Here is a 117,012-nt window from a genome sequence, read left to right on the forward strand (position 1 = left end):
GTCAATCATATATGCCATATGGTAATTATAAAATGTTAAGGGGTGTCCTACCAAAAAAACCAAGGTTAAGGGGTGCCCCTTTGGATACATTCAAGAATCACCCTTTCTCCCCCCCCCCCCACCCCGGATCTTTATCCTCTCAATTACATTGCCCGTACTTGACATCAAGTACATCTAACAGAGGAGGTAGAAATGACTATCCTACCCCCTGCCCGAACACACTGCCCAAGATGGGCTCCACATGGGGTCCACCTCTCTCTATTAGATGTACTTGAGGTCAAGTACGGGCAGTTTAATTGAGAGGATAATAATTCCCAACGCCCCCCCCCCCCACCACCCTCCCCAAAAAAAAAAAAAGAAGGTTATTAGCTGTGCCCACTACCCATCACTACATTGAGTGTTATTTTGACCAACCCAAAAAAACGAGGCAAAATGAAGTGGTACGCACACTTTAGATTGATTGATCGCCTGGTTAAGGTAGTGCTGCAGCCCAGGAGACCACTTCATAAAGTTGGCTCCAAGGTTATATTCCCTACTTGGACAATTTGATGTCCCCCATTGTTTGGACCATTTACACTTAAAATGGGTCTCCAGGGGTCTGTTTGGACATATCTGGATGACAGCTCAATCATCACACCACTTACTTTAGGGCCCACTTTACTATGATTTCTATTTCAAATTCTGGGAGTTATTTCAATTTGAGATGAATTTTATCTTGATTATAAATTCCTAAATGGGAGTATTTTCATCATTATACAACTCATGGTAAATACTAGGAAGAATGTTTTAATCAAATTCATACCAATTGATAGTGTCTTATAGTTTTCATGCCTCAAGGGTGGCTAGTGAATCTCATGAAAAAGAATGGAATTGGGAACTGCAGACTCAAGTGGTAAAAAAGAAAAGAAAAAAAAAGCACACACACACACACACACAGAGGCTATGTTTGGATGTCAAGAAAAGAAAAGAAAAAAATCCAAAAAATTTTGATTTTGAGGAAAGAGATACACATAAAACAATCATTGCGTCATCATAATTTTTGTCTTCTTCTGTTTTTTCTTTTCTTGGCATCGAAACGTAGCCTAAGAGATATAAGTATGATGTACTCTTCTACATTATATGAGCCTCTATAGTGTAAATCAATGGGAGTTGTTCTAATCCAAGCTGGATGTTCAAACTGGGCCAAGAACCTCTTGTCCTGCTAATTGGGGCTACAACTAGTCCAGAGATGGACCACTTTGCCATCCAAACCTGAATCAAAGAACCCTGGCGTCCTTTTGGTGTCCCTTCATCGAAGTCTTACTCGAGAGGCCCATTTGAAAACCCACCACTTTTTTGGATGCAAAGCTATGTTTGGATGCTAAGACAACAAAAAAAATAAATTAATGAGATGATAATAATGATGATGTAATGATTGATTTATGTATCTATCTGTCTCTTCAAATTCAATTTTTTTCTTCTCGACATCAAAATATTGGCTAAACTGAGAATGGTGGATATCGGTCATGAATCATGATCACTTACATCACATTAGGAAGGGTTCGTAGCTTGGAACTTATTGACCTGCCTGAATTTGGACTGGGTTGGGGCTGTTGGGTTAATGCATATTCTTTTTACTGTTGCATGTAAAAAGATCTCTACTTGGTGGTGTTTTGTACACTCTCTCACAGGGCACTAGGAAATGACGTCTCTACCCCCTAGGTAGACACCCAGGTGTGCTTCCCCATTGGCCCAAATACTTGTGTTGAGACCATTGGATCAAGTAGAGATCTCTTGCCCAAACAAAAATCACTATACCAAATTTAAATAAAAGGAGTTTGAACCACGTACCAGTAAGAGTTAGTATATAGGAAGGAGAAAAATAAATAAAATACAACATATGAAAGACCTAAACATGCAATATAAAAATAGACCCAGGCATGCAAACCCTAACCCTAAATGCATGGTTGCATGCAAAATTAAAGGAGAACCCTTAATAATGCAAAAGAAACGAAGAACATGAGGAACTCTAATTAATATGACGGAAAAAAAATGATATATAAGCATAGAAATTCATGCATAATAAAATAAAAAAAGTTGTAAAAAAATGTCCTTAGGACTAAAACAAGCTTAGAAATATCTATAAAAAGGGCCTTAATCGAAAAAACCATGAAATAGATGAGTTGGAGGCCGCTCTTTATTTATGGGAGGAGCCCAATCTTAGATTATAACTACTCAAATTTTAGGGTTTTTAGCTCTCTCTCTCTCTCTCTCTCCCCCTACCCAAAACCAAAGTTTGTCAAAGAAGGATCCCTCAACAACGTGAATGTTGGATATATAGATTTAGGAAGGAGTACAAACTCCTTAACACATCATGGGGACTAAAAGCCCCATTCAAATCGTTAAAATAGGATTCCCATAGTTGGTTTTACTTCAATAGTGATAAATAGGTTAATGACTCCTGGTCGATCAAAATTGAGCCAATAACAAGGTTTATCACGTCAAGGAGGTGACTTACTGTACCAAGGAATGAACTTAGGCTAGTTCTTGGCATTGAAGAGTGATCCCAGTCGGACCTTTATCGTCTCCAGTACTACTGGGGGTGCTGTCCGTATTGTGCGGCGCAGAACTGCCCATGTGTGTACGGTAGGGCCCACTATGCACACATGGGCGGTGCTGCACCGCACGATGCGCACAGCACCCCCTAGTAGTACTGGGGAGATAATTTTCCGATCCGAGTCACGTAATAGTAAAATAAGTCCCAAAAATAAAGATTAAAGAGTCCACATTTTCTGGTAAACCTAGAATTCGAGATCGAACGAGCTTAGTTCCACAATCAAAAATGAAATTCAACATCGAAGGCATGTGAAGAAACTGCATTCGATGTCGAGTTTTGCTTTTACATTTCGAATAGAGCTTGGTGTACTTGTCGATAGGTGGACCTAACAAGGTTGACATTTGATGGTTCAACATTTTGAGAGGAGATTCGATGTCGAGAGCGCATCGAGCGACATGCTTTTAAAGTCAAATTGAGTCTTTTTAAATGATTATTTCACCATGGGGTATCGAATGATAAAAATTGTCACTATTGTTGGTTAAATTTTGAACCGGGTTAGTTTCAATTTGAACTGAGCTAATCCAGACCCATCCGAGGTTGGTCTTAGAACTTCAAATGCCTATATTTTTGGCTCCCTACCCTACGTTGGAATCGAATATTCAAATATATATATTTTTTTCCCCACATATTTCGCATACTTAATTTGTTTGATATGAAAATTTGAGATTAAGCTGATCAACATGAACCATCTCTAGTGTGGGTCCTATTCTATTTATAATTTTTTTCCCTAATTAAAGGGTATTTTGATCATTTAATATGAATAATTTATAGACGTGTCAAAGATGTAAGGGTATTTATGTAATATCCCTTCATATGTTTTAATATAATTTTACTTGTGTCAATACCCAGACTGTGAGGGGCAATCTAGTAATTAGTCCATCTGACCTAAACCTTAGTTTTCCTATATATACTAGCTGGAGGCAGCAGTCTGGGTATTCCAAACTAGATACTCAGGGTGTAATGCTTTAAGCAACCTTGTGCTTAAAACCCTAATCCTAACAATCTTAAAGTATTAAGATTTTTGTTTCTCTACGATCAAGATCGGCTTTGGATTTCGGATTCACGTTAGGCTTCGTCACAATTCTGATTTTCTGATCGGCTTTGAAGTTTTACTCGATCGATTTTTTGTTATTAGATTCACGAAACTGATTCATAGTTACTATTTTCTTTTTCGTCAACGGCACCGATCCCGCTTCTGTTCAATTCTTATTTGATCGATATTTGGATTTTACTATTCTGTGAAAGAGACAAATCTTGGTGTTACTTTTTTTTATTTGACTGTTGATTGAAAAAAAAATAATAAAAAATCAAAAGGACAAGTGTTTTAGATTTGGCAGAATCATTATTCAAAGCATTTATTTGATTAGAGAAAGTCAAAAGCCACTTTTGTGAAGGTTTTTGATTCGTTGGATTGAAAAAAAAGAGAAAAAAAGATCCTCTACGAACTCTCCTTTCACTGTTTTGACTTCAAGTGGCCTGTCTGTGAGCAGTACAGTTTGTCTTTTCAATTCCCTTTTCATTCTCTTGGTTTCGGTTAGCTATCTGTGACCAGCAGCCATCATCAGTTGCCAACGATCGCATTGGCAGCCATCATCAAATAACAGCCAGTGATCCGTGCCTGCCAGCACTAGGGTGCACATTACGATTGTCGACGCCACTGCATCGTCGTTATCTTTTTCTCCGTCGAATAAATTCAGTGTTCTCCATCTCAGGTGTGACTGTTCCTTGAACATTTATTTTTTATTTGAATTTTTTGCTTGAGCATATAAACAAATCACTTAACAATGGAGAAATACGCTGTTCCAATTGAGATGATCAAATTGGAAAGCTTTAGTGGCTCTGAGTTCAGTTCTTGAAAAATGAGGACTCAGTTTGGATTGAAGTACCTCAATATTTTCTACACTGTAGTAAATATTTTTTCTGATTATACGGACCTAACTGAAGCCCAATGGATAAGTGATGAGGATTTTTGCAAAGACTATCTATTGAACTGCCTGTCAGATAGGCTGGCAGAGACCTATAGTAAATATAAGTCTGCAAAAGATATTTGGAAAAACCTAGAAACCCAATTCAAAAAGGAGGAGGACCTATAAAAAACTCACTTGGTTGACAAGTTTATGGACTTCAAGTTTAAAGAAGATAAGGAGATACTTCCACAAGTAACAGACTTTGAGACCTTGAGAACAAAATTGAACCAAGAAAACATCCCTGTTGTTGATGCATTCTTAGTGGGTGCAATTATCTTTAAGTTACCCTACCTGGCATTCCTTTAAAACTGAGATGCACAGAAAGAAAACACAAGTGGGGCTGGATGATCTCAAACGGTTCATTAGAATCGAAGATGAGAACAGAGTCAGGAATAACTTGAAGATGGTGAAACAACAACAAGCATCTGCCAATTTGGTTTCACAATCCAAGAAATATCCTAGGTAGTCAAAGCCACCTAAGAAAAAACCCCAACAGTTGGAGGCCAAAAAGACTAATTTTAAAAAGAGGGGCAAGTGCCGCAATTGTGGAAAGTGGGGTCACTATGCATCTGAGTGTAGGGGTCCTAAGAAAGGGAACACTGACACACCGCAGAAGGAAGTTCACATGCTGGTGGACAAGACTGAGCCTACTAACTGTATTGCCATGGTTGGCAAGGGTAAGGGGTTGGCCAGTACATCTTCAGATTGGTGGTTAGACTCTAGAGCGACTTGTCATGTTTGCAATAGCAAGAACCTGGTCACTGATGTTGTTCAAGTAGCAGAGACTGTCACTATTGCAAATGGAGACGTCGTGGAAGTGTTTCAACAAGGGACAGCGAACCTATTCTATCATCAGGTAAAATATTAACTTTGAAAAATGTTAAAATCTTTTCTGATTTTGAAAAGAATTTAATTTTCATTGGAATTTTGCTTGATGCTGGCATGTCTATTACTTTTAGTAGTGGTAGAGTAACATTGTTTGTTAACTCCTTTTATTTTGGATGTGCTTATAATTTGAATGGTATGTTTAGGTTGAGTTTAGCTAATGAGACAATAAACCAGGTTAACCATAATTTACTTGATCCCAAAATACTACATTGTAGGTTAGGACATGTGAACTATAGAAAAATGCTCAAACTAACTAAAACTCATACTTTACCATTAGACACTTCAATTAGATTTAACAGATGTGAAGTATGTGCTCAAACCAAAATAACTAGAAAACCGTTCAGACCGATTTTTAGGAGCACTCAACTTCTTGAATTTATACATTCTGACATTTGTGACTTTAAAAGCTACACAACTAAAGGAGGTCGAAAGTATTTGATAACATTTATAGACGATTTTTCTAGATATTGTCATTTATACCTGTTAAAATCTAAAGATGAAGCATTTGAAAATTTTAAAATTTTCAAGAATAGGATAGAAAATCAGTTGAACTTGAAAATTAAAAGATTTAGAAGTGATAGGGGAGGAGAATACAAATTGACAGAGTTCAAAGAATTCTGTGCCTCTACAGGCATAATCTTTGAAACTACTGCTTCTTACTCACCTCAATCAAATGACATAGCTGAAAGAAAAAATAGGACGTTAACAGAGATGTTAAACTCTATGTTATTGACAGCTGGCATGCCCTCTTGCTATTGGGGAGAAGCAGTGTTGACTACAAATCACATTCTAAATAGACTACCACATTCAAAACTGACTTCTACACCTTATGAACTATGGCATAATCATCACTGTAGATATGACACTCTTAAGGTTTGGGGCTGTATAATTTATGTTAGGATACAAGACTCTAGGAGACCTAAGGTGGGAGCTAGAACAAACACTTGTGTATATCTAGGTTGTGCAGAAAACAATGCTGTAGACCGATTTTTGGATCTATCAACCAATGTGGTGATAGAATCTAGGGATGCTATATTCTTTGAGGCTAAATTCCTTAGAGATAAAGGTCTGACCTTGCCTGGTTTGACTGAAGTGGTTACAGAATCATCTTTGAAATCTGAACCAATTGTTTCTGACACTACTCCCACAATGCTCCTTGAATCAGAATCTAGAAGAGTATCTACTAGAGATCGAGTACCCAAGAATTTTGGTGAGGATTTTGTGACCTACCATTTAGAGGCTGATCCATCCACCTATAAGGAAGCGATGAGATCTAGGGACTCATTGTTATGAAAAGAAGCCATTGGTGAGGAAATGAGCTCTTTAATGCAGAATTAGACCTGGCACCTTGTTGATCTGTCTAGAGGGGCCAAGACAATAGGGTGTAAGTGGGTACTGAAGAAGAAACTTAATCCGGATGGGTCTATAGCCAGGTATAAAGCACGATTAGTAGCTAAGGGCTATAAACAGGTGAGAGGGATAGATTATTTTGACATCTACTCCCCGGTCTGCCATTTGGCAACAATAAGGATTCTTCTTGCCATAGCATCTATTGAGTACTATGTTGTGCATCAAATGGATGTAAAAATAACTTTCCTTAATGGAGACCTAACAGAAGAAATCTACATGAACCAATCTGAAGGGTTTGTCATGGAAGGTTCTGAAAAAATAGTTTGTAAATTAAACAAATCTCTCTATGGTCTTAAACAAGCACCTAAATTATGGCATGAGAAGTTTGACAAGACAATAAAGAGCTTTAGTCTTCAAACCAGCAACTCGGATAAGTGCCTTTATTTTTTGTCTGAGTCAAACAAGGTCGCGATTATTTACTTGTATGTAGAAGACATGTTGATTCTAGGTTCTGATCTCTCTACAGTGAGTGACATTAAAGAAACCTTGTCCAAAGAATTCGACATGAAAGATCTTGGTGTGGTAGACACCATTCTTAGGATGAGAGTAAGCTTCAGTGAGCAAGGGATCACCCTTAGTCAGACTCATTACATTGAGAAGCTACTTTATAGTTGGGGATACAGTGATTGTAAATCGATTGAGACACCCTATGACTATAACAAACGGTTGAAACCTAACACAGGTGACACCGTGAATCAGTTAGATTATTCTAAACTGATTGTTAGTCTCATGTTTGCAATGAGTTGCACTAGGCCAGACATAGCCTTTACGGTAGGCATGCTGAGTCGTTTTACTAGTAATCCTGGAAAAGAGCATTGGGATGCCCTATCGAGGCTGATGAGATACCTTAAGGGTACTCAAGGTTATGCTTTATGTTATACTGGACATCCTCCAACTTTGGAAGGATATTCTGATGCATCTTGGTGCTCAAATTTGGGAGATAACAGATCCACCCGTGGTTATGTATTTACACTAGGAGGAGCAGTTGTAGCATGAAAATCCAAGAGACAGACTAGTATTGCTCTATCATCTATGGAATCGAAACTTTATGTTCTAACTTCTGCGGGAGATGAAGCAGAGTGGATAAAGGATCTGATCATGGATATTCCATTGAGGAATTTTAAGTTAAACTCTATATCTATATTCTGTGATAATCAAGCAACAAAAACGATTGTGAATAACTCACTCTTTAATGGTAAGAGGAGACACATCAGACTGAAACAGGCCATGCTGAATTATAGAACAGAACAAGGGATTATCACTTTGATTGATGTGAGATCGAAGGATAATACGGTAAATGCCCTTACAAAGAGATTGAACAAAGATCGAACATTCAAAACTACAGAGGAGATGGGGTTAAAGACCATTTAGTCAGGTCTTAACCTAACCCAGTATTATTTTGAATTATTCGAATCTCATCTAGTCTTGGTAAGCATTCGGGACAGTTTACATGTTTCAGATAACTTAGTTATGTTACTAAGTATGGGGGTTTGTGAAACCATTCCAAACTTGATGGTGTAACAAATTTTCATGTGAAGTCTCCTTACTTTGTTATTCCACAAAGGAATATGAAAAATGTCTGATATGTTTCAATGATATTGTGCTAGTCTTTATGTCATTCCAAATTTGATGACATGTTTTTCATAGTATGATGTACCATTCCCAATTTGATGACACAACATAAATCTATGACTGATATGACGAACACAGTATTCTAAATGAAAACATGGTATGGTCCTTATGATAGAGACTATATAGGATCGAGTTCTTGTAAAAAAACTTGATGATGATGCTTATTATTTTTTGATTTACCTTCAGCCATATATGAAATGTACTAAGTTCTTATTGTTGAACTAGATACTATTGTGCAAATGATTGAATTCATAATATCTTATGAAATTCATATTTGACAAATTACAGAGCATGACGAAGATGGAGGAGAACGGTTGAATCTGGATCTCGATGAGCATGACTTATTTGATGAGTAAAGTCACATGGATTGCAAGGACTTTTTCTTTTGATTATTTATTTTGGTTTAGCCACTTGCATGTGGAACTTCGGATTTATTGTTGGGTTTAGTTTTGATCTAAAACTCTAGTTTTATTTCTTCAAGTTTACTTATTTCTTATTTGATTTATTGGATTATTGATATTCAATTTATATTGATTCAATTACTGATTGAACAATGGTTCCTATACATGTGTAATGGATATATGTAAAACATAGGAGGAGATTGTAAGGGTATTTATGTAATATCCCTTTATATGTTCTAATATAATCCTACTTGTGTTAATGCCCAGGCTGTGAGGGGCAATCTAGTAATTAGTCCATCTGACCTAAACCCTAGTTTTTCTATATATACTAGCTGGAGGCAGCAATCTGGATATTCCAAACTAGATATTCAGGGTGTAATGCTTTAAGCAACCTTGTGCTTAAAACCCTAACCCTAACAAAAGAACATAGGAAAACTCCAGAATAATATCCCTCAATCCTCGAAAAACATTCATCATCGTTAGAACAACCTCGGGGATGACAAAACGAGGTTTCTACGATTTGATAGACTACGATAACCTAGGGATAACCAGAAAAAAAAAGAATATACATCAATATACAAAGGGTAGTTCGGACACTTCATCCAATAAAGAAAGTTTTATTCCATTTCTTGTGATATGGAGCACCATACCCGTTGTCCCAGTCTGCCAACTAGAAAACTTTTCTCCATAAAAATACAAAAAACAATTTGGACGGAAACGCATGAAGTCACCACATTCCATGGTGCCCTTTTCAATCATATATGCCATACCACATGCCATGGTGCCCTTTTCAAGGGGTGTCCTACCAAAAAAAAAGGTTAAGGGGTGCCCCTTTGGATACATCCAAGAATCACCCTTTCCCTCCCCCACCCTCCTTCCCTCCCTCCAAAAAAAAAAAAAAAAACAAACAGTTATTAGCTCTGCCCACTACCCATCACTACCTTGAGAGTTATTTTGACCAACCCAAAAAAATGAGGCAAAATGAAGTGTTACGCACACTTTAGATTGATCGCCTAGTTATGGTAGTGCTGCATCCCAGGAGACCACTTCATAAAGCTGGCTCAGAGGTTATATTCCCTACTTGGATAATTTGATGTCCCCCATTGTTTGGACCATTTACACTTAAAATGGGTCTCCAAGGGTCTGTTTGGACATACCTGGATGACAGCTCAATCATCACACCACTTACTTTAGGGCCCACTTTACTATGATTTCTATGTCAAAATTTGGGAGTTATTTCAATTTGAGATGAATTTTATCTTGATTGTAAATTCCTAAATGGGAGTATTTTCATCATTATACAACTCATGGTAAATACTATGAAGAATGTTTTAATCAAATTCATATTTTCATGGCTCAAGGGTGGCTAGTGAATCTCATGAAAAAGAATGGAATTGGTAACTGCAGACTCAAGTGGTAAAAAGAAAAGAAAAAATTCAAAAAATTTTGAATTTGAGGAAAGAGATATACATAAAACAATCATTACGTCATCATGATTTTTTTCTTCTTTTGTTTTTTCTTTTCTTGGCATCTAAACGTAGCCTAAGAGATCTAAGTATGATGTACTCTTCTTCATTATATGAGCCTCTATAGTGTAAATCAATGGGAGTTATTCTAATCCAAGCTGGATGTTTAAACTGGGCCAAGAACCTCTTGTCCTGCTAATTTGGGGTTACAGTTAGTCCAGAGATGGACCACCTTGCCATCCAAACCTGAATCAAAGAGCCATGGCTTCTTTTTGGCTCCGTTTGGTTGCAAGGGGAATGAAAGGGAAGAGAAATGAAAATTTTCAAACCTAAAAAAAAAACTTTTGTAATCATTATCCCCATGTGATTGTATAAACTACGTATATTTCTTATCATATTTAGTAATGATACATTTTACATGTAATATTTATTTTACATTTTAAACCAAAGGTAAATGGCTGCAAAGTAAAGTGGAATTTAATAACAAAATATGGAATGATTTGAAGTTAGTGATATTATCACATGGGGTAATGATACAAAAATTTCTTTTTCAAGTATGAAAATTTTACTTCCCTTCCCTTTAATTCTCCTTGCAACCAAACGGAGCCTTTGGTGTCCCTTCATCGAAGTCTCACTCGAGAGGCCCATTTGAAAGCCCACCACTTTTTTGGATACAATGCTATGTTTGGGTGCCAAGACAACAAAAAAATAATAATTTAATGAGACGATAATAATGATGATGTAATTATTGATTTATGTGTCTATCTCTCTCTTCAAATTCAATTTTTTCCTTTTCTCGACATCAAAACATTGGCTAAACTGAGAATGGATATTATGTAAGGACTTCAGTCATGAATCATGATCACTTACATCACATTAGGAAGGGTTCGTAGTTTGGAACTTATTGACCTGCCTGAATTTGGACCGGGTTGGGGCCGTTGGGTTAATGGTATTAATGATTTAAATACTGTGAATTGGACGACTTTTTTTTTTTCTTTTTTTCCAACTTGTCCCCCTTCTACAGTCTTATAGTAAAATTATAAATTACAAAAAAGAAAGATAACAAATTAAGCCTAATTATATATTTTTTTGGAGTAAGTTTCCCTCCACCCATAGAGGACAGTTCACCCACCATCCTAAGGTTCACAAACCCATCCTAGGGTTTTAGTATGTTCCAAATACCCTCCCGATACCCTTTCCTGCCCTATGGTGAATGGGATCCCATTCACCATGGGTGGAGAGAAACTTGGACCTATTTCAGTTTATTTTATTTTATTTTTGGAGGGGGGAGGGTATGTTTTAGAAGTAGTGTCAACTTTTAATTAAATAAAATGTGAACTATATCAAATTTGAAATTCTGCCAGAGCAGTATTATTTCTATAAAATCATGTTCCTTGGGCTTGTCAGGGTTTAGCCCAACCAGGATGGAATGGACTGGGCTGGGCTGGGTTTTTAAGCTTGGTGGAACATGTATCCTCAGGCTCGGGTAGGCTGACACTAATCCGGCCTTCCCTTATCAGTCTGGCTTGGGTTTGGCCCAGTCCAAGCTGAAGACCGGTTCAGCTCAACGAACCGAAACATGACCAAATCGACTGTTTGACATCCCTAATTTTATCCTTCATCTTTGTGCTCCAATTCCCTAACAATTAAGAACAAGAGACCTCTACCTAAAGGAGTGGATTCAACTCTAGGATGCAGTTTTTCTCCATCCATGGTAAAGATAGAATCTCTTCATCCACCCCATCTAACCCTCTGATTGGACTAAAGAAGGATATTTTGGACCATGAACAATAAGGGATGGGAGTTATGATGCATCAAGAGTCCAATCATATTGTGACATTGAGATTGATGAAGAGATTCTCTCTTCATCCTCGAGAAGGAAAACTTAATTCTTGATTCTATTTCTATTGAGATATGAGAATTGTGATAATGGACAGTATTAGAGCTTTTTAATTTTTTTATATGTTTTATACTTACAATCATTGACATTAAATATGCTATACATCGGGGTTGTATCAATCACTACCAATACCGATGCCAATATCAATACAGATCGACCGTATTAGGCCGTATCTGTCAATTCAAGATCAAAATGATACTTTTTATAAATAAAACAAAACAAACCCATTTTTTAGCCAATCGGCTCAGTATTAGTATCGGGTCCATCCGATACGCCGATAAAATTCCAAATTTTAAAACCGTGCCTACAAAAAAAAAATAAATAAATTAAAATCCAATTCATGACTAGGAGAGCCCCTCACGATCCAAAATGAGCCTAAAAATGAACTAGACTAAGCCTAGTTATAAGAGCATGAAACCAAGATTTGATTCGAGTTTTTTTGATACCAACTATCAAAAAAGATATAAAAAGTACCAGACAAAGATGAACTAATAACTTCACTGCCACAGGCCCACAGGTAGCTAGACAGACATAAACCTAAGTTAAATTTCAGTATGATTCCTAATAAAGTTTAACAGCTAAAGTTAGCTACTAATTAATAGATATAAAGATTTAGGAGCTAGCTAGTATAGTTATAACACTGTAGAATCTACAATGCATTGGACCACAAGGAGAGAGTGTTAAGATTACTTTTAACCATTTATAACCTCTACAGTCCAATCCAATATTAATGTCATAAAACTCACAACCAAAGAGTGGTCAAAAAGTGTTTGATTAGAACCCACCATTGCCTTGAATTAGATTCCACCTAATAAATTTCCAAAAACCAAAGATTAGCATGATCAAATGATTCTTAGTTGTCCAACAAATGCATTTTGTTTTTGAGTGCCTAGAACTTCAAAGGAATATTATTGGGACCATCCAAACAAAGACAGAAAAATTAGATCAAACTTAAACATATGTGAAGCTTCACTTTGGCTACCCTAATTATAATTTATAATCTTTCAAATTGATTCAATTACTTATGGATTCTGATTATTAATCTCTGAAGAACATGATAATACAGTTAAAACTCATTAGAATTCCCAAATTCCCAAGCCATGGCATGTTGAGATGTGAAAACCCATATCTTCCTTTTAAATCATGTAAAAGTGAGAGAAAAGAAAATCCAAATCCGTTAGTGCATTATAAAGTAAAATCATTTTCTCTGTATATTGATTTGCTTTTTTCATTTGCTAAGATCTGGATTCTAGACCTAGCTGGTGGTATCCTTAAAGACCAACCTTCTATTTGTTTCACCTTTTAATGCCAAACCCATGTGAAGCCCACAATCCTTTATATATATCTATGGTTAAAAAGAGAAGAACAAAGCCAGAGATCAAAAGGTTTGGGACAGAATGGAACCAGGGAGATCCACCATTAAGATCTTAGACCCTGATCCCAAATCTTCAATTTGGAATCTTTAATGGTGAGAAATGAGAGGATATTAGGATATCATGTCCTTTGTTCTCGATGAAGACTCTAGATTTTCAAAGTTCCAACCGAAAAAAAATAGAAAAAGGAATAAGTACAATCATAGTTTGATTCTTGGTCATTGTAACCATTTAACCATGGGTGAGCTAAATAACTTAACCCATCAATATTCCTAAAATTTCAAAGCATCATTTTATTATCTAGGTTATTGAATTAGGGTTGAAATTTGACACCAACTAAGAGATCTTGGGGTTTACCTATCTATAAAATTTGGGTTTCATCTAATCTATTATTGTGCGATAGATATTTGGGTTGTATAGTAAACAGCTGACGTATCAACTGACTGTTTTGTGCACGATTTCAGGATATTAGTTTCTTGTTTTATTTAAGTTTCATTTTCCTTTTTAATTTGACATTCTTATATAAAGGTCATTTTGGACGAAATAAAGTATCTTGAAGTTTATAACTTAATTGATTTGTTTGTTCTTCTTCCTCGTTGGAATTAGGTTTTCATTACTTTGAGTATTCGAGGGTTGTGAGCTCTAGAACGAATCTAGCCCCCACACTTCCTACTGCGTCAACTATGGGGTAATATTTCTTGTCTGGGGTGTAGCCTTCACTAGTGCCCCCGCCTTCACTAGTGCCCCTGTGAAGTGATATCTCTACCCCCTATTGATTGAACCGATAGGGGGTGTTGATTGGCTCTCATGTGCCGCGTAGCCTCTGCTACTGGACAGGAATCTTCTACCCACTATTATTTACATGGCCACATTAAGGATATCTTACAAAATTCAAATTTTACTTTTCAAAACAGCTATGGGACAAGGGTTGATTTATGGGGATGGTTTTCCTTCAGCCACTCTAACTGAGGCATTTGAATGGTGGACAGATGGTATCAGGGAACAGTGAACAAGTATTATCAACCATCTATCATTGTGGGTAGACATTTATGACCCTAGATGAGTGTACTCTTCTTGCAATGGGTAGACATAATATGTATGCTTATTTTAATTAGGGCAAGAGATCTCTACTTGGTTGCATGGTCTCTACGCAAGCGTCTGAGCTAATGGGTTAGCACGCCTGGGTATCTACCCAGGGGGCAGAGGCGTCATCTCATGATATCCTATGAGAGGGCGTAAAAAACACCACCAAGTAGAGATCTTTTTCCCTGTTTTTTTTCTTCTATCCTATGGTTTCATATACATAGTAGAGACTCCAAAGAATTTCCCTCAATTCTTTTTGTTGTCATGATTACGTATTATTCTCGTTAAAGTTGATTTTTTATTATATTAATATTCTATTCACCACATAATTTATCTGATGGCTGAAATCATCTTCACTAATTCTTTAGTTAAAATTTTTTTAGGGAAGGGATTCTCTAGGTTGAGACACAAGAGGAATAGGTAGTTTGGATACTCATCCTATAGGGGGGAAAATTTATTGAGGGCACCATATCCCATCTCTAATCTGTTGACCAAAACATTTTTTTATACGTAAAACTCTTGGTAACAGTTTAATTTTTTAAGTGATGTAAGGCATTTTGGACATTCATCCTAAAAGTTATCTTTTTTAAAAAAAAAAATTCCTTTCGACAAAGAATCTAGGATCGAGTTTCCCTATATTTATGGGGAAAGAACTTTCATTTACTGTGGGGGTCTTGTGCGCCTGATGGAACCCCAGAAGTATTTTCGACCCCCTATTATAGGAGGAACAGTTAAAACCCTAGGATGGTGAGTGAACCCTCTTCCACGGGTGGAGGAAAACTTTCCTTGATAATTTAAATGGAGTGACGATAAAATTCGAATGCATCAATCTTAAACCTTCATATAATGCTAACCTAACCTTGATAATATTGTTAATCTTATCAGTCCGTGGTACTATATATGCTTGTAAGATCGCAAGGTTAAACCCCAATGGAAATGCTTGGTTGTATGGATGCTAGGCCCATTCCAACATAACCCAATACAAAATAGATATTCAATTTGTTGTTTCATCTGGCCGATTCAACTCAACTCAACCCAACCCAACTCAACTCAACTCATCAAATCTTTCTCAATTTTCAAAGTAAACATGATTGGCTATATGAATATTTTTTTTACCATTTAACTTTCACATCTTTTCTCATTATTTCCTTCAAATCATTTTCCGAGTCACTCTCTCTTTGTATTGTATGAAAAATCTTGGAGACGACTACAAGGTCAGCCAGACTCTCATATTTGATTGGGCCTCATTGAATATAAAGTTTTTAAGTAAAAGCAATAAATTAAGAGATGCCAGGGCGTGTTGCCCATGCCCAAGGCCATGGGCTGGAGGTGAGGAAAACTCCAAGAATTTTTGTTTGATGCCTTCAAGAGGATTTAAGATTTGTAGAATGAAAACAGAGTATATGATGTGTAATTTTAATCACACTATGATGGATATTGATATGGTACGAGTTGAGAAAAGAAAGATACCACAAAGTGACTGCTTTAGATATTTGGGGTCAATCATTAATAAAGAAAGTGACATAGATGATGATGTTTCATAGAGAATTAAAGTGGGATGGATGAAGTGGAGAAGTGTGTTCGAAGTGCTATATGATTGACGTATTTCTTTAAAGCTTAAAAGAAAGTTTTATAGGATTGGCGTTCGACTGAACATGATGTATGGGGCAAAATGTTGGGTAGTTAAGAAGTGTCATATCGATAAGCTTTGTGTAGTAGAGATGAAGATGTCAAGATAGATGTATGGAAAAACAAGGAAGGATAAAGTATGAAATGAGCATATAAGAACGGACTTAAGAGTTGCCCCCATCAATGACAAGCTTCGAGAGAGTCATTTAAGGTGATATGATCATATTCAACGGAAGCCTAGAGAGGTCCCAGTAAAGAGGAATGATATGAACCCGATTAAGGAGTTAAAAGAGCTAAAGGTAAACCTAAAATGACCATAGGAGAAATGGTAAGGAAGGACATTGCATAGTCTAAATCTTGTACCAAGTATTACCTCGGATAGAACCTATTAGAGGGCAAGAATCCATGTCACAAACCCCAATTAGCTAAAATTCTCCTGACATGCTAGGTTGTGCCTCTTTCCTCTTACTATCATTCATTTATTTATTTATTTTCCATTTTTATTTTCCATTTTCCATTTTTCATTTGTCATTTTTCTTTTGTCATCACTCATCTCTTTCCCCATATTTTCTTTCCCTTTTTTGGTTAACGTTCTATTTTTCCTATTTTGTTTTGTTTACATTCATGTAACCGACCCCATTGGGATAAGACTGACTTTGTTGTTGTTGCTCAGTCTTCAACAGTAGCTCATTTTATTCTTCTTACCTATAAAGCAACCGTAGGTCCAATCCCTCGTCACTTGAAGAAAGAAAAGTATATAAGAGAAAGAAAAAAAAAATTCAGCTGACTCGTAAAATTTTGAAAAGGACAAGTAAAATAATAAAAACTTTCCAACTATGGTTAGTATTGTTCCTTCGTAACACACTATCAAATCCCACCTGCATTGCTAAACCCAAATGAATTCAAACTTGATGAATTGTTATTTAGGATCTCTCCACTCCTTGGTTTTAGATACCGTATATTCATATATTGAGTTTATTATACTCTCTATCTATTTTATGTATCTTGTTTCTCTTTGCTTGACGTTGAACGCACATGAATGAATAACCTTCTTTCTACCAAAAGAAAAAAATCTCTATGGCATCACAGTAGATCCATTAGGAGAACCACTGCCGAGGCCATTGGGTAGGTGTGCTGTGTAAAAAAAAACAACCCCACCTGGAGACCCCAGGTTCAAGCCTCCATGTTCTAATCTTCCCTTCAACCTCCCCCCCTAAAACAGGTTAGAATGGAAGGACCCAGATCCTCTCTTACACGCATCTAAACAGGCTGAGTGCATAAGCATGCATCCCAATGCGGTGCGCTGCGCTGCGCAGCTGTCCGATGATACGATACTTGATCCCATGATCGTGCTTGGCAAGCCAAAAATCCCGGGTCTCTACCCAATAACTAATAAGTAGCTTCCAGGAAATTTGTTTTAGGACCCATTGCCATTACTAAAATCCAGTGATTCTGCTCTCTCTTGGGTAGAACAAGAAGTAACTGGACCACATCTCCAAGAAAATTATAAGTTAAAGGAAGCCTTTTTATCCCTGTTGCATTTTTCAATAAGAGCCATGAAAAGTAACAAAGCCAAGATTGGGGGAAGCGCATGCAGCAGTCAGAACCACCTCCATAAACATAAAAGAAAGAAATAAATAACTACAGAACCTATCTATCTCCCTACACCATTGGTCTGGTCCCTAGCTATAAGCACAGCTCCAATATTAAGCCCTAGAGCATGAAAGCCCCAGAGGAAGAAGCCCAAATTCCGATGCTCTCTCTCTCTCTCACTCTCTTTTTCTTTTTTACAAAACTTCATCCAAGTCAGCATCTTTTGTCAAGAACCCTTTCTTCTCTTCATCAGTAGTAATTGAGAAATCAGTGACCCCATTGACAGCCAGTTCCAAGTTAGTGAGCTTCTTGGCCCGCAAGGCCTCAGCTTCCCAATCTGTTCTCATCAAAATCACAAACAGAATTGAAACAGCACAAGCTGCTTGTGCAGACAAAAGGCCATACCAAAGCCCACCAAACCCAAGCTTGAGCCAAAACGCAAGGCCAATGGCCACAGGTGTGCCTATACAATAGAAAGAACCAAGGTTGATCCTCGCACCCACCGCCGGCCTAGCCGTGCCCCGTAGTATGCCACAGCCTGTCGTTTGGGGGCAGTTTCCGAGCTCGCAGAGACCCATGATGGGCATGACTGCAACCACAAGGACACGAACCAGCTCGTCTGTTGTGAAGAAGCTTGCCCATCCTTCTCTCAAGATGGCTGTCCATGTTACGTTGATAAGTCCTATTATTAAGGCACAGCCCAGTGCCACTAGTGCTGCCAGCTTCGCCTTGTATGGCTTCCCTGCTCCCAGCTCGTTCCCTATCTGCTTGTGGGTCACCCCCCAAAACATCACAAAGAGACCAAAACAAAGATTGTTAAGAGCTCGATGAAACCCATTAAGCCACCTAACATCACCAACATAATTAAGTAGATTAATCAAAGCAATACATCACAAAGAGATTTATTTACATGATCCAATCCAGAAACCAAATCTAACTTTGGTTTTCCTACAGAAGCACTAACACATCCCACAATCCATTAATTAAAACCTACCAACACTATAGAAGTCACCCCTGGAATGCACATTCGATAGTGAGGGAAAAGAAATCAAAAGGTCTTTATTTTAATCACAGTGATCCAAAACGTGAAATTAACAAAAGTACTATTGCGATTCTTTTTCCTTCCTTTGCGAATGAGGCATGCAGGTTATTCTAAAATCTGAAATTCTGGATTAGACCCATCCCACTTTGTCATTTATCAACAAATGAAATTAAAGAAAAAAAAAAAAACTATAGGAGATCTGGTTCTCCATGTTAAGAAAGACCAGCATCAGATTTTCATATAAAACCCATGATCATAAAATGGTAAAAAAGTCCATAATTAAGGTAGAAATCAAGATTAAACATGCACCATTGGATTCTGATCAAGCAGACAAGGACCCACTTCTCATAAGCCCCCACAACAGAAGTAGAAGAAAGTTCAGAAAGAGAATTTACCCTGGTAGAGACACAAGCAGCCAAGGACATTGGAACTGTGTACATAAGGCTAGTGGTCTGAATCAAAATAGCAGTGGCGGCAACAGCAACTCTTGGATTAGGCAAATATCCAGCAAGAACAGTCATGATCTCATACCACCACCACTCCAAACAGATTCCCAAGCAACTTGGCACAGCCAGTCCCAGCAATGGGCCTAACCCACCAAATACCTCTGCAATCCCAGCCGTCCATCTCACTCGGCATACCCCAGACACATAGATGTAGCCCGCCATGAACAAAAGCATATTCAGGTTGGTCAGTACAGAAGCCATGGCCACCCCTGGCACACCAAGCTTCAGAACCACCACAAATACTACATTCAGAGGCACATGGAACAGAACCGCCACTAAAGAACAGTACATCAACGGTTTCGTCACTCCCTGAGACCTCATATACACTCTTAATGGCTGCAACAATGTGTTCGTCAATAGGTCCGGGAGAGAGTAGAGACAGTAAGTAGCAGCCATTGCTGTGATTTCTCTGTCCTGACCCATGGAAACCATGATTGCTTCCAAGTTCAGCCATAAAAAGCTAATGGGTATGCTAGCAAACAACAGAATCAGCACTGTTCTTTGCAGGGATAGAGAGATTAAGTCCCAGTTCTTGCTTCCATACGCTTGGCTGCAAACGGGTTCCAGCCCTGAAGTGAGACCAACCAAAACAGAGTAGCCAGTGATGTTGGTGAAGCCTATTGAGAGAGCTCCACCTGCAAGCTCTAAGCTTCCGAGTCTGCCCAAGAAAAGGACTGAAACCATGGCTCGAATGTAGACGAGACAGTTCATGCCTGTTATAGGCAAAGCCATCCCCCATAGCTCTTTTAGCTCCTCTAAGACCTGTTTGATTTTTAAAAGAAGAGTACAAAAACATGTAAAGAGCCATACCAAACAGAGCATGGGGAAAAGAAAAGGAAAGGGGAAAAAAAAGGCGATTTACCTGAGTTGCAGAAGGGGGCTTTTGCAGCGAATAATCTGTTTCCTTTTCAGCCATGACAGATGTTCGACAGACTTCTCTAAAACCCTCGAAAATCCTTCAGAAGTCCACGAAGTATCAAGATTTTCGGGGCAGAAAAGAAGCTCCTACTCTGTTTCTGGCTGAAGATAACTAACAGCACAGCGGGTTGTCCTTGGTTCACAAAGAAGAAAGCCGAACTAACAAACATATAAGGAGGACTGGAAAGAGAAGGAAAGATACCCAGTTAACCATTTCTCCTCAGTCCTCTCTTCTTGTTAGTTATAGGGTAATGGGAGACACAAATAGAGAAAAAGCAAGGTCTGGTAATGGCGGCTATTGGTAGCGACGTTTTTGGGCTCTGCGCGAGCGAGCTTAAAATATGATGGAAAAGATGCTGCAGAGAAAGTGACTGTGAAGAGGAAGAGGAAAGGATTTAGCTTTTAAATAGGAGCAGGCGTTGAGACTTGAGAGAGAAAGAGAGAGAGAGTTTTATTTTCCCACCCTCATCCCCCTTCTAAAAAAACCCAAGGATTTAACCCAACTCTCCCTGGTTTAATCCTTTAACTTCCATGGGGTTAATGTGTGTGTTTTGAGAGTGAGAGAGAGAAAGAGTTTGTTTGGCTTTTCAACAGTGAGAAAAACAAGTCTATAAACAAATTGGTTTTTTGGGGGGTGAAGACATTCTCTCCTTTTATTTGTTTGTCTTAGTTATTTAAAGGGTTGTTGTAATGGTTTGTTTGGATTCTTTAAAAGTATCTCATGTTGTATCAAATTATATCAAAATTAGGTTTGGTTCAGATTTAGAATTGACAACCCAAAATCCAGCCCAATTCTATCAATCAATTTGCAATGTAGGAACCAAAACTATGGAAAAAAATCCTATCTGGTGAGTGATCAGTGGAGTATATGATTGCCTTCTTTGAAGGAAAACATTTTCTCACTTTTATCACTCAAAACAAATCTTCTTTTAATAATAGGGGACCAATCCTTAACAACCAATGAGACACTAATCTTTCTATAATCTTACATGTGGAAGTTAGGTGATAGTCCAAATGGAACCAGGTGGTCAGAGTCTCACCCTCTTTAATGGGGGTATTTCCATTTCCACATACTTCTCCACTCTTGTCTATTTTGGAACTTCAATCACTATTGTTTCTATATCATGAATATGGTTTGCATAGTGGGAGATAATTAATAGAGATGAAGATATATAATTTTCGTTTGCAGGTGGCATGTTTAGGTAGTTTCCATTTGGTAATGGTCTAGATTTGCCACATCATTTCTCCACTTATTTGTTAAATGGATAATTTTCATATTACAGATAAAGGTCTATTCAAGAATTTTCATTTTTCGAGAGTGACTAAAAGTTTTTAGTTTGTTCATGAACATGTGAAAAATTCTCAGACATAATGAGGTTGTCCTTTTTATTTTTTGTTCGTAAAGGGATAAAGTTATTTGTTCGGGAGTGCGGCTTATGCCAGTGCTCCTTTGAGTCTATCTCTTTCCTCTCTTATTTGAAAAGACACTTCTACCCCCTTGTTTTAAGGAGGAGAGAGATAGACACATGGGAGTGTTGCCCATACAAAAAACTATTTCTCTTTTTAATGTTGTCATGCAACATAAGTTACCTAAACAAAATATCATAAAATGTACAAGTAGAGCATCCAATAAAGTAAAACCACATAAGTACATGGAAGTCCTTTTTAAGGAACTGTACATATTGCACCAATATCAACTTCAATGCTCCATTCAAAACTGATAGAGATAGTGAAAAGGAATTTTCTTCCAATACCTTCTAGTTCTGTTGATGTCAATAATTATACATCATTATAACTCAAATGGACTTTATTAAATTCACTAATATGAATGGCTTGCAATCCATGTTGAATGAAAATAAACAAGTGTGATCAATTAGGAACCAATCAAAAATTAATTACAGCAGTTAAAAGGGAGGTAAACACTCACCCATTTTATTAACTTTTTCAGCTTTGCTTAATCATCTAGATTAAATTATGAACCAAACCACTTGATGATGAGATGCTCATTCTAGTTCTTGAAATTATAGTATTAATTACATAATCCAATCATGAATAATTTCCTCTTTCTAACCCACCTATAATTTATCAATCACAACCAAAACTTTACTGGCCCATTCAAGAAGTGCTATAGAGAGAGAGAGAGAGTGAGAGAGAGGTGGTTTCAATGATTGCAGAGGAAACACTGGTGTGAGTGGAGTGACTGAAGTCTGAGAAGAAGGCAAGGTCCTTTGAGAATATTGGAGAAGAAGGGCAGTGCTCTAGGGGTAAAAAATTAGAAAAGGCATTACTGTCCTTTATCTGATTTGACTTACCCGAATCATCAGGTTTTTCGTTTTATGGCATAAAAAGGTAGATTTACTAAGAAAAGCCCAAATTACAAACATTGTTCAGCAAGTTAATTGAAGATGATTAGTTCTGGCTTTATGAGCTAAAGCATGAGCCAAAATAGTAAAGTTTCTATCCTTCTTCCTGGTGAGTGGTGACACTGCCATTTGGACCTCTACTTCCTCTGGGAAATTCGCCTGGAATTCCATACGCCAGCACGGTCCAGAGGTCACCGGGTACAACCTTATTTGGGCCCTAGCATCTCACCCCCGGTTTTCCTTCATTGCGTGGCTCACCATCCGTCATGCCCTCACCACCAGGACTAAGATGGCCCAATGGGGAATTTCGACGGAGCTCTCTTGTTTTTTTCTGTAACTAAGGGAGGGGAGGAATCAACTGATCACTTGTTTTTCGGATGTTCTTATACTCTCTGAAGATCTGAAAAGAGATTTTACTTATGTGTGGATACAACCGTACACCTCTCAACTCTTGGTCTGGGAAGATTCAATGAGTGACTAGCAAAACCGACACGTATCCCTTAATACGATATCAATACTTAAAACCATGGGCGAAAAGAAGCCCGACCCATTATAAACGAAAAGACCCACAACCTTTGACGGTTTAGCCGTTTTATTTTTGTTTCCCTGCTGCGACTGTCAAAATTTGAGAACTGCGGTGGGGGCTGTGGGGCGACGTGACACTTCTTTCACTTTTGGTCTTTAATTATGTTATAATTAATACGCCTTCATTGCTCATAAATGAACAAGAGATTAGCCCGTATCGCCCAAAACTTAAAACCAATGACGGATGGACAAATATAAATCGAAACGGACCAGACCAGTCTCACAACCATCTCCCATTAAAGTAATAAATTTCACTCTCTTATCTTCTGTAGTATTTTAAATTTTCTATACTACCCTTTTGACGTATCCTACATCTTCTCCCCTCCTTCGCAAACCCCATAGGTCAATGTCGATCCTCAATAACCACCCTCTCCATCTCCCGTCTCCCTTGTTCTCACTCCCACTCTCCCTTCCCCTAGGGGTGTCAAAAAAGCCCGCTCGGCCCGAACCCGCCCGAACCCGCCCTAAGCCCGGCCACGACCCGACCACGATTTTTCAGCCCGAAGGCGGGTGAGTTTAGAAATAGCTTGACCCTGGCGGGTCGGGTCGGTGCGGGATAAGGCCTCGGGCTTAGCCGAGCCGACCACTGTATTAATATAAGTATATAATACTATATATATCTAAGACAAATTAAATAGGAAAAGACGAAAAAGTCCTAAGGGCAAACCCTAAATGGCTAAATCTCTTTACAATTTCATTTTCTATCGAAGCATCCTAACGCTTAATGGCTTAAGGGACTTAGGGCGCCGCTCGTTGCGGTTGCCTTCCTCTTCCTCCTTCCCGAGTAGTGAGTAATCGGCTTAACGCCTTAACCTCAATTCGTTGCCGGAGATGTCGCCTGCCTTCCCTACTACTAGGTAACTCTGCACTCCACATAATCACATCTCGGGTTCTCGGATCTTCCCTACTACCTGATTTGGGGTTGCTTGCAATGATAATGTCGATAGAATGAGCCTTGAAATGCTCTTGCTGCAAAGTACTCCTTGGCAATGTACATCTGCATACCAAAAGCCTTGGTAATTGCAGATAAAATTTTCAAATGCTGTACTTTCCTCTTTTGGAAGGCTTGAAACGATTTCTTTGTACCTCGGAATGTAATCTCATTTTCTTCCTCTTCTTCTCTGGTTTTGCTCACAAACAAATTTACTGAGGAAGAATAGTCCGCCATTGTTGGTGTAATAAGGTTGGTTTCGATTTATGTCTAAAAAGGGTACTATTGTGTCGTTAAATGATTGTTGTTGATTTCAATTTATAGGCCTGGAGTAGTCATGAAGAGACTTGATTTGCGGTGGATAAGGGATAAGGAATCGGGCTTCCCTTCCCTTCCCTGGAGCTGCACTCTGGATTTTTCTTTGTTTTTGGTAGAACCTGCACTCTGGATTGAAGCACGAGATATGCGGTTAATTAATTTCCAAAGATATCATTGAACTTTTAGTCTTTTAGGAGAAAGCTTTTTGTGATTTGCGAAGCTTTTGAAGCTTAATTAGCTTTCGAAAGGGATGAAATCGCAACAGAGTGCCGCCGTACGGGCTTTGGATCATCGATCTCTATTCCTCTCTTTCGTTTTTTCACGTCGTCGGCGTTTTGCTCCCCCGCTCGATCGTTCAGGTTTCGGACTTTTTTCGAAACTTTGGCAGGGTCGGGTCAGGGTTGAGGATTTCTTGGCCCTGCCAGGGTCGGGTCAGGGTCAGGGTTTAGGTTAAGGCCTCTAGGGTCAGGGTCAGGGTTTAGGCAGGCCCGGCCCAACCCGACCCATTGACACCCCTACTTCCCCCTACCCCCAAACCGGCCTCCGGCCAATTGTATTACTTTCGTTTCATTTGATCGTAGAAATTAATTCTAAAGGGTAGCCTGTGCTCCTACAGTTTCGAAGTTACAAAAATATTAAACCACCTCGGAAATCTACATGGCACAAAAGCCAAGGTTGAGGTACGAGGAAGAGGGATCCAACTTGTAAAAAATATAATATGATGTAACCTGCATATCTGTAATAAAAAAATAAAATAAAAGAAAAAGATCTCTATTTATTTGGTGGTGTTTCCCATGCCCTTCGACAGACAGGGTACCGTGAAATGATACCTCAATCCCCTGAGAAGACATTTAAACGTGCCTTCTCATTTGCCCAGAGACGTTTATGTTTTATCCATTCGATCAAGTAGAGATCTCTTTATCTTATATATAAATACTAAAATACATATTACTCATGTGTATTGACATCTTTTACGTCAAACACATAGACACATGGAAGAAGATACCTTATTTTATTTTATTTTTTGGTAAAAGAAAATACCTTATTCACTATTGGTAGTTGGTACCCACCTTCTTGAAAGTTGATGCGGTCTTCAATGTTTTGAATTCTAAATGTTTTATTTTCCATTTGGATCTGTTTAGAATGAAACTTGATATCAGAATAAGGGATTTTTGGATTTTTTTAATCCACAAAAATTCAGCTTCATCTAAGTGAATTTCACCATATATAAGGCAATAGATATTAAGAATAGACTAATTAAGTTTTCTTAAGGCCTGATTTGATATGATTTCTATTTCAATTTTGGATTGATTTCTTGAAATAGTCAATAAATAGATTTTTGGTCAAAAAATTGAAATTGTTTTGATTGTATCAATATAAAATATTTCAAGAATTAAAAAATCCATTTGATAGTTCAAATCCTAAGAATAGATTCTCTATATTTCTCTGGGAAGGATGGTGGTGGTGGCGGCGGGGTAGTGGTGGTGGAGACGGTGGTGGCAGGATAGTGGTGACATGGAAGTAGCGGTGGTAATGGTGGTGGTGACAGCGATAGCGGTGGCAGCAACAATGGTGGCGGTGGCGGTGGTGGTGATGGCAGGGTAGTGGTGGTGGTGGTGGTAACAGGGTAGTAGTGGTGGTAGTGGTGGTGGTGGCGGTGGCAATAGTGGGGGTGGGGTGGTGATGGTGAGACCATTAGGAGAAGAAGGGTGGTGTTTTATTTTTAACATGAAATTAACCATGTGTTCATTCAAGTGCAAGAATGCTAAATCAAATGAAATAAGATGCAAAAATCAAATTAAACAATTTCAGAAATAGAAATCACCCCCTGAAATTGAAATAGAAATCATACCAAATCATGCCTAGTTTGTGTGGATTAGGAAACCCTTACACTTCTATTAAAATTTCAAAACAAAGAAATAATTAACTTTGAAACACATATATAACATCCTTAGTTCCAATTTACCAAATAAAAACGAGAAAAGAATGCTACCTGGTCGCATGGTCCGTGTGGTTCCATGTGATTCCAACGTCTAAATATAGAAGTACGCGAAAGTACCATAATGTCCCATAGAATCACATAAATCTAATCCAAGGCAATACTTGCCGGAACACTCCCATTGGCCAACACTCACATGCAGTCTCTAGAAGCTCAGACACACTACCGGTGTAGTGTAACCTAGAAGTACCCACTATGTCTATCTCTCTCTTCCCTCTCTTCCCCCTCTTGGAATTGACCCCCTTACCCTCTTCTAGGATAATGTGCCTATCCCTCTCCCAAATCATAAAGTACATACATTAATTGAAGAAAGAACATGGGCATGTGCTGACGGCCCTGTTACTAATGAATTAATAGGCTTCGAGAAGGTTTTTACATCAATTTACATAGCAGGTGGCAGCATGTACTGAGTTCTAATCTGTCACTTATATGAACTTCATATTTTGCAACATGCCTACGCTCTTGCTATACCATTAGCCAAAAGAAGTACGAAAGTTAGAGACAAAACTTTTAAAGTAAACATATGACAACTAATGTTATTTTTTAAAGTAAAATTATAAAGTTATCTCGTCTTTGCAAGGATCCATATAACTGACCTCATTTAATTGAGAGAAGACTCGATAACAATAGTAATAGTAGTAGTAATTGTTTTTTTTAATAGATAAGTATGATTGTATTAAGACAGAAAAAAGAAATAAAATACAAAGGATGGCAGCCCTTACCACCTGCCCTTAGACAGGCCTAAGAGGAGAGGGAGAGCTCCAGAGACACCCCGAGGACAGGCCATCGGTAAAACAGCCCAACCAATAGGGGCAACTACTCAATGAGAAGGGGTCCGAAAATAGGTTTTCCGATCAGAATAATCCTTGATCAACTCCACTAAGTCCGGGGGATAGAAAACAGATTCCCCATCCCCAGTATCAATAGCTGCGACAAAATCTGCCAGTTGGTTGAGCTCCCTCCAAACATGCCGAATCTCTTTGCATTGCAATTGCTCAAGTAGAGAAGTGATACGGTCCTTAAAAATCTGCATGCTCCAAGGACAGCTCACTGTCCCGTTCAAAATATCCACTGCAAGCTTAGAGTCAGATCTAATAAAAACGCGGTGGAGATCATTATGAATGCATAAAGTAACTCCCTTAAGGATAGCAAGAAGTTCCATGCCAAGAACAGATTTGTCTTCTCCCTTTCCAGCATAAGCCATAATAGCAGCCCTTGTGTCATCTCGAATGAACCCACCATAAGAAGCTCTGTCAGCCGTCAAAGACCCATCACAATGAAGGGTTGTCATGTGAGTAGGAGGTCTGAACCAAGCACAGGTTTTTTGAATGATAACCTTCCAATCCACCCTAATCCCCCAACTGTCTGCAAAGAACTGATTTCGGGGGTTTTGGGCAACCGAAATGGAGAAGACAGCACACTTAGTAGCCACATCAAGCCTAATAGCCTCAATAATCTGATCATATGACATGACCTTGTTTCTAAACAGTCTTTGATTTCTTTCCCACCAAATATAATGCACAGTAGCACAAAAAGCCAATTTGAGATTAATGTTCATCTTGTCGTTTGCACAGCCCAAATTTGAAAGCCAAACAATAACATCCTGGAGGTTGGTGGGTCCCCCCACCCCTTTGTTGTTGTTGTTGTATATATATGACAACTAATGTGATTTTTTACTTGGGGAAAATTTCATTTAGATGGTCTAACATGATAAGTTTCTTCCAATAACTCACAATTTCGAGTGAAACAAACATTTGGTTTTGGCTAACTCGCTATTGGATTAGTTGTGATAAGTCATGTGCTAAAGCAGTGATTAGGATAGCAAGTGATGATATGTTTGGCATCAATGGGGACACTGGACGTGGACATACATGAATATATATGACCTTCTTCTTGCATGCTTATAATGTTATATATAGAGACTTCAATAATAATGGTGTACGTATGTAGTGGACTGTTTCCCCCAACATATAACCATTGTTCATGTTACAAACGTGGATTAATTATATATACATGCATTGTACGTTGCCTTTCTTTGTTGGTGTGTTGGGAAGCTGTATATGTACGTTTGTTTCTTTTTTGGGGGGCCATAAAAGAACTTGGGTGACATTAGACATTACGTTGTATCCCATAACCATAACATATCTAATGCTTTATCCATAGTGGCCATTACTAGTGTCCACATCTGTATCTACGTGTCATATTTTTAACTTATAAAAGACCTCAAAGAGGTCTTACTCTAATGCCACCCTATATTTTTTATGGATGGAACGAAACTTGAGATGATTTGATGGTTCGATCTCAAGGAACCCATCCCTGATGTGGAGTCTGGTTAAGATCTTGGAGTACGCAAGCTTTGGGTTGAATGCGATTCTTTTTCAATTTTACTATTATTCTCTAGAGGATTAGTCTCCTAGTTATACAAGCAGAGATGGTTCGCGCTCATCTCATATTTATCTTTTATTGAATGGAGGATCACTCACTGCTTTAGAGATGCTAAACACTATAGCTATTTGATTTCTTGGTCAAATCTGCAGCCAGACAGCTAGACTCATGTACACATGTGCTGCTTCTGCCCGCAGTGCAAAATGAGCTGGTAATCAATGTCCAATACAGGCTGCGGTTTCGCTTTTCATGATGTATTCGGTTATTACTACAAGACCTTTGCTGCTATTATTGCAGTAGTAGGTTCGGTTTCTAGCTCTTTTTTTTTTTTTTTTTAAATTAATGCAAAAGCCCCTAAAACACCTCAAAGAGGGGGAAGAGGAGAATATGTAAAAGCCTCAAAGGATAGAAACTATTGAACAGTTCTCAAAAGGTCCTCTGGTATCTGTGCTTAGGTTGTTTCAGCCTATTTCTGTAAATTTTTTTTATCTATATTATTTAATACAAATGACTTGACTTTATAGTGGGGAAAAAAAAAAAAAAAACAGAAAAAAGTATTAGTTAATGCCTTCAACCATTCAAAAGAACATTTTCTCATGGTTATTTGCCTATGTTTGCTAATAAACCAATTAAGTTATTATCTTAATCAGCTAATAATTGGGTCGTTAATCATGAAGTTAAAATTATCTTAGTTTCTCGTTGGATTTGATCAACATCGCTAAATCAATTAACTTATTGTTGTCTTTTTAATATTCTTTCGTTAAAGGTCAGCAAAGAATATATTAATGAATAAGATCAACCTATTGTATGTTGACTAGAATTCTCTCTCGTTTGAGAATCAATATCGCATCTGTGTTCAAAGTGGCCATCAACATCCACAACTCAACATCTGGTTTTTCAATTAACCAAAGGACCAATACTAGTTACCATGCTTTTTTAGCGGTACTGGCATGGCCGCCATGATCTACCATCAAGAAGATGCATTCCTTATCAACCAAAAGTCTCCAATTTGTGGGTTTCATGTGTCAACAATTATACCCAAACTAGTAATTAACCATGAGAAAACTAAAGGAAAACAGAAATTTAAATAAGTAAAAAAAAAAAAAAAAGATCTATTTCTCATGTGGGGCTGCCACAATGAACTTATTTGGGGATTTATTAACAACTTAAGCTGATCTATTATGCTAAGCTTTATCATCAAAATGAGCTTACCCTACATATCCCCACATATATATTGCCTACAAAAACTCAAACTAATATGTCCTATGTTACCACCACGTTGTAGAAAACCCCATTAAAACGGGAATGAAAAAAAAAAAAAAAAAAAAAGAGTTTTACAGTACGGGTTTTAAACGGTAAAAAATTATAAATGGATGATCAAATAAAATGATTAAAAAAAAGAAAACAGTAAAAAAACAGAAAATAGACGATACAGGTTTTAAACGTTTATATTTCAAAAAAAAAAGAAAGAAAGCATTATTCTCATATAAATTGATAAATTTTTATTTGAAATACATGCTTTTAATTTTGGTGTCCATGCACTGACCTTGAGTTGAAAGTGATATCATGAAAAATGTACTCGTTCAAGTCATATTTATATCGATGAAAGAATCAGGCCGATCAAAGTTCGGGAGAGAGAGATATGGTCAGTTAATTAAGTCATTGTTCAACAAGTTCAAGGTCTTAAAAAATGCCGAAAAAACGAAAACATGTTTTAAACACATTTAAAACGGGAATGCTTTAAAATGATAACAAGAGGAAATGCGCTTAAAACTCCATTTTAATCACGTTTTTGGTAATAGATATCTCAACCACTCAAACGATGCATTTCCTTGTGAACCAGAATGGTCCAATTTGTGGATTTCATTTCTAGAGTTTTGAGTGTGAATCAGCTGTGTCAAATCGATCAAAATCGAGATTAGTCACGACCGATTTCGATACGAATTGAGTGATTCAACAATCCGATTCCCAATTTTTAAAACCACAAACAACACAAACAATATTCAACCCAAAAAAAAAAAAAAAAAAAAAACAACACAAACAATAATATATGAAAGTTTCCCATCATGTTTGCAACACAAAAATGAGTGGGATCTTGCCGGTATATATATATAGTTGTTGTCACATCCATACATGTATCCAACCAAAAATGTGGATTTCAAATGCTGTAGTACCTAAAGGAACATTTTTAAGAGGGAATATTATTAGAGGGAACAGAAAAGTGATTTTTTTTAATAAAATGCTTGCCTCCTTATATTAATATTCTCCGTGTGTTTATTCCATTCCAATTGTATTACTTTAAGCAATAACTTGCTTTAATTTGAGTATTCTTCACTTCTCTGAAGGTTCCATTTGTTTTTAGACTAAAACTGTACCAATAAATATATATATATATATATATATACATACATACGTAGAATCAATATAAAATTATAAGATATTTATTCAAAAAATTTGCTTTTGTATGAGATTTACTACGAATTAAGTGAAGCATAAACAAAATAGGTATCAAAAGTGACTTCTTTTGTCAAGGGGGACACAAGTAATCAAGCTTAACTATACATAAATAGAAAATAAGATGAAGAATGCATGAACATTTGTTTAGTTGTTTTTTTGCTTCCCTGTAGTTTGATGTTAAATTCTCTTAGGCTTGCCTTTTTGGCTTCTGTGTTGTACTTTGCTCTTTGTTCTTTGTTATTTTCACAACAAAATAAAAAAGAATTCAATTAATTACAACTAGCGAATTAAATTCTTATGAAAAAAAGGTTCTCTGAACGGACCATGGAGGGTACACTAGTACCTTCTCTCTTTATCCCATGAAATGATCTCTCCCAATTCTTATTTACAAAATTAAATCCTCCATGCGAATAAAAATCAAACTCAATGAAGTTATGCGTGGCTTCAATTCTTTATGGAAAAAGGTTCTTTGAGCAGACCATGAAGGGTACATTAGTACCTTCTCTCTTCATCCCATGAAATGACCTTTTCTAATTCTTATTTAAAAAATTAGGAGAAACGTTCTCTGTGTGGGATGCAGGGGGCCATGCCGAGACACATGGAGGGTGGAAATGACCGACGCAACCCCCTGAATGGTAGAAATTCCACCCCCCCAATGTGCCAATGCATGGGCTCTCATTGGCTGCTGTGAGCCGTGTGGCCCCTATGTCCCATGCAGAAAACACTCCCCCAAAAAATTAAATCCTCCATGCGAATAGAAATCAAACTCAACGAATTTATGCAGTGGCTTCAATTCTTAATGGTTGGGAATTGAAGCACTAAAATGGAGGATGCAAAAGGCCCATGATCCTTAAGTATAGGGGTGTCAGAGTTGGGATTGAACCGGGTAAATTGGCCTGAACCGAGCTGAAGTCTTATTGGGCTGGTTTCGGTTTGGGGGATTACAACTTCAAAATCGAATCGAACAAAACCGAAAGAATCCGAAACCAAACCTAAATCGACTCAAAACTCGGACCGAAATTGAAACCAAACCGATCTACCTCGATATGAAACCGCTAACAACCCGAAATCCATTAAAAATCATATTTTTGTTATAGTTTGATATAAATGTGTACGGTAAAACCAAACCCAAACCGGATCGAAACCGAAACAACCCTATAACAAACTGATACAAGAAACCGATGTAAACCCGAAACCAAACTGAGCCAAAATCGAACTTTCCTTGTTGGTTTGGTTTCAGTTTCACCATTCCCACACCGAAACCGATTCAAACCGACCGATTGACACCCCTACTTAAGTATCTCTAACAATATACAATTCCTAAACCTAAGCCTGGTACGGATATGCCATGTCAGCCCTACAAATGGTAGAAAACCTCTTGCACTGCAAACTTCAAACCATATAATTAAAACCAAAAATCTTGGGCCAAATCCTTCCTCAAGAACATATATACATGGAGGTTTATTCTTTTCACAAGAAAAGTTTTTTAAAAATTCTTTTAGAGTATGTATATATGTGTACAATAGACAAGTTGATACATTAAGTTAAAAATGGAAATAATTTATTCTTAGGTTTCTGCTCTATTGAGCTAAGTTGATTCCTTGCTTGATTGGATGTAAGTTATTAAAGGTAAAAGATGTGAACATCCTTTTCCCACATCATCCCAACCTTTAGGGTTCAAGCATGAACAATTAGGTACTGACATGGAACCTTTTTAATATACACAATTAATCTGTGCCATTTATAATAGTTTAGAGATCAAGATTAGAATATAAATTCCTTAAAGGCTCTCCAGGGGCAGACTTTATCCTCAATGTGGAGACATATAAAGAATCAAATTGGTGATGTCAACAAAGGCCATAAGCCATATAATATGAATCCCATAAAAGTGAAACATATATAATCATGTATCTCAAGATCCCAACTAAAGGGATCCATACATATATATATATATAGAAGGTCTAGTTTGTCTCATTAATTTAATGTGATTTCATTCTTTTATGGTTACCTTTCCTAAGAAATGATCAATGTTTTTGATTGGGTTTAAGGGTAGCTAATTAATGTCTGAGCCAATCCCTGAACACCTGTTAAGAAAACAATGCCCAGAATAGCGATTTGCGGAAGAAAAATGAAAAAAAGAGAAGAACAAGCAACAGACAACACCAAAAATTTACGTGATTCACCCTCAAGATGGGAAACTACATCCATGGCCAAACAATAGAACGAATTTCACTATTCTCTGGAAATGTTACAAAACCTCTCCTCCAGTCCTCTCAGAGATAAGAACATTATATAGAGAAGCCCTAACCCGAGGGAGTATAAAAATACCTATGGACCCAAAAATTGCCAAACCGGATAGGATCGGACCAAAACATAACGTATATCCCATAATATACCGTTTTGAAGATCTCGACGAGCCCAACACAACGCCTTGCCTTGCCTCTAGCCAGGACGTTTGCCATTTTTTGGCAATTCGAGATCATTTCGAAGCCGAAATGGCCCTCCGAAGATCTCAACCGCACATTCTGGACCGAAAATCAGGCTTCACCAATAACACCAACCCAGCCCAAACCTGAACCCACAACTAAAACCGGACCGGCTGATCCTGATTGTTTCAAGGTTAGCACTTTTTTATTTCCCCTATTGACCCACTTGATAAAGGGTCAGTCACAGTTAAAATGTTTGGCCATTATCCTTTCTGGTTGACCCAACACAGATGGATCAAATGACATATCACCCCAACTTAAGCTGGCCTGGAATGAACTATAAGGGTTGAGAGATGTTATGGGTCTACAAGAATTCTAAAACCTTTTAAAGAGTACTAATACTCTAATAGTGGTCCACTAAAGTTTCTATATGATGTTGCTTGTCGGGCATCTTGTGTAGGATTTGCAACCAGAGACAGAAGGTATTTATTCTCTTCTAGCACCACTTAAGTTATAATATTTATATATATTTTTTTCCTGAGGAAACTACTTTAGTATTTATAATGTATTAAAACTAGCCATAGGACTATTAGGGACTATAGTAGTACAGGATTATGTGATGATTGATAAACAATGCGCAGTGAACCAATTCTTTGGCACTTAGGGTGACAAGATTAAATAAGGCTCTACCTCCCTAAACTATAGAATAATTGGAATCTAGGTTGGTTATGGTGTAGCTAACTTTCTTCTGTAACCAGTACCAAAAAGGATGAAAATAGAAAAAACCCACTTTAATTTCCACTGTTGCTTACACAGAAAATAAGAGTTTTTTTCTATCTTTTTTAGAAGAAAAATTAATTAATTAGGGAGAAAATAAGAAGGGAAAGCTTAATTATCAAGCTTGCCAAATAAGATTGATATCCATAGAGGTACCTGCTTTTGTGGAAAAGGGTATTCCCCATAACATGCAAATAAAACAAGTATTAGGATCAAGACTATATTTAATTAAAGGCATAACTATATAATTGTTCAAGTTTGTCTACTTGTAACTTTATTAAAACCTTTAATTAGACTAGGGGAAACTCTCTTAATCAATAAATTAATTTTCTTCCACTCATGTACCTTCTTTTATTACTCTATAAGTCTATTTGGAAAAGAACTTTAAGATTCAAGTATCAGCCCATAAGAAGCCCATTTAAGATTCAATGAAACTTTATATACCAACTTAAAGTTTGCTTCCTCCACTTGCTCAAGGGGCTAGAAGTTCTCAAGCTTTACAACTGAATCAGCTTCCTTCCCAGCCTCCATATACTCATTAGCAAACTCATGCAGAATCTTTAGATAATAATTCAAATTTGATAAAAGGGCCGGGCTGATCTACGCTGGGCCGGGTTTAAACTTTCATGCCAACTGACCTGAGATCACTAAATGAATGGAGGACATTTATGGTTAATTCCAGTAATCTTGGACGTTTAATTATGGTCTAATATGGGTCATATTTGGGGTTTCATGGTTAATAGCATCAATTTAGGGTTTGCAATCCTTGAAATTGGCTTACCCAACTCATCTTCTCTTACTGGCCTGAACCTAGCCCACAGAATATGTGGGCTGGGTTCAGGAATGAGAAGCTAGCCTGTTTATGATTATATATCAGATCCTATTGAGCTAGTTTATAGCCATTGCTCTAGCCCAACCCATGCCCACCCAAGGATTTTTCTTTTAATATTTAATTAAATTAGATTGACATCTTATACGCCAAACTAATAGTACATGTAAATATGCATAAAAAAAAATATATTTAATGAAGAAAAAAATAAGGGGACCCACATATTTTGAGTATTGTTCATGTCATCTCTCACTCATGTCTCAAGCTTTAATTCAATTGGATTTCACATGTGCTAAAATAGAGGTTTTGTAGAAAAATAATTTATTTAAAAAATTAAAATTTTAAATTATTGAAAATAGATATATTAGTGCAACACGTAAGGGGAAGGTCATGCAATTAAAATTGAACACGGATTTGGATTTTTTTTTTTTTTTAAAAAGTAAAAATTGATAATGTGTACAAAATTTTTCCGGGGTTAGGATGACTCTTTTTTGGCCCTTCTTTGACACTGGGAGCAGAACTTACACCTGGTTGTGGTCCTAAAAAAAATACTAAAATGTATAACTTATCCCTCCATTTGTTGGAATGATGAGATCAACAATAATCCACCTAGCAAAAAAATAAAAAAAATAAAACCACTAATGGAGGAAACTACTCCTTCATTGCTAATGATTAAAGCCTTTCCCTTTTGTTGATTATTCAACATTTTTCTTAAATACATGAGAGGAGGGGAGGGAAGTGAGGCCTTCTCAGGTTTTCTTTATAATGGAAAGGAAGTGATCCAAGAAAAACAAAGGGATCAAAAGTAGTGGGTTCCAATGAGTGATAATATTTATTGTTTGGTTTTTTTTTTTTAAAAACAAGTAGTAAAATACTGATAATGGGTTTGACACCTGGTCAATCAACCCATATCTCAGCTGATTTAACTTCACTCAAATTTGGGTAGACTAGTGATAGATTTGATGTATTATATTTTTGCGCTTTTTTAGTATAACACATTTTTTTTCTTCTTTCCAACGAAGGTAAATCTTGTCGTTTCATATGTCTATTTCGAAAATATGCAATTTTGCAATAAAAAAAAAATCCATGAGTCAAATAGAAAATTAATTTGTGGACTTGACTCAATCAAATCAGCAAGACTTGATAAAAAAAATCACGGAGCAAACCCGTTTATTGCATTAACTTTTCAAAATATTATCTTCTAAAATTTTTATTCTTCTCATAAAGTAGAGCTAATTTTTTGATTTTTTAAGTGATTGAGTAAATGCTGAGTGATCAATAAAATCATGAAGCCTAGTCATTAAACAACATGTACATGCAAAAGATTAAAACAAACAATTTCATCTTTTTTGAAGCACATTGTAAAATGTAGAAATTGCTGTGGAGACCACCCTCTTTTTTAATGTTTTTATTTGTGTTATTTACTAGAAAAAGATATCCATTAACAAAACAAACACAATAGCTATACATATTAAGGCCAACCCCCTCTCATGGTGTCCCCACTTTTCCACCATTGTTGGCCCTTGTTTAGGTTGCTTTTGATTTAGAACGAGGAAGCTGCATGTGAGTGGAAAGTACTATGAAGGATGATGATGGTCTCTTTAGTAGTGCCCTTTTCACTATATGCTCTTATTAGGCATAGCAAAATAGTAAAAGTTTTCAAGAAGATCATTTTAAGATTTATAATGTCAAGCTAAGGAAAGATTGGAAAAAGAATGTTAGGGCATTTGGCTTGGAGTGTAAATTGATGTTAAAGGCTATACTATGATCAGTTAAGCGTGGAGTAGTTAGAAGACTCTAAAGTTGGAGTTCTTTTTATTATTATTAATCCAGGAAGGACAGTTCAGACCTAAGCATGCCCTAAAGAAATTCCAAATTTCTTTCAAAAACAGTAGGCACTAGATTTTGCTTTGGAAAAGCATGAAAGATTAATCACATTGTTTCGCTCCAAAGTGAAATATGTTACATAAGCTTATACAAAAAACCGAAACTGCAAAGTAAACCACTTTTCATCTCTTGACTACACCTCGACCCCATTTCTAGGGCTCCTACTGATTTCGACCGATTCTTACAACGCTCTTTTAAATCGAACATTATTCATGTTTGATCTTCAATTTTTATCATTTTCTTTTCTTTTTTTCAGTAAAATAGTGGAAAATCAATATAATTAACCTCTTATAGCAAGATCTCTAAGTTTACTGAATCAAAAACTCCAAAAAAATCACAAGTGTAGAGAAAAACATTCCTTTATTTTTCCCGGTTCTTATTTCTTCTAGGGCTTCTACTGATTTCGGCTGATTCCAACCAGCTCCGGGCTGATTCTAACTGATCCGGATCGATGAAGGTCGATTCCATGTTCGATTATGGGTTCTTAAACCATGTCTGGACCTACCTACTGTTAGAATCATTGAAGGTGGCAACTCTTGCATTTTCAAAATTGTTGCCCTGATTCTAAGGTAGTTAATAGATGTATTATTTTGAAGGACTGGGGATGGGGATGCAGGCATAGAATAGAATTAGTACTTAATACATCTATGGATTGATTTACTTTCCTTAAGGAATAGAATAGGAAAGAAAACCTGAAAATTTTCATAGGTGTTTTATTAGGATGTAAAAGAAAAGTTCTGGAAAGCGTACTATACTTGTAAGTAAAGCATACAAATCTCATGGTTTTGGAGAGAAAATTTCAAGGGATCAAAAAGAAAATTTTGATAATCCCAAAACAATTGCAAATTTCAAAATGTTCTTTTGCCAGACAAGCACATAGAAACGAAAAACTTTTCCTTTTCTTGTCAGACAAACACAGCCTAAAGGTCTTTTGTCATTTTCCCCCCAAATTTTAATGCTTTTTTAAATGTATTGCTAGATTTTATTTTTTTTTGGTAAGAAAATGTATTGCTAGATAACTATGATAAGAATAGGCCATGTATGGTAGAACAGTATTACAGTAACTAGCAATAAAGAAACAAACAAGTTTGACAATGGTTAAGAGTAACAAAATAAGCATAATTCAAAATTTCAAACTATAACAGGTTAAAAAAATGAAGGCAGCTCTCCATTCTGAATGCTCAAGAACATGGCAGAATAGCAGAAAATCCATCTTCAATGCTAACAATTAACCAATAACTCACCTTCCAAAACAAAAAGAATAAGATTTCCTTCTATGTTGTGCAAGTGCAACCATGTCAATGACCAATACAAAGAATGAATTAAGGAACAGATAAAGGGAATAGGGAAGGTTGTAAGCTGGAGAGGTAAGTTAGTGCAACTCCGGAAAAAGGTAAAAAAAAAATTAGGAAAATTGATGCCTGAAAGGTGCCTAGAGAGAGAGAAACTTTATCTTCAATATATGAACATTTAAAGAATCAAATGTTTTTAAAAAAACTATGAAATATGAATCCACAAAAGTGTAATCATGTTTTTGGATCCTATCTAAAGTGGTTCATACATTGTAAGGATAACCTTTTACAGTCAGGTTAAGAATTGCAACCCTTTCCTAAATAGCAATGCCCATTGAAGTTTCAATCAGATTTTAACCAAAGACTGACATTATTAAAGTTCTAACTCCCTATTCTGTATAAGGAATGATGCTAAACCAATGGCAATCCAAAAAGATTATATTGGGTTCTCTGATGAGTTCAGACAAACAAATCTTCCCCCACAAATCAACTTATATGGTTTAAGGAGGCTCCTATATTAGAGCAAATCACAATTATTGGGAACCATAATTCTCCAAGTTCAAATTCATATATATAAAGATGAGATCCATAGGAAGCCCATGAAAATCCAGCTACTTGACAATCAAAGCCCTTTCTTGGCCCATAAGAAGCCCATGAGCCCATGAAAATCCAACTACTTGACAAAACATAAAAATCTCTCTTCTCCACTCTTGACAGCCGCTCCCTAGAATTAAATATTAGAAAGAGTGCTGTACATTCAAGGAGTAGCAGAGGATTGTACCATTATGGATCATATAAACACCAAACTACCCGAGCTGGATATGAGCTACTTTCCAACTGCCAATTTTCTTTGAGTCAGTCAATACCAAAAATAACTTCTTTCAGGTCTCACTCTTCACATTTCCTGCTCAACACACCCTCCACTCCAAACCTCTTACATAGTAGAAAGGAGATTCATTTATCAACCTGTTTGGCTTGAGACCTTTTTCTTTTTTGGGGGGCTAAAGGTCAGCAAAAGAATATATAAGAATAGAAGATGTACAGGATTAATGTCTAGGCATATCTAGAAGGAACAACGGAACAAAAAAGAAATTGCCTTGCACCTCACCTTCGGCATGGCTATTAGTGGAGCACAAGATAACCGATTTGACTAAAGGACAATCAGCAGAGAAACCTCTTGCCACATAAGCTAAGAAGAAGACCAAACTAAAGACTACATAATTAAAAGATGAAACGATATCTTGGTCTTCCTACAGAATCCCATACAATATCCTACTTGACAAGAGGATGAGCATCCCAAAAGAAAAAAGATTCCAAAAGAAGCTCCTTTCTTCACTAACAAGTCTGCTACAGAGTTATCCTCCCGATAACAATGAGTGATCTTCCAAATAATGGAATCCAAACAATACTGAAGATTTAACCATTTATTTTGGAATTGCCATTGAATCGATTTGTTGGCGACAGAGATAACCACAGCCAAAGAATCAGTTTCAATCCACAAGGAATGAAATCCCTTTTTTTTTTTGCTTTGAAACCTAAACTCACATACTCCTTCAGAATGCCAGCTCCTTCCAAATCAACTAACAAGTGAATTCTTCAATAACAAACATTTGTTCTCAATGACCCAATTAGTCTTCTTTTACTTGCAACAATGGGGCATTCTATTTCTTCTACCTAACAGGTATTGGCTATCTTGACAATAACTGTAGCTTCTACCTAAAAGGTACTAGCCAGGAACTTTTTTGTTTCTCTTATTACCTATAAATTACAGTAGAAGTCATGTAATTTCATTGCAGAAATGATCATTGATTCAACCTCATTACCAATTCCCATTTTATAGTTGTTCCCCATAAAATAAATCTATGCATTTTCTTTTGCGGTGGTAGACCCAAAACCCAAAATCACTCCCACAGAAAGAGAAAGCAACCAGTTGTGTGTGTGTGTGTGTGTTTTGGTGGGATGCACGGAGTTGGGATGATCAGCCAGTGGACCGAATTTCATGAGTTGAAATGCAAAAATGTCAGGAGAGATGGAAACCATAAAGGGAGCAGAAAGAACTCTTCAACAATAAGTTTAGTAGCTTTGAATTTAACAGAAGCTAGGGAACTCCATTTTTCTGACATGTATATTGATCCTGTTAGAGATGTGCCAACACATTCATTCAAATTTAATTACAGTATATCGTTTGCCTTCACCTATTAATCTTTTACAAACCATTTATTAAGTTTTCAGACAATATACTATTATATTGCACACTTACATTCACTAAATTAATTTACAAGCATATCAAAATAGTTGTACAGGAATTCCCACCTTTCGGATTTCCTGAATTTCCCAGGTCCAAAAGGAAATAAAAAGTACAGCAGTAATTAGGAACAATAGAATAAGAGCGCTTTCTTCAAAACAATATCAATGTCATCGTCCGTGTAACATAGAGTGGCACAGGAATGTCATCGTCCATTCTATTGTGATTACTAATGGGTCTTTAGCCAATATTCAATCAACAACACAAAGTAAGAGTGGGAAGAAGATAGAAGGATTAAAGATACAGTAATACATGGGCGTATTTTCACAAAATATTCTCTAGTCCATGACTAGGAAAACATAGTCAATTAAAATTTCAAAAAAAAATAATAAATAAATTTACAATTCAGTAATCAAATCATAATGTAACTAAGGAAAAAAAAGGGGGGAGGAAAAAGAAAACTAAAATGGATGCCACTAGGAGGGCAAATCCACCTGAATTTGGGCTCAAATTTGAACCAAAATGACTCAGGCAGGCCAAGCATAGGCACAGTTAGGTTCAAAATTTATCAATTTGCCAACCCACTCGTATCTGACTTGCACCCTTAGATGCCACTATCAATTGTTCAATGTTCCAATTTGAATGAGAGAAGGCAAACGCAAACTCACCACCATCAAATATGATGTTTTAACCTCCACTCTACGAAATATAAATCTTTGTTTCTCCTGGAAATGCCTTTCCCACTTCTTGAACAGTTTGATCACCCCTAGGATCTCACACCAGCTTTATGCCCTCTGTACGAAGTTGTTCTTCCAGAAATAGTTTTAGGATTTCTGTCCCCTCTTCTTTTTGAGTATCCTCCAACAGATCTTTCTTGAACAGAAGATCTCAAAGGTCTCTTCAACTCGACGTGGGGGTTCTGAATCATTCGCTCCTTTCCCAAAACAACACTACCATTAGCAGCAGACTCATTTTCATCTTCATCTTCATCTCATCATCATCATCATCCTCATACTCTTCATCATCACTGACATTCTCAGAGACTTGGACCATGATGAGCCATAAGACTCCTCATGTTGTTCTTCCTCACTACCATCATCTCCCTTGGTAGCCGCCGTCTTCCGTGCTTGCTGGCGACTACCATCCAATGTGCCAGCCTGCTTAAGCTGGTCCCTTTCCTTGTTCATAAGATGAATATACTGGTACCTCATACCCATCATCGGATGCTTCTCCACCAAGAGATCCCTCTTGAAAGCCTCCCTGAGAACCACAGTGTGTGTCCTAATCTTATTTGAAAGGTAAAAAATACCTGGTTGGTTAATCAAGGCCCTCTCAAACCTTGAACGTAGTCCTAGTTGCTCACCAAGGTAGAGAATGTGGTCTCTATCAGTTTTCTTCGGGACAAGGAGATGGAGGAGCTCATGCAATACAGCAACTGTCCATTTCTCTGCCTGATCACTCTTGGGCTGAAGATGTAGAGCATTCTCATAGGGTGAGATGTAAGGCAATTTCTGCCATTCATCGACCCACTTCTTCACCTTCTTCTCCGTATCGAAACTTCTAGAGAATTGGAGGGGAAATGTATGGGGCATCCCCTTCCTGTAAGGTGGGTCTGCTTTAGCCATGGCCCTCTTTTCCATGGTGGAGACAGCAAGCTCATCAATCCAGCAAACCAGCTCTAATGCAAGCACTTCAGAACCAGGTGATTTATCAGATGTAACACTGGTGACTTGGAAGTAGTCCGGATAGTCGGGGACAAGAGAGCGGACATAATCGTGTGGGAGACCGAGATCCCATCTCAAGCGATCAATGACATGCAGGGGAAGCTTATTGACTCTAGTAAGCATGAGCAACTTGATAAGCCGATCAGCAGCAGTTTGCCGGTGGTCCGGGTTATCATAGATTAACTGCTCATCTTGATCAAGGCTGAGGACTTCAGGGGTGAGGCGGACGTGGGGACGAACACCGGAACCACTAGGTCGGAACTCTTCAAAGACGGAAGGATGACGGCGGATGAATTCAATGGCTCGGTAAGGGAGGGAGAGGCGTTCTTTGTTCTCAGCAGCAACGGAGACAGGGAGGGACTTGGAAGGCTCAGACTTAATGAGGTTCTTGAGGGCAAGCATAGGCCTCAGGTTCTTCTCCTTCTCAACGGCATGGTCGAGCCCTCGTTCTCGAACCCATTTGATTTTTGCATCTACAAAGGTGCGGCAGCTCTGCTGCTGCTGCGGCCACTGTGGCCGGTTTCTTGCAAGGCACCGGAAGATCAAGACCATGGCTTATGCTCGTATTATTTTGATCAGTTCCCTGTCTTATCCATGTATGAGCTGTGTCCAAAATGCAACAGTTTTAGCCATGACAGCAAAAATATGGTACAGGATATGTTCAAATATCATTTGGCATAGTAAGTACAAAGACACCGTAAAGATTTATCCACAAAAAGAGAGGGGGAGGGGGGGGGGGGAATGTTAAATACAAATATGTTTTAAGTCTTCAAAAAATTAGGAGCAACACATGGCCACACAAATTTAATCACCATCAAAGCTTACTAAAATGGAATGGATGCACAGAATGGATTTAAATTCAAAATGAAAGTAATAAATATTAAGAGGTGGGAGACCATCACCAAGTATAGCAAGAAGGTAAGGGAATCAAACTCGATAACCACTGAAAGCTTGATCACGATCAAGGTGAAGAGAAATGCAAAGAGAAGTGGGAGACCATCACAAAGTATTTCAAGAAGATAAGGGAATCAAATTCAATAACTGCTGTATACAGAAACTATGAACCAGGTTAAACCTTGCCAAAGCATAAGTTATAACCAAATGTCCCAAGTATGTTACTTGGACAAACCCTCATGCATGAAAACGGGTGAAAGAAGAATGGCAGGTATTGAACAGCTTACTAAAATCAATAAGATTGCACTTGGACAAACCCTCATGCATGAAAATGGGTAAAAAAAAGAAGTGCAGGTATTGAACAGCTACTAAAATCAATAGATTGTGATAAGGACAGATTCAAGCAATTAGACAAGCAAAGAGATTTAGACCATAGTAAATTCAGCAGTGGGGAAAATACAGTATGGGATACATTTAAGGTTAGGATACTCTCTGAAGGACTGCTTTCTTGATAAGATAGAAAATAGATATAGATAAACTCAGACAAAAAGTAAATGCCACAATAAATAAATCATCAAATTAAAAACAGAAACAGATAGATGGTACCAACCAGTCTTCCTCTTTTCCATCTCGCATGAATAAACGCAACTAAGAAGAGAAAATTGTTCTTTATCCCTTGAAACATCTTTGACCCAAACATTTATTTTCCCAGCAAATCATGTGGTGTAAAGGATTGAGAAAGGAGGTCCAAGGTGAAGCACTTTAGTCGATTCATTTGAGGTTGAAACTAGGGTTCAAATAAGCGGAATCGGCAATAAGGTTGAAAACAACTGGTTATGAGTCAATCGAAATCGATATTGGATCGACTGAATCAGATTTTGGCAAGAGTCAGACTCAATCAATTTGATGATCTGACTCCGATTTTTTAAATCGTAGTGCTTTTTTTCTTAAAAAACAAAAAAGGAGCCTCGATGGGGAAAAACCGAAAAATCCACTCTTCTTCCCATCATGTTGACAAGTTTCAATCAACGGAACCCTAGAATCGGCCGTTCCAAATCGCTGGAATCCGGATCGATGACTACGAATTCCGTTTCCAATTTTGAAACCATGATTCGTAAACAATATGGATTAGTTTGGCCTTTGTTCATGTTATCATATTACTAAAACACCCTTTACAATCCGCTTTATTTAATCAAATTGCCCTTATTCACGTCATAATGTGAAAAAGGAATTGATGAACTAACAAACCGGTAACTCCAGCAATCCATTCCTGAGCTTCTGAGTTGTGAGAGACGAGAGAAAGCGTGGGAGACCGAAAGGAGAAAAACTCACTCTCGTACAGCTCCAGAGCGACGGGGAACTCTGTAGGCTCTCGCAGTCGCAGCCGAGGAAGGTCGGCAATGGCCGCCGCATCCGCAGGAAAATCTCCTACTAAAACTTCGTCTTCCTCTCCTCCCAATCCCTTTCATTTCCCTCCTGATCCGCCGCCGAAACTATGTCTTTCACCAGACCAGCTTAGGTACTGCTCTGAAGCGCTCTCTCATCTCAAGGAGAAGCGACGGATGCCGGAAAAGATTAGTCAGGAGTTCGAGCTCTTGCAGGTACGGATAATCCCACATGGGTTTCACCTTGTAATTTGCTCTTGCTGTTCTAAAACTTTGATGCAACACCGGTAATTGAAGTATCTTTTGAAGTCGGTGTGGTAATCCAGACCCATTTCTCTCCCAATTCGTGCTTAAGTGCTTAACCCATTCATTTAAATTTGAAAAATATAATCAATTCTTTGTGTGATTCGTTCTTTAAGAAATAAGAACCATAACTTTACGTTTGCACACTGTTTTTCTGGTCTTGGCCGTTGACATGTGACAATTAATCGTATGCACGGTAGTCTGTATCTGTTTCTATGCGGAACTTGGGCATTTACCTGTATGGTTTGTTTTATGGACACTGCTTCGATTATGTGAAGGGGCAATAACTAGTTAGTTGATTGATGCTTGTGCCATATGAGAGGGTGAAATTCCATAAATTTAACTGTCAACAAGTTTAGCTGTATGGCTCCTTTTTTTTTTGGGTGGTAGGGGGGTGGGATGTTGAGGTGTCCTACCCAAAAGCTTTAGCTATTAGGTGGAGAAGCCCAACGGTATATGAAGGCATCCAAGGTCCCAGAGTTTTCCTATGTGGATAATTCTCTACACTTCCCACATAGTGTTTGGTTTGGGCTGATTGCTCTGAGTTTGTGATTATTTTCTTTTCTGTTGTGTCTTTGTGGAGGCTCGTTCAAGATGGCTAATGAAACTGGTTTGATTGTCCAATAAGTGTAAAAGCTAAGATATGTAGTTGTAGATTATCAAGCATCCTAGATCCTCTGGAGTAGAGATTTGTGTAGTCAAATACCTGGTTTAGTGGATCTAGTATTCTAGAAGCATGTCAAGAGGCAGCAGTTGTTGGGAGAAAGGATAGGCAACCTACCAGATGCAAATTGACTAGAGCTTCAATCGCAAAAAATAAAAGGGACATAGGAGAGAAGCCCCAAACGTGATTTATCATTTACATTTTTTGAATTCAATTTCCACCATATTAAAGGAATTGAAACCTCCACCAAATAGGTGGACTTCATAAACTCATGAATCATTGGAATCTAAAACTGACGGTTTAAAAAAAATTAAGACTGGGTAATTCATTGTTACCTTAACCGAACCAGCACCCCTGCCACCATTGGTGGATCTAGTTTATTTTCTTTAGATTCAGTTTGTGTAGTAGTGGATTAACTTTTCACTTCACCCTGTGGATGGGTTTTAATTTTGATCCTCAACCTAGTTGACAGGGGTGTCAACCAGTCCGTCTCCTTCAGTTTTGGTCGGACCTAATCGATCCCCTTCATTTAAGCCCCACACTGTTACCCCTTTGTTTAGGGCCTCATAAGCTAGGCATGGACAATAGGTCCAATATAAGGAATAACAACATTAAATTTCAAAGAAGATTAACAGAGAGCATCATCGCAAAAGCCACTTCAATCTATTCAAAATCAAAGAGGAAAAACGTAAAAGATGATCAGTCATACCTGAATCAACCTAGCCTCTATCGATTAGGGTAGATACTCACTGTCCTCCTCAAATCCACGCTCAAAATGGTGCTAGAGATATCCAAACCTCAAATCCACTGTCAACGGCTTGATCTTTTGCAAATTGCAAGTGGAAGAGAGAGAGAGAGAGCAAACCCTAAACGATTGAAACCCAAAAAGGGAAATTTTAAGTTGCAGGTTTTGGAGAAACGATTTGGGGAAGATGAGGGCATTTTGGTCAATTAAAACACAATTTTAACTTTTAACGTTTACAGTTAACAGACTGGGTGTTTTTGTTACTTAGTTTGGAAAGCAGGGGAGGTACGTGAAATTTTCCAAACCTCACGGCTGAAAGTGTAATTAAGGCAAATCTCAGGGGAGGTACGTGAAATTTTCCCAAAATCAAATAAACCAGAATCTATGAAGAAGAAGAGAACCGAGAGAGAGAAAGAGAGGACAATACAATGGAGGAAGGAGTGAGCGAGCTAGAACAACGATAGATTCAGAACGAGTAGTTTCTATCGTGGTCTAGCCCTCTTCTTATATTATATTAAGTACGCTTCTCTTAGTAGGAAAGTAAATAACTAAAAGTAGATTACAAGTCAACATTATCCCATTATCCCATGGTACACAACACTCCCTCAAGTTTTTATGTATATATGTATATATATATATATATATATCTAGGTTGGAACAACAAGAATAGATATTAACAGCAGAACCAGTCTTAAACATATATAGTGGTTGTAGACGCCAATGAGCATAGAGAGAACTTCATTCTGGTAGCAATACAAACTCAAGCACACCAATCATCAACAACAATAGTAAAGAAAAAAATCTTTGTGTCGAATAAATCCAGACAACAATGAACAAAATAAGCGGCAAATAATACCAATCACAATCCAAAATATCATTGCAGCAACAACAACATCATAAACCCTTCTCAAGGAAGGCAAGTAGTAATCTTCGTAAAGAAGACAGATAAAAGTGCAGCATAAGTCATTGCAAACCATTGGTAAAAGTACAGCGTAGGTCGCTGTGAACTACTGATAAAAGTGTAACATAGGTTGCTGCGAACCACTGATTAATGTCTGGTCTGAATTTGGACTGGACTACATATTTTGAAACTGTGAAATTATGATATGGTAGGGAATATAAAAAGCCATTTCTCTTGTTGCTTTTGGGGTATCGAAACTGGAGCTTCTAGAGCTTCAAAAGGGATTCTTAAATGATCACAAAACATATTTTATTTTTTCTTGATGGTTGCTGGGATAAAATCAAGTGTTGATTCATTATGAAACTTGTAGCAACACCTTGTCTGTGGAAGTTCTAATCTTCTCTCTAAAACTTAAGAATTCTGTTGAGCTAACTTGCTGTCATCCTTCTCCTTAGAGATCTTTTGGCATGTGGTTATTGTACTAAATCTTCTGCTCCTTGCTTTCAGGCCAATAGGATTAAAAAGACAGATATGTCCAAAAGCTGCAGGGCGGCTATTGATCATACAAATAGGGAGAAGAACCGTTATTTGGATGTCTTACCATGTATCTATTACTTCAATGCTTCCCATTTTTTGAAAACTAAAATTATTTTACATCAGAGCTTATGTGACTTTTGCAAATTAAAAGTGAGAATGATTATGCTGTGATTTACTTTCAGTTGACCAGAACAGGGTTCTTCTCAACTCATCTGAGGATCGCAGATCATCCGGGAGGGACTATATCAATGCAAGCTTTATTACGGTATAACTTTATACTCTTCTCTAGGAATAAACTGTGTCATGTTATAAGTTTATATTATTCTCTTATAGAAAACCATGTATGGTACTTGGAATTGGAACTATAGCTCCCTTATTAGGAATGCCTCTTACTTGTAGGCTTCTTCCACTGAAAGCATTTCACGGTTTATAGCCACACAAGGTCCACTACCACACACATTTGAAGATTTCTGGGAAATGGTGATTCAGCATCATTGCCCTGTGATTGTAATGCTTACTCGGTTGGTCGACAATTACAAGGTACTCACTGTGTTAAATTCAAGGTAATTTTCATGTTATAATTTTATGTGATTGATTGGAATACAATGCATAGGATGGCTTATTTTAATCCTTCTATGTATTTGACTTTGTTTCTATTTACCTTTGCTGCTTTGAGCATTTCGTAGCAACATTTCTTGCTATTATGTTTCTAATGTGCTTTCTAACAATACATGTCTAAGCCAGAACATGGAGATCTGCCTTTTTCTGTAGTAGGAGCTTCTAACCTTCCCTCCCCCCCCCCCCCCTTTCCTTCTGTGTGGCAATCATTGTGCTTTCTGTTTGAGTGGGTTGAAATCATTAATTGCCTCCAAACCTATCATATCAATTTGGATTATGGCATTATCTCTTTTTTTATGCCAAACCTGGAGGAATTGTGCTAGGTTTGCTTAATAAGCCTGTATATGGATCTCAGTGCAAAGAGCCTTCTTTGAACCTTTGGCCAATCTTGCTACTAATTATCGCCTATGAAGTATAAAATATAAAGTTCTAATTGAGAATGGGGTGTGCTTTTTGTTATAGTTTCTCCTTCCTTGACAGAGATAATGATTATCTAATAGAACTTCCCAGAGGTTATCCTTATTTGCATTTTATTTGTACTTCTAATAATGACTACATTTTTTCAGCTAGGGGATTAACATAGTTTCTCTTCAATTGATTAAAAAAGTAAAGTAAAATAAAATGGCCTACCCACTCCAAGTTACCTAATGCATCAGTGTAATACATGTCTTCATGGGCAGTCCGTGCTTCATTGCAAGGTTCAAAAACTTGTCTCGTTTCGGTGTCTCGACCTAAAATCTCGGCGAGACTGCTTCTTTTTTTTTGGGGGGGGGGGGGGGGTTCGGTTTGATTTTTCAATGAGCAAATGGCCATAGTTGGCTTCAAAACTTTAGAGGAAGCTTGTTTTAGGCTTAGTTAACATATTTAAATCTTCAAATTGTTTAAAAAAAAAAAATTCCAATTTTGTGTTTTGGATTTGCACCCTTGGTTGGCAGTAAACGTCAAACCCTTATGTAATATTGCCTATTCTACACATAGCGATGGCCAATGGACAAAGAATCTTTGGAATTGTATTATGAGTTGAAGCACAAGCTCCACAACTGTAACAGTAAGGCATAATCATGAGGGACATGGATGATAGGGGTAACCAATGGACAAAGAATCTTTGGAATTGTTTTATGAGAAGGGCTGAAGCACAAGCTGCACAACTGTAACAGTAAGGCATAATCACTGAGGGACATGGATGATAGGGGTAGCCAATGGACAAAGAATCTTTGGTACTGTTTTATGAGAAGGCACAACAACCATGAAGCCACATACATTGGGCGTAAGACAGCTAGTATAATGGGGCTTGGAGTGGGGTGGGAAGGTCACTTGAAGCTTGAATTTTTAGAACTCACTGTATTTGCTGTTCTGGATCTACCATAGAGGTTATGGGGAAGAGGAAGAGTGATGTGCTGGAGAAAGACAGCTTCGTTTTTTCTTTTTAATAGGCAGCTACTTTATGAAAGAATAGGAAGATGGATATGTTAAAAGGATACAGAAAAGAGAGAAAGAAGGCTCCAAAAATGGAAGACCTGGCAAACAGTGCCAAGAAACTTGCCACAATTATCAGCCAAGCTGTTTTTCAAGTAGAATTTGAAGCTTGTACTAATTCAACTGAGAATCTAAACAACAAATTCCATGAAATTTTCCCATGATTGTTCACCCCTTCTTCCTTAGAAATTTGAACAATAATGATGACTTCCCCTCTGAATTTGAGGTAAAATATCGTCCAATATTATCCATAGCCTTCTCTACTTATGGTCATGTTATGATAGGTTACAAGGAAGGAAATGGTTAGAGAAGTTAGTACTCTGTATAAAGAACTGAGGGAAATTGTCTATGAGAGTGGTCAGTTGCAAGCTCCTATTTTCAACTTCATGATGAACAGTTTTTTTTTTTTTTTTTTTTTTTTTTTTCTTTATGAATAGAAATTTAATTGCGAAGAAAAAAAGGAGGAATATACAAGCCTGAGGGCATACAAACCAGAACCTAGAACTAACTAGGCAACAAAATGGAGAGAGGAAGGCCACAGGATACAACAATGAGCCTGTTCCTTGGGGTATCCTTTACAGCAGCGAGGGGGAGGGAGCCAATTTTGGATGAAACATCAAAGGAGATGGCATTCCAAATCTTGTCGAGAGAGCGAGAGTTGGAAGTCCATCTTCTAAGGTTGCGCTCCATCCAAATGTGGGAGATGGTGGCACAAAAGGCAAGCTTGCCAACATAATCACAGATTGAGTTACTACCAAATGTCATATCAATCCAAACCCACTCCGGTGAAGAGGGTGGGGACTTCTTCTACCCGGCCATCAAGAGTGCAGAACTCTTTCCCAAAGGGAAGAAGCAAAAGGGCAAGAGAAAAACAAGTGATCCGAGTCTTCTTGTCCGATCCAACATAGGCAGCATCAGGGGGAGACCTGGATGTGGCGGTGGATAAGGAAGGCCTGAGTTGGAAGGCAGTTGGAGAGAGCATGCCAAGAGGTAAGACTGTGGTGAGGAATGTGCCCTTTGAACCATACGGCTCTGTGCCAAGGACAGTGCATCACTCTGTGCCTAACTGTTAACAGATTTAGAATTAGAGTAAGGCTTGGATGATTAATGATCACCCCAAGCTCTTTATTTATATCATTGAAAATAGAGGACAGAATTACAAATAAGCAATGTGGACTAAAACCCACATAATAGAAACATAATAGAAACAAGAAAGTGTCCAGAATACCCCTATGGTTCTAACACTCCCCCTTAAGTCGGAGCAAATATGTCAATCATGCCCAACTTGACTAGATTAGGATGGAACAATTTCCCAGACAATCCCTTGGTGAAAATATCAGCAATCTGATCAGTAGACTTCACAAAGGGAACACAAATCAGTCCGTCTTCCAACTTCTCCTTGATAAAATGCCTGTCCACTTCAACATGCTTGGTGCGATTATGCTGTATTGGATTGTGAGCAATGCTGATTGCAGCTTTATTGTCACAGTACAACATCATAAGAAGATGAACAGGAACACCAAGGTCTTGTAGCAAGCCTTTCAGCCAAAGTAGCTCACAAATGTCCTGTGCCATAGCACGAAACTTTGCTTCAGCACTAGAATGAGCCACCACATTCTGCTTCTTGCTACGCCAAGTGACAAGATTGCCCCCATACAAAAGAACAATACCCAGAGATAGATTTCCGATCTACAGAACCAGCCCAATCAGCATCAGTATATGCCTCTACCCGTAGGTGACCATGAGGAGACAGAAGAATGCCTTTTCTAGGAGCTGACTTCAAGTAGTGAAGAATCCGAAGAACAGCTTCCATATGAGAAGAATAGGGGTCATGCATAAACTGACTCAGTACTCACAACAACAGCAATGTCTGGACGTGTGTGAGAGAGATAAATCAGCTTCCCCACTAGTCTTTGGTACCGGCCTTTATCAACAGGTTCACCCTCCTTTTCTTTGAGACGAACAGTAGCCTCCATAGGAGTATCTGAGGAGAGAGGCTGCTGCAGTTCTTGGTCTTCAAAGAGGAGGATTGGTCCCTTGTAGTAGAGATGGAAACAATCCAAAAAACTGAAGTTCTAAATATCGCAGACAGGTACGATTTCTTTCCTATCGATCACAAAATTGCAGCATGGGAAGAGGTAATTGAGGGCAGCATCTGGATCTGTAGATCACCTCATTAGTGCTGCCCTAGTGGGAGAATGGAAGCAAAGGGATCAAGCTAAAGGAAGAAGAAGAAGAAGAAGAAGAAGAAAGAAAATCGAAGGGGGGAAAAAAATCGAGAAGGGGAAGGTCCTTCCTTAATTCATAACCTGCTTTGATACCATGTTGACAAATTTAGAATTAGAGTAAGGCTTGGATGATTAATGATCACCCTAGGCTCTTTATTTATATTATTGAAAATAGAGGACAGAATTATAAATAAGCAATGTGGGATTAAAACCCACATAATAGAAACAAGAAAGTGTCCAGATACCCCTACGGTTCTAACACTAACCATATCCCAAGCAGAGTGAGCTGAATCTGCCGGAGGGGGAGGGGAGCCAAAGAACAGTATCACCCTTACCTCGCTGACCAGGAGAAATAGGGGGGAGGGGGAGAGATGGGGGGGACCATGATCCTTTGTTGATGATGGAGGTTACCATGGATGATCTGTCTAGCCCAGAGGAGTAGATGACACAGGAGTTGACAACTGAAGAAAGAACACCGGAGGGGTGCCATTTGTCCAATCAAAGAGAGGTAGAGAGGCCATCATCAATCCTGCAAGAGATGGCTTCAATGGCTAAGTGTCTCACTTAAAAAATTCTATGCCAAACCCAAGAGGAATCGGCAACAGTGCTAGCGGTCCAAATGGTGTCCCTATGGAGGGGCCCAGCAGAAACCCAAGAAGACCAGATACTTCCTTTGTTGGTGAGGAGCTTCTAAATAAGCTTGAGAGAACCAGCAATATTGACATCTTTAATCCTTCTAAGACCAAGACCTCCTTCCGATTTGGGGAGGCAGAGGGAAGACCAACTCTTGGGATGAAGAAATCTAGCTGAATCCACTCCTTTCAATAGGAAAGCACACATAATAGACTCTGCTGCCTTGATGGTGGCCTTTGGGAGGCCAAAAACTCCACTCCAATAAATGTAGCAAGATTGGTGAGCTAATCTAATGAGCTCAAACAGACTTGCATAGGAGAGGAGCCTGACTTTCCAGAGCTACAACCTCTTGCGAAGGAGATCTAAAATGGGAGAGCAATGGTGAGCTGTGAGTCTAACGGGGATGAGGGGGAGGCCAAGGTAACAGACAGGTAAGGTGCCAATGATGAAATCGGTAAGGGAGGAGAGGAGGGCTTCGGTGGTGTCAAGGACTCCAACAAGGAAGATATGGGACTTGAGGAGGTTAATGCGGAGGCCAGAGAAGTTTTGAAACAGGTGAAGGGAGGACATGATGGACTCAATGGAGAGAGAGTCAGCCTTAGAGAAGATCATGAGAACATCAGCAAAAGCAAGATGGGTCAAGTTGGTGGGCTTGCATTTGGGGATGGGGGAAATGAGATGGAGGTCAGTTTTGGATTGAAGAATTTAGGAGAGCACCTCAAGGGACAAGCAAAAGAGGAAGGGGGGAGAGCGGACAACCTTGGCAGATGCCAACAGAAGAAGAGAAATAGCCAGCCGGGCTGCCATTTACAAGAACCGAGAAGCGGGGGGAAGAGATACAGGAATGGACCCAGTTGACAAAGATGGGATGGAAAGACATTTTGAGAAGCACATGGGAATGAAGTCCCAACGGATGGAGTTAAAGGCTTTGTGAATGTCAATTTTCATGCGGGCGAAGGGGGAGTGGGATTTGCGGTCAAAGCCTCGGACAATTTCCTGACAAAGGATAATGTTATCGGAAATATTACGACCCGAGATGAAGGCTGATTGGTTTGCACTGACCAAGGAATCAATGACCAACTGGAGGTTGTTAGCAAGGATTTTAGCAATAAATTTGTACAAAAGATTGCAAAGGGAGATGGGCCTGAAGTCAGCCATGGAGGAGGCGCCCGAGATCTTGGGGATGAGACAGAGAAAGAAGTGGTTGATGAGATGGATCTGCCCAAGGTTAAAGAAGAAGCTTTTGATGGCATGGGTGAGGTCAGCACTAATGATGTCCCAACAGGAGAAGAAGAATCCCATGCTAAAACCATCAAGGCCGAGAGCTTTGTTAGACTTATGGGACCAGACAGTCGAGAGGATTTCAGAGTCAGATGGAGTGAAAAGAGCTAAGGAGGTAATTGGGAATGAATTTGTTAATGAGGTCATCCGGGATGGGGGAGAAGGAAGGAAGAGGGGGGGAGAAGATGTCGGTGAAATAAAACACATCTTTGGATTTGATGGCTTCCACAGATGAGAGAATAAAGCCATCAGAGGAGGTGAGGGAGAGGATGGAATTGGAGTTGGAACGGACTTTGAGGAAACGATGAAAGTAGGCGGTGTTTGAGCCGCCAAGCTCAAGCCATTTGACACGGGATTTTTGCTTGAGGAAGCTTTCACCTTGGGAAAGAAGGGAGGAGAGTTTAGAGGAAGCTAATTTCTCATCATCCGCAAGGGAGGGGTTGAAAGGATCCGATTGAAGATGGGACTGGATGGAGGAGAGGTTATCTCGGTAGGAAGAGACACGAGAGGAGATGTTGCCAAAGGAACAGAGGTTCCGGGATTTAAGGGTAGATTTGACGTTCTTAAGCTTTTTGAGAAGGCTAGGAGGGGGTAGAAGAAGGAATGGACCGGAATGTCCCACGCAGCTTTGACGACGATGAGAAATCTTGATGCGAAGACCACATATCGAAATTCTTGAAAGGCTTGGAACCGAAGGATAAGTAAGGGAGGACAAAAAGGGAGATAGGACAATGGTCGGACAAACCAGGAAGGTCAAAGGAGGCATAGGAGGAAGGGAGGGAGGGAGGAAAGCCAGTTTTCATTGACTAGGACTCAGTCAAGTTTGCAAGCGACTCTGTTGAGGCCGGAGCGCCTATTGTGCCAAGTAAGATCGACACCCAACCGCCAAAGGTCGTTTAGCTCAGAGTCCTCGAGACAAGAGTTGAAAGCTTCGACAGCTTACTGGTCAAGGGGGGACCCGCCAGCTTTTTCATGATTGAAACAGACGACATTGAAATCACCTCCCATACCCCAAGGGGAGGAGCCCACAGAGGAGGAAAGGGCACGGATGTCGTCCCAAAGGGGAAGCCGATCGAGATGGCGATTAAAGGGATAGACCATTGTGAAGCAAAAGAGGCGGCTAGCTAGGTGGTCTGAGATGTTGAGATGAATGAACTGAGAGGAGGAGGAGGAGACCGAAATATGAAACTTAGAGGGGTCCCAAAGGATCCAAATGCGACCATTGGGGGAGTGGGAATAGTTGGAGATAAAAGACCAGGAAGGAGCAATGGAGGCAATGATGCGGGACGAGTTAGACTCGAGAACCTTGGTTTCCAAGAGGCAACAAAGGAGGGACTTGGAGGATTTGATCCGGGAACGAATTTCAGATTCTTTAGCAAGGGTATTGAGGCCTCGGACATTCCAAATGGTCCAAGGAATCATGAGAAAAGGGAGGGGGGTGGCAATCGACCCAAGGAGGAGCTATAACGGGAGGCTGGAGGGGTACCTCTGGAACAAAGGCGATAATCTTTGAGGGAGGGGTAGCAAATCAGAGGAGAGGGGGATTGAGTTGGTAGAGGAGGGAGAAGATGGGTGAAGGGATACTGATGGGTTGGTGGAGAGGTTTGGGAAAGGGAGCAAAGGGGAAAAGAGAGAACCGGAGTTAGGTACAAAATTAGAGATGAGGTGGTTCGACCGGTTTAGAGAGGGGAGGTTTAAAGGGATGAATGGGATGAAAGAGTTACCCTAGGAGATGGGATGGGTTGGGTCAGATTGTAAAACCTAACACGATGCAGAGAAGAATGGAAATCGCAAACACAATCACACATTGCACACAAAGATTTACGTGGTTCGGCAAGGTTGCCTACGTCCATGGTGAGATGAGATCTGTTTCACTATCAATGGAGAATAGGGTTACAGTCGCTCGTTCCTCACACCTCTCACCTCTCTCAAATTTTCAATACAGAGAAAGAACTCTCGCTACAGATTTATAGCGAAACCCTATACAGGAAATTTACCGAAATGCCCATATAGTTCTTAAAACCTCAACACAGATGATGAAGACGGGAAGGGGTTAGAAAAGGTTTTGTCTTTTGGTGAGGTTAAGGCTTTTTGGTTAAATAGGTGAGGAGAGACACGTGTAAAAGGGGTTTAGGATTTTTGTCTTTTGTTGAGGTCGCAGGTACTAGAGGATCAAGGGAGCTGGAAAAGGGGTGACAAAGGGGACTGGCAGAGGGGAAAGAGGGGGTAAGGTTACGAAAATGGGAATTTTGGATAGCAGGAGCCGGCAACCAGGTTAATGTCTGATTCGCAGGAGAAGCCTGCAGCTCAGCAACAAAGTTCATCCAGGGCTCCAAAGAAGCAGCAGTCGTAACGTCACCCTCAGCATCAAGGTCCAGGTTCTGAAGCACTGCGAACCGGTTGTGTCCAGTGGAAAGGGCTCTGTTGTCCGGAGGATCAGAGGACCTCTCGCCGGCGGTCGGAGGATCAGAGGAGATCACGTCGGAACCTTGGAGTTTTTTCTTGAGGTGTCGATTCCTTTCTTTTTTTCCGGCCACGGGAGATTTTGGAAAGATTCAAATCCTCCAAAGACCCAGGAACTTCAGTTTCAGATGATCCATTCACTTGAGCAGGCGCAGCATCCACGACAAAACCTTTATTGGCAGGGGTATCACTCGCTTGAACTACATCGACAGTCAAGACCTCAGCACTCAAGGCATCTGTGGCTCCTTTAGAAGAAAAGTTGCAGGAGACCATCCCGTTGATGGAGACCGAGGTGGGGAGAGACTTCAAAGGGGGAACAGATGGCATGGCAGAAGCTGGAGGGGAGCGGGGGGCAGTGCTTCGAGGAGTGGCCATAAATCTTGCAAGAGGGGACAGTATAGGAGAAGCCAATCGGAAAGCACTCGCTGTGAGAAAGAATGGCCATCCTCTTCCAGGATGGTGACGAAGTCTGGTGGTGGAGCGTCGGCGGTGATTTCGACACAAATCCTTGCATAGGAGAGGCGGTCCATGTGCTTGCTACGTTCGTCCGAGTAGAGTGGTTTCCCGAGAACCGCACCCACAATGCTTAGCCCAGGACACCAGTAATGGAGTGGAAGGCCAGGAAGGGTGATCCAAATGGGAATGGATTTCAGGTCAATCTTGCAAAGGGAGGAATGATGATCCCATTGGCGTAAGAGAATAGGCTTCTTGCCAACCTGCCAAGGACCACCCTCCAGAGCACGAGCCTTATCAGCATCGTCAGAGAAGCGGAAAATGAAGATTCCGTTGGACATCAGGTAGGTGAAGACAGAACCTGCATCTCGCCATTGCTTCAGAAGGGAGGATTTCAGTTTTTTTTGTTGTGTACTTAATCTGACGTTTTTTTCTGTGCTAGTGCTTCCAGGCAATAGTTTCTGAGATTTATAGAAGCTGAATAAATGTGGAAAAAAAAACATTTTACATGACTCTTGACATTCATTTTGAAGTATTTAGTTATCATCACACCCTCCTGAAACTTTCACAATTCCAGATGTCACATGTAAGGTCATGTTCTAACCCATATGCAGACGAATCCACAAAAGCACCAAAATATTTATGCTTTTAGTTGGTTGACAAGGGTAGAACAATTCCGAAATCAATTAGAAGGAGGACAAATAGTTGACATGGAAAAGGGGACTTGTGCCATGTTAATCACTCTCTTTCTCTCCATTTAATGAGGTAGTTGACCGATAAGAACCGAAGGACACTGACCGATTTTGTATTCTGAAATTCTTCTTTTGGTGTTATTCATGTGGTGACTACTGACTCTTGCTCTGTACATGCGGCATCTATATGAAGTTGTCCAAATATTTGATAATTTTCAGTTTAAAACTGAGTAATGTTTTCTGATTGATTAATAGCAAAACCTCATATTCATTTAAACATGCCTTCCTTTGGTAGGCTAGCTATGTCTATGCTTGTACGGTAAAGGAATATGTGATTATCAAGCTTTCTGATTGAATTTCTTGTCAGCTTATATTTTTTTGTATGCTTTGTGTATTCCCATCATGGTTTTGAAGCAACTGAGACGTGTGTACTTTCTTCTAGAACAAAACAGAATGAGCCAAAATTTTCAAATATCAAGAAATTTGATACTATGAATCCCAAACCGAACTCAGATCTACTTACCTTAATGGCCAAGTACCTGCACTAGTAACTTGTGATGACTCATCGCTCATTTGCTTGTGTTTGTATTGATCTTTATGAAAACTCTTTTTAATTTCCTTTCGGACTCTGTCAGACTTCTTCCTTCAGAGTTTATTGAATTATTCCATGTTTCTGTTTTGTGCAGATGGTGAAATGTGGAGATTATTTTCAAGCAGAGGATGGTCCAAGAGAATTTGGTAATATATCTATTGTTACTAAATGGATAAATGATGATACTTCATTAGTGTTAAGACAGCTGGAGGTGAAACACATAGAGGTAATTTCATATCTGTGATACTTATGTTTCTGCTTGTAGATTATGAATAAATAAAGGATAGTTTGGGAATGCCTTTATACAAGACATAAAAATTTCCATTATCTGTTCTGTGACAAGCTTAACTATGTGCGTGTGTTTATGTAATCACACACTTATGCTGTCCTCATGAAAATGTTTAATGGGTCATGGCATGTTTTGGGTAATCCGTCCCCAATTGCATCTTACCAGGTAAGGAGATTGGCTAACTTGCATAACCAGCTTCAAACTTTAATGGTACTTCGATTTTTTCGTGAAATAAATTCTCTTCCACCTTCTTGTGCCTAAACCCATCTAATTGGTGAAGGTTCATGTGTGTTTGCACATATAGGTGTTTGCATAATAAATTTGGGGATGTGAAAAATTGGGAGGATACATTTGGATATAATTCTGTTGGTCACTAAAAAAAAAGTTGAGAAATCCAGTGTATGTAACTATGTATAAAGGGAAAAAGTCACTTACATGGTCTTGTGTTGAGAGGCCTCTCCACACGGCCCACCCTCATTGTGCCATATGGACAGATGATGTGGCTATTCTGATTGTTGGATAGAGAGGACATGGCCTGGATATTCATGTGTCAAATTTCAGACAAATCCAATCGAATAACTCGTGTGTATGTCCATGCATGCCTATGGTACCCCAACCACGTGCACTCTCCCATGGTCCTGGATTTTTCTTTTTTTACAGACTCTGTTTAGGCTGAAATTTGACATGTGAGCAGAGAGACCTTGGATCTACCTGTCCATAAATTTTAGACCCATTCTTTTTGGGTGAATATAAATTCATTACCAAAGCCCCAAGAAGGGGAAGAGGGAGAAAACACAAGGGAACAAGGGGGGGGGAGCTATACAAGAACCGAGCCCTAAGGAGCAGGGCCGACAGAGTGAAAAAGAGAAACATCAATGCCCCAGGAAACAACAATAGGCCTGTTCCTTGGGGTATCAACAAGAGGAATATGGGGAAGCATGTGAAGTCCAGAGCTAACATCAAAAGAGATGGCTTTCCAAATCATATCCAAAGAGCGAGAATTGGAGGTCCATCTTCGAAGATTCTGCCCCATCCAAATGTGTGAAATAGCAGCCCCAAACACAAGCTTGCTGGCGGTATCACAGATTATATTACCTGAGAACACCCTACTCAACCAAAGCCACTCCTTGCAAAAGGAAGGGGTCTTCTGCTACGGAACCAAAAAGAGGCCAAGGCTTTCTTCCAAATAGAGAGGGCTAGGGGGCAAGAGAAAAAAAGGTGGTCAATGTTCTCAAAACTGTTCCAACAAAGAACACAGGAGGGGGGAAACATGGATGTGGTGGCGAAGAAGAAAAGATTGGGCGGGAGGCAAAGGTTAAGGGTTCTCCAAACATTAAAGCTATGATGGGGAATATGGCCATTGAACTAGACAATATTGGACCAGGGGGCATGGTGTCTGACAAAGTCCCAAGCTGAGGAAGAGCTGAAGACCCCGTTAGGGGAGGGGAGCCAAGGAACCCTATCCGAGAGAGAAGGGTTGGGGGGGGAGGGGGGAGAGACGCCTAGACTAGGGAGAGGCAAGGGGGAAAGGGAGGGAGAGGACCAAGATCCAGAGTAGATGATTGTGGAGAGAGGCACAGAGCTTAGGAATGCTAGAGGAATAGACAAATTGAGCCCCAATGATATTGTATAGGACTCCTAGGAGATGCCAAGGTTCAAGCCAGAGGGATATGGAGGAGCCGCTGGCGATTATGGAGGAGGTGGCTGAAAGGGCTAAGGGGTGAAGGTGGAAAATCTTCCGCTACACTCAAGAGGGATCAACGGGCTGGGAAACTGTCTAGATGGAGTCATGCTTGAGGAGATAGGAGTAGACCCAATTAACCTAGATGGAATCTTACTTAGTGGAGATTTTCCAAATTAACTTGAGAATGCCCCGTAGGAAGGAGCAAAAAAGGGATTCCATGGTAGAGATGGTGGATTTTGGAAGGCCATAGATACCACACCAGTAAATGTAGGTTGACTGAGGGACGGATTTGATCAGAACAATCCTACCTGCAAAGGAAAGGAGTTTACCCTTCCAGAGTTGGAGCTTTTTATGGATGAGGTCCAACATGGGGGTATAGAGATGACTGGTCAGCCTAGTAGGGCTCAGGGGAAGGCCAAGATATTTCACAGGAAGAGATCCAATAGAGAAGCCAGTAAGGCGGAGAAGGGGTATCCTTGTCCGAGTCAGAGACCCCAGATAGGAATATATGGGATTTCAAGAGATTAATGCGGAGACCAGAGAGGCTCTCGAAGAGCTGGAGGGAGGACATAATGGTGGAGATAGAAGAAGGGGAAGCTTTGGAGACGATCATGAGATCATCAGCAAAGGTGAGGTGGGTCAGGTTGAGGCTTTTACACTTTGGCATGGGAGAGATGAGGTGCTGGTCTGTTTTAGCCTGGATGCTATGAAAGAGAACCTCAAGGGCGAGAGAGAAGAGGAAGGGGAGAGGGGGCAGCCCTGGCAGATTCCAACTTTTGAGGGGGGAAGAAGGGGAGCCATTGACAATGACCGAGAAGAAAGGGGAGGAGATGTAGAAGTGGATCCAATGAACAAAAACTGGAGGGAAGGACATCTGGATCAAGACGTCACAGATGAAATCCCAGCGCAGGGTAGGGTTTATAACAAGCTAAAAAGTCAAAAACTTAGGTCAACAATAAGGAATCGACACTAGTGTAGGCACAATCTAAGGGCTAGATTGGTCCTCACAGAAGGCTGACTGTATATGGCAGCTTGCTGCCAAAATTAGAAACTATGTAAAATCCAAGGGCTAGCTTGTGCTGTCAACCATGGTTGGGAGCTGCAATAACTCGATGTAAAAAATGCTTTCTTGCATGGAGAGCTTGAAGAGGAAGTATATATGGAGATTCCTCATGGTTTCACTAGCAAGGAAACTCACGGGAAGGTCTGCAAGCTGAAGCGTGCACTCTATGGGTTAAAATAGTCTCCCAGAGCATGGTTTGGTCGCTTTCACAAGGCCATGGTGTTTGTGGGATATACCCAGAGTAACGCTGATCATACTCTGTTTATCAATCGATTTGCCCCCCACATTATAGTTCTGATCGTCTATGTTGATGATATAGTGGTGACGGGAAGTGATCCGGCTGAAATTTATAAACTTAAAAAAATACCTAGGTCAGGAATTTGAAATTAAAGACCTGGGTCAGCTTTGGTATTTTCTAGGCATAGAAGTTGCTCGTTCTAGATAAGGTGTCTTTCTCTCCTAGAGGAAATATACCTTAGATCTCTTGTCTGAAACTAGGATGCTTGGAAGTCTCCCAAGTGATACTCTTGTAGAGGCCAACACCCGTTTGAAAAGCAAGGATGGAGAACCGGTTGATAGGGGACAGTACCAACGGCTGGTTGGTCGACTAATTTATCTTTCCCATACTCGGCCTTATTTAGCACATGCAGTGAGCCTTGTAAGTCAGTATATGCATGATGCGTGACACTCATCTAGAGGCAGCATATCATATCCTTCAATATTTGAAGTCAGCCCCAGGGAAGGGGGTTAATTGCTCACCACGTGGCCATATGAAAGTAGAGGCCTTCACGGATGCCGATTGGGCTGGTTCACCAGATGATCGCAGGTCAACGATAGGCTACTGCATGTTTGTTGGGGGTAACCTTGTGACATGCCGAAGTAAGAAGCAGACTATGGTTGCGAGATCGAGTGCGGAAGCTGAATTCCGTGCCATGGCACACGGTATTTGTGAGCTGCTTTGGCTTAAAGGTCTTCTTCAGGATTTAGGTGTTTCCCCACAACTGCCTATGATGTTGTACAGCGATAGTAAGTCTGCCATCAGCATTGCTCACAATCCTGTTCAACATGACAGGACCAAGCATGTGGAGATCGACCGTCACTTTATCAAAGAGAAGATTGACCAAGGACTTATTTGTATACCCTTTGTTAAGTCTGCAGATCAATTGGCAGATGTCTTTACTAAGGGTCTTAGTAGTAAAGTTTTCCATTCTATTATTTCCAAGTTGGGCATGTGTGATATCCATGCACCAACTTGAGGGGGAGTGTTGTAACATGGGTACAAGGGTAGAATTGTCCTAGGTATATATTTGTCATTGTACCTATTCTAGATCTTTCTATTCTCTATAATAAATAGAGGTGGCCTGTTTCCCATATGACACAAGTCATTATTTTCTATCCCAAGAATTTCGTCAAATTGCTGAAGATTACCTAGGCAAACTAATTTTTAAACATAATAGGAAACTAATATCTAAACTATTTTTTTTATCATAAAAAAAAACCTACTGTTGAAAGTCTAGGGGTATTTTTGTCTTACATTTTGGGTTTTCTAGGTTTATATGTAACTTTCTTCTTTTTCTGTCCTTACTTGTAATTCCAGGATATTTAGGGTGTTAGGGGTAATGTTTAGCCTCCTCCATTGTCAACAGAGGGAGGCAGCCTTAATTGGGAGGCTGCCTCCATTGTCAAATGTAGGTGGGTGTTGGGTGACTTTGCTTGTAGATGGTTATGATGGACCATCTATAAATAGGTGTATTTCCTTCAAAGAAAACATATGAAACAAATCTCTTCTTCTTCTTTTTCTCCCTTCTTCTCTTCTTGACTTGTTTATTCAGATTCTGGTTTCTAACATGGTATCAAAGTTGTGGTAAACAAGTCCAGGGCTTCCTTTCATCTCCTCTGCTGATTGTCTCCTTACTCTAAGGTTTGTGGTGTGTAGCCACCTACTGTTGCTCATGATTCTGTGTTAAGCCTCCTCGTATGATGAATAGGAATGCTCTTATTGTGTCGTTTTTTTTTTTTTATGGTGACTGTAAATAATGTAGAGAGGAAGAAGAAAGAAGAAGAAGAAGAAGAAGAGAAGAGGAAGAAGAGCTGCTGCAATTAGGAGATACAGCCGTAGGTTAGACTGCCCCCAAATCAGTATATTTATTATTTAAAATAGGTTTAAACAAAATAATACAGAGACAAAAATACCCCTGAATGGGGAATCGTGAATAGAGAGTTGACGCTAGATTCCTCCTCCCCCTTACTCCTAACACTCCCCCTCAAGCTGGAGCATAGATGTTAATCATGCCCAGCTTGGTACAAATATAATTTACTCTCATACTTCCCAAAGGCTTAGTGAACAAATCAGCAAGCTATTCCCCAGTGCGAATATGACGAGGAGAAATAATCCCTTGCTGCAACTTCTCACGAACAAAATGACAATCAACCTCAATGTGTTTTGTTCTCTCATGAAACACCGGATTCTCAGAAATATGAATAGCAGCCTGACTGTCACACCACAACAGCATAGGAGACTCATCACCAAATCCAAGTTCAGCCATCAATTGTTTAATCCATATTAGTTCACAAGTGCCGTGAGCCATAGCCCGATACTCCGACTCTGTACTAGATCGAACTACCACAGTCTGTTTCTTGCTCTTCCATGAAACTAGGTTCCCTCCAACAAAGACACAATAGCCCGAAGTAGACTTTTGATCAATAGGAGATCCTACCCAATCCGCATCAGTAAATCCATCAATCCTTCTATGGCCATGATTAGAGTATAATAGACCACGCCCTGGATCCTTCTTAATATATCGCAACACCCTTATAACTGCCTCCCAATGAGCTGTCCGAGGGGCGGACATAAATTGACTCAGCACACTGACAGGAAAAGAGATATCAGGTCTAGTCACAGTCAAATAGTTGAGTTTTCCTACAAGCCTTCAATACTTCTCTGGATCATCCAGAACATCCCCATCCTCTGCCATAAGTTTCACATTTGGATCCATAGGAGTATCCAAAGGCCTAGATCCCAGTAATCCTGTCTTTGAAAGTAAATCAAGCACATACTTTCGCTGTGAGAGCGAAATCCCTTTCCTTGATTGAGCTACCTTAATACCCAAGAAATACTCCAGTCGTCCCAGGTCCGTAGTCTGGAATTGTTGTCCCAAATATTTCTTCAAGTTTTCAATACCTGAAGAGTCATCCCCTGTGATAACAATATCATCTACATAAACTACCAAAAATATCTTCCCTGCATTTGACTGGCTGAAAAACACTGAGTGATCACTCTCAGACCGAGTCAAACCAAATTCCAGCACAACATGTGTAAAACGGCCAAACCACGCTCTCGGTGACTGTTTCAGCCCATACAAAGATTTCCTCAACTTACACACCTTACCAGACTCCCCCTGAGCAACAAACCCAGGAGGTTGCTCCATATACACCTCCTCAAGGAGGTCCCCATGCAAGAATGCATTCTTGACGTCTAGCTGAAACAACGGCCAGTGATGTATAGCAGCCAATGAAATCAAAATGCGGACAAAAGTTAGTTTTGCAACCGAAGAGAAAGTATCCAGATAGTCCACACCATAGACCTAGGCATAGCCTTTAGCAACAAGACGGGCCTTCAACCGAGCCACAGACCCATCAGGATTAACCTTCACCACAAAAATCCAGTGACAACCAATAGCAGACTTACCAGAGGGTAAAGAAACAAGATCCCATGTCTGATTGTCCTTCAGAGCTCAGTCATTGCAGCCCGCCACCCAAGGTGAGCCAAGGCCTCTACCACCGACTTAGGAATAGGATAACTGTCAATAGTAGACAAACAAGTAACAAAAGAAGAGGACAAACGAGCATAGGACACAAAACGATCAATAGGGTATTAGGTACAACTCCGAACCCCCTTACGGGTAGCAATAGGAACATCAAGATCAGAAATAGGAGGTACAGTGGCAGAGGAGGAATTACCTGGAGGGGGATCTGAAGGCGAGGAGGATGTGGGAGATGGTGCTGCCTAGGTACTATATCGCTCCATAGGTGTAAAGCGATGTGTCGGCTCATCGGGTAGGCGACGGCGAAAATCAGCCAATGGTTGTGTTGGAGGTGGCACATGAGGCAAAGGATCCTGCACAAGGAAAGAAGTATCGACAACATAAAGAGGGAGATCATCGTCCAACTCTGAAGCAAGCAGCGAGGATGCAACAAATGGAGTAGATTCAAAGAAGGGGACATCAGCGGTAACAAATTACTTTCTTAAATCAAAAGAATAACAACGGTAACCCTTTTGGGTTTTAGAATACCCCACGAAAAGACATTTAAGAGCTCTAGGATCCAACTTAGAGCGACCAGGACGATGATCCCGAATAAAACAAACACACCCAAAAACACGTGGTGGTCAGACAAACAATGGATGGGAAGGGAACAACAAAGAATATGGAATACCACCACCCAAAACAGAAGAAGGCATGCGGTTAATAAGATAACACGCAGTCAAAATAGCATCAACCCAAAAAATTTTAGCCACTTTCATCTCAAATAAAAGAGATCGAGTAACTTCCATCAAATGTCTGTTCTTCCTCTCGGCTACACCATTTTGTTGAGGTGTATCCGCACAGGAGGACTGATGAATGATCCCATGCTGAACCATAAACTCATTAAAGGGAGCAGAAAAATATTCTTTTGCATTGTCACTTCGAAGAACTTTCAAAGAAGTAGTAAATTGATTCTGAATTTCAAGCACAAAAGTACAGAAAATGGAAAACAATTCAGAACGATCTTTCATTAAATAAATCCAGGAAACTCTGGAAAAGTCATCTAAAAAAGTGACAAAGTAATGAAAACCCAGCACAGAAGGAACAGGACACAGACCCCACACATCAGAATGAACTAAAGAAAAGGGTTGGACAGCCCTGTTATTGACTCGAGGGGATAATCGACATGGTGAAGTTTCCCAACGACAAGACTCACATTGTAAACTAGTCAATGACTGAAACCGACTATCTAAAATCTTCGAACTCGGCAATGAAGGATGACCCAAACGACAATGGATCGATGAGGAAGTGCCACACTCGAACACGCACAGTGGATGCGTCGTCAAGAAGATACGATTCCCGTGATACGCGACCTCTACCAATCATCTTCCTCGACTAGAGATCCCGAAACTCACAATAATCAGGAAAAAGGTAACGAAAAATTGTTAGCTTTGGTAAATTTTCGAATGAATAATAAATTAAAAGGAAATTTGGGCAAGTAAGAAGCAAAGGACAACGACAAAGAGGGGTAACTTGCACAGTGCCTCGCACTCCGAACTTTAGCAAGAGATCCATCGCTAACACAACATTGGAAGAAGATTCACGAAATGAAGAAAAAATACGATGCTCTAGTCATATGTTCAAGCACCGAATCAATGATTCGAGGACGAGAAGTAGATGATAGGCATGCAATAGCATTACCTGGCTGAACTAGGGTAGCAAAGGAGAATCGAGATGATCGAGAATTCTGAAATTGAGTAAATCGCTCATAATCTTCATCGGACATAGTCACCTGCTTTACCTTCGCTTGGAAGGAGGGGTAACCACCGGATCACCGCTAGCTGAATTTGCAAACCGAGGTGGTTTACCATGAAGCTTCCAACAAAGCGCTGAATGTGACCAGCTTTGCCACATGATGACAAGTGCGCACCTGTCCTAAAGTCTCTCAAGTACCGGATGTGGGTGCTTCACTAGTTCCTTGACCCACGACCACGGCTACCACCATTGCTGCCCGTACCTGTCCCACCATTGGACCCACGGTTGGGAAATGCTGCAAGAGCTGAACTCTCATTACCATGGGTGGAATCCTGGCTGTTCTCATGAGAAACCCGTAAAAGTCGAGAAAAAACTTCTAGAAGTGTGGTGACTCTATCCCCACCGAGGATTTGAGACCGTACTGGCTCAAATTCTTTTCGAAGTCCACCCAAAAATACCATAACAGCCAGCTGCTCTCGCTGTTGCTGCATCTCTTTCACATCAGACGTGATAGGAAGAATGGAATTCAGCTCCTCATATTGGCACTTGAATTCCGCAAAATATTGGGTTACAGTCAGAGTCCTCTGATCCACTTTATAAAAAGCTTGGGACAAGTCATAAATCCGAGACAAGTTGTCCTTCCCAGAATAGAGGACATTCAAGTAGTCTCATAAATCCTTTACTGTGTCAATGTGAGTAACCAGGTCTACAATCTGAGTATCCATTGAGTTCAACATCTGACTCAATATGCGTGCATCCACTGTATCCCATGTTGTGTCTCCTTCAGGCTTTGGCTTTGTGAGATGATCCTGTTGATCACGCCCCGTCAAGGCCAACCGAACCACCTTTTTCCATTGCTGAAAATTAGAAATCCCTTCAAGTTTCCTTTCGGTAATGCGATGAGAAGAGGAGGACAGTTCAGTCACAGTAGTCTTTGCATCACCCATTCTTAATTAATAGCACAATCAATCACTGAAAAAATTTCTGAAATTGATGCACCACCAATAACTCAATCCAGCCAGCAACCAAAATCACCACCAATAACTCGATTCATCCAGCAAAAATTTCTGGAATTGATTTACCACCAATAACTCGATCCAGCCAGCAACAAAAATCACCAGATTCAGATTCAAATCACAAACAGTACCTGAATCGATCTCACCCTTTATACATACCCCAAGCCGAGACCTAGTTCCTCTATATTGAAATGAACTAGTCTCAAATAAATTCACAAAACTGCAGCAAAGGGTGCTGCATCCCCTTCAAGATAATAGCACGGGAAACCCCAAACCTTCAGGTCTTCAAACCGCAAGGTTGTTTAAAATAAAACGCAGGGAACAGAGAAGGATTAAGGATGTTGGATCGACTCCTACAGTCCTTGCTCTGATACCATGTAAATAATGTAGAGAGGAAGAAGAGCTGCTGCAATTAGGAGATACAGCCGTAGGTTAGACTGCCCCCAAACCAGTATATTTAAAATAGGTTTAAACAAAATAATACAGAGACAAAAATACCCCTGAATGGGGAATCGTGAATAGAGAGCTGACGCTAGCTCTATTCATGATTCCTCCTCCCCCTTACTCCTAACAGTGACTGTTGGTGATTCAAAGATCTAAGTATCTTCAGTGCTGGTTCTTCTCCTTGCAAAATCAATAACGAGTTTCAGGATTTGAACTTGAGATCGATGTTGGCTTTTTCTTCCCTTCTTGGTTGCTGCTGATTGATTCAAGGTTGCCAGTGGTGGTTCTTCTACGATTGCTGATGTTATTACATTCTTTTGTTTTTTGGTGGCCGGTCCCTCATTCTTCATTAGTGATGGTACTCTAAAACCCTGCCTATATCGATTTTGCCCTCCTGTTTTGAGACTCTTTCATTGCTGATTTGAGTCATTAGTTGTGGTGCTGGTTGTGTCTTCTTCAATTTGGGTTTTGTCAAAAACAAAAAAACAAAAAAAACAAAAACAAAAACAAAACAAAAAACAAAAAAAACTGATAGTGACTCGATTTCTCTACGGCCTAGTCCTTTGGTGGTTATTTCTGCCCTAATTTGGGTGTGATTAAATTGAAGTTTGGTTTATTGCTGTGGGGGGTTACTACTGCTGGTTACTTGAGGATATTTTTTTCCTTGGACTTCCTCATTGTCGATTTGGGTACTTGGTGTTGGTACCTTGTTGCTAAGTATTTAGTCTGTATCATGGGGGACGACAAGTCTTCAGCTATTACTTCTGCTGCTCCACCTCATTTTGACAATGTGAATGTTATTATCACTTCTATCAAACTAAAGGGAGTGCCAATTACTTGCTAGGGGCACTGGCTGTAAAGGTCTATATTATGGCCAGAAATAAGTTAAAATACATTACATCTGACCCTCCGGCCTTTAATGATAGTACCTACAGTGAGTGGCAGAAAGAGAATGCCATCACTCTCATATGGTTATGGAATAGTATGGAACCGGATATTGCAGCCAATGTTATGTTCCATACCACTGCTAAAGGTGTTTGGGAAGATCTTCAGGACACATATTCTTAGGAGAAGAATATGAACCGTATTTATGATTTATATGAAAAATTATTTCAGCTCCAGCAATCAAAGTAGTCTCTCCAAGACTATTACAGCTCCTTTAAGGGATTAGTTGAAGAATTGAATGTTTTTCAGCCCCCTCACTACTGATATAGATAAACTCAAGGTTCAACGTAATGAATTCTTCGTGTCCAAGTTCCTGGCTGGCCTGAACACTGATCTAAAGGCTGTCAAGGGCCATATACTTGCTGGTGAGACAGTACCTACTCTTGCAGACACCGTCTCCCGTCTCCAGCGTGTTGCTTCTCCTATGAAACATGACTCTTCTCCCAAGGATACCTCTGTATTTACTGTCAACCGTGGCCATGACCGTGCTTCAGGGGGAGGTCGTGGTGGTGGTGGTCGAGGTTCTAGTGGACAGTTTGGTGACAAATCTACTCGGAAGTGTAATCATTGTGGCAAATCTGGTCATACTGTTGATTACTGTTAGGACAAGCATGGCAAGGCAAACAGTCGGCCAATCATGCAGTGTCTGATGGTGGTATCGATGGTGCTTTTACTGGTGATTCTCTATCGGGTCCAAGGACAAGTGGCAGCTCCTCTACAACTCCTCACTGTGATGATATCTCTCAAATATTACGGCGTTTACAGAGTCTGGATGCATCTAGTAATACATCCTCTGGGTACTCATCCTCTTCTGCTACTCTGGCCTATGCAGGTATACTTGCCTTCTTTACCACTACTTTTGCCCTGGATCATTAACTCTGGGGCTTCTGCTCATATGACTGGTAAGTCCTCCTTGTTTACATCTTTTTCCCACACTAATCACTCTCCATCTGTTATACTTGCTAATGGTTCTTCTACCCCAGTGTCTTCTACTCCCTCCATTAGTCTCTCCTTTGGGTTGCATGTTCCTCAATTACCATTGAATCTTCTTTCTGTGAGTCAAATTACTAGAACTTTACATTGTTCTGTAACCTTCTTTCCTACCCATTGTGTTTTTTAGGATCTTCACGAGGAAGACAATTGGTGGAGGGTGTGAAAAGGACAGACTGTACTATCTCAACGGTGGTGCTACTACTGCTCCTATTGGTGGTATGACTCCTTTCTAGTGGCACTGTCAGTTAGGTCACTTGTCTTTCGTTAGGTTAAAGTTGTTATTTCCTTCGTTTAAGTCCTTGTCTAGATTAGAATGTGAAGCCTGTGAGTTGGGAAAACATCATCTTGTGTCCTTCCCTTCGGGTACTATGAAACGTAGTCCATCTTTATTTTCTTTAGTCCATTCGGACATTTGGGGTCCTTATCGTGTCAAGAATAAACATAGGCTCATATACTTTGTCACTTTTGTGGACGACCATTCCCGTCTTACATGGTTATATCTCTTGAAGGATCGTTCCGAATTTTTATCTGTATTCCAAAATTTTTATAATGAAATACAAACTCAATTTGGCACTTCTATTAAAATTTTTCATAGTGACAATGCTTTGGAATATGTTCAAATTGATATTTCGGTTTTTTATATTGCCCGAGGTATTATTCATCAGACCAGTAATTCCTACACTCCACAACAAAATGGAGTGGCGGAACGCAAAAATAGACATCTTCTCGAAGTAGCACGTACTATAATGTTTCATATGCATGTTCCGAAGCAGCTTTGGTGTGAGGGAGTGCTAACCGCTTGTTATTTGATTAACCGTATGCCTTCGTCTGTTTTTGCCAATAAGTCGCCCTTCGCTGCTATCTTTCCTAGTCTGTTTTCCTTTAATTTACCACCACATGTGTTTGGGTGTGTTTGTTTTGTGCAAAACTTACACTGTCTCTCTGATAAGTTTTCCGCACAGTCAACTAAATGTGTTTTCCACAATAGTTGAGACGCCTAGGCGCCTTGGTCCCCTAGGCGGGCACCTTGGACACCTTGGTCGCCTAATCGGTGTCGCTCTGCTTTTGGGCCCTCTCCAACGCCTAGGGTCGCCTAGATGCCGTGACAACTATGGTTTTCCTAGGTTATTCTTGTACCCAGAAAGGGTATAAGTGTTATGATTCTGTGTCCCACCGGTATTTTGTGAGTGATGATGTCACTTTTTTTTTAGGGAAGTTCTTCCATCTCCCATTGTTTTTGGGGATGAGTGGACCGTTACTGCTCCTTCACCTGTTCTTGTCTTAGTTCCCTTTTCGGATCTACCACCATTACAGGTCTATCAGCGCCGGGACAAGCCAGTGAAACAGGTTAAGATTCCTACTGCTCCAATTGTTTCTCCACCTCTACCAGCCTTAATTGGGAGGCTACCTCCATTGTCAAATGTAGGTGGGTGTTAGGAGCCTCCTCCATTATCAACAAAGGGAGGCAGCCTTATTTGGGAGGCTGTCTCCATTGTCAAATGTATGTGGGTGTTGGGTGACTTTGCTTGTAGATGGTTATGATGGACCATCTATAAATAGATGTATTTCCTTCAAAGAAAAAATATGAAACAAATCTCTTCTTCTTCTTCTTCTCTTGACTTGTTTATTCAGATTCTGGTTTCTAACAACTACTATGTAGACTATACGTGTCGTTATATTCCCATATTCCCACAATGCACTTCAACAGTAACTATTCCCAGCTATTTATTCTTAGAAACTCTAAAGTTGTTAATGTCATTTCAACGTCTAATAATTTCAAATTTAATCGAGTACAAAGCTGTTGGCTTCTTCATTCATTAACAAATGGTCTGTATTGCCTAGGTATTCATGCAACTTTATATTCTTTTACTCTTACCAATGGCATGATTAGATATTCGCTTATGTCCGTTCACTTGTTATTTAGTAGCTGGTTGTTGTGTGTTTATTGTTATTGATATTTCTTCTGTAGTTTGGAAAGTCCTGTCGTGTAGTTACATTTGGAAGACTGCATTCTTGGGATATTCACAAATAAAATGGAATTTCTTGCTTGTTGATGGAAAATGATTTGATGGCTAGTTTTCTCTTCATTTTGTTTGCCTCGTGGCAGTCAGAGGAGCTACCCTGGTCTGTTCTCCACATTCAGTACCCTGAATGGCCTGATCATGGAGTGCCCGGAGACACACTTTCTGTTCGTGCAATCTTGAAAAGGATATATCACGTGCCACCCAATCTTGGCCCCATAGTTGTGCACTGCAGGTTTTCATCATTTCAGGTGGATGATCTTCAGTAGATTATTCATTCATTATGTCTGAGATTTTCTGTTCTTTTGCTCAGTGCAGGTATTGGGAGAACAGGTGCATTTTGTACAATTCTCAACACAATCCAAAGAATCCTTGCTGGAGACATGTCTGCCTTAAATCTTGTTAACACTATAACCATCTTCAGAACTCAGCGTAATGGGATGGTCCAAACATCGGTATCCTATTTCTTTCTTGCTTTGGAAGGTTATACCTTCTTAATTTGAACTTCATGCTGATTACAGCTTTGTTATATAATGAGTTTTTAAATGCCACAATAAGTGGCTGACCAATTTAGGACTCCTTTGTTGCATTTGAGCAGTAGGCAGCTAGAAATTATAATTTCTCAGGAGTTTGTGCCTGCATGTTTGGGGAATTTATTTCTATTTGAAGATAATTTTCACTTAACACTGATAATTTTTATTGTGATGTAACTGATTTCATTCAGGATCATCTCAAAGTAATGATACCTGATTCTTTTGTAGTTCTCAATTGGTTTAGGTTGCACCACTTAAAACCCACTTATGCAAACCTTTTTTTTTCCTTTTCCTCTCTGTTGATAACACCAATTTAATGGGGAAAAAAAAGTATTTTTTTTAAATTGTTTCTTTTCTCCCCAAATTATTAGATCATCAGATCATGTCTCCTCTCACAACTTTGGCTCAAGTCCTCTTCAGCTTTCATTTTCTCAGAGCCTCATCAATAAATACTGTTTCAGCAGCAAATAACATGCACCATCAGGGCTCCTCTGGTATATGCCTTCTTCATTCACTTACAGCCTATGCAAAGAGATCTGGACCCAATGCCAATCCATTGAGTGACCCTACTACAGTTCGAAATTCATTCCCCCCCCCCCCCACCTCTTCCGTACTTAGTCCAACAATGGGTACTGCCCATTAAAACATTTCTTTAGTACTGGCATTAAGTCGATCCATCTTGAAACTTCTTTCTTTTAAATAACCAACCAGTTGATTTTGATAGGAAACTAGGCACTTTATTGGATGCTTTTTCTGAGTCAATAAAGACCATGTGGACATCTTTTCTCTCTCTCTGAACTTTTCCTTCAAATAGTGAATGTAAGAAAATAGCACCAGTCGCTGATAAATTAATCCACGCTAGTCTTTGAGACTCTAGCTCCATGTCTTGGTCTGTTCTCAATGGTTCTTCCGTAAAGTTTGATCGTATGACTATGTGGTTGACCATATTATTGGTTTGCCTTTTTGAATCTCTTTCTTGTTCTTGAATAGGTGAAATGTTGGTTTTTCTCCATTCATTTGGCATTTTCTTAATTCAAATTGTCTCATTGGACAGCTTAGTTACTACTTACTAGGGCAAGCCAATAGGTCCTGATCGTCATATTTCTCAAAGTTTATTTAGCTAAGTTTAGACAACTTTATTTTACAGTAATACTTATGACCTGTGATCTTATTGGCACTTTCATTTCTTCTCTACTGACTTTCTCTCAATGTTCCACATTTAATTCTTCGACTTTTTCTTGTTCTCCTCATCCTTTCAATAGGATCCTTGACTTTACTCTTATATATATATATACACAGAGAGAGATTGAGATCTGAGTTTGTTCTCTTATTTACTCAAAGTACAACCTATGTACCTAATTAACAATAAAGTTGGCATATGATATGGTGTAAGATTAAGCTTAGTTTCTTTTTAACTACTTCTTACACCTTTCTAAACTTTCCTTATAGTCTTCTGCCAAACCTTGCAGTGTTGTTGCTTTAGTAAGTAAACTTTCTCTTTATAATGGCTAGTTTCTAAGAACATTGACCTTTCCCTCTAGATTCTTCAAGAACCTTGGGCACTATAACTCGGCCATCCAAACCGTTGTTGTATGGTTTGAGAATTGCAGCACAGGTTAGATAAGCATAAGCTCAAGGATGGGTTGAGTTGGTTTCTGGTCTATATAGGCTACCTCTTCTACACTTTAGTCATTTAGCTTGAGTTTGCTCAAGTTGGCCCAATAACTCTGCAGCCTGCAATCATGTTCGTGGTAATACCATATTACCAGTCTAAATATTCCAGAATACAGCCACCACCAACATTACATACGGTATGTCTATTAAATGCCACTGTCAATTTGGGTGTTTAAGCCAATTTTGCTCAAGTGTCAACTGATAAACACAATCACATGCTTTTGGTTTCAGTCCACAAGTAGCAAGCCATAAACCTTTAACCAATTTTTGTAAGAAATCTTACCAAGTGAATGTTTCACATAGCTTCTTGGGCTTCTGCTTCTTAGCTTCTAGGAGCCAACTTCTGGTGATTATAGGGTTTAAAAGGCCATGCCAATAAGATTAGTGTGTTTGGAATCTTTGCCGTCATAAGCTAGAGAAGCTCGAGAAGCACCCCCTTTTGGAGATTATGGTGTTTCTGGCATTAAAGATTACAAATGAAATAATCTTATTTGGCCCACAATAAGCTTGATTCAGAGGATCCCCAGAAACAGAAGTGCCGGAATCCCATCCAAACATGCACTGCTTCTGGAAGCAGCTTCTTGCCCATAAGCTGGGCATGAGAAGTATAGCAAAATATGCACTAAGAATGCCTGAAGACCATTCTGACATTGATTTGCCAACTTGGATGCTAAATGTCAGAATTCTTTCAAAACACCAACCCATAGTCTGGACGGTACTCTCAGGATCTTGTGAACCTACCCTACTTATGTTATGCTTTAGATCCATATTGATGTTAGAGTAATTGGAAACCCCAAGTTTGTGCCTGTTATTCAGATGAGTTCCTCAAAACTGAAAGGGGAGTATAATCATTTGAGATCTGTTCACATTTCTATCCAAGTAACTAGTTTCTTCTAACATTCTGCACTTCCCAATTCTCAATTTTTATCAGGATCAATACCGTTTTTGCTATGATGCCATAATTGATGAACTGGAAGACCTTATTTCAGAATCTAACCACTAGCAAGAAATTCATAACAGGTATTTTCTTGCTCCTGCTGCAAGCTTATTTTATGTGATTTTGGTAATCAACCTGAACTATGGACCCATGCTCTAGAGAGTGCTGTGGTTTTTCATCTAGGATCTATGGGTTGATATGCTGATGTAGGTATATAATGTTTGCAGCTGGGCCTACTGTCAGATTGTTGTAGTTGAAGACTTGAGGTAGATGGGGAGTCTATTGGCTATGAGCTTAGTTGTTTATTCAGAAGCTGGAGAAACAAATATCACTTTCCCCTATTTTGTGCCTTCCTTAATTGGCAGCCCGTTTTCATACATTTGATGCAAGAGTTATCTACATGTAAAACTGAAATGCTGCTGAATAATCAGGCCAACGTCTTCATCTTTCTGTCCGCCTCTGCACCAATGAGAGCACCAAAGAGCAGGATAGTTGCTTATTCTTGGTGGTCTTGCTAATCTTAACTGCAATATACATACCATGCTTGCTAATGATTGACCCCATGATGACTTGTTTTTTTCTTGTCTTGCTAATACTGGAAAAATAGAAAAGTAATTGATAATCATATCCATTTTGATGCCTTGTCTCATTTATAGACCTTTGTGGCTTCTGTGAGGCCAACTCTATCTAAAATTCGAAGATATGAATTTTTTTGCGGTGATCCAAGTAAGCAAATTTGTGCATTATCTTTTTATGTGCATGTACCCAATGCATATTCCTTGTAGAAGTGTTTAAGTGCACAATCAAGTAGCAAAAGTAGGTGAACTTAAAACTATTTACAGTACACATAATACAGATTCTGAAGTTGGAGAACCAAATATGCAAAACTGATAATTTTTTGTTGATATAATGGGGTAAGGCTGGGTTCCCCCACCTAACAGTCATAGGGGGAGTTACTCATGAATGCAGAGAATTCCAACCCCTTGGGAGTTTCTTGCGTAACATATTTGTATGGGTATATTGTCAACTACTTCTGTATCGAAGGTCTTGTATTACAAAATGGGACTGACCTTAGCAGATTGTATGGATCTGGTTCCAAATCTCACTTCTATTTATATTAGCTGATTCTAACCATTAGAGACACTCACAATAACCATTAGAGAGATCAGAGGGACGGATAGTTGTGAAGGAGACCTGCGAAGAAGTACCTACCATTGTCTCAGTAATAACACAGGTGAAAAATAGTTGCCAATTAAGTGACCCAATTCTGGTCAGAAAAAGAAATAGGATAGATAGGAGAAAAACTCAGATAATAGTCCCAAGGTTGCACTAAAAGCATACAACAAAATTCCATATTTCACTAGATAATTGAAATACAAAACTTATAAACCTTATAGTAACAGATGCAGAAACTTGATATTGGCCATCTTTTGGCTGACTTGGAGGATCTTTTTGTTGGTCTGGTTGTTATCCTCTCTGGTTAGTGGATCTTCTTGTTTTTGTTGAATGTTTATGTCCTTACAGTTAATTTTGGGATATTATTATTGTTGTTATAATATTGTGTATGGGCAAACCAATCTTAAGTTGATGTGACATGTGATTGTAAAATATTGGATTTTCATTCCATATGAGAGTTTATTAATATGAGGATTGAACTAGTCCAAAGTAAATTTAGTGTCTCATGAATAAACACTTGTAATGAAGAAAAATTTTACAAGTAAATTGAAATACATTTATGGCTTTGAGTCTTGTACTTAGTCAAGCAGTGAAGCCAAATTTTTATTCTGACGTGTAACAAGGTAGTTGAGCTATATATTGATCATCTGGAGATTAAGTTGATTTCTAACAAGATGACATCTACTGGAAATATTTAACTATTTAAAAAAGTTCTCTATGAATGTTGGACTCAAATCTGGCTGGTAGAAAAAATTATAATTTGAGTTGTTAGGATTTTCCTATAATTAAATTTCAGATAATTTTATGAGTTTGGTATGGAAAGTAATGCTTTTGTGTACTATTCTCCAATCCTATTGACCTATAAGGAATATAGTTATGATGGGGGTGTTTACATCTCTTACATATATAGTTGATCTGTCAAGGAGCTAATTTCAATTTGTGGGTAGCTATTGCAATTGACCTAAGTTCATTATTGTTATAAGAGGTCAACTGCAAAATAAATTTAGAGGAGGAATCGACACATCAACTGCGTGTATTGTGTATTGGCATATCCCACGCCAAGCTAATACAGGCATGGGAGAGAGAGAGAGGAACTGGGATCCTCTCCAATGACATTTAACCACCAGAGTTGCAGCAAGGTGAAAAAGCCTTACCCCTATATAAAAGGACGCTCCTGCGCTCCAGTGAAGAAACCTATAGGGGTGGTTGGAGACTTGGGCGAAGAAAGCCCCAACTCTAAACCAAATAAGGGCTAATATGCCCCCCCCCCCCCACCCCCCCTCCCCGCCCCCAATGAGTAAGTAATAGTAAGGCTTTCTTTGTGATCTACAACAACCCTCCAATCGACTTTGGTGGTTAAATGGCATTGGAAAGGATCTGGCCTCAGCTTGACGATTAGTATAAAGGGGGCCCACATGGTCAGGAAGAAGAGAGTGTTAGAGATTGGTAAGGGATAGATAGTGTGAAAAGGCATGTTCTACCGGTAATGTGTACATCATTTCCTAGTAGTACTTATGTGACTTGGGAGGCAGGAGGAGAAAATTCTAAACGCAAAGGAACAAGGTGACCATGATTTGAATTCTCATTCTCTCTCTCTCTCACTCTCGTACCACCTACAGTAGGTGTGTCAATCAGTCGGGTCTAATCAGTTTAAGGCCCTGCATTTTTACCGACAGTTTAGGGAATCGGGTCTCATACGCTAGGGCATGGACATGGTTCTATTGATTTTAAAGGGAAACGTTTGTTCAAATTGCTCACCTAGAAAGAAATCTCTTCGTGAATGCATCACTTTGACACATGGAAGAGTGGCATGGCAATTATGAGCTTAACTCAATCAAATACCCTCTATGTATTGGCACGTATCGTCATGTATCCCCATACGTGCCTACGATTACTCCTACTATTACCATACACTGCTATAATCATGGATTTTGTAAGTTCTATTTTGTCACTTATCAAATTTTGATTAGGTTGAAAGTTACATGTGTGCAGGTAGGGGTGTTAAATTTCAAACAGAATCCATTGGACCGATCGAAACTAATCAGTTTAGCCTAGACTCAACCAAACCAAAATTCTTACTAGGCAAGCTTCGGTCTAGGCTTTTTTATGAAACCAGTAGAAACTGAAATCGACCGAAATCGGTAAAAAAGCGGGAAAAAAAAAAAGGAGGAAAAATCAGCCCATTAAGACAACCTGAAAAAACGAGCAAACCAACATTTGGCTTAATGGTTTGGATTCGGATTGGCCTATTATTAGCCTACAAATGGTTCATTCTAACCAAAACCGGATCGAACCGATTGATCGACAACCCTATGCACAAGAGCCCTTGGGATTTACCTGAATTGTCATGTGACAAATGTGACAAATGTTTAAAAGCTGCAATGAAATTCCCTTCTACACAAGTCGTGTAGAAAACCTTTTCCCAATTTTAAATTGGTTTTTTTTTTTTTTTGGGTCTCACCCATTCTATAGGTTTCTCTCTAGTATAATTGAGTTTTTACCATTGTAAGTGTGAAAGGATACATTGGTTCATATTGAACCCTGATTTGGACATATGGCTAGTGTAAATGGGTTCACCAAATGGGCAACAAAAAATTGACTGGCTCTTCCTATACGACAAGCTACCAATGAAAGAGACACCATCATTAATCAAGTCTACATGTTTTTGGGTTTGTGATAAGACCATTATTTGAAAGCAAATTCTATAGCTTGATTGCCAACTTCTCCTTCATACTTGTTTGTACTATTTTGTTGAAAAAAGAAGAGAGAGGGAAATGCTAGAAAGTCATACTAGCACCTCTCTCTCTCTTACATGAAGTGACCTCTCAGTTTCGTCGCTTCTCATTGACGTATTCGCTATGCTGCTTGCTTTGAGAACCCTCTCTCATATAATAATATCATAAGTTTCTAGTTAGATCCTGCGAGAGTACTTGAACAAATGGGTTTTTTCTCTCTCATTATGCCTAGTAAATATGGCAGTACATGAGTTAGTCCATGTGATAGAGGAGCCGATAAGTTTCTCATTGGTACAATTTCAGCTTAAAATGAGCAGAGGAAGTACTCTATTTGGCAATACATGGGGTTCACTATCACACGGACTAATCCATGTATTGCTAAATGGTAAATAGTGAAGCGTTATACTTCACTAAGCATAGTAACGCTTAGAAAGACCCTACTTGACACAATTAATTTATATCCAAAGAGAAGAGATAAGACTTGAGAGCTCAACTAATTCGGTCTAGATGCTCAAATCATGTTTCACCATTTTCACTCATTAAGATCAAAAAAATAATTGAAGAATTAGGATCAGAGGTGACAGTTGTACAAATGTTGATTTTTAAGAGGTCAAACTAAGATAAAGACCAAGTCAAGTGATTTCAGATATGAAAATGAAGAAATCTGGTGTAAGTTTGCAACTCTCTTTCATATTTCTCATCAAGCAATTCAACCATTTCATATTGAGTCAATTTGGGATGACTTTGTCATTTCTCAAATGTGGTATCCCTCCATAGACTTTATTGGTTATTCTTTGGTGGAATTTTGGGTAACATAGGATATATTGGGTTTGTCTTTCTTTATCTTCTAACTAATTTTCCTTTTGTCATTAATTTCCTTCCTTCCTTACGAGTTGCAAAAGGAAGTTCTATGGCGTTTTCCTACAACTTGCAGAGACAAACAGTTAAACAAAAGGTGGACTTTTCTTTTGTTTTCTTTCTCTTCCATTTATTAATGTATCAATTGACTGAGGAGAAGAAGTTTGTTTCCACTTCTAGAGCAACTCTTTGATAGATCCGATTCTAGCCGTTTTAGAACAATTAATTCTAGGTTTTTTGTGATTGGATCGTTGGATTTCAGATCTGAGGGGCTGATTCCAGGGTTTTGAGATTGATTCTTATCCAATTCCAATCTAAATCAAAACCGGTAGGGATCGATACATACAACTCCCAATTCCGATTTTAAAATCCTTGATAATGCTTTTCAAGGTCAATTCTAGGGTTTTGGGGATTGACTCCGATCTAATCCCGATTAGAATCAATAGGGACCACTTTGACCTCCGATTCCAAATTTCAATTCGAATTGGCTATGAGATTAAGATAGACCACTAGATTTAGCATGCAATTTATTCAAGGACAACCTCTCCGACCAATGGCTAAAATGACTAAATGATTAATGCATAATGGCACAAATGGGTAAGATAATAAAAAGGCTCCTACTTTAGTTGTGGCTGTTGTTTCAAAATCGGAATTGGATGGGTAGAATCAGCCAATTCGAATTGAAATTGGTTGTGACTAATCTCGAATGTGTACGTTCCAATTTAGCCTATTCTAGGGTTTCTAAGACCGATTGCAATCGATTCAGGGATTAGAATCGTCATTGACATAACCTTGGTTGTAGCCAATAACTTTCCTCTTGTACTATATTTGATTGTCAAGAAATTGATAGAAAATAAAAGAAAATATTCAATTTTTTTTTTAATTTAAGGAGAGAGATAAACACATAAATCAATCATTGTATTATTATGATTTTTTGTCATCATGACATAATGATTGATTTATGTGTCTATCTCTCTCCTTAAATTCGAAAAAAATTGAATTTTTTTTTTCTTATCTATCCATTTCTTGCCAACCAAACATAGCCTTAATTTAATTGAAAACAGATGAAGTTTTTTTTTTTTTTTTTTAATGACAATGTTTTTAAATTTAACGAAAACTTTAATCTAATTGCAGTCAATACTCAATAGTGATTTAAAAGACCCAAATGTATGAATGGAAATTCAAAACCTCTATTCCAAAATTTCGGCTGAGTTTTCAATTGCAGTGAATATCTTTTGATTGAATTTATATATTCAAAAATCCCATATATGATTAAAAAAAAGGCGTACAAGGCTCCCGCCACCACGGGGTCTGAGGGGGGTCATAATGAAGCGCGGATCATGTCCTTATACAAGTACCATCCAAGGCCCTTCAGGCCCAATCAAATGGAATCCATTGTGAGACTTACAGGAGGAGTGGATTTCATGTGAATGGCCCTAAAGGGCCTTGGATGGTACCTGTACAAGGATATGATCTGGTCTCTCATAATGTATGCATACCCCTGCTTTCGCAAAGAATATGAGGGGCCCTAGAGGGCCTTGGACGGTACATGTACAAGGATACGATCTGGTCTCTCATAATGTATGTGTACCCTTATTTTCACAAAGAAGCTGTTTCCAGACTCGAACCCGTGACCACTTAGTCACGATAGAGCAACCTTATGATTATGTGATAATGATGATGATGTAGATTATGTTTAAATGTGCTCTACATGGGATCATTTCTTCTTTTTGAAAGAAGAAGTCTTATTTTGACCCTAATGTCGACATAATAGACAAGCCAGGAATAGTCCGATTTGCTCTTCCAAAGTTTCAAGGTTTCCCTTTCGCCCTTGACCCAGTCTTGGTAAAAACGTGCGAGGTAGCGTTTCCATTAGGAAAACAGGATAAGTATCCGGTATGATTGGTTCTACCATTTTATAGTACCACAATGGCAATTCCTTTCTAATCCCACTCCTTGGGTGGGCCATAATTTGCAAACAGATCTACTTGGTATGATTTTTTTAAGAAAAAATCCATTTGTTTTCCTTAGGATCCATAATACATTCTGGGTATTTGTCGGTATATACTATTTAGTATCCAAACTAACTTTTGAAAAGTGTCCTATAGAGATTGATTCTTAGAAGGCAAATTTTTGCTATTGTCATAATCTGATTATTTTTCAAATATCCCAAGTTATGTAGCTATGTTTGTAGATGATATATCCATTCCAGCCATTGGATTAAGAGGATACGATCTAGATTAGTCATGTAAAATTTTAAAGATGAATTTATAATGGAAAAATGAATGTTGGATGGTCGTGTGGATCCTGCATCCAAACACAGGAGCATGTGAAATTATCGTTAAAAATTTCATCTATGTTGATGCCCCTACACATATTCTCATTGGCACCGGTGTTGGTGCAGGGGCTACACGATCATGTAGTGATCTCTTGTCCTTTAATAAAATACTCTCTTGTATTGATATGCATCTCATGTATGTCCATGCATGTGTACTAATACAAATAACATTAAGTCATTCACCTAACTCTGAACAGAAACAAATGATTTAAATTAAAAAAATCATAAAAATAGATGATTCAGATTCCTTATGATTTCCGGAAATAAAAAACCCCATTTAATTTTTTGGAATGGTGGATCATTACAAGATTTGGGTGTATCATACTCATGGACCCATTCCTTTCACCTTACAAGTTGACTGAAAATTTATAAATAAGTCAACATAAAATTTACAGCTTCCCCTGATTAGTGTGATAAAGTATACAAATTAAACATCAGATTAGAATTAAAAGAGTTGTCGAGGGTTTTAAAAAAAAATCAAATAAAAGGGATCTTAATCAGCCAATCTAGAGCTAACACTTGGAGAATGAATAAACAAAAACAAGATTTAGTTTCATAAATAAAAAAGGGGTTTGCACCGACCACTGCCCACAAGTATCATATTCAGATTCCAGACTAAGTTGAGGATCTTAATCATCCAATCAAGGGCTATCAAATGGCAGAATTATATATAGAAAGAGGGTACAGGTCATAACTTAAAAAATGTTAAGAGGGGAGAGTCAAGGTGTGATTTTGGTAGGTATCTTGGAAGCATGGTTTTAGTGCACGGTATTGGAACGGGTATCGGTCAACTCATAAATCCATACGGTATTGGGTTTGTATCGGCAAGGACCGGCTGAATCAGACAAATTTGCCCTTGATCCTATTTTAAAAGTATGTTTTTTGACCATTTTACCTCTTTATCCGTACCATGTCACTGATATGGTATCGGCAAATTGCAAAACCGATACGGACCGCCCAAGACGGGCAATCTGATACCAATACTTAGAACCATGCTTGGAAGGCCATATTGGGAGTTTAAGGTTCATGTATTTCTCTCAATGTTTTTAAGTATTTCACCTAGGGTTTTAGTTCTTTTTTTTTGTTTTTTTATAGAAACCTAGGGTTTTAGTTCAATTTGTATCCTCCAGACGTTCCCCACATACTCAGATATTGGTAGTGATAAGGATAAGTAGCATGTGATTTTGTAAAATTTGAAATTTGCAAGGCAACACTATTACTATTAGGGACAAGGTTCTCTGAGCAAACAGCATAGAGAATATACCAATAGGGAGTGACGAAATGATTTCATACACAGGGGGCAGAGACTCCAAGAGGTCATTTCATGTGAGGAAGAGAGATATAGAGAAAAACTGCTAATCTACCCTCCGAGTAGGCTCAGAGAACTTTTTTCTTTAATATTATTATTGGGTGATGCTATTTGCCCGGGAGCACATGAAAGTGCAAGTTGCGGCTAGATACATGGGGTGGGACGGGCATTTTGGTCACCCCCATGTGTCTAGGTGCATATTGCACCCCGGTGCACAGAACATTTTCCCTATTATTATTATTGTTGTTGTGTTATGCCAACAACTATGCCCATGTGGATCACTTCACACACATTGGATTGCAACCCTAGTGTCTTTCATGTGGAGGCAATGTTGATGTTAATTCACTTAGGTTTCGACTGGTCTAACAATTACTTTTCCCTAATTTTACTTCAATTTTAAACTAAACAATTTTGGATCCAAGTAACAATTAACAAATATCCCTTAGTGATATTTGTTAATTGTTTCCTTTTTGTTTTTCTGTTTAGTTTATTTTCTTTTGTTTCTACCCAAAAAAAAATCCCTTAATGATATTTGTTAATTGTATCCTCCTTTCTTTGTGTTTAGTTTTTTTTTTTTTTTTTTTTTTTGTGTTATGTTATATCCTTTTTTTTTTTTTTTATCCTTGTTTATTCTAGTAATGAATTCACCTACTAATTAATAGCACAAAACCCAATCAATGCATGTAAAACTATGAGAATAAATATATTGGGAAGATCTAATAAAAACTTAAAAGGGAAAAAAAAATGGATCTTTTTAACTTAAAAAAAAATTAAGTGAAGAGATTCTTGGTTGACGATTTAGAAAAAGTTGGTCACAATGGTTTTTGGATGAGAGTGGAGGGGTATTTTGGGAACTTCATTTAATAAGGGGAGTATTAATCCTTTTTCCATAGTGGATACTGGATGAGTTCAGAGTTCAGACCACGATGTCCCATTATTGCTTTGCTGACCAGAAAAACTTTTGCCAAAAATTAATACAAGTTGTGTATTAGTGGCGAAAAGAGATATTTGGGGTATTATTTATTATATTTTTAATTAAACTGATTTTCTATTGGATAATTAAAAAACTTAATAAATAAAACAACCAAGCAGTGCCATTCAAATTTTTCTAAATAAAAAAAGGGCAAAAGTTTCTCTTGTTGCCAGACTTAGTTATGCCAAATATAAATTTAATGTGAGAATCATAGAATATATCTAAGAAATGAATTAAGATAGTTGCGTGCCAAATTTTATACTCAAATTCAATAATGTACCTTCGAATGTATTTTTTTTGATGATGTACATACCTTCCAATGTATTGACATCTTACTTTGTACTGTTCAACTATCCTTGTATTGACATGCACCCAATTGTAGACTTAGATTAGCTTGGTACTTGGCCACCCCTATTTAGTCTCATAGTTGACAATTTGACATGTGAGTAATGGACTTTTAATTTTATATTTTAATTGTATCAGTTAATACATATTGGTGTCGAATCAATATTAATCACCAATGATACTAATACATATCGACTGATACAATACCGATACCGATATCTAATTCCATGGATACATTATCTACGGTCCTTATAGCAACATAAGAAAAACGTGGGAGAGTAATTAAAGGTTGTTAGTATTTTAGATAGTATGGATGCATTGTACAAGGCCTTTTGGACTTCCAAGTTCCACCTAAGAAGCCACTTGTAAAGTTTGTTGATTTTTCCATCATTAACATTTTTTTGAGTTACGTAGGAAGATCAACAAAGGACCGCCGGCGTTGTTTGAATGGAAGTTGCTGCCGGGAGGAAGACTACCGGCATCCGGCGTTGAACTGGCTGGCGTGTGAATTGCCTCCATTAATATTGTAAAATTAATAAGCTGATTAAAGGGGTGTTTTAAGTCTTAATAAAACAATTTTTAGGGTAGGGTCTAGGTCTAGGACTAGAATTAATCGGTGAGCGTGTGTTGTACTGTAGTGAGGTTTGCGGGGGAGGTGTTGAAAGTTGAAGATTGAAAAACCATTGAATGCAGAAGCTGACTAACTATGGTTAGATTTGGTAAAAGGGGGAGGAGGTATGGGTTTGACCATCTCCTCCTTTCTGCGTTCTGTGGGGTTGGGTTTTGTTTTTTTTGGTGGGTGTGGTGGACTTACTGTTTCTGTAGCACCTCTCTTCTGGTCATCTAGGCCAACCCTCTCTTTCTGTGTCTTTCTCTGTCTCTTGTTTTGCATCTGTTCTTGTGGGATTCAATCATAGGTAGAGAAGGACATACATGCAATCTCATCTTCTGGGTTCTCATAGATCCAGCCCTTCTGGCCTTCTCTCTCTTTCTCTCTCTCTGGGTTGGTTGTTTTGATTGATGGTAGAGAATGATCTCAAAGGTTCAATTTTTTTTTTTTTTTTTTTTTTTTTTTGGGTCTTAGTGAATGTCTTGCCGTCCTTGGGTTTGATTGTAATTTGGGGTTTTCTTGTTTTGTGGTTTTATGGCGGATCATGCACTTTTCTGAGTTTTTGTTTTCTGAAAGAAGAAAAAAAACCCTCTGATTTTAATGAATATATTTGGTTGTTGTGATTTACAGTTTGATTTTGATGGACTGGAGTCTGAATAGTGGACGGAATCCAAACCGTGGAATTTTTTGGTGGAGCTCGGGATCGGACTTGTAGAACTGGGCAGGTGTTATAGACATAAACACTCGGATTCTGAAGTGGCTCAGTCTTGTGCTTGACTGCTTGAGGAAGGCTAGGCTTTCATCTGCTGCTAGGGGTCCTTTTTTTTTTTCCAGTTGTAGTTACTTGTATGGGAAACTCGAAGAGGTGAGCTATTTTTTTTTTTTTGTAATCGACGCCATGGGAGGGATTTGCACGAGGAGTTCCACTGTAGATAATGCTCCCAGTAGAAGTCCCCCTCATGCCAATGGTCATCTTATTGAGCATGGACCTCGTATGGCTTATCAGTCCCGTGAGTTATTGTTGAAGGAGGATAATAATTTCACTCCCTCAACTAGTGGGGAAGGCGTGGATAAACAGTTACGAGAATTTTCATTTCCGGAACCGACGGTCAATCCTTATCCTTATGAGAGCAATCAAGATGATATAATTGATGATGGGATACCACGGTTATCCAGGGCTATGTCACAGAAATGTAGATCAACCAAGTCCAAGGCAAAGGTAAGTTCAATTCAAATCCTTTCACGCAATTCTTCCCATTATCTTTTCTCTCTTTTTATGGGTTAAGCTAGCTATTATATTTTCAATGAGCTTCAATAATTTACTAGAAGTAGCATGTTTGCATTAGTCAGATGTTGCTCAATTTGGTTGTATTACTGCGACCATCTATCTACCAAGCTTTTCTGGACAGAATACTTAACGGTCATGAGAATGAGATTCAGATGATACCAAAAAAGTTTAGCCAATATTAGTAGTTGCTTTTTTTTAGCATCTTTGATTGTTAAAATAAGTATGTTATACTGAAAAATGTCAAAAAAAGAATATAAAAAGCCCAATCTCTGTACAAAACCATGTTAAAAAGACAGCAACTTTAGAAACAGACTGCTACATGAGACCGCTTCCTTGGGTGGGATGAACAATAGCTTCTGAATCTGTAAATAAGATGAAGTCTTCCTTTTTAACTTCTTAAAAGACAAAAATTGGGAAAATACTTAAAAGGGAAATAGAATGCCACCCGGTCGTGCTGCACATGCTGCCCCTACGCCCTGACACGGGGGCACGCGAAAGGACCGCCACACTCCCCTGAACCCAGAAATGAACAGGGGTGCGGTGGTCATTTCGTACGACCTTTGTCAGGGTGAAGGGGTGGCATGTCTGGCGCAACCGGGTGGCGTTTTTTCTCCCATACTTAAAATATCTCTCCTCTGGTTGAGGAAGTTGGCTGTAGATAATGATGATGATGTTGATGAACGTCCGATTGATAGACCATGGTTAAATCCTCTACATTCTTTACCAGTATTGGCAAGGAAGAGTAGGGTTCCAAATGAGTTGCAAGAAATTGAGGTAGTGGGGCTAAGCATCTGGGACTGTCCTTGATTGGCAGAGAGGAATATCCAACTAATCATTTTTGGGGGGCGTCACAAAAACTTTCTTCAAAAAAGAGGATGGTAGGCTTGAGAGTGGCAGGATTCAAATATATATTTTTGATTTGGATGGATATATTAAATCTGAGAATAAACAAGTGAGGGGAGAGATAATAGCAATTGAAAAGAAGGGAGGGAGAGAAGGAAGAAACAGAGGGAAAAGGAATTGGTTCACCCCCTGACCTAGCAGAAAATGTATAACAAACACATACATACCAATGTCTCACTATGAACAAATAGCCTCTAGAAGTAACCCTTCATGCTTCCTGCTTTCTGCACCCAACTGGACCCTCATCTCATATCTTCTGACTAGATCATTTACTTTTGGCTTTTCTCTCTTCTTCCTGTTCCCAACCTCTACATCTTCTTGCAGCCCTCCCCTAGCCTTTCAAACTTTGTCAGTGTGATAGTTCCTTAGCCTCTCCAAATCCCGAGAGGGATCAGACATTGTAAAGAATGGTTTGTGAAGGTTTGACCTTCTCCATGGTCTCAATATGGATCTTCAATTAATATTGGGCTGAATATTTTTCCTTCACTCTCGGAAAGATTTTATGTAAGTTGCTTTTACCATGAAATAAAAGGAGAAATAGAAAAGAAAAAAAAAAAAATGTGTAGAAAAGAAAGAAAATTGTAGGTGGCACAGTGATTCATTTATTTCATCCTGTCATGTCTTTCACTCTCCCCCTTGACTTTCTCCTCCCACAATTTTTGTATGCAAGGATACAATGCAAAAGTTGGGATGACCTTTCTCAAAAACTTGAACTTTTTCTCACTTTGATTTTGCCATCAAACATGTTCACATTTGATTTTTCCCCTCCTTCACAGCCTTTGGGAAGGCACCAAATGCAGCTTTATAGTGCAATCATTTTCAAATGGAAACAACAAGCCCTACTCTTTGACAGTTTTACCTGCTTATTGTGCCGCTCAAATTTCTCTTGGACATTGATGGGAAGAATTTCATTCTGGTGAATTCTCTTTGTTTATTGATAATATAAAGAAGAGAAGGAAGTTTGATTTCTTTCCCTACAAAATAATTAGGCAAAAGGGATCATCATCCACAACATTTAACCAACTCTACCAGCGTTTCTGCACTGCCAACTACAAAGTAGCTCTAGTATGGTTTCTAGTGAGATCCAAGTGATGCCAGTACATTAGACAAATATTTGGATACCATCCTTGAAAACTCGTGTGCAAGATGATGGAGCATAAGCATTGTGAAAAGTAAAAACAACAATTGTGCTGTTCGAATTTTTGTGTTGTACCAAGAAAGTATCACCTTATAATGTGAACTTCAGTGAACCACTCTGATTGTCCATCTCTTACGAAGGAAGGACAAGAAAAAATCCCTCAAAACTCAACTTTATTTAATCAAAATTGATAACCATTTTGACATGAACTGATGACCACATTTATATAACAATATACTTGTCCCTAAAGCAATTAGTGATATATGATGCAAAGTAAAAATAAGAAAACCTTATAAATTACTTTTTTTTTTTAAAAGTAATTAGGATTGTTGGTGAAAGTAGTATTGAATCACTAACAAGGAATGTTTCGTATAACTTACCCAACTAAGCGAAACAAATCCATTGCTGATTAAAAATAGTTAAGCCCGCAATCTGAGAAGATGATAAATTCCAATTTTCTCAGGAATAATAATACCTAGATTTGCTACATTATTTAAAATTTATGGTTTTTTTAATAAATTATAAACCACAGTGACTGAAACAGTAATGACCTCGAATAGAGCTATTTGAAGAGCAAGGATCCATGTAGCCAACCCCATTTAGTTGGGATAAGGATGAGTTGTAAATAGTAATGTAAATAGAAGTGGAAATGAAAAGGAAAATTTTTGAGATCCTAATACTACAGTACTTACATCTCCGGACATGAAACCGGGGGTCAACCCTAGAATTCTCGTTCAAATCTATCTTTTACGGAAGACTCAGACAGAGTCCGGAGAGACTCTGCGCTCAGGTGCGCCTACAGTCTTATATTCAAAAACTCCTAACCCCTGAACCTCCTACAACAAATCTCTTTGTGCTGGAAGAACTTGAGATATGATAGAGGAACCAGACCAGTCCACCTGAACTTGGTGGCTCTTCCCATTATTGTCGATTGCCATCCTTGGATAAGTCATGTTATGCATAGTCACATAGGGTAATGGAAAGAAGCATTCTTTTGTTATTAAAAAATAATCGTTCTGTTCACCTGTAAGCTCTTATAACTAAAGCAATCAATTGGGGTAAGCATGCCTGCTTACTGATGTGTATGCGGTAATACAAGGGTTTCACATCACATTAAATAAAAGTCTGCAATCTACATCTTATTTCTGTCATTAGTTTGAAATATATTTTCCCTTCCTGTACCTTCTCTTTGTTCAAAGACATTTCTATTTCATTTGGTCAAACAATGCATGGTCTTATCTGCAAACCATGAAAAGGTTGGTGGACCTTTCTGGTGCTTTTAAATGTTTATGGGTGTTTCATACAGTTTGAAGTAATTAATGCTGTTCACAGTGTAGGGCCTTTCGTCTTTCAGAAAATGGGAAATACACCATGCAACTGGTTGATTTGGACTGCTTTGTTGAAACCTTATTGCGTATGAATTTTAATAATTTTCTGTAGTGTAACAGGTTTCAGAAGTGGGCTCACTTTTGGGTAGAGCTGGTACCGTCGGGCTTGGCAAGGCAGTTGAGGTCTTGGACACACTTGGAAGTAGTATGACAAGTTTGAATCCAAGCAGTGGATTTGTATCAGGGGTGGCAACCAAGGGAAATAAAATCTCAATTTTGTCTTTTGAGGTTGCAAACACAATTGTTAAAGGTGCCAATCTTATGCAATCACTTTCGAAGGAAAACATAAGACATCTGAAAGAAGTGATACTTCCTTCAGAAGGTGTTCAAAATTTAGTATCAAAAGATATGGAAGAACTCCTAAGGATTGCTGCTGCTGACAAAAGGTGGGTAATGGCATACTGATAGTTTGCTCTGATGTTGAGTAAAGAAATTAACTTTTGGACTCAATTTTTTTGCATGGCTGTGTACGTACATGCTCGTGCCTTCACCCGTTCGATGAGGGTGGGGGGCAGATGTATAATAGCACTTGTGCCCACCCACCGTCATCCAATGTTTGAAGCCACGACCGTGTTCAAAACCTTTTGCGTCTTAACTTTTTGCTATGTTTTGTTGCTTATCTTCATATCTGCAGGTATTCTTATTGGTCATTTATATCTTGTTTACAGGGAAGAATTAAAAGTTTTTTCAGGGGAAGTTGTCCGTTTTGGAAACCGATGTAAAGATCCTCAGTGGCACAATCTGGACCGTTATTTTGAGAAGTATTCTAAATAGTTTCTTGCATGCTTCAGTTTTAGTGTTTTACTGCATTTGGTACACATTATTCATGCTTTTCTCTCGTGATCCTGTTATGGTCAGGCGGGGTTCAGAACTTGCATCACAAAAAAAGCAATTGAAAGTAGAAGCAGAAGCAGTGATGCAGCAACTGATGGCCTTGGTTCAGTATACAGTTGTGAGTTTTCATATACCATCAAACCAGATCATTTAAGTGAATGTAAAATTGTCTGCAATTCAAGTGAAACTGGAATTCTGAAATTCTGGTTCCCAGTTTGCGCCAAATCGAAAAGAATCCTTTGTTATCTTTGTTATTGTGTGCTTGTTGCTGTGAGCTGGTATTTCCTTTTAGTTTTGATGGGAAATTTCGTTAAAACCTCCCTGTTATTTTTTCTCCTTCTTTCTTCTCATATAATCCCTTCATTTGATTGTATGCTCGTTTTGTCCTTTATTAGATGTCTTAAACAGAACCTAGAAATAGAAGATTCCTGCTCCACATGCTCATTCGTGATTATTTTATGGTTCACTGACTCTGGAATATGTTTACACATGACCGCGTTTATACATTCTAAATCTGTTCCCTGTGAACTTGTGAAGTGACCTAAAAACTTTCACCATCTGTGAACTTTAACTTATCCTTTAAAATGTTTCTATTTCTATGTTTACCTTGAATTGTATTCAATCCTCTTTCTCCAGCCATGATGGTTCTGGTCCTACTTTTTTCTTTATAGATATTTAGTACAACCATTTCGTAGTCCCCATAAAAATCTTATTGTCTTCCATTGATTTTGGTATTAATACCACTCTTTGCATTACACCCTGTAGTGTTGTATATGTGTTACTGCTGTTGAGACATGTTTTAGAAATCAAATATTGAAGAACATCTAGGAGGCGGGCCTTGGTGCAACGGTAAGGTTGCTCCATTGTGACCAAGTGGTCAAGGGTTAGAGTCTGGAAACAACCTCTTTGCGAAAAAAAGGGGTAAGGCTGCGTACATTATGACCCTCCCCAGACCCCGCAGTGGCAGGAGCCTCGTGCACTGGGTATGCCCTATCTAATAGATCATAAACTTGTAATTCTCCATGACAGTTTTGCATTTCCACATTTTATTGAATCAATAGGGAAGTTGACTATAAGAAAACCATTAAGCATGCTCTGTTTCATCTTAGAAACCCCTCTTAATATGTAGAAAGGTGGAATGAGGATAGAGATACAAGGCAAGTGGGCTAAATGGCTAATGATGGTTGTTGGTAGTTGATGGGCCACCTCATCACAGGTTTATGTTCTTCTACCAACATTGGAGGAGTAAGAACAGAGAATATAGTATAGGTCTTTTTAATCCTTTTCAACATTAGGGCTTTCATGTACGATGTAGCTGGATTTACCCTTGTGATGTACTTTGGGGTAAATAAAGGCTGTGTAAGTGCATAACTTACTTTTCCCCCCAAAAAAAAAAATCTTTCTTGTTGGGAAAGTGTATGTGAATTTGTCTCTGTGCAACTGCCATTTGCCTTGCATGTCCATAGGGTAGCAAATCTCTCTCTCTTCATTCTGTGTGTTGGAGGATTTGATCCATCTTCTTCCTGAGTATCGTATATGGAATGGGTGTTTATATGGATAATTATTTCCTTGTTGGAATGACGTTTGAGCCCTGCAGGAGAGATGGCAAGATGCTGCATCATATGGTTTATGGTGCATCAGGGGGATAGGGCAGTAAGGAGATTCCAAAAATATGTCAGCCTCTCTAGTCTCTTCCCTCTATATCTAGTGGTGTGTGGTGTGTGGTGTGTGGTGTATTGGTGTATGTTCTCTACCATGTTAAATTTGGTTCTTGCTCTGAATGATTTCATGGTGCAAGTCCTATCATCACTACAAGGAATAATTGCTTGTTAGGATGGTCTTCCTTTCTGCATGTAATGATAAATGTGTTGTGGCTCCCATGAAGTGTGGTTAGGTGATCAAGTAAATTTTGGCAACTGGTTCGTAGAGAACCAACCAGGGGCCACCTTGTGTTGGATCCCTCCCCCTTTGATAATATAAAGTGGAGTGTTGAGTTTGAGATTGACTCTAACAAGTGAAAAGCTACAAGCCCTTTTTGGTTAAAGATTTACTCTTAGCTTATCCCTGGGGCTAACTAATCATATTATGGAATTTAGGAGAGGCAATAAAATGAGCTGAGGGAAAGAAAATTGTTGCTTGGAGAATATCCAATGGAAGAAAAATTTTCAGTCTGGCATTAATCTTCAGTGCTCTTTTCTCTGTTTGTCAACTGAAGTTGGTGGATGTACTGGGGCAAACTCATGCATGGAGTGTGGAGTTTACTGGCACATCAGTTAAATTGTAGCGAGTAGGGAAATTACTTTATCTTTATTTATTATCTTATAGTTAAGATAAACATTTTCAAACAAATCTTATTTTTGTAAAAAGAAATGCAGGATTGACCTTTTGTTGAACAGATTTTCAGAAATTGCTCCCAAAAAAAAAAAAAAAATCCTTATATAGTTTTTCTAATAAGCTAACAAATGACTAAGTTAAACATCTAAATCATTCCTGCTTGGCTATTTTAATTGCTAATTAAGTCTTAAAATCCTGAAGATTCTCAGATCTATCTGGGTATCCTAGTGCATTTCTGTGGGAGCCATAGTTAAACTTCAGCTCATTTAGGCTGTTTGGTGGTAGCTGAATAAAAGGAATAAATATCCGTGATTAAACTCCTGATGTTTTCCTTACTTGGTATATGTTAATATGCGTGGTAATTCTTCTTCCAGCTTAAAGTCATGGAAATAAATTTGTTCTCTTGTATTTTTTTAAGGCTTAATTCACTCTTTACTTCTCCATTCTAGTTCATCTCCTTCAATGTGTTTCCTTAGGAAACTGTCCTACAATTAGCTCTCTCCCTCTCTTGCTCTTGCTTGCTTAGGGGTGTGTGTGTGTGAGAGAGAGAGAGAAGCATTATTTTTTCACATTCCATGTCTGCATTAGTACTTATGGACCTATGGTTAAACAGTGTAAAATATTTATGTGAAATTGGTATGATGTGGTCAATGAGAGATGTTTACCAGAGCCTAGGTCATTGTTCGGTTTTGCTGTGGCAGGAACTCATCTCATTGTTTTTTTAAAGTAATAATCCTCACATTGGGATGAATTGATTCTTAAGACATATTAGTAGACAATATTGGGTGTAGTAGGTTTCATAACTTTAAGAATCTAAATGATGGAAAATAAATGTTACTGCTTCTTTTGGTACAGGAATTATACCATGAGTTGCATGCCTTGGACAGATTTGAACAAGATTACCGGCGTAAACTTCAGGAGGAGGATAATGCAAATGCTGTTCAAAGAGGTGAGTTGACATTGTGTTTTCTAGTTGTAGGACCTTCTGGATATGGATAGGTAGTATACTAGTAAGGCAGCATGTCTGAGAATTCAGAAGGTACTTCGATTCTCAGTAAGCTTCCTGTAGATTATAAACAATTAAATTCCATATGCAAAATCTCTTTTTATTTCTACATCGTTTGTTTTGGAAGGACGATTGGAATGTGGCAGTTGGAGTGGTTTAACTCCATGTAAGTGGTAGAAGCAAGTATATACTCCTTTAATGCATGGGATGATGGGATTGCCATTACCATGTAGTAGAAAAAAGAAGCATTAGTGGAAATATGCATAAAGTTGCTAGTTATGTTATGGGTGGCCTCTCAGCATGACCAATTCTTCACCTGTATTTAGCTTGACAGAAATGAAAGAAATCCAAAACAAATTGAGATATTTAGTGTGGGAACTGGGAACTGATATCTAAGTGTTCAGATACTGGTGAAGTTGGGAAGCTTCTTTCTTCCAGGGTACCATGTTATGGCGAATAGTGAATTTTTATATTTCTTTGATCGTTTTCACCAGGGATTGGAAATGTCAGTTACTGCATTTGAAGGGACACCATCAGTGTTTTCAAATGCATATTCATATGAGTTGAAGGAAAGATGAATAGATATAAACAGGAAATGCATCAAACTAATTAAAATAATTTGAAAAAGAAATATTTGAAAACTAGGATGCTAATAAATTTTAAAAGGAAATAAATAACAGTCTTTTTTTTTTGGGGGGGGGGAATACATAATAAATAAACGATTTGAGAAGTCGTTCTTTTCTGTGTAATTAATGTATGAAGTACTTGGTCCCCAAATTACCAATGGTGTGATGCCTCACTCTTTTGAGGGGATGAATTTTTCAAGTTTCGCCTAGGTGTTTTTCTTAAGCACTGCCAAGACTCATGATTTAAGCTTGACATGGATTCTTTTTGGGGATAAATTAAGCTTCACATGGATTTTGAAAAAAAATATGACTATATTTATCTTTCCTTAATGTGTAGGAGACAGCCTTGCGATTTTGAGACAAGAATTGAAGAGCCAAAGGAAACATGTAAGGAGTCTGAAGAAAAAATCACTATGGTCCAAGATCCTGGAAGAGGTAGCTAATCAGTGCTGCTTTGTGGCTTTCTCACACAGAGGAACTTTGGTCCATGAATTGGTCCTCTTTCTACTGTGACCATAATAGGCCTAGTTTTTTAATTTTGTTGAACTAATTATTTCTGACAAAATAGAGCTTTCAAATAATCTAATATCACATTCGCTGCAGGTGATGGAGAAGCTTGTAGACATTGTTCACTTCTTACATCTAGAAATCCATGATGCCTTCGGTGGTGCTGGTACTAATTTCAAAGCTTTAAATAAAATTGTTATTTATACTCCTATAGAGGCATATGTGGTTAGCATTTTTCTTTAATTAAAAACGAAATTGGTTTCAACATTGCAAGTGTGCCTATGTGCTGGTCCCCCCTGTCTATGTGGGGTCTTGAGATGGGTGAATATGGAGACGGTCCGAACCTTTGGCATTTTTTTGCACAAATTAGCCGCCCTCAAGCAATTGCTCCTTCATTGAGAATTAAAACTTAAGAAGATCATTCTCTTAAAAAAAAAAAAAAAAACCTATTTATATCACCTTGCATGCAATTGGTAATCATTTTACCACTCACAAGCCTGTGAAGCAATAAGATGCGATAATTGTGCAAATATTGAGTACGATCATGTATGTAAGTCTTCCTAGTCTTTATTTCCTCTTTGCCACCTTGACCTGCTGGAGTCTCCTTTCAGTTTAAAGCCCCCAGGGAGTTGGGACCTTGATTTTCTCACTAGTTCTTAGGAGGTGCTCAGATTTGCTTCATAGGAGATGACTTCACCAATTGGATTAGAAAATGTTTCTATTTTCTTGTTTGGGTGGGAGCATTTTGTGCTATGTTGTATGATTGTTTCTATTCTTTTTGGACTATGTATTTGCACTGTTTCTCCACAGTTTTGCAAATATATGTTTGTTTGAGGAGAAGTTCTGATATTCTTCCTATGGTCTACTCGCAGATGGTGATAAACCAGTGAAAGGATCTCAGACTAATAATCAAAGATTGGGTTCTGCTGGGCTTGCTTTGCATTATGCAAATATCATCACCCAGATTGATACACTTGTAAGTTCTCGGTTGCTTTCCTTGTCTGAGTTGTATTTCATAGCTGTGGTTCAGGTTATGTTCCCATCTTGGAATTAACCATGAGTTTCTATGGTAATTATCTTATTGAAAAAGGTTTGACAGTAAAGGCTTTTTTGCATGCCAGCTGCACGGTGAACCCTGTCTTCTGGATAATACAATTTAACCATATCATGCGCAGCACGAATGCACTGTTTGCAAGAAATATGGTTTCATTAACCCCTATAAACCCATTAAAGAAATAGTTATCTTGGTTTCAAGTCTGCAGACTAGAGAAATGCAATAACTAAGGTCCTGCTCGGTATGGTAACTCATTTAGAGATTGGCCACCTTGTTTGATCCTTACAAAAATTCTGACTAGGGAATGATAAGTCCCATAATATTTCTGATTGGTGAATGGTTCCAATCAACCAGCCCAATTAGCTTTAGCAATGAGCTGACAATATTAAAGTTCGTTCAGATAGCTGAGCTTCTTGCTTCTCGCCCGACTAAGGTCATCCTCTTGATTAAAAGATTTATGTAGGGGGCAAATGGTCGGATCCTTGTTGGGCATGCTTCATTTATGGAAATTGGATCTCGTCTCTTTTAGATGAATGCAAATAGGAAAATTATAGAGGCAATATCATTTTTAGGGAAAGAGTAAAAGTTCCTCCTGACTTCATCTCCTTTAGAATATGTTCGTAGGGTTCTTGAGCTTCAGTTCTTGTTCTCTTTTTTTCTTTTTAAACTATGTAATCATATTTAATGCTCTAATATATTTCAAATATCAGATGAGTAGTAGGATAATGGATATGCTTCCTGTTATATCATGTGGGGAGACTTTTGCTGAGTAAACGTCTTGATATGATCAGGTTTCCCGTTCAAGTTCTGTGCCTCCAAATACCAGGGATTCATTATACCAAGGACTGCCACCTAGTGTAAAATTGGCCTTACGCTCCAAATTACAGTCATTTCAGGTTAAAGAAGAGGTATTCATTGATTAAATAGTAATTCATCCAATGTTGCTCCTTCAAGTCCATTTTAATATTCCTCTTGTTTATCTTTTATCTGAAAAGAAGAACCTTCAATTTAATGGATCAGGCTACTCATTTGTTGTTACTGTTTTATGACCGACTACTTTGCAGCTCACTGTTCCTCAAATCAAAGCTGAGATGGAGAAAACTTTGCAGTGGCTTGTTCCAATTGCTGCTAATACAACGAAGTAAGATTGCTGGCCTATAGCTTCTTGTTGTTTGAGTCTTATGCATTTATTGTTATTTCTACTATCTAACCCTCTCTTTTTTTAATGATAAAGAAAAAAATATTATGTCATCTTGTTTCTGTGCTTATTTTTGGTTAGTAATCATTCTCTGTCTTCTTTGTGGCTGCAAACACTAATAAAATCAGGGCCCATCATGGTTTTGGTTGGGTTGGTGAGTGGGCAAATACAGGGTGAGTGATCTACTACCGCATTGTTTTCTCTCTTCTGTAAAATCTCCAGAATTAGCCAATGTAAAATCCCTGGTTTTTTGTGTTTTCAGGTCGGAGGTTAACCGGAAGCCAGCTGGACAAACCGACTTAATTCGGATCGAGACACTTCACCATGCTGATAAGGAGAAGACCGAAGCTCATATACTTGAATTGGTAGTGTTGCTTCATCATCTCATCAGCCAATCAAGGTTTGGCCCCAATTACAGCATAAGGTCTCCCATTAAATCCCCGGTTCGCTCCCCCACGCAGAAAACAATTCCACTGCCCACACACAAGCCCAATTCTCCATCACCTGTCCTTACAGTTGAAGATCAGGAGATGCTGCGGGATGTCAATAAAAGGAAACTGACACCAGGGATAAGTAAGAGCCAAGAATTTGATACTGTAAAAACCAGATTGAGCAAGCACAATAGGTTAAGTAAGAGTAGCAATCACTCACCAACGAGCGGGAACAAGAAAGAATCCTTCCCCATTAGGAGGCCATCTACCCTTCCTGTGTTTGATTTTGACATTGACAGGATCAAGGCTTTGGATGTCATTGACAGAGTGGATACACTAAAAAGTTTGTAATCTGTTGATGTTCATGGAACAGATGGGATTAGTGAAATGGTTGCTCTTGTATGTGTGGAAGCATGTATGCAGACTGTATGATCCCATCTTCTGGTTTGATCGGCACATCTGAGCCCATAAGTGATGTGGGAACAGATTGAGGATTACAAGATCGTACGTGTTCATTCTTGGGGGCACACACAGAGATAGAGAAGTTATGTAAGATAACTAGGACTCTAGGAGACCTTGCATGAGGAGAATATATAATTCCATGATGGTGAGAGATCTGGTGAGTTGTATTGTACAAGGGGTTTTAATTGTTGCACTGATCAGTGGATTCTGAAACAGTAGGTTCATCATCTGTACAGAAATTGTGATAATTTTCATAATAATTCAATTTCACGATTTTGTTTCATTGCTCATGTCCAATTTCCTTTTCCTTGAGATTTGAGCTCAGAATAAGTACTTTTGTCATGAAGAACAAAAAAAGACTAGGAAATTTGTACTGAGACTACTGCAAAGTACAATACCAAAAAAAAAAAAAGACTAGTGCAAAGTGCAAACTGCAATGGTGGAATTTTCTAGTTAAAAACCACATGAAAGGAAAATTTTCAGGTAGGTTTTTACGTGGAAAGAAACGTTTAGATGCTTCTTTGATTCAGTCCCTCACAATCAAGCTGGTTGGCTGCCTGATTTCCCCTTCGCAAGGTTTGAGAAATCTGGGTTTGGATTATTGTTTCAGCTGATATCATATGCTCATTACCACAAATTTCAATTTTGTAAACCACTTGAGCAGTGGTTTAAGAACAAATCCTCACTGTAGAAGGGACAAAAGAACTAAGGTCTCCAAAAATGAATCTTGCATCCACAGAACAGAACCCAATTCCCTTTGTCCTTCATTTTAGCAATTTCTCCTTTTCTTATTAGCTGTTTTTCTTGGTTGAACTAAAACTCAGGGCATTAATAATTGGATGAGAATATAAGATATGCAGGGAGACTTTGACTGAAACCCCAGTTCTCTGGTTTCCCTACAATCCCCCTTTCTTTCTTTTTTTTAACAGAAGGTACCCGGCCTTTGGCCGACTAAATCTCCCAGGGCTCATGTACGACCCCGCAACACACACAAACCAGGAGATACTGGGGCCCCCAAGTTCACCAGGGAGTTTCCTCTCAGGCAGGTGGCCCCAAGGGGGGAGGCAGAGTCGAACTCAGGACCTTCAGCTTCCTTAAGTACAAACCAGCAAGATGAGTTTATGCAATAAGATGCATCTGTATTCATTTAAACTGCATAGTTTATGCTCACTGAGAACATTTCTGAGTCTCCTCTAAATGCCAATATGATAGCCTAGTTACCTATTGACTTTCTGAAATCTCCTTTCTTTTTTGATGGGAGATTTCAGGTCATTAGGTAACTAGGGCTATCATATTGGCATTTGGAGGAGGCTCAGAAATGTTCTCAGTGAGCATAAATCATTCATTCTATGTGCAAGTTCTTAGCTTTTGCCACAATTTGATAGTAACAAGTTGGGGCACACGTACATATTGTACTAGTGTACCTAATCTTGCAGGCAAACGTAGCCCTTTTTCATTTGGGTATACTCGGCACTAATGTTTACAATTTACATCATCATTTCAATCAAGAATTTTGACAATGTAGGTCAGGAACTTGGAAACCATACTGTCTATGAAAGAGCACAGCAAGATACCATGCCCTACAAATTACTCTTCATATGCACAAAAGGATCCTGAGGTGGAATTGAGACATCAACCAACGAACCCATTAGGGACAAAAGATAGCATGCCCTACAAATTACTCTTCATATGCACAAAAAGATCCTGAGGTGGAATTGAGATATCAACCAACGAACCCATTAGGGACAATGTTAAAAGCTTGATTCTCAGAAAAACCTTAGCATGACAATCTTGGTTACAGACTTACGGTTCCAGTCTCTCTCTCTCTCTCTCTCTCTCTCTCTCTCCCAAAAACATTTGTAAGAAAGAAAACTAATAAGTAACAAGGAAAGCCATTAAGACAATCTAAGCCCACAGATCAGGATGTAGTATATACCATGGTAATGGTGTTGGGGGTACGATATCTTTATCTTGTATTCCATTGCTTGCATAAGTGGGCTGATTCAGTAAATTTTCTATATAGGGCTTCATTATATATTTGTAGTGAAGGTTCTTTCTCTGTATACAATCTAAGAGAGGTTTGAGGGCTGTAACCCTATTCTCCATTGCTAGTGAAACAAATCTCATCTAACTATGGACATAGACAATCTTGCTGAACCACATAAATCTGTGTGCGACTACTATGATTATTGTTTGCCATTTCCACTCTTTTCTGTAGTGTTTTAGGGTCACATTTTCTACAAATGGAACATTGAAATAATCACTTCAATCCCCTGCCCATCTGGAGTGGAATCTGTGTGATAAACCTGGAGTGAATACATGTGTCTGCATGAGTGTGCAGGCGAGAGAGAGAGAGAGAGAGAGAGAGAGAATGTGATGGACTAGTTACAATATTCTTATTCCAGGTGCTGGCTCGCCAAATTATATGCCTGGAGCATCTAATATGATGGTTGCAGTAGCAAGAATGAAGCTTCCAGGTCCACCTTTGTGTTGGGTACTACTGTTTTCTGGGCTGCAATGCCTAAAGACTGGCTTCTGCCAAAGTTATGGAGCATAAGGTGAAACTCCTTTGGTACATTATTAACAGCGATAAATGCAGCCCCCTCTTTGGGTAATGTAATGACACATGCTGGTGGATGCTCAGTAGCCTAGATGTGGGGCAAAGAGCAGGAACAAAAAAAAAGCCCTTAAGTCTACTTGGGTGGCCTCTCCAGTGCAATCCAACCAAACTTCCCTTTTCGAAAGTCGGACAAGACACGAAATGCTGCTTGATTACCATCTCCATTGAACAATTGAAGTGCGAGTTTCTCAACGAATCTGCAAATTCATATGCCATAATCAAATCAGTCCAGTATGGACATTTGGGAATTTCAGGAGTTGAAAATTTTATGTGCAATTACATACACATACATTTTACCACAGTGACCGTCCACATCAATCTTGTAACGGTTTTGGAGAACTTCTGAACCTACCAGAATGAAGCAAGAGCTTTTAGTATAATAAGCAAAAAAATAAACAAGTTCTGGAATCCCATAAGATGGAAATTGAGTTTTTTATATATATTAGAATTATGTGCCATGTTGACATCCATATCCAAGCTGCTGGTTAGGTAAAATAATTCAAAAACAATTATTGAATAAATTAATAGCCCAATGAAAACCAAATGCAAGGCAGAATTAGAATGTATAAATAAGACAGAAAAAGATAAAAACGCACAAAGTAGAGAGAATCTGAAAGTAAAATGATAAATAAAGTTAAAAAACAACACTAAAAATGAAGATTTCAAAAAGAAGCTTGCATATGTTTCCTGCAAGCTCTGACATTTCTTGGAAAGCTTAGACCTTCCACTTTGATCTTGTCATAACATGCTTTATGGGTAATATTTCGTGCTTACATTTGGATGTAAAGAGCATGAATTTCATGGTGATCAACATGAACAAGTTCACAAATACACAGTAAAATAAACAGTTTCAGATATTCAAAACTTTATATTCAAATATAGCGAGAATTTTTTCCAGTCTAGGATTTTGAGATATTCAGAACTTTATAATCAACTGTAAGGAGAAATTTTTCTAGTCAGCAAGTCTAGAGGGTCTCTCTAGATATTTCGAGATATTCAGAACTTTATAATCACTCCCCTATACTCACCCTCCTATATTTACTAAAAGTCCCCTACCTTGAGCTTCTTTACTGATTCTCCCAGAAAAGCAAAGTTCCACCCTGGTATTCTCAAATCCCCATATTACCCTCTCTGTGCAGGTAAATCTATCCCCCCAATTAGTTGCATCCATCACCCCGTCCTCCCTGCCCACCTCCTCTCTGCAACTCCCACCCCATGCCCTGTCCTCCCGCCACCACACCCATGCCCCACCTCCGTTCCCCCACTTCCACCTTCTTCCCCAAACCCCAACCATGACCCCACCTTAATCTCTAGCTCTCTCAATGCATACCACCGACTACATCCGATATTCGGATTCTCGACAGCAGTTGTGTTGCTGTTCTTCTTCGTTGTTCTCTCCTTCCTGGTCAGCTTCAGCAGCTGCGCCGACCCTGAGTTCCTTCACCACTTAATGGACAAAACAAGGTGATTTATGTTGTACATGCAACAAAAGGAAAATGACAAGTTACACTTACCTGTAGCTTTTCTCATCAATGACTTTTTTTTTGGTAAGATTCTCATCAATGACTGAACTCTTTTAAAAATAGGCAGGCGAAGCATTAAGGATGTGGATTTCTGAGTGTAGAGAACCAAGCTATGAGGCATTCAGGCTAGGATTGGCTCCAACATCAATTCTGGCTTGCAAACTTCTTGTGTGGTAGTGTATCTTTTCCAGAGACGTGTTGGAGAGAGCTTCAACCACCAGGCATTTAACAGTATCGTTTTACCCTCCACCACAGTATACCTCCTTCAATCGCCAACAGAGAACGAAATTTACCAGATCGAAGTAGAGAACGTTCTGCTCACCAGTCCTTGATGCTTTCTTGTCCAACCCATAAGCAATCACCGCTGCAGTGGGTAAATTGATGATCCTTATAACATTGAGCCCTGCAATTACCCCAGCGTCCTTGGTGGCCTGTGTCTGCAAGTCGTTGAAGTAAGTCAGGGCAATGATGATCGTGTTCTTCACCGGCTGACCCAAGAACGCCCCTGAAATCCCCTTCATCTTGCCGAGCACCACCATTGAAATCTCTTCGGGAGAGAATAGCATCTTCTTGTCGCCAAGGCCAAAGCTTCATGTTGCTCTACACAGATGGGTCAGAGAATCACCGTCCAATTATCCGCTTCACATCATAACTCTTAGCATGTTAGATGGATTCATAGCGACCGGCTTCTTCACTACCTCTCGGATCAATCGCTCTTTATCAGTGAAGGCAATGTAAGGAGTTTTGCTATTGCCCTCGATGGGGACGATTCGACCCGGTCATTCAGAAGATGAGGAAGAACAGAGGTTATTGTTTCGTTTCAGCCTAGAGCGTTCAGGAGAGTGCTCGGTGGAGAGCCACCCTTATGGATGAGGTTGGTCGATTGGTGAGGCATGGGGTGGCGGCGGATTGGGGTGAGCTGCAGGAGGGGGCTACAGGAGGAGAGAGGACGTGTTGGATTTATGTGTCCATCAAACCCAGTTTGTTCCAGTTCGGTCCGGTTTACATTGTATTGAACCGTTAATACATTTTGGTTTAATATTATCACATGTGATATAAACTTTTTGAGCATTATGTGTCTGTAAGTTATACTTAAAATGATAGTCACGACTAGGGTTTGGGCTGAGCACCCTTATCATATGGTCGTCGCATTGGGTATGCCTAGACATGTTGATGTCGGGGTATGAATGCGAGTGCACATTATGATGTGCATTGGCGAAGAATCTCCTTTGTCGATTCCCTCATGTATTACTGTCAGATGTAGGATGGGATAGACATGTGTCACCGAGACCCTGTACCTGAGAGGATCTCGTCACTGCGAAATGTGACCGTATTCTTTGGATCATCAATGACTAAGATTCAAGAGAGTCAAAGCCAGTGTTCTAGGAATGCGCAAACATTTCGTGAGTGAGAAAGTTGCTCAACATGGTCACCATTGCCCGATTGGGGAACACCAAGTTAGAGATTGACTGTGGATGGTCGGATCGGAATCTGGATCCAGTGCCATTTTAGAAATGGTTTTTGCAAAACCTATTTTCACATAAAATGATAGATTATATGTAGTTTTAATTGAAAATATTTTATCGTGTTTTGCAGGACCCGATCACGTACACAGACGCTCTCGATGGACATGTTCTATGGAATGGGGTTTGACAGTACATGTGAACATGCCCTAGATTCCATAACGATGATGTTGATTAGTTGTGGGTTGGTACATAACAATTAATTATTATGTGAGGGTATAAATGAAATTTGCTAATTAATTACTTGTTTATTTAATTTAATTTTTATTTATCCATTAAAATAAAAATAATTAATTAATAAACTATTCCCTATTAGATTCTGCTTCTTCACCAATTAGAAGCCCATTAAGTTTAAACAGGTTCAAGTCAAAGACGAGAGAGAGAAAACAGACTCTCCCTAGGAATTATCCAATCAAGGTTTTAGAAACCCTATCTATATAAACACGCCAAGGGGGAAGCCCATCCAGTGCTGGACGTTTTCTGCGCCCTCCCCCCCCCCCCCTTGGACGGTTTTGGCTCCCTCTCTCTCTTTCTCTCTCCTTCTTCTTGCTCTCTAGATTTTGAGAGTTAGGGTTTTGGAAACCCAGATTTGTTTGAAGATCTGAAGAGACTCTTGGATTTACTTGGAGAACCTTGGCTGCACCATTGGAGGTTTGAGTTTGTTTACCTGGTATGCTCATTGGAGGAAGAACCACTGTCTATTGGAGGAGCAACACTTGAGGCTCAAAAGGTTAGCAAATTCTTATTGATTCCTCTTGCTTTTAATTATATGATAATCATGGGATGTGAAAGAAACCCGAATCGATCTCTTTCCGTTGCCCATTCGGGTACGGGATGGATCTTTCTTTCCATGGGATGGAAAAGAGACGAGTTTTCTCTCTCTTATGGATCCCATAATTTTTATGGGACAAGAAAGAGAAGGATTTGCGAATGGATTTTATACCAAACCCTAATTGGGTCACAGTAGGGTTCCCATTGGCAACCATGGGAAACCCTAAAATCTAAATAGGGTGCCCATGGGCAACCCAGAATTTCCATCTGTGAACCCAAGATACAATCTGGTATTGGTTTCCTAGGGCAACCAAGGTGATGATCCCACGGACTGCTATTTGACTAACAGTGTGGTATCAAAGCCACCTTTCTCACCCATGGATATCACATAATTAAATTATAGATGCAATTATTATGTATGGGATGCAAGTTGTTAAGATTCCTTCTTGAATTAGTTATGGATGCACATGGGTAGTTATTTGGTCTTTGTAAGTTGTAAAAACCTTCCCATGTGGTCATGGACAATTACAAGGTTGTTAAACTTTTAGCAACTTGCCCATGTGAGTTGGTTATATTTTTTTAAAAACCATTTTTTTCCAATTTTTGAAATAATTGTATCCAATTGGGGAAGATGAATTTTTTTTAAAATTTTGTATGTGGGGGTGGAGCGCACGCTGCCAAGTACCCCTACATGCTCCTACCCGTCCCTGCCCATGACCCACCCCCGCAGCCAGCAGCACAGCGTACAAGCTGCGCGCACGCGGCCTGTAGGCAGGCTACTACCCACGGGCTGTGCGCCTGACGCACGCAGCGCACGGCTGCAGCAGGCCACAGCCAGCACCGCGTGTGCAGTCTGCCCTATGCCAGTCGCGCAGCCCTTGGGTGCTGCCTACGGCATGTTCGTGTGCAGAGTCTGCAGTTTTTTTTACTACAGCGATTTTACCCTCCAGTATTTAAAAAAAAAAAAATTACAGAATAGAATTTTGTTTTTTTTAAAACATTAGTTTTGTGGATGGAGGAAGAAGATGGGTGAAGAGATACTCTTCTCTATCCACTTGGAATTAAAAATTTAAATAGGATGCCCATGGGCAACCTAGAATTTCCAATATTTGTGAACCCAAGATACAATCTGGTATTGGTTTCCTAGGGCAACCAAGGTGATGATCCCATGGACTGCTATTCGACTAACAGGATGGGGTGAGAATTGCAAAAAGGAGGTGGGCAAGGAGGACGAGGATGGGACATGGGGTTATGGAGTAACCGGTTAGGGGAAAGGGTTTACCTGGATAGAGGGGTAATATAGTGCTTTTAGAATAGAAGGGGAGGAGGCATGGTGGAACTTTGCTTTTCTAGGGGAATCGTAAAGAAGTTCAAGATAGGGGACTTTTAGTATATATAGGGTGAGTATAGGGGAGTGATAGTAATTGCCTCTTTAAATTTTACATATTGTATCGGGTCAGTATCATATTGGTGCTTCCCGATACCGACATATCGACTGGTAGGGACCGATGTGATATTTGATTTCATGGTTGAGAAGTAAGCATGGTGCATTCAGCCAGTAGCTGTTGGAGTAGAAAACTTTTGTAACAGCATATAGAATGCTGATTGACCTTTTAACTCTAGACTATTATGAAATAGAAGGTTATCTTTTATTCCCTTTACTTTTATTATAACTTACTTTATTAGATGGAAAAGAAAGAATTAGAAACCCCCAAGGGAGCTAAAGGAAGAAAAACTCCTGGGACTGCAAGGGAGAAAGGAAAAAGAAAAGAGTAAAAGGAAGAACATCTCATTTTAGTATCCTAGACTCCTTACAAATCCTTGGCTGACCACTCCTTGTCCAGCTAGCTAGATCATCATTTGGAACACAAAGACTGCTTTTAAGTCATTTAAGAGTTCATTTAAGTCTCTTGTACTACTCCATGTATTCTTTTTTATTATTTTTCTCTCTTTTAAGTGGAAGAATTAGTTGCATTGTCAAGATAACTCTTAGTTTAGGAAGAAAACAGATCAAGCCTGAATGGCTTCTTATTCCTCACTGGTTAACTGTTCTATATTTTCAGCTATGGCATACTTGCCGATTGTATTCTACGGGCTTACTGATGAGAAATAGGGGAACAAGAGAGTAATTCTGAATCTCTTCTTTCTGTGCTCTTTCTCTACATAGTGGTCCCACATGCCATACATTGTCCATTCTGGTACAGTGTCTAACACAGCACACTGAGAAATTCAGCCTATTTCTTCAGAAACTAAAGCAGATCTGTTTAGAGAAACTGTAATCAATGAAACCACAAGATTATGTTCATCTCATTGCAAAACATCATAAACAAGGGAAAGAAACACATGACAGGAAACTCCCCATTCTTGGGTAGCAACCCCTTCATTTTAGCGACAAAAAAGTTTCCCCAGATATAGCCAACAAGCAACCTTGAAAGAAAAATTGAATAGAACCATAAGTTGATTCTCTTCTAAACATACACTTTCTGGGAAAATGATGAAGTCAGGATACTACTTAATAGCAGGGGGTAAACAACTAGTGGGTGATCATAAATTAATATAGCCATTAGGGGTGAGGGGGAGTCTCATGGAAAGCGACTCTCTAGGAGTGTAGGTGGGTTGGTGGGGTATTTGGGAAGAGAGGATGCCTCACTTTTTAGAGATGTCTTTTCTTTGCAGTCAGTAGTTGTTGAGAAGATTAAGGTGACAGTAGTTCATTGGACTATGGCTGACCTACTTCTCAAAGATGTTCTTTCCACTTATTCACAAATGGGGAGGCTGTGATCAGATCTTACATTGCCAGGGAAAGAAGACATGTGGCATGGTCCCCACCTCTGAAAGGAATAGTGAAGCTGAATCTTGATGGGTCTTTTTTGGGAAACCCAGGCCCGTCTGATGTGGTCTGGGTGTTGTTATTAGATCAAGTTCAGGTACTGTGTTGGGGAATTATTCTGGTCAGGATGGTATTATTAGATCAAGTACAGAAGTAGTAGAACTTCTTTCACTCTGTCTAGCATTGGAGCAGCATGCATTGAGGGAGGGGTGACGATTTTAATAATATCATGTAGCAGTAGCAGCAGCAGTAGTAGGCACAGTAATAGTAGTAGTAGTATGCTGATTCTGAAGAATTTCTCTAATAATTATCTCACCTCCAGAGTTAAAATATGCTGTGCTTTTATTGAGTAAGAGAAGAGCCAAAAGAAGTATTGACAACAAATGACTGATTGGATCCTAATAAAAGAAGAATTCCAAAACATTTATAACTGTCACGGTGCGTCGGTACCAGTTAAAATTTTGAGGCCCTTAATTAAATTGCAAAGAAACTTCTACGAGCCATCATTATTAAATTTAATGTGCAAATACCTCTGCAGCGGTTTATGCAATTGTTGATTTTTATAAGGTTCCTTCCAGTTATAGATAACTTACTGCTAGTCAAATGGCGAACTATTCTTCTTACTTTCTTTTTTTTAACCTTAACAGTAAAATATTTTTCAAACAGTTAATGCTGATTGGGATCTCAAGAAAGAATAAAATAAAAAAAATTTCAAAAGAAAAGCAGCGTACCTACAGCTGGAATCTTTGTCAGCATCTGAACAAGAATTACAGCCACATCAACAACATCGTATGATCTCTCCCCTATGTCATCACATATTGCAAGCTTTATTGCAGCTGCCTGGTCACTTATGCGCATTGGGATTATGCCAGGAGAGTCCAGCAACTCCAGATCTCTTCCAAAACGAACCCATCTTTTCCAGGAAGAGGAGTTAGAGTCGGTGGAAGAATAACTTTGCAACCAACAATAGTTCTTGTTCATCACTATTCCATGTATCACAGGTAATATAAAAATCATGATTAGCTCTGAAATGGAATTCGCTATCATAGAATGGGATGCCAGTTATATTTTGTTCAGATTCCCTATCTGCTACAGTTTTTGAAGGACAAAATAAGACACTTACTTCAGTTCTCTGGTCACACCCGGCCTAGGGGCAGCTGGACACATTCTCCGCTTCATTAAACGGTTGATTAAAGATGATTTACCTACATTTGGATATCCAACTATTCCAGCTCGCACCTATTAATGGTAAAAGCATTCTCAGACAACATAGTAATAAAACTCCCCGACACCAAATTTAACAATTTATCCTACTTTTTTTCTGAAAAAAAAAATCATCATCCATTGTATCCCAAAATTAACACAAAACCCCATCATAATAGTATTGATGAGTTTTATTGTTCATAACTAACATCAAGCTAGCTAAAAATTAAAAGCTTCCTATCCATGTTAGAGGACAAAGAATACCAAACTTTGATCTCAATGAAACTACAAATGATGTAGTTCCTACAAAGACAAAAACCATTAAAACAACTTCTTCTAGAATTTTTGATAAAATGCATTTCCAAAGAAACATTCCAATAAAATTTAAAGTAACTAGACTGCTGATCCACAGAACTTGACCATTTGTTCCTGATTTTTCTCTTCTTTTTTATTTTTTGGGTGAATAACGCATCTTGACACGCTGCTATCCTGATATATCTTTGTCCCACCCATAAGAAAATGATGCAAGCACAAAATCCAAGTTGCCATGGTAACATAAAAATTTAAATCTTCAAGGATAAATTATTTTTTTTCTAAGTTGACCATTTTATTACGCTTTGTAAAACTGCAAAAACCTTTCACATCATTGAAATTCTTGGTCAGTTAAAAATCAAAGGAAAAGGGATCACAGTAGTGTCCATTTCAAGAATTCTGAAACTCACTGGACGAGGAAGCAGTCCTTTGGCTCTACGCTTGACATTCACACCATCAGCTAATGACTTTGCTATCCTTCCCAACTTCATAGTACCCTGCATTTTGCATGCAAGAGTTAGCATATTATCTTAAAGTCAACAGGTCAAACTACAGAAACATGAGAGAGAGAGAGAGAGAGTGTGTGTAACATCAAGATACCATTCCAAGTTTCCCATTGGAGAAGACAACCTTCGTTCCCTGTCTTGCAAAATAAGTGGCCCATGCATTTCTGTCTGCCGTGGATATCATATCTTCTCTATTCAAAACAACAATTCTTTTCTTATTGGAAATCCAGGAATCCATCTGCAGGTGAAGAAATGTGGAATTGTGACTAAAATTACAGATCTTGTTTCAATTCTTGAGTTCTCAATAGTTAACTCATAGTTGACCGCCATCCATAGAGAAAGAGAACTACACCTGAGGATGAGTAGTGGAAAGAGGAATTCTTGCATCTCGCACCTCTATCACAACATCCATTAACTTCAGCTGTTCTCTAAGTTCCTTTTCTGTTTTTGCAATATGACCAGGATACCACTGCCAAAACATGATGTGAGAACTCTATAATCTCTTAAGGGGAAAGCTTTAAAATCTCCTTTATGGAAGCGGAATCTCATTCAATACTTGGAACTCAATATATATGTCATGCAAGACGACACCGTATTTGTACCTGAACAGAACGCAAAGGCATTGTCCAGTAGTAAAGATCAGTATCCAAGTCAGCCCATAAAATTTCTTCTTTGCTGGATTCTAACATATTACTATAATTTGCACCTTCTTTATGAGACAACCTTGAAGCCTTTCCACCTGCAATCTGCAATGTTGTCCTTGAAAATTATGCTTCCCGTTTCAAAGGAAGGCCAATATTTCTTTTCCCTTTTGGGTATTTATGGATAATGAACTTACTATAAATTTTTAGAAACGAAACTTTTAACACCTGAAGAGATGCTTTCAACATTAATACTGCACTGAATATGTCTTATTCATAAAACCAAAGGAAAACAGGAAGCTGCATGCATACACACAGACTCAGATGGTATTATTAACAGAAATGTCGTGTACACTCATGTGCATTATCATTTCTACTTCAACAACTGCAAATAACATTTTGAAGTACCAACTTTTACAAGTACTTTTGACTGTACAATATATTCATCTGCATTCTAAAAAGTTTAGAATGGTCAAACGTAAGAAAAACTAAAATGATCTAACCTTAAGGTAAAATGTTACAAATCAGATAAGCCATGAGAGATTTAGAGGATAAGTGGATTAGAATCCTGCAAAATTGGCAGACAGGAGAGAAATCATCATCAGATCAAGAGATGGAGATTCCTCCGGAAGGTCCTAGACAGAGCCATCTTTAGTACTTGACCAAATCATGTTCAAGAGCAGCAAATAGTTTTGAAGCCTTTGGGGGGGGGGGGCTAGGTCACTTGATCTTGTAGGTTTAAGTTTTAAAGTTTTTTTTTTTAAAATAAATCTCCAGAGTCAAATCAGCGGAAATTCTAAGGATTTTTCTCTCTTCTGCTTCGGTGGCCTAATTTAATGTAGTCAATTTCTCTATTATCTTGGATACTTTTTACCAAAACCTTGTTTAAAATAATCTTTAGTTCAGATTTTGAAATCAACGAGTCTGAATTTTACATCATTTAGACTCTCTATTTTTTACGATTAAGTTAGATGCAAGTACAGTAAAATTTTATGTTATTCTATTCACCCAAAAAAAAAAAAACTATGTTATTCCAGGTTGCTTTTATACACATTTACACCTCACAAATGGGGTAATATTGGAGAATTGTGAGATATATTCTGGTAGGACATCAATCTGTGACAGGGTTTACCTATTCTAGAGTTTTGAAGTAGGAATCCATATAAGTTCCTTTTTGTACTATATTTTTTCCACAAAAGTTGATAAAGCAATTTTTTTCCTGCTTTTTTGCTGGATGGGAGTTATGCCTAAATTGCTTCAAGTTGAGATGCTTTCATTTTCAGCAATTAATTCACAGAGTAGTACTAATTTAATTCTAGTAATTCTTATTTTGGGTGGGGGGGGGGGGAATCAAGGTGCAACAGTACAGATCTTCTAAGTTATAAATGTTCTAAAATTTTTCCTCATCCCCATTATCTGTAATTTTGGGCCATAGCTATTCCAAACCCTAATCTCAATACGTCAACCTTTCACCTTCCCCATGATCAGTAATTTTGGGCCATAGCTATTCCAAACCCTAATCTCAATATGTCAACCTTTCACCTTATTCATTGATCAGTCCCACTTATTCAGTAAAGTTCCGTTAAACCTGCACTTAAACCCACGAGACTAGAACCTTAAATATTCCAAACCTCTTTTCCTTTTGGCTTTGGGAGACGGTGATAGTAGTAGTGGTGGAGGGGGGTTCAGTCCCTTCAATCCATTGCTCCCATAAGTGCTCACAAAAATCCTTATTGTAGAACCTCAGTTTAAGCCGTACATCAGAAATGCATGCTAACTCAAATGAGAACCTGGAAATTATACAAGACAAAGTTTCAACAGTTTCCATGTAGATTATCCAAGATAATTCACCATTTAGGACATCTCTTGCAATTGATCTTTCAGATGAGACTTAATAAAACAAATCAGGTGATGGCCCTAGAAGTAACTTTGTCGTGAAGGAGATCACCCTGAGCAGAGAGCAACTATGGACCTTGACTTTCTTGCCAGGTCTTCCATTATGAGGCTAAGTTTCTGAGATGCAAAAGGATAGACTGAAAGAAACATTGTCAACCGTAAAAGAACAGGATGTAATATGTGGCCCATTAGTAACGGTGGCCAGACCATCAGCATAAAATAAAAACTAGACAGGATTAATTGCCAATTTACAGGACTGTTACAGGTGGAGAGGCAGAAATAGCTGACCGCTGCTATAGGATTGCACAAAATTTAGGATGTTCTCAATCATGTGATATAATTGCGTTTCTGGCCTTTTAGGCACAATTCGGGAGCAATTAAACATAAAATCATTGACAAACCAAGAGTCTAAGCCTCCAAAACAAACCCAATTATAACATAGTTTGGTAAAACTAAGAGAACCCACCCAACTGTTGTTCTGAAAGGAAACTAACAGAGCTCAAGCATTTTATACCTGAAGCAATAACATCGTTTTCAATGGAAATAAAGGCTACCCATATGGAATTAAGCCCAGAATTCTAAACAAGTTGAAGGGAAAAGAGTTCTATTTCAAAAATGGCTCGAGGCAAGAAGAAGAAGAGCTCAAGCGTTTCATAACTGAAGCAATAGCATCGTTTTCTATGGAAATAAATGCTACCCAGATGGAATGAATCCCAGAATTCTAAACAAGTTGAAGGAAAAGGAGTTCTATTTCAAAAATGGCTAGAAAGGCTAGAAGAAAAAAGCCTTGTTATCAACACTGGCGTCTTACCTGAATAGTGGTGGAGGCCAACGGAGAGGCTGATGCAAGAGCCACAGCAAAAGGCTTTCTTCGTCCGTGGAGAGGGTCGCAGGATATGCTTGGGTTCGGAAGCCATGGTCCAGACAGTGGAACTGCCATGCTCTTTGGTGTGTGCAGTGTCATGGCGAATGATGAGTTCGTATCACAGGAAGACTATATGTATGTTATCCCAAAAAGATACCAAGAAGGGCCTCAGAGCACCAGTGCTGTCAAAGGACCCGGTTCAATGAGAGCTAAGGTCCCAAACCCGATCCTACATTTTAAGCCAGGACTAAGCCCAGCCCAGACCAAAGATATGCTTGACGTTGCAGGCATTTGTTGGAATATCATGTTTGGAATTAGGGCAACAAAAGTCACAAAAGGGGGTGGGGGGAGACAGAAAATTATTCTCTCCAATTCCCTATAGCTCGGCAGTGCAACAGTGCTAGTGTGGATGTCCAATACGTGGCAGCTCGGACATCCAATGGTCCAAGCTCATTGACTACGTTTACCTCAGACCGTTGGATGTCCGAGCTGCCACGTGTCAGACATCCACACTAGCACTACCGCACTGCCGAGCTATAGGGAATTGGAGAGGATAATAATCTGAGGGAGATCTGGTCAAGACTCAAGAGTCGACTTACTGATGAGGCATAAAACACCCCACCTATCAGAGGCTGCCACATGGCCGACCTGACCTCAGTCCGAGAACCGAATTGAGCCGAGCAGGAAACCGGGCCGACCCCATCTCCGATAAGTCACCTGACAGAGCCAGACTCGCGCAAGCTAACCGGTGGCTGAGGCCGAGCTGAGGCCGAGCTCATACAAGTCAGCCATAAACCCCTGGCCGAGCTGATTGCCAAGACCAACCTCTCGGGCCGACCTCCCAGGCCGAGGTCACTGTCAAGGCCGATCGACCAGGCCGACCTCCGAGGCCGAGCCCTCCTCCATAGAGGCTACCATAGCACCCCACCGGGGATCGCGGGGCCACGTCAACACATCCTGAGAATCACGGGATAAGGATCGAGCCACGATCCCAGCGCAATACGAAATCACACTTTACATGGACTCTTACCTTAATAAGAGCCCGACCCCGAAAATAGCTCTCTACTCCGCTCTACGCGAGAGAGCCTTCCAAAAGAAGGACTCCTACCATACTGGGACTCTCCCAACCACCTCATCTCATCCTCACTCTATAAATACCCAGGTATGGAGCACCATTCCTCATCTTGCTTTCACTACGCAGTTACGCTGTTGCATTGGAGACCTGACTTGAGCGTCGGAGAGTCCTTGGCTGGAGCCACACCGGCTCTCTGGTGCTCATCGCTTGGTTTTTGGCAGGCTCATCCGTGGACGAACCAGGCATCGGAGGTTTTCACCCGCAACAGATTTGGCGCCGTCTGTGGGGACGACATCAGCAGGCCATCGTCGTTTCTACCAACTTCAAGAGCAACAATAATGGTGCACACGAGATCAGGGCAGCATGGCTCGACTTCCCGTACGGACGAGCCACAGCCCATTGGGCAGACGAGGCGATCACTGCCCCCCGAAGCCTCGCGGCAGGGGATAAACAGAAGACCCCCTTGGGCAGGGGGTGTGCAGCCCATCACGGGCACCATGATCAGTCCCATTCCCCCACCAGAGGGTAGGAATGGGGGAGGTATGCTAGCCACAGCCGCAGCTGACCGGGTACAGGCTGGGCCTACCAGTGCCGCCGCCCTTACCGGAGAGTTTGGACCCCGAAGCCCCGATAAATAATCAACAAGTTATGGACTTGCAGTTGTAGATGCTCCACACCAACGAGATGCTGCGTACCTTCATGAACCAGATGGCCCGAGGCGGGCTAATGGGCCAACCACTGGTCTCGCCCCCTCCAGACCCGGTCTGCGCAGAGAGAAACTTACAGCAAAATGGTAGCCGGCGTAGGGCCGAGCCTAGCCGAGCCGCGTCCTCACACCCGTCTCTTCAGAAGACTCCTCCTTCGCGCCTTAGCAGAGGCGCTCGATGGGATGAGCAAAAGCATCGCCGAAGCCCGGGAACAGGGCAGGAAATTGAACCAACAGGCTCGGTAGCAAGGAGGTCGGTATTTTCTGGATGACTCGGAGAGGACGGACAACCGAGGAGAGTCCGAGAACAAGGGAATGAGTCGAATGAAAGACGCGCTGCGAGACAAGGAGAAGGATCTCGTTATACCCCCCGGCGTCAAAGCTCGCCTCCCAGAGAAGAACAACAGGGGAACCCCCGTGGGTCAAACTTCCAGGAGGAAAGAAGAACAAGCAAAGATGGTGCAGACCGAGCTGACCAGAACGGCCGACCACAATGGGACGACCGAGCCTACCGACCTCGGGCTAAGGAGCCAAATGGTCCACCTAGGCCGAACGAGCAAAATAATTTGTATCGGGTGGATGAGCCGGTTGGTCGAGCTGGAGAGGCGGCTACGAGACTTAGTGGAGCAAGTAGAGGGGTTGAAGAAACAAGCGACCCCGGACGCCTATTCGTTGGTCGGGCGTCACCCGTATCCTCCTAAGATCATGACCGCGCCGCTACCGATCGGGTTCAAACCTCCCCCGTTCGACCGATATGACAGGACGACCGACCTGACGGATCACATCAACTACTTTAATGCGATGATGACCATGTACGGGGGAACTGAGATCGTTTCTTGTCGAGCCTTCCCTGCATCCCTCAAAGGTACGACGACCTCATGGTTCTCCTGGTTGCCGCCGAACTCCATAACAAGCTTCGCTCAACTCTGTCGAGCCTTCGTCACGCGCTTCCAAAGTAGTATGAAACACAAGAAGACAACAGTCAACCTCCTCAGTGTGAAGCAAAGGACCGACGAGTCGATCCGAGCTTTCGTCTCCCGCTTCAACAAGGAATCCTTAGACATCAAGGATTTGGATGAGGCCACGGCCCATAGGGCTATGAGCAACGGGCTCGTCGACATGGACCTCATCAAGGACTTGGCCAGGAAGCCGACCAGAAACCTGGCCGAGCTCTTGGAGAGGTGTAATGAATTTGTAAATATGGCCAAGGTTCTCCAAGCCTGGAAGGGAAACGAAGGTCGAGCCGATAAGAAAAGGCCAACAACCGATGATCGCAGGGAAGATAAATGGCCCAGGACGGATCACTGAGCCGAGAGATCGGATCGAGCTCGGAGCCCCGATTACACCCCGCTAAATATCTCGCGCAAGGAGATTTTGATGCAAATACAAGACGGAGGGTACATCCGTCGGCCCCGACCTATGCAAGCGGGGTCATCTCAGAATC

At 39.3% G+C, this 117,012-nt stretch overlaps 4 protein-coding genes, 1 long non-coding RNA gene and 1 pseudogene across 7 annotated transcripts; 2 read left to right on the top strand and 4 right to left on the bottom strand.

Annotated features, from left to right (window-relative positions):
• Positions 1-2,233: 2,233 nt before the first annotated feature.
• LOC122660930 (protein DETOXIFICATION 54) lies at positions 2,234-20,806 on the bottom strand. The gene is made up of 6 exons (XM_043856188.1): positions 20,569-20,806; positions 20,349-20,442; positions 19,376-20,248; positions 18,119-18,702; positions 4,483-4,493; positions 2,234-2,244 (listed from the first exon to the last, which is right to left on the bottom strand). Exons 1-4 carry the CDS (start codon positions 20,616-20,618, stop codon positions 18,133-18,135), a joined length of 1,587 nt encoding a protein of 528 aa, XP_043712123.1. The 5' UTR covers positions 20,619-20,806; the 3' UTR covers positions 2,234-2,244; positions 4,483-4,493; positions 18,119-18,132.
• A 21,016-nt stretch (positions 20,807-41,822) lies between these two features.
• Positions 41,823-43,225, bottom strand: LOC122663383 (annotated as a pseudogene).
• A 1,568-nt stretch (positions 43,226-44,793) lies between these two features.
• On the top strand, positions 44,794-91,556 carry LOC122661906 (protein-tyrosine-phosphatase PTP1). 3 transcript variants are annotated; one of them, XM_043857419.1, is made up of 9 exons: positions 44,794-45,117; positions 48,022-48,118; positions 48,234-48,316; positions 48,451-48,591; positions 58,582-58,713; positions 72,527-72,675; positions 72,754-72,895; positions 75,579-75,667; positions 91,545-91,556. In XM_043857419.1, exons 1-8 carry the CDS (start codon positions 44,917-44,919, stop codon positions 75,648-75,650), a joined length of 1,017 nt encoding a protein of 338 aa, XP_043713354.1. In that variant the 5' UTR covers positions 44,794-44,916; the 3' UTR covers positions 75,651-75,667; positions 91,545-91,556. The 3 variants fall into 3 exon arrangements, with proteins under 3 accessions (XP_043713354.1, XP_043713352.1, XP_043713351.1); XM_043857417.1 differs by lacking the exon at positions 91,545-91,556 and adding an exon at positions 75,795-76,135; XM_043857416.1 differs by lacking the exon at positions 91,545-91,556 and adding an exon at positions 75,812-76,135.
• On the top strand, positions 86,775-99,378 carry LOC122661904 (protein PSK SIMULATOR 1). The gene is made up of 12 exons (XM_043857414.1): positions 86,775-87,147; positions 90,706-91,031; positions 91,314-91,406; positions 91,504-91,597; positions 94,669-94,762; positions 95,783-95,880; positions 96,049-96,118; positions 96,825-96,928; positions 97,798-97,914; positions 98,071-98,147; positions 98,333-98,377; positions 98,467-99,378. The coding sequence occupies exons 1-12, from the start codon at positions 86,827-86,829 to the stop codon at positions 98,984-98,986; spliced, it is 1,959 nt and encodes a 652-aa protein (XP_043713349.1). The 5' UTR covers positions 86,775-86,826; the 3' UTR covers positions 98,987-99,378.
• A 2,226-nt stretch (positions 99,379-101,604) lies between these two features.
• On the bottom strand, positions 101,605-113,903 carry LOC122661905 (DAR GTPase 3, chloroplastic). Its single transcript, XM_043857415.1, has 9 exons — positions 113,734-113,903; positions 110,988-111,131; positions 110,738-110,854; positions 110,480-110,623; positions 110,290-110,376; positions 109,488-109,603; positions 109,096-109,277; positions 102,008-102,065; positions 101,605-101,914 (listed from the first exon to the last, which is right to left on the bottom strand). Exons 1-9 carry the CDS (start codon positions 113,884-113,886, stop codon positions 101,791-101,793), a joined length of 1,125 nt encoding a protein of 374 aa, XP_043713350.1. The 5' UTR covers positions 113,887-113,903; the 3' UTR covers positions 101,605-101,790.
• On the bottom strand, positions 102,746-107,463 carry LOC122661908. Its single transcript, XR_006332936.1, has 3 exons — positions 107,451-107,463; positions 107,368-107,369; positions 102,746-102,817 (listed from the first exon to the last, which is right to left on the bottom strand). It is a non-coding gene; the product is annotated as an uncharacterized LOC122661908 (long non-coding RNA).
• Positions 113,904-117,012: the final 3,109 nt, after the last annotated feature.

Source organism: Telopea speciosissima, chromosome 5 (assembly GCF_018873765.1).
Source record: "Telopea speciosissima isolate NSW1024214 ecotype Mountain lineage chromosome 5, Tspe_v1, whole genome shotgun sequence".
Lineage (NCBI taxonomy): Eukaryota > Viridiplantae > Streptophyta > Magnoliopsida > Proteales > Proteaceae > Telopea > Telopea speciosissima.

Bases quoted from the DNA above. Each gene is read 5' to 3' on its own strand.
- LOC122660930 (XM_043856188.1), bottom strand. From the start codon at position 20,618: ATGGTTAACTGGGTATCTTTCCTTCTCTTTCCAGTCCTCCTTATATGT. The intron at 20,443-20,568 runs GTTAGTTCGGCT...GGACTTCTGAAG, and splicing joins CCAGTCCTCCTTATATGTTT to GATTTTCGAGGGTTTTAGAG. The intron at 18,703-19,375 runs GTAAATTCTCTT...ACCCACAAGCAG, and splicing joins CTGCTTGTGTCTCTACCAGG to ATAGGGAACGAGCTGGGAGC.
- LOC122661906 (XM_043857419.1), top strand. From the start codon at position 44,917: ATGGCCGCCGCATCCGCAGGAAAATCTCCTACTAAAACTTCGTCTTCC. The intron at 48,592-58,581 runs GTACTCACTGTG...TGTTTTGTGCAG, and splicing joins GGTTGGTCGACAATTACAAG to ATGGTGAAATGTGGAGATTA. The intron at 72,896-75,578 runs GTATCCTATTTC...AATTTTTATCAG, and splicing joins ATGGGATGGTCCAAACATCG to GATCAATACCGTTTTTGCTA.
- LOC122661904 (XM_043857414.1), top strand. From the start codon at position 86,827: ATGGGAGGGATTTGCACGAGGAGTTCCACTGTAGATAATGCTCCCAGT. The intron at 87,148-90,705 runs GTAAGTTCAATT...GTAGTGTAACAG, and splicing joins CAACCAAGTCCAAGGCAAAG to GTTTCAGAAGTGGGCTCACT. The intron at 96,929-97,797 runs GTAAGTTCTCGG...TGATATGATCAG, and splicing joins TCACCCAGATTGATACACTT to GTTTCCCGTTCAAGTTCTGT.
- LOC122661905 (XM_043857415.1), bottom strand. From the start codon at position 113,886: ATGACACTGCACACACCAAAGAGCATGGCAGTTCCACTGTCTGGACCA. The intron at 110,377-110,479 runs GTATCTTGATGT...TGCAAAATGCAG, and splicing joins CCAATGGGAAACTTGGAATG to GGTACTATGAAGTTGGGAAG. The intron at 109,278-109,487 runs GTAAGTGTCTTA...TTCCTGGAAAAG, and splicing joins GGTGTGACCAGAGAACTGAA to ATGGGTTCGTTTTGGAAGAG.